Raw genomic sequence first — 140,284 nt, 5'->3', positions numbered from 1 at the left:
GAGGGCCGAAGCTCCTGAAGAGACGCACATGTCGGGGATTCTTGCCCTGGGTGACAGTAACTGGAATCGGCTGCTCCTCGGGTCCTCTCTCTCTCTCTCTCTCTCTCTCTCTCTCGCTTCAGACGCTGATGCCAACCTGATATTTAAAAGAGAGAGATTTCCATGCAAGCAGATAACAGATGTGATGCCTTTTGTCTGAATCGATCTTATCTGTTATGTCCGGGGCATCAGCGGCACTATAAATACCCGCTGAGCGCTGGGTAGGAGGAGACAGCGGTGTATTTTTGGTGTCACTTTAGCAGGAATTCCTTTTCCTCCCCATTGTATTGGCTCTCACAGCCGAACGCCTTCTTTATAATGTAAATATTGTTGGAGATGTTTCCCCCGAGGTGAATCACAAAGGTAATGACACGTTAGGTGGAAAACAACGTCGTATGTTCCATCTCTTTTCATGCCGTGTTCCTTAATTTCCATCTCTGAGAGGAGACCCCCCAGCTTGCCGAGATGTGCAGCGGCTGCCTACCTGAACGCGGAGGTAAACGTATCAGCGGTGACCTCACATCCATTGTACAGCGCTGCGGAATATGATGACGTCATATAAATCAACGATAAGACAAGTGAAGTTAAACAGCGCCCTGATCTTTGCACAGACGTTGGGTCCAGTGGGCTTCAGCACCATATTTTGGCCAAAGCGAATGAATTCCGCCGGGTTTCCAGCCCACGGCATGTTTATTACGCGGCTGCGGGATGGGGACAGAGAGCTGGGAATTCCTTCTTTGGTAAACGTGGCTAATACTTCGCACACCTTTTCTGTCCATGTTTTGTAAAAAGTGGTTTTGCAATTTGTGCCGCAGGTCGTATCGTTTTCGGGTGTAATCTGGACATTCCGTCTCCCAATCAGAAATCCTCATAATTCACGTTTCCAGTCATTCCGAGTGATCTTAGAAACATGGCGCTCGCTCCTGCAGTTATCATTCGCTTTCTCCTAGCCGGGTAATAGTTACGGGGGCTTTGAGTTTTAATTTGAGTTTACATTTTGACTGTGAGGTTACAGAAAGAGGGGAGCCGCCGCGTTTGGAAAGCTGTCCGTGATGCGGAGGTCCGTCTCCGGTCCCGCATCGTATTACCAGCCCTGTGGATTATTGGGGCGCCGTCAGTCTGTTCGTTTCCAGATGATGCTATTAAGGTATTTGGAGCTCTGACATCTCTCCGTGCTCTCAGGCGTCTGCGTGAATTCACAATATCTACCTGGCAGAGAATGAGGTTGCGTTCCAAGCCCCGATTCTCCCGTCTGATGCTTGGTCCGATCGAGCGACGCTGTGAGAGCGGCCCGGGGGTTCATGGCAGCTGCTGATGTTATATAATCAAAGGGAGAACCAGGTTGTGAAATTCCATGAGATGACAAGTGGCATTCGTAACGTGATCTAAATGTCATCAGTGACAAGGGAGGGTGCCGCGGCCACTGGCCTACATTCAGCGTCATGCATTGTTATCGACACGCAAAGCACGAAACAGGAATCTGTGACGTCTCCGCTTGGGAACCAAATGCCGGAAACCCGATCTGGGGCCGCGGGGGGAGTACGGGAACTCGCAAATGTCAGATGGAGCCCCGGGACAGCTGGGGGGACCCCTGGTTACTGGCTGGGGTAAATGTACATTTCAGGAGGTGGTAACACTAGGACTTTGTGTAAAGCTGCCCCAGTGAGCACAGTCTGCCGACGTGACAAGTAAAACCCTACGCTCAACACACGTGTGCATGTAACAAACAGAACAGTTACAAAGTATCCACGGAGAAGCTGCAGCCTCAAGAACGTCAATCACTGAGTCCATAAATTTGTAAAAAATCAGTTGTTCTGTAAAATCATCAAACCGCATCTCATTGCTAACACGAAACCGCCATTAAGACTCTGCCGTCTGGACTTGCCCCACGTGCTGTGGGATCGTCACTAGCCCCGGGCTCTGCCAATGCCCTCTGCTGGATAGAGGATCTGCCCAGATCAGACAATGTGACATCAGCGCACGTGTCACCTCTGCCGGAGCCCTGTGCACGGAGTCACCCTTCAGCGTAGATAAAGGGGGCTGCAGAGCCGGCTTCGGCTGAGATGCTTTTTCCTGAAATGCTGTGTTTTTGGCTACTTTTCTGCGTTTAGTTTCTCGGGGTGTATCGCTCTGTAAGGATGACACCAAGACTTTATCTTGCTGCGTCGTGATGCTCACACTGGGACTGCAGACATATCAGAAAGCTGCATGTGGTGCCCGCCGGGGCAGAGGGCACAATCTTCCTGCATTTCTGGGTCTTTTGATCAATGCCTATCATGAAACTTTTATGCAAATCGGGGCGTGCAGAGAGTCGATCTGTTTATCTGCGCGACTAATGACTTCTATGATACTGATATAAAAATAGCAACCTCTTTAATGAGAGCGCCGCGATGCTTCTCTGCATTGCTTTGCTGTGAGAAAGTATCTGGTTTCCTTTTCGCAAAGTGACTGTGTCCCGCAGATATTCCAGACATGCCAGGTATGAAGAGATGTGCGAAACCGATTGCAGATTATAGATCCAGACAAACAGGGCCGAGCGAGTGCGGGGCGCGACACCAGGAAGTCGTTCGTTGGGGAAATGCCCTGCGCGACTGGCACGGAGTCCACGCCTGCGCATGTGTGCCGGTTAATTGCGCCACACCGGTCCTGCAACGTCGCTATCTTCTTCAGTCGGTTATCACGTAACAATGTAATAAAGTTTATTTTCCCTGTTACATCCTGGTTTGGTGCCAGGGGATAGTTACACCCGGCGAGGGTCAGTTAAAGGGACAGATACCGGGACGAGCAGCTCAGGGCGTTATTATTATTTATTATTTATAATGTATAATAATTTATTATACTTGTGCTGATGATAGAGATTTTACCCCTTTACCCATTAATGTGACCGGAGGCCATTCCCACCACGGCTCTGCTGTCTTTTATTATTCCTTTGTTCAGACAAACATTTGAGTGGAAACATTGATGAGATCCTAAGGAGAACGTTCGTCAAGGAGGATCCCCCCAATCCTAAGGAGAACGTTCATCCTGGAGGATCCCCCCCAATGCTAAGGAGAACGTTCATCCTGGAGGATCCCCCCCAATGCTAAGGAGAACGTTCATCCTGGAGGATCCCCCCCAATGCTAAGGAGAACGTTCATCCTGGAGGATCCCCCCCCAATGCTAAGGAGAACGTTCGTCAAGGAGGATCCCCCCAATCCTAAGGAGAACGTTTGTCCAGGAGGATCCCCCCAATCCTAAGGAGAACGTTCATCCTGGAGGATCCCCCCTAATCCTAATGAGAATGTTCGTCCCGTTCGTCCCGGACTCTCCCCCAGTACCACGCACATATCTGGGACCCCGAGTGGCCGTTACGCTGGGAGCACGTGGCTGGGTATGGTCACCAGGCCTTTGGAGCCCGCGGCGGGGCTTCCTGCTCGTGGTTCTCATGCAGTGTTGGGTTCTCCTTCCCTAAATACCAGCAGATTTCCGGCCACATCACTATCTTCCAGACGGTGCAGGGTTCCTGTGCCCTCCCACATCTTTAATCCAAGCAAGGGTTAACCCTTCGCTTTGAGCTGCAATGTGATAGATTTGGAGGGAAAACAGGACTCCCACAGTTGGATCTGGCCCGCCAGCGGCACCCAATGTACCTCTTCGCTCTTCCAGTAACCCCATGACTTCTGTTCTCTGCTTTTATCCGTTTATTGATTGATTTTGTTTTTTTAACTTATTAATATTAAGTTTTTCGGACATTACGACCATTTAACATAGCGTGTGATTTTGTGTTACCCCATCTGCCCCTTGGGTCAGTGATTATGGGCAAATGCCCCCTCCTGCGTGGGGTGTACATGCCGTGCCGTGTATAATGCCTCTCATCCCATTACTCATAGTAAATACTGCTTTTGTTTCCTATAGTCTGGAACAATAGCGGCATTAAATGTATTACATTCCAGATATCCCGCGGTGTTTACTATAGACTTTCCACCATTTTTGGAAATGTTTTTATCACTATGGCAACAGCTCTGTATATTGGGCTAACGTTACATAATAACGTATCTCATTATGGAAAGCCGCAGGTATTAAGTGCTTTCACCCACCTGGATTGCGCTGGCCGCGGCGTCTGTTTGCGGAAAGGATTTCCAGCTCGTTTCTAATATAACATCGGAAAGGGCAGAACTGGGCCGACAGCGTGAGATTCCTCTGGGCGACTGCCGGCCGGCATCTCGTGACAATATGGTTCCAATCAGGGCTTGGCGGATCTCATAGAGAAGCCCCGGACTCTCACAAAAACAACAACGATTTAAAAAAAAATGTTCCGTCCTGTTTATAACCTTCCATCGTCACAATTCTACTTAATCTTATACCATTTTGATATTGTTACTCGCATACGCTGTATGCATACTATATATATAAGGGGCACTTGGGAGTCGGCACCGGAATCCGTTTCAATACGGGGTTCTGAAGTGTAAAGAGAAACAAAGTATCTATTAATTCCCTGATTCTAAACAAAAAAAGATTAAAAACATAAAAACCTGCCCGCAATTTAATTGTAAAATGTCATATCCAGAGCCCCGCTCTGTATTGTGATGGATTGTGGGTAACGCTTTCCAGCACCCAGGATCCTTAGTTAAGGAGTTTTCCAGGGATCGCGTGGTATGTGGGAGCAGATAAGACGTAAGGATCTTTCCGTGGTTGTAACAATTATCTTTATTGGCAGACAACATAAAACGCAGAGGAATTTGGGATAAAACTGTATTGTTTGGACTTACAGAGATAAATAACAGATATTTGCATATTCATGAAAATGCCCTCCAACCCCCCTGTTTCATGTTAAACGTCCTAAAATGAGGCATCGTGAGCCGGGTTGCACTCTGAGCTCTGAGTTCTTCCGAGTAGCTGCTGAGGGAAGTCAGTTACTTTTACAGTCGAGGACGGGGGATCCCAGCTGTATTACCCCTCGCCGTGGCACTTGGGTCTTTTGTATAAACTGATTTGCGTGGAATCCGGGGCTTCTGGGGGATTTTCACTGCTTCATGTCTTTGTGTGGAAACAAGAACCATGTCAAGGATCCTCGAGGCTCATCCATAATTTAGTGTTTATTCCCGGCTCATAGTAACACTAATCAGGGTGAATATGGCCGCCAGGGGAGGTAATAATAAAATGTACGGATGTGGCAGCTGCATGAAACACATTCACAAACCTTTCTTATTCTTTGTATTGCCCAAGTACGGGCAGGACTGTAACAAATGTGACCTCTGTTAACACGCGAGCGGACAGCGATCGCTTCTTCCAACCCCCAGACTGGGATCGAGTCCCTTTTGCCCTGTCAGACACCTGAGCAGCTGAGCATTCGGGGCACTCTGCGGTGACCACTTCACTTCCTACACGATCCCGCCAGGATAAGCCGCCGTGGCAGTCTGCGTTGGTCCCACAGGAGGAAAGCTGGCACTGTGAGCCCATCCGTCACCAGTTCTCTCCAGTTTGTCACAATGTATCTTTTCCTAAGTAATGAAAATTGTTTTAAATTAACCAGTCCGTTTCCTCGCACCTTTGATGTTGTGTTAGCGGTAAGCGTGCTGCCTCTGCTCGTGGACAGTCCTGCTAACACACCGGTTACTACACGTTCACACAGATCCACTTACCCCACGGTCACATCGTTCTGGGCTCAGTGTTCGTGTGTGGGGGGTGCAGAAGATTTACCCTTCCTACAACCTGTTTGCACCCCGTCACCGAATACTCTGTCCCCTCCTTAGTGTAGTAACTGATTTCTCCCGCCAGACTCTCTACTTTGCTCGTGTCTGGGTAGAAACCTTCTTGTAGAAGTTCATCCAGGAAGCAATGGACGACATGTTTCTTTTCTAGCAGCACGAAAGGAACGATTTCAGCGACTTTCCAGAGCGGATGGTGCTCGCCAAGGACGGAGCTCACAATGTTTGTAAGGTCGCGTTCTGTGTCGTGGACGATGTTGGTAGCGTTCTGCAAAACGTACCTGGTGATTTCATTACCACCCAAGCTGCTGATTAGGATGTACACGGCATTGAGATACTCGTTGGTTTGGTTCAGTTGAAAGTAACCTTGTAAAACATCCAGAAGGACCGGAGGCATGGCCTCCATTTCATCAAATATAAAAACTGGGATCTTCTCCTCAATCTCTGCCTGACTGATCATGTGCGATATTACGCCAGACAGCTCTGCTTTGCATGCGGGAACGTCGCTGTGCTTTGGGCACTTGTGCCGCACGTAGTACTGTAGGATGAAGTCATCGTCCATCACCGACCGGAAGTGCTTGGCCAGTAATCTGCCCATGTGGCTCTTACCGACACCACTGGGCCCGTTGAAGGATATCACCAGCGGTTTGTTATGGTAATGAGTGGCCAAGTAGTCCTTCAGAATGGTGATAGTTTTCTCGATGGCAACTGGTTGGCCAAATACCTCTCTCTTCATGTTTTTTTCCAGCCCATCCAAGTCATACTTTAATACATTATCGTCCAAATTCTCAATAGCGTTTAGGATCTGAAAGCCAACAATGAAGATGAAGAGAAGGAGGCACCGCTTGGCTTTACTCTTTTGCTCCACTGGGAGGTATCTCCGTGCGTTGCCTGGATATAAGACGTGTCTGGAACGCTTACGCTTTGGCCTCCGTGGCTCGTGGTTTAATGCGACTTCTGCCAATGTGGGAGTATCAAATTTAAATATGTTAGGCTTTTCGTAGTTTGAAGACTTAAAAGACGGTTTCTCCACAGAGTTTTGCCTTCGGAAGGATGTCTTAGGGCTGTCTGCCGACCTCCTTCCAGACAGATCCAACTGAACACAGCCGTTCTTTTTTGTCCGGATCTTCTTGGTCATCCGGATGACTGCTCGTAATGGCAGGGGCTCCAGTGAGATCTTCTTCTTGGGGACAGGAGCCCCAACGCTTGGCTCATTTGTGTCCATCTTTATCGGTTACTGATACCATTCAAGTGAAGAAGATTGCACTGCAACATGAAAGAGAAGATACATGTTACTGTTATTTACCCTCAACGGCTACATTTCTGTCCTGTGAAGGTAATAATGGCATTGTATCTGTGTGGTACCATAGAACCACGTACTGTATAAGTGCTCATGGAATGGACACATTGCAGGATAGAAACATAGAATATTAAGGCAGATCAGAGCCATTCGGCCCACCTAGTCGCCAGTTCTACAAATTCAGCCAAGACCCCTCCTTTACTGGTCAAGAAAGCCAATAAGCACTGAGGTCACGCAGGGGTTTGGGCTCATGTTTATAGGAGAATTGTGTCTCCAATAGCCCCATTATGTCTCTAATAGCCCCAGTGTCTCAGAGTGCTGTCTAGTGGCCAGAGTGCATATCACATCTGGGCAGACTGGTTTGGACAGCCACGCGGCGCTCACTTCCAGTTAGACTGGTTGGTAATTTATTGGTCAGCACACGCCGGTTCTCACTCCAGACCACAGAGGCCATGTGACCAGCGGATGTCCCAATCGTGAAGATTACACCATTCAGAAGCTGCACGACCGCGATTGGGGTTAATCAGCTGGCAGCGTATTCAGGAGGGAAGCTTTTTACTCCTTATCTACAGTCCGGAATGGCTTCGCTGGCCAGAGCACTCAGAGACATCTCTCTGCTTCTACCGTCCATCGAGGACACCGTCCTGTTCCGATTCCAGCTATAACATAACGCAATGCCCCTGAAACGATGCCTTTACCTTACGGCGTGCAGACAGCCATCCAACACATTTCCATCCTATTTAACTATAAAACACTCTGCAAAGGCAAACAGGCGACAGCCCAGAGACACAAAACCTTCACCCGTCTGTAATACAAAGACCTAATCCCACAGTGTAACCCGTAGGAGGACCTCGTATCTCACCCAGCTCCTGATGCTGCCGGTGGAGGATGCTGCTGCATGTCGGCCGGGATACCCCTCAGGTTAACTGGGCGAGGCAGGCGCTGCCTCCTGAGCCGGTCATCTGGCACCGACTGTTTAACTTATAGGGAAATAGTGTGACGAAAGCCAGGGGAGGGGGACAGGCAAATGCTTCCTTTATCTGCAGCTTGTCTTAAAGGGACAGCTCCAAAGGGCCGTGTGAACAAACACAGAGTCATCGAGAGGGCTTTGGATTTACAGAATGGGGCTTAAAGAGCAATAAAGGTGGATAAGGAGACACTAGCCCTTGGCTAACACAAGAAATAGGGGCAATTCTACCGCTTAGAGCAGGTGCCTTCACCTTCTGGCCCCCGAAACCTGCGCAGGGACAGCCAGGACTCTGGAATCCAAAGTTTAAATGTATTAAACGAGAGAGTTATACACCTAATAACCCCGTGAAGATAACAGAAACTGTATCAGCCGAGCACTTGGGATATAAGTGACCCAGAAGACTGGAACGCGTGAACACACCAAGCTCATACTGACAGAATTATTCGGGTCATTTTATCGGTTATTTTATATAATTTATTAGCTGCTCATTTCAGATTTTTTTATGCGTCATATTGTTTCGGTTTTAATACGGAAAACCTATTGTTTGTGTAATAATGTTGCCTACAGGAAGTGAAATCCCATTAATGGGCTGACCGGTGGGAATCGTTCAGTCAGATACGTGTACGTTGAGCAGGTTAAACTATTTACCCCTGCAGTATTTCGGGTTATTTTTACCCGGCCGTTCCCACGTGGAACGGATTCTCTGATGCATTGCGGCTCGTTTGGTTGGTGAGTGGAGTTCTATACAGTTTAACAGAAAAAGGGAAGACAGAAATGCATCAACTTCCTTAGAATGTATTCGGTTTCTGTATTACCCTTCCTGGGAAGATTAAACGGCCCAGGTGGCCGCACACAGGGGCCGGCTAATACCCTGTCATTACAGCTGCGTCAGTATCAGGGCATTAATACCCTCCTTGTCCCTGTTGGCCCCAAAATAATTGGCGGCTTTTCATATGGATTCTAGTAACTTCCATTCATAGTGAATGGTGTCCATGGGACTTACCCCCAACACCAAGGGTCCAGTGCCTGAACCTGGACCATCAGAAAGAGGAGGCAGGGGGTGAGTGTGCATACATGGGGTAAGTGAGCCATTTTAGGGATCCCATGGCTACTGAGGGAATAAATGGGCACCATGGGCACCCGACAAGCCATGGCTCATTAGGCTAAGGAGGCGGAGCTTAGTGATGCATATCGTTTCTCCTCGGTAAGTTACAGAGTCCTGGAAATAATGGAAGTAAAATGAATCTAAACCCTTGTAGTCCCCGCGCGTCCAGCTGTCAGCCAACATTCAAGGTAAGTTCCTCTCTCCTAAATCTCTACTCACTGGCCTTTATCGCGATTATCCAGAAATCCTGACGGCGGCTGGAGCAGTTCTGTGTGAAGTTCCTCGCTCCGAGATCTGCACTCACGCCTTCACTTCACTGCCCAGCATGCGCGGTTCACCTGCGCGGGTCCTATTGGCTAGACGTCCACAGCCTGCCTTAGGGCAACTTTTTGACGCGAACGGCGGGACATCGGGCTCTCCTGCTGGACTCACCCGGCTGGTGCGTGTCCTGCAGGACAGGCCTGTGAAGCCCAAGACAAGTTAACTGCCCCTGGTCTGTCTACTCTTATAGAATGCCTGGGGCATTGGTTTCTTTGGCAAAAACCCTTGCGGGATGTAAGGGTGTCACCAGAGGGGCCGGTTGCTACCTGTCCACAGTGCAGCCAAAAGCCTAAAGCGGAGAGCTCCTTGCGTGGCGGCAGATACACTGTATGTGGACCGGGGACTGGGATCAGCGCTGGGGACTGGGATCAGCGCCGGGGACTGGGGTCAGCGCTGGGGACTGGGATCAGCGCCGGGGACTGGGGTCAGCGCCGGGGACTGGGATCAGCGCCGGGGACTGGGATCAGCGCTGGGGACTGGGATCAGCGCCGGGGACTGGGGTCAGCGCTGGGACTGAGATCAGCATTGTGTGAGTGGGGTCAGTGCTGTGCCATGGAGACAGCTTTTCTATGGTGGGAGTGGAGTCAGTGCCATGGCTTTTTAGTGAGGTCAGTGCTTTACCGTGGTAGTGAGGTCAGTGCTTTACCGTGGTAGTGAGGTCAGTGCTTTACCGTGGTAGTGAGGTCAGTGCTTTACCGTGGTAGTGAGGTCAGTGCTTTACCGTGGTAGTGAGGTCAGTGCTTTACCGTGGTAGTGAGGTCAGTGCTTTACCGTGGTAGTGAGGTCAGTGCTTTACCGTGGTAGTGAGGTCAGTGCTTTACCGTGGTAGTGAGGTCAGTGCTTTACCGTGGTAGTGAGGTCTGTGCTTTAACGTGGTAGTGAGGTCAGTGCTGTACAGTGGTAGTGAGGTCAGGATCGTTCCGTGGGTTTGGGGTCAGTGTCAGGCAGACCTGTGTCTATCGGACTCCGACTGTCCTTCTCAGGTGTCTCGGTCCGAGTCCCCGAGGAGTGAGCGTTTGAGGAAGGGGACACAGAGCCTTCATTGTCTACGCTTTGGATTAGCATCTGGCAGCTGATTTGCATCATATCATTTTGTATAAATGTGTAGATGCTACGTGTAGCGATACATCCTCACTGTAAGAGCTAACCCCCCACGCGCATGCAATACACCCGGGGCAGGATGCCGCGCATGTTCAGTGGATGGAGCGCCTTGCAGCAACTTGCAGGAAATGCAAAGCGCAATTCTAACGGTTTGGGGGAAGTTGCTTTAAGTTCTCCTTTACGTAAAACGTCTTATGAAGCAAATATTAAAGAGAAAGCAGTGAAGGCTCTCTGCGTTTGGGGCATCGCAGGAAGATACCGCTTGGTTAGATGCTACGGGTTTGCCGTGCAGCACAAACAGCGTCTGCAGGGCTGCTCCCGACGCCGCTTCCATCCGTTACTCTCGCTCGCTGAACTTTCTATTCATGCAGTAAAATGACCGGCTTGTAGTTAAAGGATCACAAAAAACGAAAAGGCACCTGATGCCGGCCCCTCGCCTCCGAGCTTTCATTCACATAAAGGGGGTATTCGGAGATCCTCGTCACTCCGGTTATGAGCAGTCATAAGAACCCCCCTTCCTCTTCCAGAACATCCCTTCCTACCTGACAACCCTACCTGATACTACAGTGCCCTCTGCCTCAGCGCTTCCTAGGACTCAGGTAGTCTCCCTTTCCATTACCCCCAAGGTACTTAGAAAATCTGCCCCAGTCCCTCTGCCTCCCTGCTTCACTCCTCTGTACTCATCTGCCCCACCAGGCATTCCTCGCCCCCCATTAACTCTGCCATGTGCCCCCCCAATTATTTTGCCCATGTAGGTACCGAGCCCCCCGGTTACTCTGCCTGATCCCCACCCCAGTTGGACCCTGCCACGTCTGGGCGTTCCGAGCGCCGGGGAGAAGTGCAGCCTGTTACCTGCTCCTATCCACATAACACCCATTAACTACAGACAGACAGCCGTCCAGCTGTGGGGTCACAGCGCTGACCCCCCCAGACCGTGCTGTCCAGCTCACCCCACTCATTAATATCTGCAGTATTAGCATCGCTGCTCGGGATACATTTGTTGGGAGTGAAGTCCCTGCCTACCCAGAGCATCCACTCCCCTTACTTCATAAAGAGCCGCAAGTAATGCTTCGGAATTGGGTCCCGTTTGGGGTACTCACCCGATGCGCTGCCTGCCTGGCCGGGTCACAAACTCCATCGGTTCAGCCAGAGGTGTGTTTAGGGGAAGCAGGCAGTAAAGCCCAATAAACGGCTCCCCTCCCCCAGCAGTCCTGACACAGCTCCAGCCCCTGTTGGAATGTGAGCTTGTTCAGCGAGCCGGGGTTCCCAGCCCCTGGGGGAGTCTCATACGCAGAGGATTGGCTGCCAGAGTGCCGTCTGCTCCTGGGCCTGGGCCCCGCACCCGTGCATTGTGCAAACGGCTGGCACCGAACCCGATGCTGCAGACTGCCAGGCCGGTTAAACCCCCGGGCTGTCAGGACTTGTTTGCGCGATAAGAGTGCAGCTGGATCCGGCGCTCGCTGCCTTACCGTGAAATCTCCACGTGTTCTCTACTACTGGAAGAGCTGCTCTCAGCAGATATTATCATAGTGTATGCAGACTGACCCAAAGGGGGCCGCTGCCCCCATCAAAGCACCGGCCACACTCCTCGTACCCTGTGACTGCATGCCACAAACTGCACCCAGAGAGTGCCACAAGCAATGGGATCATTTAAATGGAATAGTGACCCCTTTGGTGTGACACTGGGGTCGGGGGGGGGGGGCTATCTGTGTTTCCTTCCCCCCCTGCCCCCAATTTTGTCCAAAAGTAAAATATTTAATGCCGTTATTCCATATTATGCACTGAAAGGCAGCAAGCCGTCCGCGCACTCCAAGCCTCAGCTGAGTTGTAGGAGTTGTTTGCAGCTACGTGTACGATGAATAAACAGAAGTGCGAGCGCTGGAGACCCTCCCCGGCCGACTTCCTCATTCCCGGCACAGTCTGGACACTATTACCCCCCCCGGCAAAAAGCAAACACTTGTCACTAAGTGCATGAAATTCATGGAGTTCCTCGTCAGATCCCCCATCTTCCTGCAAATATCACACCCGGTATCAACTCAGATACAAACAGCCATCCTACAGACCCTCGCGTACCGGCAGACTGCAAGGGGCAGAATGCTGGGGTGGACGGGGCAGAATGATCAGAGCTCACAATGACTTTGGGCTCATTGGCTGATTGTGTGAATAAGCATTGAGATGATTAGTATTATTATTGCATTTGGCTTTGGGATGGATGAAAGTGCAGAAATAATCATTCCGTCCTCCCCTTTGGACGTTTTAGTGACCCGGGACCCTCTCCGAGCCCTCCGCGGGGGCCTGTTTACCGCTGTAGTAACCGCTGCTTAAGGTATTAGGGACAAATATTTTCTTTATAAACATCCTGCTGAGCAGCTCCTGACTCATCGTTTGGATTAAAGAGAAGCCGGAGATACTCGAGGACCTCTCCGCAGCCGTTCAAACACTCGTGGCATCTCAAATCCGACCTCTCTGTCCGCACCCTTAGTGTCTCCTTCACTGGAACCTGTTCCTCTCCCTCCACCCCAATCTATAACTCCTCTCCCGACCTTTCACCCAACCCGTCTTTCTGGAATTACACCATGGATGGCTTCCCGTTATCTGAAGCTCAAAATCTCCAAGCCCGAGCTTATGGTGATCCCGCCATCCACAATCACTGACAGACCAAGTTCACTGCCTCGGTGTCACACCTGAGTCTCCTTCACATCCAGATTTGCCCCGTGCTGCACCCCTTCTCACTCCCACATTTAGGATTTGCCCCGTGCTGCACCCCTTCTCACTCCCACATTTAGGATTTGCCCCTCGCTGCACCCCTACTGTGCTGGGATTCCCTTCCTCATTCGTCAGACTTTCTCCCTCGTACAAAAATTTCGAAAGGTCTCTGAAAACCCACATTTCTTTGAGTCGCGTTACAGCCTTCCCTCATCACTCTCAGCCAGCATCCTAATCCAGCCATCCGAACGGCAGCAACCTCTACAGATCATCCGGACCGATCAGCTCATCCAATCCGTTCTCTCCTACTGCTTCACCTCCCCCTCACCACCGACTAGATTGTAAGCTCCTGGGAGCCGGGCCCTCTTCTTCATTTGTACCAGCTTGTTATTGTGTGTGAACCCCTTTATTGGCCCCCTCGCTGGGCGCTCTCAGCACCCCTTTATTCCGCCCCTCGCTGGGCGCTCTCGGCACCCCTTTATCGTGCCCAGGGCCGGACCGGAAATGGTTTTAGACAAACCTCAGCAGGCTTTCCGCGCTCGTCTCTCCCCATCTAATACCCTGAACGGCTCCGTCGCCGCAATGAAACTGCATGATGTGACTTTGTATCGAGCAGAACATCCGTCTGCAGAAGCCCCCCCCCCCGCTCTGCCTCTATTTTGTGTTTTAAACTAAGAAAGAGACATATTTATCAAACACCCTATTGAGAGAGCGCCTTCACGTGGCGGGGGGAGCTTGATTATGCTTTGGCCAATTCATAATACCAAAACCTCTCATTTATATTATGTTTCTAGATTTGTTGCCAACTTTATTAGGGTGAGAAGCGCAGACAGCTCTGCGGGGTCTCTGGGAGGTCTCTGCGGGGTCTCTGGGAGGTCTCTGCGGGGTCTCTGGGAGGTCTTTGCGAGGTCTCTGCGGGCTCTCTGGGAGGTCTCTGCGGGGTCTCTGGGAGGTCTCTGCGGGGTCTCTGGGAGGTCTCTGCGGGGTCTCTGGGAGGTCTCTGCGGGGTCATATCACATCTGGGCAGACTGGTTTGGACAGCCACGCGGCGCTCACTTCCAGTTAGACTGGTTGGTAATTTATTGGTCAGCACACGCCGGTTCTCACTCCAGACCACAGAGGCCATGTGACCTCTGCGGTCTCTGCGGGGTCTCTGGGAGGTCTCTGCGGGGTCTCTGGGAGGTCTCTGCAGGGTCTCTGCGGGGTCTCTGGGAGGTCTCTGCAGGGTCTCTGGGAGGTCTCAGTGGGCTCTCTGGGAGGTCTCTGCAGGGTCTCTGGGAGGTCTCTGCGGGGTCTCTGGGAGGTCTCTGCGGGGTCTCTGGGAGGTCTCTGCGGGGTCTCTGGGAGGTCTCTGCGGGCTCTCTGGGAGGTCTCTGCGGGGTCTCTGGGAGGTCTCTGCGGGGTCTCTGGGAGGTCTCTGCGGGCTCTCTGGGAGGTCTCTGCGGGGTCTCTGGGAGGTCTCTGCGGGGTCTCTGGGAGGTCTCTGCAGGGTCTCTGGGAGGTCTTTGCGAGATCTCTGGGAGGCTCGGCATTTCCATGACGCGTTTATATGGCTAGTGAGCCCGCATTTGGGGCCGGTTCGGTCACATAGTGGCATTTAGGTGACCTGTGACTGACTCTGAGCAGACTCTCTGAGGCTCCTGCACAGGCACGAGGGCGCCCTCTGCTGGGGTGAACTTGTTGCACGCGACAGCGATGCTAGGAAGTATGACCTCATAAGTTCATTGACACTCGTTGGGCAGGGTGAGTGGATGGAGCCCGTCGTTTGGGTATCAGGGCCATGAGGGGCTTTAGGTGTTTCCCGTCCAGGAGCCTTCCTTTCACTCTCGTGTGTTTATTGCTTCTTTAACTCTTTACATACCTCTACGAATGAAACGAAGTGCGGGCCCCGAAAGGATCTTATTTTCCTGCTTTACAAAACAAACATCTATAGAATATTCGTCTCTTTTTACAGATATTTGGTATCAAGCAGACTTACATAAACAGCGTGGGTTCCATTGTCGGGGCCGCTGCGGACGGCGTCAGTGATTGTTACTAAAAATAGAACATAAAGAATATATATCGTGAGCCGTTAGATTAAGCCGAGTAATCCGCGCTGACAGAGGAGGGATAAATATTCCCTGATTCACCTCCATCCGTCACGAGCAGCAAAGCAGCAGAAATACCCAACGATTAACTGCCCCGCGGCGATCCCGTTCACGTGACCCAGGGAAGGGCCTGTCCCGGGAGCTGCTTCTACGGCCCGGATTATGGGGGGCTTTTGCCGACGAGCCGTTATGGGGTCATCGGATTTTAGTAACCCCATCGCTGATTGCGTTACACTCTCCGAGGGTTTGTAGATTGTTTGCTTTTAAACGTGAAAGAAAGGCCGAGAGCTAACAGGCTCGGATGCTTTGTTGCCATAGCAGCACAAAAACAGCAACCCTGTTTAATAGAGAGGAGGAGGAGATAATTACCGGCTTGTTTGTTTGTATCGCGCGGACGGTTTGTGTAGGTGGAGGAGATTCGTTGAATGCCGGCCATACAATGTGTTTTGACGTCATGAATCACAGAGATTTGCATTTCTTTCCATTGCGTTCATCTGAATGGTAAACTCACCAATACCCCGATATTTACCCCAATCCGAGGCCTCGGCCCCCCACAGGGACCGTGAACCCTGAATTGTTTTACTTCTTTGCCATTTCTCCTGCTGTAACGACTCAAACCTTAATCAGTCGTTGGTCTCGTCTTAGATTCAGGAGCTGTATGTCTATCCCATGCATGTTTAATACCCTCACTGTATTACCCTCTACCACCTCTGCTGGGAGGCTGCTCCACTTATCTACCCCCCTTTCAGTAAAGTAAAACTTCCTTCCGTTCCATCTCAGCCTCTGACCCTCTAGTGTTAGATTGCAGTCTCTCCTGTCCTTTGTTTAACCCCCGGTGTATTTAGGTGTGTCTCTAGACAGGCAGCCGGGCGTCTCTCGCGGGGCTCATACGTGTCGGGTAGATGTGTGTCACAGAAGTGGACACGTCTTCTCCACTCGGCCCCGGGCAGGTGTTTTGGGGACGTGTCTCCTGCGCGGTGTGACAGCCGGGATGATGTCTCTGGCGGGATTAACACCCTGCCGGCGGACTCGGCTTCTGTGCGTGAGAAGGGGCTGGATGTGACGCTCCGTATTGCATTAGCCGTGTAAATAAACATAAGCCGGTGGCCGCAGCGGCTCTGCGTGCTTTTACTTTCTGACCTCTGAGCTGTTTATTGCTCACGTCGGAAGCCCACGGGGCGGGCGGGCAGCGAAGGGTGGGCAGCGAAGCGCAGAGCCGCACGGCTTCTCCTCCACCTCATGTAACTTGAGTCAGAATCCAGATCACTTTCCTGCAGGAAGCAGAGATTCTGAGTCTGGAAATGTGGGAAAGGCCACGGTGGAGAAATCCTTGCCGACCCCGGCCCTTTTACTCATGCGGAGCACGTAGCCCGAGCTGCCGGCGACCGGCGGGTGACGCAGGGGAGCGCTTTCCGTCCCACGTCACGGAGGAGGCCAGTGGGAGGATGTGGCAGCGAGCCAGGCCGCCGGCGAGCCGCGCATGTCTGCGTTATGTTACTATTTCCATCAGTGGAAGTTAACACACCGTACCCCCCATATGCAGGGGCTGGGGGTCCCGCCCCAAATAACTCACCATTACACCCACAAGGACTGTGCGAAAGAAGACCCCCGTGCCTGTCATGTTCACAGGGTATATGTAACGTGTGAAGATCCCCCTGCGTGTCACGTTCACAGGGTATATGTAACGTGTGAAGATCCCCCTGCGTGTCCCGTTCACAGGGTATATGTAACGTGTGAAGATCCCCCTGCGTGTCACGTTCACAGGGTATATGTAACGTGTGAAGATCCCCCTGCGTGTCACGGTCACAGGGTATATGTAACGTGTGAAGATCCCCCTGCGTGTCACGCCTCATAGTGACAGCACCTGCCTCGTAGTGAGTGCTGTCCACAAGGGCCACCCATGGCCATTCCACATTCAGATGCTAGGCATCAGAGACTGAAATATCATATTATATGTTAAGCCATAATTTGAGACATAAAACAGACACAATTCCGTGTCCTAGCGAGGTGCGGAGGCCAAAGTAAGATCGAGGGGTTCACGTTAAGGCGGAATCTGCGCGTGGCCGGCGCCCCGTTATCGTCACTTTAATGATTCTAGTGCCCGAGGCTAACGGGATTCCTCGGAATGGGAATTCATGGAGTTGGAGGAGCCCCGTCTCCGCAGTCAGTGGCCCTCACGGGGTGCAGGTAGCCAGCCATCTGGAGCCTCTTCCTGTAATCAGCTTTTTGTTGTAAGAATGACTTCAGATGATGTCACAAGCCCTGGATCTGAGGTCGCAGCCATTCCATTTCCTGCAGGAACGGATAACATTTCCCATCAGGCACCACCTTTCGTCCCCCGACACCTCTGTGCAGTCGGCCGCCACGTGACGCTCGGAGCTGGAAAAGTCCGGATAAAGCTGGGCTTTCAGAGAGACTCGTTAGCGATATCCTGTTACATCATAAGAAACGCATGTGGCGGGAGTCTCGATCTCCCATCATCACCGATTGGCTGCAAAATTCCTCTGCAGCGGAAACTTTGTTTTGCAGAGGACGCTGTTGTGGTTGTGTTTTAGTGGGAAGCTTTTCCTCCCCGTGGAAGATTCCTCGCAGGTCACTGACTAAAGGGTAAGCCTGACAGAACCGTGTCACGCTCCTGATTGCGACATATTGTAGGGTGAGCACCTTTCACACCCAGTGAAATCCCACACAAAACACCCGGCGGGCTCTCTGCCACCCGTCATCCCACAGAGGCTGAAATGACGCTAATTATCGGGTGTCACGAGAGAGCGTGAATCTCATTAGCTGCAGCAACAGAGTAACACTCAGCGCATGACAGACCTCGCAACCAAATGCTTCCTGCCACCAGGGAAGAGCCTGGGGTTAGTGGCCCCTGGGTTCAGTATTTCTTCTGTGCCCCATCCCAGTAACTAAAACACGCAAGCACCAACATGCAAACTCACTCTAACCCACTATGCTGACACTCACACTAATACCACACACTAACACATGCACATTCTAATCGCATACATTAACACATAGACACTCTAATCGCATACACTAACACATACACACTCTAATCGCATACACTAACGCACACACACTCTAATCACATACACTAACACACACACTCTAATCGCATACACTAACACATACACACTCTAATCGCATACACTAACGCACACACACTCTAATCACATACACTAACACACACAGACTTGTTAGCTTAACATACTGTAGAGTTCAGGTGATGTTTTATCTAAGTGGAACCGCAGCTTTATCAGAATAACGAGCATAACGTGTTAATTAATGATCCTTTGGGTCCCAGAAAGTCCTTAAAACTTTCCTATTAAATCCCGTTCTGTTTGGGTCATAATTCAATCTCTATGTGTCACTGATGCACGCTTGCCCCCAATACCCTGTAAAGTGCCACAGGAATGGTCACAGCACCGGAGAGACGTGTCATTAAACCGTGACCTCAGAGCAGTCTTCTCCCCACGGTGTCTGCGGGTGTGCGGTGCGGTGACCCCAGCGGAGCTCTCCTCCCGTGATTATTATTATATTTTATTTATATAGCGCAGCGCTTAATACAATACATAAATTCAAGGGGTCTGACAAGACGAGAATCGACAGACTGAGACAAACCGATACATTCGCTGGAGAGACTCGGCTCGCAAGCTTACAATCTTTAGATTACAGGGAACGCGGCATTCTCTGGATTATTGGCTTTAAGGTCTCCGTGACGCAGCCGTTACTCACAGAAATGGCAGGAGACGGCCGGTCTGCGGCCTCCGAAATAAAATATCCCGCAGCGAGCGGAGAGACACGTATAAGAAAACATACAGCCGCTTCACGGATCTGGGGATTACTGACTGGGCCGCGAGCGACGGGTCCCCAGATAACCGAGGCACACGGTAGAGACGCGATATCCGGACGTCTGGTAGCATGAAGCAGTGACACGGATACCCCGGTCTGGGTCATTTCTCTGGAACCAGGATTTACTCTGTTAATCTCAGCCGCATCCGCAAGGACACGGTAAACCTCTTCCGTGGCGCATGACTCTAGCAACCTCTATCCTCCTAATTCCACCGGTCCTTACGTGGCTGCCAGATTTGGACCCCAAACTCAAATCTGGTACCGAGGAGAGACGTCGCAGGGTCTCCCATTATCCTGCAGCAGGGGATCCGCTCATCAGGGTATCAAGACTTCGCTACATAAAGTTAAAGAACTGAAGAGCCCCCCCCCCGCTGTGATCCGTGGCCTCTCCGGCTCGTTACCCCACAGTGTGGTAAATATCACTGAGGTCGCATTATGTAAGGTGTGAGGCTCCGGGCAAAACAAGAGCAGGGAAAGGTCTCGTGAAACGCGCCAGGAATTTTCCATTCTTATTGAGTCCTAAAAATACGACGTAATACGCGGGGCTTCAAAGCGGCATCGCCTTAACCCACGTCCAAAACATCACAAAAGGCTCGACTGCCGCCACCCGTCAGACCCCGGCGGCCCCCACACTGGAAATGTATCACTGGGCCATCTATTCTGATAAACCTCATTAAATGTGGGCCGTTTCCTCTCTCCATACGTTTGAACTTTGCGTGAGATCTCAGGTAATCCCTGCGCGCCCCGGCTGTCTGTCTGCGAGCGCTCAGACATTTAACCCTCTAATCACTGCCACGGGTCACACAGAGAAGTGCGTCAGTCTGAAAGGTCGCTCTGAATACCTGCGACGCAGCCTGAGACACGTGGAAGTCACGCTAGGTGAAGTCTGGCCGTGTCCGGCAACCCGTGACCGGGCTGATCACATCGGGGTAAAATACCGGGGCAGTTTGACGTTCAGCTCAAAGAAACGAAGGCATTTTCCTCTGGGATGGATCTAATAAACCCCGGAGTGGTATCCGAATGATCCATTTGTGAGTCGGTGGGATCTGGCCGGCCAGCGTGTGATAACGTGGGGTAAATCATGCAGGGTCGCTGCCTCCGCCGAGACATTCAGTGCATCGTCTGCCTGTCGCAGGGGTCACACCGAGAATTAGAAGGGACACGCTGACCTCTAACGGCTACGGGGAGGAATTACCAGTAACGTGACTTTTACATTACATTTATTAATATATCGCCTGCGGGCTCCGTAGCGCTGTTACAATCAGTGGAATCGTTTAAAATCACGCACAATAGCAAACTGCTACAAAAGGGGAAACGGGCTTGGGAGCTTACAATCTAGTATTTTGGTCTTTTCTCCTGTGAGACGGATTCCAGGGATGTTTTTACCCTGCGAATCATACACATGTATAACGAATAACGTGTGATACTGCAACAAAGAGACAACACAACACGCATGGGAACCGCTGGCACTAAGGGGCAAGGAGCAGGCGGACCCGGACTGGTGGCCTATAGAACCGGCGTGATCTGAACCCTGGTCCTGCACTGCCCTCTGGTGGCCATCTGTATTCACTGCATTCTACCCCGACGTGACCTAAGGGACCTCATGAACCTGAACCGAGTTCCCGTCTACAGCTGGACGGAAAGTCAGGGGAAGAATGAAAATGCCAGATTTTGGAAACTTTCAGATTTCGTCTCTTACCGTGTCTTAAAATCTTGGAAAAACTTCTGCTTTTAGGCTTCAAGCAATGGTTTTGTGGCCACGCAATAAATAATAATAATAGTAAATTGATATTTTTGGGACTGTAAATCCATTCAGTATCTGGGATTATTTTATTCATGCAGCAATTCAGTAAATTTCATGTGATTATCAGGAGAAAAAACACGCGCTTTTGCAGGCACGACCGCCACCAAATATTACAGATCCAGTGCCGCGCGGTGATGCGGTGCCGGCTTATCTAATAGCATCACACGGCCAGTGTCGCGCATTTTAAACACAGTCGCTGCAACAACAACAGAAGCAGTTTTTGCAGCAGATTCTCCGCGGGAAGCGCGGCTCGGAGATGGGCTCCTGGCATGCGCCTAGGGGCTGGCTACTGATTGGCATGTTCTTGGCAAACAGTTTGAGCTCAGAGTCAGTGTCCATCGTCTTACCGGCTGACCGCGGCGCGTCCTTCTCGGATTTCACTGCCAAAAACGCGGTGAGGTCCAGGTCCAGCATGGCCACCCCTCCTCGCGGTGTGGGGGTATTCTGCCGGCACTGGGGGCACGGAATCCATCTTTGTTCGTTGGTGACCGAGTCGAGTCTCCTGATGCATGTCTGGCAGAAGCTGTGCCCGCAGTATAACCTGCGCGGCAGGCGGTTTGTGAGGTTGTAGCTGGAAAAGCAGATGATGCAGTCGATTTTGCGGCTGCTACGGTCAGAATTGCCTCCGCTGGCCGATACACCCTGTCCGATGGGGCCGGACTCTTTCTTGTCAGCACCGTCACTATGAAACATGCTGGATGCTTGTAGAGAGCACAGAAAATGATTGGTGATTAGAAGCAGAACATGATATTTCTTACTATAAATTATCAGCGAGAATGGGAATGGCCGGTATGTTAGGGTACCGGCTGGTTTGGGGGACCTTTTGTTTCATGAATGAGGTTGTAACGATATAAGTGGGGGTAACGGCAAATTGGTTTTTGGATTACCATCTTCTAATTCCAGTTACATCAATATCATCCTTCACAAATCCCTCCTTATGCCTCAAATCCCTGATGCCCCCTTTCCTTTTCTAATGCCCCTCTATCATCCACTTGATGCCCCTCTGTCCTCCACCTGATGCCCCTCGTTCCTCCTCTGATGCCCCTCTATCATCCACTTGATGCCCCTCTCTCCTCCCCCGATGTCCCTCTCCTGCCCTGATGCCCCTCTCTCCCCCCTGATGCCCCTCTTTTCTAGGAGGTCAGGATGTTTGCTGGGTATGAGGGGATCGCAGGGTTCTACAGCCCTAAAAGCCCCGATAATGTGTATAGAAACAGCAGGAAAGGGATTTATAAATTAAACGGGGTAAATAAACCCCATTATTCTTCTAAATACCCCACTCAGTTACTGCACAAAGTTGCGTAAACGGTTTGGGGAATTCCTTTGCGTTTCGGGATAAGGTTATAAAAGAAGTCAGATCTCAGGGGAGGTATTTGTATCCTCTGATTGCTCTTGACCTCCGTGTTTTAATAGACGAGGGGGAGCGTTTCCGGTGATACCGGTTGATGGGAAGACACCGGTGGGCATAGTTTACATTAACCATTTCATGCCATTCCTTGTACAGATTCTGATTCTATGTATCCGCGCTCCCCGTATAGCCTGGCAGTTGGCAGCTAATGCGTTGCCTGCATCTGTCCTGGAGGAGTATAGAGATTGCGGGGCGAGAGTACCATCGTCAGGTTGTGATATCTCTTATTCATGACCCCACTTGATGTTCTATGAACTTGCGGGCTTACAGAAGATATTACAAACTACTAAGGGTCCGTTCGTATCAGTAAATGTCTAGCGTTACAAGCTAGCACCAATAAACTGAAGTGACTCCTAAATGCAGGGTTTGCACCAAAGAGAACAAAATCTGTATTTTGCCCCAGAAAATATTCCACGCAGTTCAGCTGGACCAGAACCCAGCCTAGTAGCCCAACTGCACCCAGCGGCCCCTCCGGGACAGAACACGGCTCCTGCTGCGCGCTGATCTTACCTTGTAGCTCATAAACCTCCTGAGTGAAGTCATGACATCGGAGAGCAATAAACCAGCCCGTCCGCCATAAAGAACCGCATGCACGGATCACGTGATGGATAACACATCCATGGAAAAGGAGATCCCATCGCCCGAAACAGCACTTGGTATAACCTCCCTAGAGAATGATCCACTCTTACCCCCCAGGAGTGATCTACTGTAACCTCCCTCGACAGTGATCTCCTCTAATTTTCCCTGATCTACTCTAACCTCCCCTAGTAGTCTGCTCATTAACCCCGTTTGGAGTGATCTACTCTAACCCCCCTTGGTAGTCTCTTCTTTAACCCCGTTTGGAGTGATCTACTCTAACCTCCCCTAGTAGTCTGCTCATTAACGCCGTTGGGAGTGATCTACTCTAACCCCCCTGCTAGTGATCTGCTCTAACCCTCCAGGAGTGATCTTGGTGGGTCTGCCGGCCAGGCTGTTTAGGATGTTCAGTCGCTGGCGCCGTGTCTCACTCCGGTAATTATGGTTGTGTCATGTTACCAGCCTCGCTCAGCTAATGTATCAGACAACGCGGACGCTCCATTCAGACGCTGCCTTTCTGTAGGCTCGGCCGACAAAGCTCCCTGAAACCCAATATTTATCTCCACCTCCCGGCCGATCATTCAAGGCAGAGAAATGATCCGCAAATTACTTTTAAGCAGACATTTATTGCGGATTATTTGCAGAAACATCCAGTCGTGTCTCATATCTCATGTTGCTGGTTATGTCAGGACAGCCGTAGCAGCCGTTTGCCCCAGATTAGCCCCTTGCACTGGAATTTCCCCGGCGTTGCCCCCATAAATGCAGCCATATCCAGCGGTGGACCCCGGAACCAGAACCAGAGCGTCTAACCGAGTAAAGCAATAAAACGCCGATAAACCACTAGGAGCTGGCAGTGTACCCGAGCAGAACGTGACGGCCGTGTGTGGGGAGAAGTCACATGACTCGTGTTTCTTTACCCCTTTAAAAAGCAGCTGGTCCCCATACGCCTCCTCTCTCCGTGTAACTGGGGGTCCGTGAGCCTCAGATTAAGAGCCTCCGGGGCTTCGGGTCACCTCTCTCCTTTCACTGATGATGCGCCTACCGATGCCGTGTCATAGGGGCCCTGATCACAAGACGTAGCATGTGCTGCGGGGTCCGCTCGGGGAGGCTCCAGTCCCTCTGCTTTGGCATGCGCGTTGTAGTCAGACCAGCCGTGTCTAATCCTGGATACTGTTACTGTTGGGCTCAGAAAACAATAGATTAAGGAGAAGCTCAGAGGCTCGTTACGGGAATCAGATCTCCTTCTGCCAAATGTACAGGAAGAGGGTTTTAGTGTTTTGCGAGGAGAATACATTTTGTAGATGTAAGTGGATACATGGCGCTGCTCCCGTGGTGGACGTCGCCACGCTGTGATGAATGGGGGCCTCGGGCGTCACTGAGGTTGGTGTCTCCCCTCCTCACCGAGTCCTCTCTATCAGCCCAAGTCTGTAACACCCAGAAATCTCCACTCGCTCCTCTCTCCTAAACCTTAAATCCCTCTCCCCACAATAACCACCCCGCGGGCATCTTCTCAATAGCCCCCCCCCCCGTTCCGGGGGTTTGGACCTGTGTTGATGGGCATGCGCCGGAGGTCACGCATCATATAGTTATTGTGCTCGTTACACAATATTCTGGGTTTAGAAGGATCAGTAAAGTAATTTAACAAAATAAATACCATTATAGCCGGTAATAAGCAGTTACGGGGATTTCTAGAAGCCATAAAGATCAGAGGAGCGTAACATCCACGGCGTGGCCAAAGCCCCTGGATTTGTTCCAGATCCCGCCGGTCCTTACTACATGCGCACATCGGGGCCGTAAAAATAACATCATGGAGGATCCTGACCAATTATCAGGGAAATAAATCCTTATTTGTAAGATGAATTTTGCCCCACGAGTCCCGGAAAAACCTGTATTCTGTATTAAAAATTCTATAAATAATAAATAATAAATGCATTTCCCATCAGTAACCGGAAGCTTCTCCAGGCGTGATATGGGGAATATATTTACTGTCCCCAGCGGGGTATCTCACAGAAAAAGTCTGGTACCAAAATATCCCTTATTCTTCATCCAGATTAACGCGTTTACCAAATATCCTTCCAGGCCTTGTGTGCTAATTACGTTTCAGAGCTTAGGGGGGAACCAAACAGACCCCTTTATGTCCACTGAATATACAGGGCACGCCTCCGCTATACCTCCCGCCATGAGGTGGCAGTACAGCTCTACTGTACAAAACCCACCCGCAGCGTTTGGGTGCAAGGAGCGGGGGGGCTTTAATAATCAGACTCAGGAGCGTTTTATGGGCATCCATACAAATCTCTTCCTACTTCCTGCTCTCAGTGCTATTCATAAAATGCGTTATAAAGGAAAACCGCCTGTCCGTACGGGCCGTTAGGTGGATTTTAATGTGAGAGAAAAATGTCATTTGATCCCGATGATCCTGGGTGATCAGGTTGATTTGTTGACGTGGTTCAGAGCCCCCCGGTTGGGAATAGAGGGTCTCTGGGAATGGAGCGGCAGATTAGTGCACCGAGGGCGTCGGACCCTCTCGAAGCCGCGGATCGGGGGCTTGGGACCACTGTGGCTCTTAGTGAGTTTTTTCAGCGTTTTTTTTTTTTGTTAACAGACCCAATTCTGTGTTTTATTATAAGAATAATATATTACATTCGCCAGCTTTCCAATCCCCGCGTCCGGCCCGGGTCGCTCCTCACTACCTGTCTGTAAACTGTACAGAGAGGTACAGAAGCCCCCGTACCCCGGCGGCACAGACCCCCTGCTGAGAACACGGTGCCTTCCCGCTCATAGCGTGTGAGACGGCAACGCCGGACAAACTCGTTCTGCCATCATCTAAGACCCAGCAATAACGCAGATCAGGAACGCCCCGCCACGCGCCAAGGCACCCCGGAATTCACCCGGAGACAGTGTTATACTCTACGTGTTACGTGTTGCGCAGACGGCCCGCACACGCAGCGCGGAGACGCGGATTACGGGGCAGGTGTTGTGTATCGGTCATTTAACCCAATTATTGATCTTTTATGGACGTTCTGTTGTGTTTTTGAGTTTCGGTGTAGGGAGCTGATTGGTGGCCGCCGGTGGCACCGACCTCGTGGGTTTCCTGGCACTCAATGTTTTGGGCAGCGGTTACACGGAGCGCGTCCGGCTAGCAGGATCCTCGGTGAATATCAGGACGGATTCGCTCCGGGAGATAACGGACGGTAGAAACGGCGAGAGACGCAGCCCTGTCAGTCACAGAGCTGGGAATGACGGGGTTAATGTGCAGTCGGGATTTGCCTGCGCGACGGCGGATGCGATTTGCATGAAGGTTTTACATGAAATCATTCACCGAACTTCACAGACGGAGAAGCCTCAGCCCCGGGTACAGACAGCAGCCCCCACCATGCGCAGCCACGTTCCGACCGCCGGACACGGTATATACCATACAGAGGATTACCACCGGCGCGGCGGGAACAATGCATGCTATTAACCCTTCGGCTGGGGACAGGTCGGACCTGTTTAGTGTCATTCTCCAGGTGCCTTGTTTGGGGTTAAACAGATAATGTAACATAGTAACAGGCCGAGCTGTTCCGGCCCCCAGGCGGCCCTCACACTCTTGGCTCCTTGTTACGTGTTCGAGAGGTTTCATCGTTATCCTGTGACTGGCTGCCCTCATTGGGGTATTTCAGGGGCTTTTCTCTTTATTTTACGTCATTTAGGTAATACGTCGCTTTTAGCAGCGTTTTAAACGCTCTGCCTTCTGCTTTACAAAGTAAGTCTCTCCGCCATGCGCTGCAGGGGCCGCTGACCGTGACCGGCCCCGGAGATGATGATAATACGGCGTGTGACCCGCTGCGTTCCTCGCTCTTTAGGGCGGCCGCGCTGTATTATATTCACACAAGAAACATTTTCAGCACAAAGCCCACATTCTGCTTCCAGCAACCACACAATCTCTCCCATCATCCTCCTCTCCGGGCGCAGGAGCTCGCATTCAGCGGCTCCCCACCTCGCACTGGAAGGTAAATACCTCCCTGGGTGCCGTATCTGCCCTCCCTCGCTGTGTTGTGGCAACGCCGCCAGCCTCAGCATTAACTCTCCCACTGCCAGCTGATGGCATCAAGATCTGCGGAGCCCAAAAGGTGAATCAGACCTTTAATGGTGACGCGTGGGAATGAGATCGATAACCACGGATTACATTAACAGGATCATCAAAGGAATGCCTTCCGACTCCATTTTCTTTCAGACCAATACAACCACCAACACGACACAAACATTATACGGTGCCTGAAACATACATGATATTTACACGCGTGGTGACTTCATTCTGTAACCAGCCCCACCCCCCTCCAAGCAGCCATTGTTGGGTTATCTGGAGACTTTTCCAGAACCCGACGCGCTTTGATGAGGGAGTCTTCAGCAACACCGGTATCGGAGCGGCTGTGATGGGGCGCCTTGGGTATTTACAGAAAAACTTATAAGCGCAGCCTCCAGGGCTCCGTACGCAGCGACACGGGAGTCTTCTTTACAAACAAGGACATTCTTTTGATGGAACAATTGCAGCCAATCTGAATTTTGATCCCAACCTTTTGCACTATACACTGAGCCTGGCCAGATTTAGGGGATACTGTGATATGGGGTGTGGCTTGGCAGTGGCCCTTCCCCCCTCTATGTTCCACCTACTTTTGGCCACCGCCAGTTCTTTTCTCCCTCCCGGTTGCCTTTAGACCCGGGAAACGCGTATTAAAGCATAAAGCACTAAACCCAGTGATCCCAGCCCGGCCAGAACCATCGAGAAACCAGAAACGGCGTCCCTTATGAAGCAGAAGATTTAATGAAAAACGTATTAACAAATAATAACAAAAATGGCACGGTTCATTGTCAAGCTGGCGAGATTAATACTAACCGCCTTCAGCCACCCTGCCGGGTCACGAGGCCTAAAATGTGCGGAGTCCCAAAGCACGGCTTAAAGTCAGCGAATCCAAGGATCACCTACAGGGCCGATGGTTGGGTAGCCACGGGGTCACAGGCTATGGAAGGCACGTGGACGCCTTACTTTCACCTATGCGTGAATCTATATCGGCGTATGGAGTTAATTTCCGGAGGGATCGAGTTAGGGGATTGTACCCAGAGGGGTAATAATTCCGAGTGTTGCGCAGGGGATTGTACCCAGAGGGGGAATAATTCCGAGTGTTGCGCAGGGGATTGTACCCAGAGGGGTAATAATTCCGAGTGTTGCGCAGGGGATTGTACCCAGAGGGGTAATAATTCCCAGTGTTGCGCAGGGGATTGTACCCAGAGGGGGAATAATTCCGAGTGTTGCGCAGGGGATTGTATAGGGTTTGATGCTTCACAAATGCAGGGAACGGGTGCATTTGGGGCGATTGCAGCGGGATGAAAGGTTACCCAGATTTCTCCAGCGTCTGCCTGTTTAGCGTCGGTCGGTAATGACCAGCAGTTACCAGCTCCTTTGGCACATGTGCCAGTTGGCTTGAGCCACGGGACACGTGAAGGCAGCCAAACGCAGACTAGTTATACAACACGTATAGGAGCAAACTGCCCACCATTGGCACGAACAGGGTTACACGGAACACTAGGACGAGGTCAATTACCCCACGAAGTCCAGAGCCCCTTACTGCTCAACAATACACGATTACGTCCTGGGAGCTGGCGTGTTGGCATCATAAATAATACATTTCAGTCATTTGAAGGAAGTCATTTTGCAAATTTTGTAGTCAAGAAACCAGGATTATTTGGCAACTAAACTCAAGCAAAGGATCGGAGGAGCAGCTTGTGATTGGACAAGAAAGGGATCTAAGCAGATCACTCAGAATGTAGGGAGGGCTCATGTGATCCGTCGTCTTGAGTTCTCCCAGTTTGTATCCAGGTCCTGCCTATGGGTCAGTGTGATAAAAGCTTTACCTTGAGTTTGTAGGCCAAGGGCCGAGGTCAAGGTCTCCTCATTTTTAGGAGATGACACAGCAGGACTTTCGGCAGCAGGGGCAGCATTTACAGCAGGGGTAACAGCAGCACGGCTTCTCCTCCACTTCTTTGTATCTCTTGTCCAAGTCGATGGAATACATTGTCTCAGGATGGCCGCCATTTTGTGCTTTCTCTGAAGCATACGGATTGTAGGGTTTCCTCCAGGACTCCCGAGTATTAACTTTGTTGCCCTCCCAGGATGAAGCATTTGGGCTGGCACTGGTGTTGGGGTCCTGTACTTGGGCTGTGTAGGTGGGGTAGGAGGGCACGACTGCGGGGTTAGCAACAACTACCCCATCGAGGTCCTCACCCAGCGTGTTCCGGATAAAGCTGCTCTTCAGCTGGGCTCTGGGGATGGTAACGCTGGCGTACGGGTTCTGGATACTGATGCCTTTATCCATCTCTAAGCCGAAGTACCAAGACTCTAGATTGGGGTTTGGACCCACCACCCAGGGAGGTTCTGCTCAAAGTACCACCTGAACATAAAGGAGAAAAGGACACCGTTAATTGCAGCCCCCAAATGCTCCCTTTCCACATACACTGTACATGCGTTTAGCGTGTGCTTAGCCTGCAGTGTGAATCCCGTGCGTGGGTCGCCTTCACTGCGAGGGAGAACCGGATCTGGCATCAGCTGGGTTTATATTACAATATAATGTAGACATTGAAATGAGGGGGGTTGTGTTTTAAAGCACCGGGGGGCTCTCCTATAGCATTTCTTCAATAAAGCAAACAGCGTCCACGTCCAGCATGCGGCGTCTGGGCAGAGACCTGGCACCCTACAAAAAGATGGCCGTCTCTGGCACAGCGCTGGTTACCCCCCAGGGGACACGCACCCTCAGTCTATGGGATTCCGGCTCTGGAGCAGCCCTTTAAACAGCCACCCATTATACGACAGGAAAGGCCACGGGCGCCACTTCACGGCCAAAGAAAATATTGATCTTTAGTCATCGCGTCACGGGAGAAATATCTCCAGTGGACTAGGAGGCATCCTGTACATGCGCGCTGCAGCCTTCTGCGTTATTCCTACACTTACCCAGGGGATGGGTATCAGCCTGCAGTATCTAAGAAGCGGAATGCGGACGCCTCTCCCAAATACCCCGGTGACTCGCGTATCCGGGGCCGGTGTTTGGGACACCGGCTGCAGGGCAAACGTCTAATCAGGAGAAACTTGTTTAACGGGATTCATCATCTCGCATGTCCCCGATACCCCATCCGGGGGCCGTAACCAATACAAACACCGAAGAGCCCTGCGTTCAGAGGGCAAACACAACTCAACAGCGTAACGGCAGCCCGGCCAACGCGCCAACGTTATCAGCTGCCACGGACGATGCAGCAGATCCTGCCGGTTTAGGATAGAGACGGATCCAGCCGGGAACCCACCCTGTGCCCGGAACACGATCCCCCCCGCGTAACATTATAACAGCAGCAAAGATGCTCCAGACTGGGGAGGAAATACACCCCCCCCCCCCAGTCTGACAAACACCAAGCCCGGCGTCTACGGCTTGTAAACAAAAGCAGCCAACTCGCTGAGCATCATGGGAAGAGCCAAAGGCCGGCCATCGCCGCTCTGTGACTATTGGGTTTTATTGCACGTTAATAGTCAGTCGCGCCCTGAACACAGCGATTTATCTGCCCCAAGACCCCCGGGCGCACCCAATGCTTTAAAGCTGCTGTTCCACTTAAGCGATACATTATCCTTCCCAATACGCCACGCTAATCCGGCACTTCTTTCCTCCGCAGCGTTAATCACATTACAAACATATAAGGAGCCTGTTTTCTAGTTTATATGGCTGGGCAATGTCACATGACAATCAAAGGGCAGTTTGCGGGAAGGGTCGGGGCATTTAGCAGGAATAAGGACGAGGCTTCTAATGCCGTATTACTAGACCGGTAAATTTAGCAGGGGAGGTGGAACAGCAGCTTTAATTAGAGGTTTCTTGTTTCAGGAAGCATTCACGGAGTTTTAGGTGAATACCCCATATAAAGTATACAGAATTGTCAGATTCGCTGCAATTTTAACAAGTATTCGTCCCCAAATTTGGTAAAACTCACCTGTGCGTTTAACTTAACCCTTGAGACGCCGAGGCCATCGCAAACAGAACTCGTAAACATACTCTACACGCCGTCTACTGGGGACAGAAATCCCATCAGCAATTGGACAAAGACCTACCCCGGAAAACACACTGCAGGGGGCAGCGGCACAGACCTGCCCCCAGAAAACACACTGCAGGGGGCAGCGGCACAGACCTGCCCCCAGAAAACACACTGCAGGGGGCAGCGGCACAGACCTGCCCCCAGAAAACACACTGCAGGGGGCAGCGGCACAGACCTGCCCCCAGAAGACACCCCGCGATGGACCGCACAGAGCGTAAAACTCAGCGCTGAAATCTCACTGCACCTTCCCAAAAAACTGCTCACGTTACATATGCTGGGTTATAAGGCACTGCGCGGACTACCTGTGCAGGGCTAGCGGCAGATCCAGCGTGCCGTTGTCCGGCTCGGCATTTGGCCATTTCCCTGGGCGTCCATCGGCCCAGAAGGTGCTACGGCTTAACCTGCAGCAGATGGGGTGCTCTGGAAGCCAACAGGTTAATTCAGGTAAGCGTTTCTTACCTGCGCAGCAAACGCTCCAAGGAGAAATAGATCCACCGGGGGCTAATCCCTGTGTCGCTGGGTGGGGGGGGTACAGGGAGCAGCAGCAGCCAAGTCTCCTCTTCCTGGCCCTCGGCAGCTTGCACTGGAGGTGGAGGCAGCGCACCTGCTGACTTTTGACTGGCCGGGGGAGGGGAAGGCAGAACGTGGACCTGGGTGTGACACGGCTTTCACAGAGAGCAAGGCAGCCGTGCCGGGACACTCGCTGCCGGGACACTCGCTGTCGGCTCGGGGGCGGCTCATTTCCCTTTGCGTGTCGCCCGACAACCTCCTTAAAAATGCTAATCAGCTGCATACCTGCCATAGCTGGGACGTGCTTCACAAATCCACGCGTGTCACCCACGCAACTCGCTCAACCTTTCTGAAACCGGTTTCCCCAGCGCAGGAATGTGAAACGACACCGTGCTACACAAAATGCCCCGCAGCGGGCATATCCAATACACGGGCCTCGTCCCCGCTGGAGCTGATGCTGTATTTATGTCTCGGGTGACTTATTGCCCTAGATGTATAAAGGCGCAGACTCCCAATTTGCTCCAGTATCTCCTCACGTGAGCGCAGGTGGGCACCAGACACGGATGAACCACCACCACAGAGTCTGTTGGCCAGCTCTCCACCTGAGTTGCAACTCCCAAGACTCTCAGTCCCTCAGTCGGGCCGCCCGCTGGCATCTAGTGACTTTTCATATAATGTTATTAGGGAAGCACATGCGCAGCGGCTCCCCTGTATTATTACTGACCCTGTACTCAGGCTGGGTTTAGGGGGGTTTCTACCCGGGTCAGAGGGACGTCTTTACGTGGCTAACACACACATGGCTAATAGTGGCCTAGGCCCGCCTGCCATGCGAACCTACACACAGTTACCCTCGGCTTTCTAGATAACCCGCTGCCCTCTGTGATACTCGATCCATACATTTCTTGTTGATGACGCGGCATTGGTGCAGGAGGTACCTGGCGTCGCCTGATGCGGTCACTCCTTGCACTTTATCACCCCGTATCAGACTAATGGCCTCCTGAGTCACAGAGCCGAGAGCTTCCACCCAGTGGAGGCGGCCGTGCTGATGTTTCTCAGGGGAGATAAGGCGGCTGGTTAAACCTGGAGAGAAGTTTCTAGAAGGAAGATTTCTTCCTAACCACCTCCTTTAAATCCCCCGTTTACTCTCCCGTCAGGCTTTACATGCGCAGCGTAACCTTCCGGTGATATTATTCCTTCCTCCGCCTGGCCGCTCTCCTTTTTATCGGTTCTGGGAATACGGGATCCGGGTCACTCCTGTCTGATATTCCTTACCCCGCGCTCTGCCCCGTCTTCCCCCTATACGGATCAGCTCCAGCAGCTCTCCCCTCCCGTCTCTCTCCCCTCCCGTCTCTCTCCTCTCTCTCCATCATGCAGGGTTGTTGAGCCAGTTGTAGCCCCTGCACATAAATATAACACCCAGTATGCGGGGTGATGAGGGGTTAAATCTACTTTCTCGGGTGTGTTTCGTGGGACACGGTCCTCGTTCAGACCCCATTGCTGTGATGTATGGGCTGTTGTATGTATATTGTATGTATATCGTATGTACATTGTACCGTGTCCGGTCTCGCTCGGATTGTGTCGCCTGGCTGTTTTTGATCCCTGCTCTGGGTACAAGCTGCGTGTTTGGAGGTTGCGTGTGATAACACAGTCCCGTGTTGGCGTGTGGGAATAGGCATAGGTGTGTGGAGCGCATGCATTCCAGGGAGCTGATAATGTCTGCACGTGAATGCCCTTCGCAGTCCGCGTCTCAGTCCTGAGTTGGGTGAATTACTAATTATTAACAGATCTGACACTCACAAAGCTGGGAGTGACCTGGATACAGGGATCCAGTATTCTATACGCTGTGCCCTGTCCATGGGGGCCTGTTTGTGGCCGGCTGTGTGCCTCTGTGGTCAGTGGCGGCCGGGTGCAGTATTTTTGAGCACATCCCCTGTAACTAAATAACATGCGCATACAAACACGCACACTTGCTCTAACACCCACTCACTCTCACACATACACTAACACACACACACACACACTATCTCTCCCTCACAGCACTCCCCTGAGGCTAATACTGAACGCTGATACCCACTCACTCTCACACATACACTAACACACATACACACACTATCTCTCCCTCACAGCACTCCCCTGAGGCTAATACTGAACGCTGACACCCACTCACTCTCACACCATACACTAACACACAGACACACTATCTCTCCCTCACAGCACTCCCCTGAGGCTAATACTGAACGCTGATACCCACTCACTCTCACACATACACTAACACACATACACACACTATCTCTCCCTCACAGCACTCCCCTGAGGCTAATACTGAACGCTGACACCCACTCACTCTCACACCATACACTAACACACAGACACACTATCTCTCCCTCACAGCACTCCCCTGAGGCTAATACTGAACGCTGACACCCACTCACTCTCACACCATACACTAACACACAGACACACTATCTCTCCCTCACAGCACTCCCCTGAGGCTAATACTGAACGCTGATACCCACTCACTCTCACACATACACTAACACACATACACACACTATCTCTCCCTCACAGCACTCCCCTGAGGCTAATACTGAACACTGACACCCACTCACTCTCACACCATACACTAACACACAGACACACTATCTCTCCCTCACAGCACTCCCCTGAGGCTAATACTGAACACTGACACCCACTCACGCTCACACCATACGCTTTCTTCCTTTCCCATTACCCATGCGGCGCACACAGCTCTCCCTGCATGGGACACGTAATGTGGTTTACTGGACACCTGGGTGTCATGCCCCCGTCTAAGCATACCCCTGCTGGCTTCCCTGATCTGGGTGGCCTTTTGTGTGGCCCCTGTAGCATTTGGCTGGTGTGGATTAGCTGCCCCAGTGTGTATTCTGCTGGATCAAACTGCCCCTCCCCGGCTGTATTGTCTGTTTCTGCCCTCGGATTAACGTGGACACGGTCACTTACAACATGTAGCGTGTAGAATGTCACCGGCGCGGTGTTTGTCTCCTGACAGGTGTGTCCCTCGCGGCGTTTTGCTTGCTATTTTCTATAAAAAGAGTCCGCTATGTTTAGAATGTCTTTAAAATAAAGGATCACTTGCCCGCTCACCTATACACCTGGGCCACGGCGGTCACGGCCCCAGCATACCCCACGCGCTCCATGAACAATGCACCGAAGGGGTTTGAGTGAGAAGATGACCCTGAAACCAACCGAGACGCTCTTCCTTTAATAACCCCTAGATGTCGCCACACGTCAACCAACCCTTCCACTCGCTGCACGTTAAGTGTCCGGGTGCCACGGAGCGCCACGGAAGGGGGTGCCACGGAGCGCCACGGAAGGGGGTGCAGAGCCTTTCACAGAAATCATTTGTTCTGGTCTGAAATCACAGCGGCCGTTGTGAAATCGCATGACGTCATTGCTGCTCGTCCAACCGGAATCTAAGGAGTTTTCCGCCGTGGTCGTTTTGTGTCGTGATCCAAATTGTTTCGAAACGGTTCTGGTTTTATGTTCCTGCTTTAAACCAGTCCAAGCGTGTGGCCCCCCCGGCCCGCGGGATCAGCTGCTCCTTATATACAGATTTCCTGCCGACGTCAATAAGATAATAAATCAGCGCGGGTGAGCGATGGGGCTCGTAGTGTGACGTCTCCGCCGGCAGCTAATCGCTGCTGTCACCAGCTGGTAATAAACAGAGAGCCAAGGCTCGCCGGGGACATTTCACACCTGCGCAGGTTTGGGGGCCAGAGGCAGGTGGCGTGTTGGGTGGTGTTGGTTTATATGGCGAGCTCTCTGACCGAGGAGATCTGTGGCGTGTGCCCTGTCGGCTGTCTCGTAGACCTGCTATGGCCTGGAGGTCGTCATGTAGAGTCACTGCCCTCGCTTTACACCCCAAATCCTTGTCGGGTGACTACGGCTAATGTCAGTCTCTGCCCTTTATTTGCTCGCAATACAAAACAAATATTCTGATGTCTCGCTGGGCGCTCTCGGCTCTAAGGAAGTTTTCTCGCATTACATGCGCAGTCTTCCATGATGCAACGCAGGAAGGAAAGCTTCATTATGTAAGAGTTTGCGCAGGACAATAGCTCGATAGTATCTGCACTCCGAAAATATTTCATCTGGCAGGACCTGTTGGCAATATGTAACATAATATATACCTGCCAACTGTCCCTGTTTAGTTTAGCCTGTCCCTCTTTGAGCCCCAAATCTCCAATTCCCCTTTCTCCTCCCCTGATGCCCCTCTTGGGTATGAGGGTATCACCAGGCTTTACAGCCCAAAAAGCCCCAATAATGTGTATAGAAACAGCAGGAAGCGGCTTTATAAACTAAGCAGGGTAAATAAACCCCATTATTCTTCTAAATGCCCCACCAAGTTACACAGATACCCCGCCCAGTCACGCCTCTAACCACACCCCCTAACTGTGCTGTCGAGGTTATGATCTTATTGTAAATGTTTAGCATGATTTCTGTAGTAACGCCCCGTTTTTAATATCAGTTTAAAGTGATCCACAACAGTACAGCGGGATGGCGGAGGGGTCACGGTCCGCATGTGCCCCTGCCACCCCCCAGGCGTCATCCCTGCTGCCTCATCGTTCCTCGGGGCTGCCGCAGCCCCATCATGGTGTTACTAGGGAGCTCATCGCTTATTAAAATGCGCAGGATGTTTCTACCATTTCCATGGCAACCTGCTCCAGGCACATTAAACTCTACACATCCAATCTTATTACAGATTCAGTTTCTGTGTCAGCCAATCACGTGCCCAAGATTCTGCCGGCTCAGCCAGTTTGCCGTTCCCTGTTCACCGACCAACCATTCACACTTTACATTCACAGCGCCGCTCCCCCAAACCTTCCAGGACGGGCTGTGTTCCCGCTATATACACCACTTAAATAAATAAAAACAACTAAAAGCCGTCTCCAATCCAGCCGTTCATTATTACATTATTATATTATTATCAGATTATATTATTACATTATTATATTATTATCAGATTATATTATTACATTATTATATTATTATCAGATTATATTATTACATTATTATATTATTAGATTATATTATTACATTATTATATTATTATCAGATTATATTATTACATTATTATATTATTATCAGATTATATTATTACATTATTATATTATTATCAGATTATATTATTACATTATTATATTATTAGATTATATTATTACATTATTATATTATTATCAGATTATATTATTACATTATTATATTATTATCAGATTATATTATTACATTATTATATTATTATCAGATTATATTATTACATTATTATATTATTAGATTATATTATTACATTATTATATTATTATCAGATTATATTATTACATTATTATATTATCAGATTATTATTAAATTATATTATTATATTATTATCAGATTATATTATTACATAATTATTATATTATTATCAGATTATTATTAAATTATATTATTATATTATTATCAGATTATATTATTACATTATTATATTATAATCAGATTATATTATTACATCATTATATTATTATCAGATTATATTATTACATTATTCGATTATATTATCAGATTATTATTACATTTTATTAATTTATTATTAGATTGTTAGATTATTATATTATGATTATATTATTAGGTTGTTATTAGATTATTATATTATCAGATTATATTATTAGATTATTATTAAATTATATTATTAGATTGTTCCATTATTATATTGGATAAACTTCCTTTTTTTGGCTTGAGTTGGGTAATTAATTAGTATGTTTTAAACCAAAAGAGTTTGCGGATGTATCTCTGTCCCTGAAATTGTCCCTGTTAGCTTTCGCTCAGCCGCCTGGCGGAGGAGATCCCCCTCCTGTATGTTGGGGGGTCTCGCTGTGACAGCTGCTGCCTAGTGAAGCCCTGGTGGGGCCGGACGTACGGACGCGCGTATCGACGGCTCTGGGAACAAGGTGGCTTTATTGGCCCTGGGCGAGGGGAGACAAGGACGGGTCGGGGTCTGTCTGTGTAGCAGCTGCAGCTCTGAGTGCTGTCTGGGCATCTGAACACTGCAGCTCTGTTACTGCAGCTGGCTTCAATCACACACGATCCAAAAAACCAGCTGCGTCGGCCCATCTCCCGGTACTTAAGGGATAAGTGTATCCAAACAATAGAATGAATCTCATGTTCAGGGGCCGGATAACCTGGCCACGCGTGGATGTCGCGCCGCTTGTAAATGTTTGGTAAGAACATGGAGCGCGATACGATTTCGAGGAAAACACATTAAGCGTTTTACGATTTCTCTTCAGAAAAGAGCGTCCGGGATGGGCCGAGACGGGGTGCCCAGCGAGGAATTACCGTCACCTGACTGGCTGGAGCCGGGGCCCCTGCGGCTCGTGTTTGGTCATCTCGTTCCTTATTTAGAAGCCGCAGCTTGGGCTTTTCCTACATTCCAGTTCCAAGCTTTTCCTGCCCGTTTCCTGACTGGCTCCAAATCAGACAATCCTGAGAACCGGGCCGGCCAACTCTGCCACGGAGCGGCCCTGTCACGGGGCCGCTTACAAGAAGAGGCTGATTGTGGTGACCAAAATATCCGAGAATCCCAACGCTTAGCGATTCAACCTGCAAGGGATCCGTTCCATTGTTCTAAAGAGGAAAATAACTCCAAATTCCAGCATACGAGCTGCATGTCTGTCCCTTCTGGCTCACAGACATGCATCCTTTATTCTAGAGCGAGGGAGCTGACGCTCTGTTGGGGGTGCTTTATTCTAGAGCGAGGGAGCTGACGCTCTGTTGGGGGTGCTTTATTCTAGAGCGAGGGAGCTGACGCTCTGTTGGGGGTGCTTTATTCGAGAGTGAGGGAGCTGACGCTCTGTTGGGGGTGCTTTATTCTAGAGCGAGGGAGCTGACGCTCTGTTGGGGGTGTTTTGTTCTAGAGCGAGGGAGCTGACGCTCTGATGGGGGTGCCGTCCTAGCTCGGCCTGGCTTTTGTTGTTGAGCGTTTCGGACAATGCAGGTCTCCCTGATGGAGGGCCATCTCCCCAGCGCTGTGCTCTGCTGACACCGCCACATTTCCACACAGCAGCCTGAATAGTAAAGGCTGACTCCTCATCTTCCACAGCAAACAAAGCCTGCGCCTGACACAACCTCTATAACCTCCACATCCAGCTCCTTTCCACTCCATGTACAACTGGAGACTTCTGTGGTCACAACTGCCCCGGCGCATCACCTGCCAGCGCACCACGTCGCCGCACTCCATTTCTGGTGTTTTCCATCACCTGCCAGCGCACCACGTCCCCGCACTTCATTTCTGGTGTTTTCCATCACCTGCCAGCGCACCACGTCCCCGCACTTCATTTCTGGTGTTTTCCATCACCTGCCAGCGCACCACGTCCCCGCACTCCATTTCTGGTGTTTTCCATCACCTGCCAGCGCACCACGTCCCCGCACTCCATTTCTGGTGTTTTCCATCACCTGCCAGCGCACCACGTCCCCGCACTTCATTTCTGGTGTTTTCCATCACCTGCCAGCGCACCACGTCCCCGCACTCCATTTCTGGTGTTTTCCATCACCTGCCAGCGCACCACGTCCCCGCACTCCATTTCTGGTGTTTTCCATCACCTGCCAGCGCACCACGTCCCCGCACTCCATTTCTGGTGTTTTCCATCACCTGCCAGCGCACCACGTCCCCGCACTCCATTTCTGGTGTTTTCCATCACCTGCCAGCGCACCACGTCGCCGCACTCCATTTCTGGTGTTTTCCATCACCTGCCAGCGCACCACGTCCCCGCACTTCATTTCTGGTGTTTTCGTTCCGGTCCACGGATGGCTGGGGGGCTTTCTGCGTGCTCAGCCCTGGCCGCCTGCACCCCTTTTAGCGCTCCTGTTTAGGTGTCTGCCTGCGGCTGGCGGTCCGCGTGACATCATTCCTTCATTACCTGCCTAGGAGGAAGACCCCCAGCATCCAGCCAGATGTCAGAAACCTCTCGCGTCTGGTGTGTCCTAGAGGTGTGTGTGGCCTCTATGACGCTTCGCCGGGTCGCGGGATCTCCCATAGGCCTGTGATATTTACACTTAGAGGTTCACGATCTTGTGAGATTTTCTCACACGTGTTGATACAGTTTGTCTGACTCAGTCGCGGAAAACACGTGGGATCCTCCTCCGTTCCAGGAGCGCAGAGGAAAATTGCTATATTTACCCCAAATATCTGAATGTGAAATGTCACCAGAATCGCTGTGTGCCAGCTCTGCGGACCCCCGCCAGACTCCCCCACGCAGCCAGACCTTTCGGGGTAAAACAATAAGAAAAAGTGGAAAACCTAAATTTCTGGGCTTTATTGAAGTAATTTGTGGAGACATTTCTAAAATTTGAAAATTTCCATGAAATGAAGGAAAGCTGAAGGCTGACCCAGAACACGCTATGAGACACGCATCATACGTGTGTTTACTGTACACAGAGAATGTGAACACGTGGAAGATGTATTGTGGCAGCAAAGGTCTCAACAAACAGAGAGACGTCAGCCAAGAAATCAGAAGCGTCCAATCCTGGGCCAGATCCCTGCGCCCGATCCATGCGTCTGATCCCTGCGCCCGATCCATGCGTCTGATCCCTGCGCCCGATCCATGCGTCTGATCCCTGCGCCCGATCCATGCGTCTGATCCCTGAGCCCGATCCCTGCGCGCCCGATCCCTGCGCGCCCGATCCCTGCGCGCCCGATCCCTGCATCTGATCCCTGCGTCAGATCAGCACGAAGAGCTTGTGTGACAGAGTGTGTGCGCATCTCTACATTATAACGGCACTTCACCGGCATTTGATCCCTGTTAGCACTTAGCATGTACACTAACGTGTTGGGTCATACAGGGATCCGTGTTCCCTGCTCCAGACTTCATGATGACTCCGTGAAACGAAGCCGATGTTCCCGGGCGGTGACTTCATGCAGCTCTCGGCGGCCAGAAATCCTTTCCTGCTTCCCGCCCTTAAAGAAAACAGCCCGGCCCGCACGGGCCGCGTCCAGAACACATCCAGAACCCGCTGCTATTTTTAGGAAGGACCTCATTTCTAACAATAAACAAAAGTCTCCTGTGTGCTTCTCGAAGCCCCCGATTCACCCGACTGACGCGGGGCCCAGAATGCTGCCTCCCCCCGGGAAGAATGAGCGGCTTGTTTAACGTTAACCGGAATCCCGGAAACGTCACCAAGTGACGGGAAATGACGTGGAGACGGAGGGGCCCCGGGCTCTCGCTTCTGCAGTCATCACCTATTTCTAATGCATTTCATTCAACCGGCGTCCGTAAAGCTGGGAATTCGCACAAAGACAGCCTTTAAAACACAAGTCAACCCAGGCGGAGTTAATTACCGTCCTCGGCCCCAAATAAATAACTGCTCCCACCTCTGTGGGAAGACCGTTCCACTTATCTACCAAACTGCTGCTTTTCCTAAAGAATTCTGTCATAATACCCACAATTTTTGAAAATCCTCTTTCGCCATCACCCTGTTCCTTCCCGTTCTTTTATTTTCTCCTATTTCAAATGATTTAATAAATGTATGTTTTTTGCTCGCGCTGATTGCTGCTGTGGGAACACGTATGTGCAGGAGCGGGAAGGGTTGCGTGTGTCTGAATCATACATACTGTTCCTTACAGATTAAACAGATTCCAAAACTTCTCCTCAATAAGAATAGCGGGACATGATGTCATTTCCTGTGAGAGTTAATGCGGCTGTGAGGTCACTGAGATGTAGGGGGGGGCTCCCTGTGCCCACCGCAGGAGCTGCAGATCTAGGAGAATCGACCCGAATGTTTAATGCCCAGAATGAGGATTCAGCGAATAGAATGTATCACTAGTGATAGTGAATAGTGACAGGCGCGGGGGGGCCGCCACGCCAGTGATTGATGGGCCCGGATTCCTCATTAGAAAAGAGGAATGTTTTTGAAGTGGGAGGACGGAAGGTTTAATACCCGGCAGGAACGCGCAGCCCAAACGGGCCAAACGCGGACTCAGTAACTGAAAACACGCAGTCAGCGGAAATATTCTATCTGACCGGACCACAAACAATCGCCTCGAATCATATCGTGGAACGTCGTGGAACTTTTGGGGGGTTTCAAAGGATACGTAACTCGCACACCAGTATAGCACCAGTATAGTACCGGTATAGTACGATATAGCACCGGTATAGTACCGGTATAGTACGATATAGCACCGGTATTGCACCCGTATAGTACCGGTATAGCACCGGTATAGCACCGGTATAGTACTATTATAGCATCAGTATAGATCTGACTAATCTGAGCGTCGTTACGCCTGTTACTGCCCACCCGGAACATGGTTCTAGACAGTTCTAGATAATCATTGCTGTATATCAGGGAGAAGTCCTCGCACCCAACGCACCAACACAGCTGGTTATTCCAATAGATGAACCGCGACACGGCGGGGATAATGTGTGATGTCACCCACGGGGATAATGTGTGATGTCACCCACGGCACAAACACATCCATCAAATATTTATACGGAGGAACAAAGCGGGAATTCCCTCCGGCGAGAGAAGAAAAGCGGCTGCGGAACGAGAAGATCGCCGGATACCCAAGGAGTTACGGGGCCGCCCGCTCGGCCCCCGGACCACACGGGTTACTCAGAAGGTTTCTGACGTCTGGAGAAATGATGCCTTCTAGAGCGTCGCGGTGAACGTTTCCACGCTCGTGATATTCGCAGTTACTTTGTTTCCGTTTAGTGCTTACAAGCCGTGTCAGAACAATGTGGTAACTGGTAACCGGTAACATGGTCACTGGTAACTAGTAACCGGTAACTGGTAATGTGGTAACTGGTAACCGGTAACATGGTCACTGGTAACTAGTAACCGGTAACTGGTAACGTGGTAACCGGTAACTTGTAACCGTCATGCGGTAACCGGTAACTGGTAACGTGGTATCCGGTAACTTGTAACTGTCATGCGGTAACCGGTAACGTGGTACGTGGGGTTTACACGGTGAAACAAACACTGTTAGTTTGATGCGGTGATCTCGGCAGCAGCGGGCCGGAGACAGACGTCTGTTTGCGAGACAGCAGAATAGAGACAGGAGGAAGCGGCTTGTGAAAGAGGAACAGAAAACATGCAGGCGCTCTAAGAGAGACCGTCTCGCCGCAGGAGACATTCACCTGTAAGAAGCAGCCGGTGCACACGCCAAGGACGGCAAGGACCCCGGGGGTCTCACACCAAGGACGGCACAGACCCCGGGGGTCTCACACCAAGGACGGCACAGACCCCGGGGGTCTCACACCAAGGACGGCGCAGACCACGGGGGTCTCACACCAAGGACGGCACAGACCCCGGGGGTCTCACACCAAGGACAGCGCGGACCCCGGGGGTCTCTGCCCCGCGGAGCTGGCAATTCATTGAATTAAAGTAAAATCAGTAATGTGAAGAATTCTAATACAAGTCCAATGCGGGGTCCTCATGCAAGTGTCGGTGAGTCAGGGGTTAACCTGTGCCCTGCGGGGTTATTCAGCCTATCGGGGGTTCATCTTTCCGCCGTATTTCTGTCCCCAATCTCTTGTTCCTGCATAGATCTTGTACAGCGCTACGGAATATGATGGCGATATATAAAATAAATAATAATACTTTATATGTACGTTTGGGCAGTATACACGTACCGCTCCCTGCATGTCAGTAACATGTATACACGTACCGCTCCCTGCGTGTCAGTAACACGTATCGCTCCCTGCGTGTCAGTAACATGTATACACGTACCGCTCCCTGCGTGTCAGTAACATGTATACACGTACCGCTCCCTGCGTGTCAGTAACATGTATACACGTACCACTCCCTGCGTGTCAGTAACACGTATCGCTCCCTGCGTGTCAGTAACATGTATACACGTACCGCTCCCTGCGTGTCAGTAACATGTATACACGTACCGCTCCCTGCGTGTCAGTAACACGTATACACGTATCGTGCGCCTCTTTCGCTGTGTGTGTTGAGAATGGCTGCGTGTTACACGTGGACGTGTCTGGTGCGGGAGCCCACCGCTCGCTCGGCACCGTGGCTGGCTTTGTGCTGGGATGAATGGACGGGTGGGAGGGAAGCGGAGGAGGAGGCTGTGACGGCCGTGCTGGAGGGTGGGCTCTGTCACTGCAGCACCTACTGGGCTTGTGTTACTGATTGAGAGAGGCAGGCTCTGCATCACTGCAGCAGCCACTGCAGACAGACAGGAGAGGCCGCGGCGCAGCACCACACCTGGTACGCTCTCTCACCTGGGGTCCGCGCTATGGGGGGCTTGTGTTCTGTGCGCTTCAGCCGGGGTCTCTCCATCCTTATGGCTCTTGCAGCATGATTTATTCATCTGTCCACCGCTGGCCCCCACTGTGCGTGGACACCGGGGACACGGCTCTGTGCGGATTATGACAGCGGCTTCACAGCAAATCCCACAAAGACCTTTTCTGATCTCTCATCCTGGCCGCATCTGCCTGGCGCACAGGGGGTGGTGGCATCTGAATGTGGGGACCCCCCTAGGGTGAGGAGGGGTGTGTGATCTGGGGGGGCATGGGAATGTGGGGACCCCCAGGGAGGGGTGTGTGATCTGGGGGACATCTGAATGGGGACCTGCAGGGTGGTAAGGAGGGGTGGGATCTTGGGGGGGCATCTTAATGTGGGGACCCACAGGGTGGGGAGGGCTGTGTGATCTGGGGGGCTTCTGAATGGGGACCTGCAGGGAGGCTGCATCTAATCTGTCTTTCAGATAACATGCCAGTCCAGAACTGCCCCCTGTGGCTGTGGTGGGGGGGAATGCTGTAATGGCTGCTATGTCATAGCTTGGAGAGGAAAGGGTGCACGGGGTCCTTAACATGTAACATGCATGAGCTGTTTATGTGTTCTTGCCTGTGTCTGGGTGTGTGAATGGATGGCATGCTGTGTATAGACACACGGATTGTACCCCGGCAGGAGCCGCAGCCCTCGGAGTGGGGGGTCGAGTGGGGGGTTTTATTCTTGGGAAATGTTTTAGGGGGGTTATTGGCTCCTGTGGCCTCCCAGTGACGCGGGGTATATCGCAAGGGGTCCGGGGAAGGGGTATGGAGGTGTGGATGGTCACCCTGTATGTACGGATCTGAATGTGGGGTACAAGGTCATTCTGACGGAGCTCAGGAGACCGGCAGATTAACAGGGGCCCCTGAGAAAAGGGCCAGCGCCAGGCATCTTCACGGGCATTAAGCAGGCGGATGGCAGATACTGATAGCGGGTATCAAGCTGGCAGCAAGGGCAGATATTCCCTGGGGGCGGATTTGGGGGCCACAGAAGGCAGATAGCAGTAGTGGGTATTTTCTGCCTGGGGCAGCTGCCTCTGCTGGTAGGAGGTTCCATGCATGTTACGGTTTAATGTGCTGGTTGTTCTTTGTTACCCCTGCCCCGTTACCTCCGTACGACTGGTTTGCGTTGAATGGGATCTGGACGGTGGCAGATAAATACCCCATTGTCACCGAGACGGCAGGTTTAGTGACAGCTGTGAGAGCGGAGGAGGCATTCACCCGGGGCAGATTCACCCCAGACTGCCCACCTGACACTGCCTGGCCCCGGGGTCAGAGGTCAGAGTGTATAATGAAATGTGGGGCTATTAGATGGCAGGTGAGGGGCAGAAAGACCTTCTTCTTTTGCTTTCCTGTTTGTGTATCTTGGGTGTAACGGCCATTTCCTCACGCCGTTTACACAACATCCCCTCGGCCATCTCAGGCTCCCCGTGTGAGGGTCCGGTACACCCGTCAGAGAGAGCAGAGCGGTACGCCGGGGGCAGAGAGAGCCGAGCGGTACGACGGGGGCAGAGAGAGACGAGCGGTACGCCGGGGGCAGAGAGAGACAAGCGGTACGCCGGGGGCAGAGAGAGCCGAGCGGTACGCCGGGGGCAGAGAGAGACGAGCGGTATGCCGGGGGCAGAGAGAGCCGAGCGGTACGCCGGGGGCAGAGATCGAGCGGTACGCCGGGGGCAGAGAGAGACGAGCGGTACGCCGGGGGCAGAGAGAGCCGAGCGGTACGCCGGGGGCAGAGAGAGACGAGCGGTATGCCGGGGGCAGAGAGAGCCGAGCGGTACGCCGGGGGCAGAGATCGAGCGGTACGCCGGGGGCAGAGAGAGCCGAGCGGTACGCCGGGGGCAGAGAGAGACGAGCGGTATGCCGGGGGCAGAGAGAGCCGAGCGGTACGCCGGGGGCAGAGATCGAGCGGTACGCCGGGGGCAGAGAGAGACGAGCGGTATGCCGGGGGCAGAGAGAGCCGAGCGGTACGCCGGGGGCAGAGATCGAGCGGTACGCCGGGGGCAGAGAGAGCCGAGCGGTACGCCGGGGGCAGAGAGAGACGAGCGGTACGCCGGGGGCAGAGATCGAGCGGGACCGGGTCTGCACGCTGCCTGTCCTCTCCCTCCAGTAACCGCAGCCCCCCCAGTAACCGCACCGTTATTATTGTTATTGTGTATTGTGCGTCAGACACAATAACCGGCAAACACCGTGACAAACATCACAGCGACGGGAAGCTTCGGCTCGAGAGACACATCGTCCAAACCTCTGCTTTATCGCACAGGATAAGGAAACCGCGAGACGAGCCGCGTCTGTAAACGGCGGGCAATCAGTCGTATTATTCGCTCACTTTTTTTTTTCTTTATCTTTTTTTGTTCCAGGCGACAAACTCTTGAATAAGATGCAGGAGGCCGCGCAAGCGCAGCCAACGGTTACGGCCACAGCTTCTTAGCCCCGCCGTCCATACCGGGACGCGGCCCGGACGGCTTCGTGCGAAGCTTCTGGAATGTAGCTGATCCACTCGTGGGAGACGCTCGCGGAAAGGAATTCGTTATCGCGTTCTCCAACCTCACAAATAAACAGGAATAAAACCAGGGGGAGGAGAGGCACCTGTTCTCAAGGTACACCGTGCCCTTCATCTGCTGTTTTTGTTTCGCCGGACTATCTGCAAGGATTACTTTGGATTATTAAGGTTTCCTCGTTACAGATCGGAACGACCTCCATACCGTCAGGTCTGTCGGGTCCAGCAAACCAATTCTTCCAGCCCGGAGACCGGACAGTCGGGTTCTTTGGAGAGCGCAGCTCTGGATCTGCTCGTAAACTACATTACCTTTAACCCGGCACCTGAGTCTACCTGCCATGGACGCCGTTGAAGGACGTATTCCTTTGATTGATTCCCTCGTTGTTATGTTTCCAGCAGATTTCTGAATTTTGTGCGGCCGACACGTTCTCCAGCCACATGCAGGGGGCGCTCGGGGAAAACAAGGTCGCGGACAGTAATGTGAAAAAAATCCTTATGTCTTGTCTGAAGGGGCAACAGGTCATCATCAAAATGGAGACCATGAAGATCATACAGCCGGAGAAGTTCTCAGAGTGCCAGAGCTCCCAAACCAGGTACGGCCCCCCGTCACGGAGGGAGCCTCCTTTAGTTGCCAAACGGGCTTGGCCTTCAGACTCGGAAATCATTGTGAACCAGGCCTGTGGAGACATGCAGACTCTGGAGAACACCCCAAACACGCTGGGGCTTCCGAGGACACCCCCTCCACCGCGAAGGGAGAAGATCTACCCCGGCCAGCGTAAGGCCAGCACAGAGATTTGTTACCATCGCAAGACCCCTTCCGACGAAGTTATTGTCAACCAGTACGTGCTTCACCCGTCCGCCCCGTGCGAACCTTTGGAGTGTCCGACGTGCGGCCACATGTACAATTTCACAAACAAAAGACCTCGTATCTTGTCCTGTCTCCATTCTGTGTGTGAGGAATGCCTACAGATCCTCTATGAGTCTTGCCCCAAGTACAAATTTATTTCCTGCCCCACCTGCAAGAGAGAGACTGTGCTGTTCACAGACTACGGCCTGGCCGCCCTGGCCGTTAACACCAGCATCCTCAACCGGCTGCCCACAGAGGCTCTCTCCGCCAACCCGGTGCAGTGGAGCAGCGAGACAGACCGCAGCTGCTACCAGACCTTTCGGCAGTATTGCGGGGCGGCGTGCACCTGCCAGATCCGGAATCCGCTGTCTTCCTGCGCCATCATGTAACCGGGGGGACTGTTCATTATATCGCAGTATTATATTGTATGGGAGCCAAAGGGGAACCGGGACCCTCCGTTTGCTTCAGGCGGCCCCCGTATCAGTGACACATACTTTGTGATTGGCATCAACCTCTCCCCCAATTCCTCCGTTTACGCCCTCCACCCATTTGTCTCAGTGACCCTCTAGCGCCTCCGGCTGTCCCGTGTCTCAGTGGCAGCCCCCCCCCCGGATGGACAGGCAGCAGTGATGGCCGCATCCGTGGGCCGAGCCTGCACCAAGCACAACTCCATCCAGCAGCGACACAGACTGCTGCCGCATGTCATCCGATTGGTCAGTGGACACCGTACCTGCCCCTCCAGCCCACGCCGAAGGGGGCACTTCCCACCTTTCCTATGTCAGTAGTTTTGCCAAAGTTTCTCATCAGTAACTGACTGAAACTCAACCAGAAGATTAATATATTTTAAATTATTGTATGAAGCGCCGCACACCTCGCTCACCACTTTGCGGGTTGTTCTTCCACCAGACGTGTTAACCCTTCCTTTGCCCCGGAGGGCCCCACGGTGCATTGCGGAGCGGTGCGTGGAGGTCCCAGCGGGCGGGGGAAGGGTAGTCGGGTGTCCGGTGACGTCTCGGGGTGGGAGAATCATAGTGGGAGGGTGCGCTCGCTTCTCCCCCGTTCCTGGGGTATGTGATGATGTCTGCTGTCTAATAGCGTTTCCTGCCACATGTTGTTGTAGTTTTGGCTTCTCTGTCCGGTCACCCAAAAAGAGCTACAACAGAGTCCCTGGCCTCTTGTGTTCTTTATTATAAAACACGCACATGCGCAGCATGCTGATAACACGTCTTGTACAAAAATGGTTTAGAGGGTAACCAAGCACTGTTGTACTCGGCACGGACGCGCACGGCGGGTCACAGGCTCTTACAATCGCTTGGTGATCAGGCCTTTCATTTTAAGAAAGGTAATGGGGGGGGAATAACATGGTGTTTAAAGAGCTCCGTACCGTTTTAATCTCTGGCCCTAATTGGTAGATGTGGGATCAGGCGTGTGCCATTTCCCTCTCACCGTTTAAAACACAAACTATTACCATATGCATGTGTTTTGTGCTCACGGCAGGCTCTGTGGGCTTCTGCTGATCAGAGCGTTGGGTGGGGAGCGTTCAGTGGGGTGGGGAGCGTTCGATGAGGAGCGTTCAGTGGGGTGAGGAGTATTGGGTGGGGAGCGTTCAGCAGGGTGAGGAGCGTTCAGTGGGGTGGGGAGCGTTCAGTAGGGTGAGGAGCTTTCGGTGAGGAGCGTTCAGTGGGGTGAGGAGTATTGGGTGGGGAGCGTTCAGTAGAGTGAGGAGCGTTCAGTAGAGTGAGGAGCGTTGGGTGGGGAGCGTTCAGCAGGGTGAGGAGTGTTGGGTGGGGAGCGTTCAGTAGGGTGAGGAGCTTTCGGTGAGGAGCGTTCAGTAGAGTGAGGAGCGTTGGGTGGGGAGCGTTCAGCAGGGTGAGGAGTGTTGGGTGGGGAGCATTTGGTGAGGAGCGTTCAGTAGGGTGAGGAGCGTTGGGTGGGGAGCGTTCAGTAGGGTGAGGAGCTTTCGGTGAGGAGCGTTCAGTGGGGTGAGGAGTATTGGGTGGGGAGCGTTCTGTGAGGACCACCAGTAATCAGATGCGGAGCGCTCAGTGGTTGGGGGAGCGTTGAGTGTGGAACGTTCGGCAGGGGGTCTCTGTTATGAGCTGAGATGGTCTTGCGGGGGGCAGTACTGGTATAAGGAACACCGCATGACAATGTAGCGTAGATCTTTGTAGGGTGAGTACTGTTGGGCTCCGGTGTTTGCTCTCTCTCAGCTCTTTGGTGGGCTGGCGACCTGAGCATGATAGGAGTGGAAAGATGCTGCGAGCCCCCCATGCCGCGAGCCCCCCACGCCGTGAACTTCTTGCAGGTACTTGGGTTTTTCCATTAAAGGTTAACCAAAGCGCAGTAATCACACATCGCATGTTGTCACATCCTGCGCCGCTGCCTGAGGGCCACAGTATGAGGCAGACGGTAACCCACAAGTATCAGGAAGCGGGGGAGGGGGTTAGGGGTTTAGTTCCTGGTAGTAGTGCCACCTTTTTTTCATTAACCCTTTGAGTGCCAGAGGAGCAGAGACCAGCCATGTTACATTGTTACTTCGCGTCATGTATCACGATCGTTATTAAAGGGCCCGGGTAATGTAATTATTCATTGATATAGCGCCATCATATTCCGCAGCGCTGTACCATTGGTGATCAGGACGTAACAAGTGATGAGTCTCATAACAGTTCGGAAAGCGAGGAGGGCCCGGCTCCAAAGGGCTAACGGTCTACAAATTCCTCGCTTATCTGCCCTGAAAGCGGCATCTTTCACCCCGACGGCCTGTCCAAAAATACCCGCCAGTAATCAGCTGCTGGAATGTGGATTTGGCTGCTGCGACCAACGCTTCACCCCACCTGCACCAGGCCCTTATCTGATTCATGCCCGGGTGCGGGGGATGGGGCTACAGATTCATGTACTGGATTTAGTTGATATACTGCTCACCCGGCCTATAGAGGCTCCTCGGCCCCCCAGGACACCCGGGCGCCCCCAACACTGCTACAGATTGGGAGCTTTTATCCTGACCGGGGGGGAAATCCATCGGTTTCCATTCATTACATGCAATATATTGGGAAACGTGTTCTTGTTTGTGTGCATAGGGGCCATTAGGGGCCATTTCCAGCCAGCTACCGCTCTGTTCTGATCGACGCCCCCATTGTGTATGTGAGAGCCACCTCGGGAGCACCGCAGGGGGCAGCTGTGTGTAGTGCGGTCAGCACAGTGCTCGGGGGCCGCTCCGGACGTGTGGTTTCTTTGGAAGTTATTTCCTTGTCACGCCTGATCCCGTAGGAAACGCACAGAAACCACCCACGGGGTAACTGACACGAGCTGAGGAGCCTGTCATGGAGGCGTCACGTTTCTCCTCTTATCTGCGGGATGAGTTTATCAACGTATGTGCCGGACACGGGGGCCGCAGCGCATTCCAGCACCGTGCAGCCTCTGCCATGTCTGCTAAGCAGCGTGAGGCCAGGCCGCAGTGCCCAACGTCTCCTATACATTCTTCTAAAGCATTGTCTCCGATACGTCTCCGCGCATGCAGCCCACCGGATCCTCTTTGTGATGACTGCCGGCCCTGGGGATATTCCTACACCGAGCTTCGTTTTAACATGGTGCTCCGGCTGTCGGTTGCTAGGAAACCTTTCATTCATGCGCCTGACGAAGAACCCGAGATCTGTCCTTCCCAGCTGAAATATTTATGGGCCGCTGAAGTATCCGGCTCGGTGTCTGAGAGATCCTTCAGATACAGGCCATCGGCCAAGCAGCCTGCCTAATGAGACAGCGCTCCACGGGACCCCCGCTCCTCCGTTCGCAGCCCACTGGCAGATATTAAGCTATTTGTTTATTTTACAGGTTTAATGTCCATGCAAAGAACCCCAGACCTTGAATGCTTTAACGCGTAATTCATTTAGTAATAAGGCGGATAATCTGATCTTGCGGATCTCCGCTGCGCCTGCGCCGCCGGCTCCCTTTTACAGGCAATAAACGGTGACATACTGAGCGCAAATTAAGTTAAGGGTGAAGGAAGCGTTTAGTTCAAGTGCGTTATGTGGAAATATGCTAATTGTGAGGCTGTTGCCATAGTAACCCGGGTGACATGGATAAATATGACGGCGCGTGTACCTGGGCATGTTCCCGGATACACGGATATGCTGCCCCCTAATGTCAGTTTCTCTCACAGCCAGCGATTCCGTACGATGACGGTGAGCAAAGAGTGATCAAAAGTGGAATAAAGCGAAATAAAATGGACGGGTCCTAGGCGCACAGACCCGGCATACGACCTGCGGGGGAAGCTGCATCTTCAGTGAGGCGTCAGTATCGGAGAAATAAATATATTTCCAAAAGATGCCGCTTAGAAATTAAAGTGAAATGCTGGAGTAGGGGAAAAAACGTGCAGATTCAGGGCCCGGGTCATTTATGGTCTTATCAGCAGAATCCATGTGAAGGTGACCCTGTTCCCCACACCATATCCCAATAGTGGACCTCCCTAGGGGCTCGGAAACACTTCGGAAGCTGCCCCCGCTCACAGAACCCTCCAGAAGCCAAAAAGGGATTTACAAACAGGAAAGTGGCAAATGAATGGGCTCAGAATACAAAGTATTAACCCATGAGCAACCAGGTAAGCGTGGATGCCGGTGGCAGTGTTTGGGTTTCCATGTTATTTAGTTCAGGGGGCCGTAGGAGGACACCTCATCTAAATGTAGGGCGCATTAAGTGGAATTGTTGGTGACTCAGTGGATCCACAGACGTCACAATCTTTTTCTTCCACGCGTTGGCCCATTGTGTAGAGTGATAATCCTTCATGCTGCCCACGCAAAGGCTAATTATAGACTATTTGGGCTCTGAGGATGGGATCTGTATCCTCCGATATCGAGCTGTCATCCTCTGTGCCCTCCAGATCCCTGTCTCCTGCCCTGATGCCCCACTCTCCTGCCCTGATGCCCCTCTTTACCCCCCTGATGCCCCTCTTTTCTAGGAGGTCAGAATGTTTGCTGGGTATGAGGGGATCGCAGGGTTCTACAGCCCTAAAAGCCCCGATAATGTGCATACAAACAGCAGGAAAGGGCTTTATAAATTAAACGGGGGGAAATAAAACTCATTATTCTCATTAGGAACTCTTATAAATGACCACCAAACAGAAAGTCTTGTGAAGCCCCGCCCTGGCCGCACCTTTACAAATAAAGTGCCCTCTTGTTGGGGGTATGGAATAATATACATAAGCCCGAAACAATTGGTTCATTTTGGGCCCATTCGGAACCAAATGGCCACATTCACTCTCCCTCATTCTCTCACCCTCTCACACTCATTCTCATTCACTCTAAATGTTTTGCTACCCTCACTGTCGACAACTTCCACTTCCGGTGATGTCCTCTCCCCTCACTGGAGGATCCAGGGAGAAGGTGTCACCAGAAGCATTTTGGCGGATGTTCGTGGCAGGTTATGTCCGGGGAGATGTGAACAAAGATGGAAGATAAAAGATAAAGGAGAGAAGATGAAAGACAGAAGGTAGAATAAAGAGGATGAAGAACGGAAGCAGAAGTGGTCAGCAGGGAAAGTAGCAAAACATTTAGAGAGAGAGTCAAAGAGAATGCGTGTGAGAGTGTGATTGAAAGAGTCCGCAAATTTCAGACAAACATTCTGAGATTCTTGCTTCGTTTTCGTCTGCTCACTGGGGGGTCTGGCTTCGTTTTCGTGGCTTCCCGTGAAATGCCATATTTGCCAAAATTCAGTAAAATTTGCAATTTCTGCGAATCCAAATGCACGAGCCTACTTCCTAATGCCAAGGCAGTGATTTCTTTTTCTTAAATTGTATGTCGAGAGGTTTTTGATCTATTTTATATCATACAGGAAACAACAATCTGTTTACTTCTGTTTTTTTGTTACAAGAAACAATCTATTTTACGTGAATGGGGACATTCCTCCAATTTCTTACTTATTCAGACCTTTTAGTTTCTCTGTCTCGTAGTGATTTTATTTTCTGTTTTCTAACGGATGCCACCACTTCCCTCTCAGTCTTCCTTCGGGTTGGTGGTGTCTGTGCAGCGAGCCTCTCGCCCGGGTGCCGCTTGGGTTTCTATATACTTGGTTTTTGAATCATTGTCTTGAATTCGTCGTCAGAAGGTTAGTGCCTTTTAAGTCCACATGTAAAGAGAACTGGACCCGGAGGCTCATTGTGCTCCAGTTCTTTGTGTCCTATTATTATTCTACCCCTCCTGAGTTGCCCTGTTCAGGTCTGTCTGTTGTTGATGCCCCTCTCCCTTTTCCATAAGCAGTTGGCCCTTCTTGGCCCTTGTAATCCCTTTCCAGATTTATATCCAGTTGTTGGCAGAAAATAATGTACTAAAAAACGGGAGCGACTATATTAAATAACTACAGAAATGTCTTTACATCCAGGTGTTATCGTTGGAACATCAGCATGTTAAACGCGTCGGCGAATGCCTCGAGCTGTCAGCCTCAGAAGATTAACATTTTCATCCCAATCTCCTTGAGTCTCGTTTTCTTCATCGGTTTCCTTCTGAACTGCATCAGTTTGTGGATCTTCTGGTTCCGGATCAGTCAATGGAATTCATCGATGATCCTTCAATTCAACTTGGCCATCTCTGACGCCATCATCACACCAGCCGCTCCTCTGATCGTTATTTATTCCCTGACCGACGACTGGACCTTCGGCACCTTCCTCTGCCAGCTTAAAGTCTTCCTGCTGAGTACTCACATGTACGGCAGCATCTACTTCCTCACCTTGATCGGCCTTCACAGATACTTCACCATCGTTCACGGCTCTAGAGGGACGGTTTTGACCAAGAAGCCGTTCATCACCAAACTTTGCCTTATCGTCTGGGGATGTCTCTGTTTCCAAGGAATTCCATTCTTCTTCATTATGAGAACTTCTGATATTCACGGAGCCACAAAGTGTCTTAGTATTCACCAAACTGACCTGGCGGTCTTGTTCTTTATCTGGAACTGGGTGATAATCTTTTCTGGACTTCTCGTTCCTTTCGCGATTACCATCGTTTGTTACAGCCTCCTGAGTAGATACATCCTCAAAGTAAATCCCATGAATTGTGTCAGCCAAGTTATGCTGACCAAATCTTTACGGACCATCGGCGTCTCGCTGGCGATATTTATTATTTGTTACGTGCCGGTGCATGTCACCAGAACATTGGGGGTCACCATCAAGCTGTTCTTCCCGGCATTGTGCTCGTTGCTGGAAAGCGTTGAGGTCGCCTATTACATCACCTGGATGTTATCGGGAACAAACTGTTGCATGGACCCCATACTGTACTGCTTCGCTTCTGAGAAGTTTAGGAAAACCTTTACGTCGTGGTTCGGCTTTCTGCAGAGACTTAGAAAAGGCCAAGGTGGGAGCCCGCCGGCGGGGGGTCAAAGTACACAGGGAGGGTCGGCATCAGAAGACCCTCACAGCGGACCTCTCCCTACAACGAGCACCAGAAATGTGGACTTGTCTCAGGAGAGTGTGAGTAACACCAACGTGTGACATACGACAAGCCTGATATTTATCCTTGGGATGGACCAAGTAACCCCTGCTCCTCCGTCTAACATCCCCTCCAACCTAGAGGGGCCAACAAGTATCTCCCAAAGGCTTTCCACTCCTGATTCTCCTCCATGCAGAACCGGCCAATTGGCTTTGGTCAGCCGCTCTTCTGCGTATATTTCAATAATAGGTTAATAACGTCTTCGTTTGGTCTTATCTTGGCAAAAAGCCCCATAGCGGAAAGAATGGTGGGTTTCTAAGCTGTGCTGGTTTTATTCCCATGATTGGGACTTGTCCGCATTTATTTTGTGAACTTGGCGATCTGTTATCTGCTTCCCTGCAGATGTGGCATTTTCTATATAGTAATTTCATAATTTATGACCCGGCTGGTGCTGATCTCACTTCCCTTTCACTTGTGGTCATTTGGATATTCTGTGAATTTAAACTCCTTCTACTCCTGGAAGGACCCGTTAGATGCTTCACGGAAGTCTATGAGCAGACTCTCCGAGCCGCCTCAGAAACCAATCACTGCTCGTTCGGATAGTCTGGGCTCTCTGGACATCAGACGTTGTGTCGATCCTGACGAGGTCAGTACTTTTACTGCCGCTTCTGTACTTCGGGTTTTGACATTTTTTTTAAATATTCTTTTGAAAAACCTCCATCTGCTCGTAAAACTTTGACTTTTATCTTTCTATCGACGTGATGATATCTGCACGTGAGTGTAGTGGATATTTACACATTTGATCAGCAGGTCGGCTCTCTCTATTCCGACCGCGCAGGTTAGGAAAATTAAATGTTTGGGATCCCTTTAAGACGTTCCATTGACTCATTAATCACAATAAAACATGTCGGAGAATCGGGTTAAATGTTCTGTCTGCTGCATTTTAGAATTTTTTTTGAACGTGGAGTTGTTCAGTCGATGGATTCTGGCATCACCTAGGAATTGGGAACTGTCCTTCGGAAGTCCGACACACACAGCCATGACTTGCTGGAAACCCTGTCCGTTCTGTCTCCTTGTTTTTGTGAGCACAGATAAAGCTTTGTGTTTTTTTGAATTCCAAATGAAAAGAAAGTGCGGTCCTGTACCTTTTACCTAAATCACAGATATTTCTATGTCCAGGGTCCTACGATGGAAGCGTATGAAATATACAGAGCCGGGGTTCAAATGTTGGAGGACAGAGAATTGTGATGTGTTGCTGACATTGAGAGAGGCAAATAAGGGTCTTAACGGGTACCAGATAACAGATTTGCCCCGATTCCATATAACCTGTAGGGCTTTTGAAACTATTAAAACCCAAACGGTAATAAAGTTGCCCAAGACACTTCTGCTTTTCCATCACAGCAGCGGACGTGCTGCTTCCTCATGAGGAGAACCTCCGGACTTTCCGTGTCATGAAAACCTTCGCAGTTACATTAGTGGTGAAAAACCCAATATATGTCATTTAGGTTGTGTTTAATTATCCCCGGCCTCCCGTCTTCTCCCCACTGGATCATGGACTTATTGTCTTTTGTTTAAAATATATATTTTAATAGACCCATCACTTTATTTTCTTAGGTAATCGGTAAATTTCTATACGCCGGCCAGCATGTTAAACGCGTCGGCGAATGCCTCGAGCTGTCAGCCTCAGAAGATTAACATTTTCATCCCAATCTTCTTGAGTCTCGTTTTCTTCATCGGTTTCCTTCTGAACTGCATCAGTTTGTGGATCTTCTGGTTCCGGATCAGTCAATGGAATTCATCGATGATCCTTCAATTCAACTTGGCCATCTCTGACGCCATCATCACACCAGCCGCTCCTCTGATCGTTATTTATTCCCTGACCGACGACTGGACCTTCGGCACCTTCCTCTGCCAGCTTAAAGTCTTCCTGCTGAGTACTCACATGTACGGCAGCATCTACTTCCTCACCTTGATCGGCCTTCACAGATACTTCACCATCGTTCACGGCTCTAGAGGGACGGTTTTGACCAAGAAGCCGTTCATCACCAAACTTTGCCTTATCGTCTGGGGATGTCTCTGTTTCCAAGGAATTCCATTCTTCTTCATTATGAGAACTTCTGATATTCACGGAGCCACAAAGTGTCTCAGTTTCCACCAAACTGACCTGGCGGTCTTGTTCTTTATCTGGAACTGGGTGATAATCTTTTCTGGACTTCTCGTTCCTTTCGCGATTACCATCGTTTGTTACAGCCTCCTGAGTAGATACATCCTCAAAGTAAATCCCATGAATTGTGTCAGCCAAGTTATGCTGACCAAATCTTTACGGACCATCGGCGTCTCGCTGGCGATATTTATTATTTGTTACGTGCCGGTGCATGTCACCAGAACATTGGGGGTCACCATCAAGCTGTTCTTCCCGGCATTGTGCTCGTTGCTGGAAAGCGTTGAGGTCGCCTATTACATCACCTGGATGTTATCGGGAACAAACTGTTGCATGGACCCCATACTGTACTGCTTCGCTTCTGAGAAGTTTAGGAAAACCTTTACGTCGTGGTTCGGCTTTCTGCAGAGACTTAGAAAAGGCCAAGGTGGGAGCCCGCCGGCGGGGGGTCAAAGTACACAGGGAGGGTCGGCATCAGAAGACCCTCACAGCGGACCTCTCCCTACAACGAGCACCAGAAATGTGGACTTGTCTCAGGAGAGTGTGAGTAACACCAACGTGTGTTGAGAACACATAAGAAACACGACAATAAATCCATCGTCTCTGCAAGCTGCGCTCCTTCTAGAAGCATCCGGGGAAACGCGGGGCCTTTTAACCCCCAACGTTTCTGCATTTCTCCGGTCATAAGACGATCTCTCTCACACTTCTCAGCATTAAATTCATCTATTTTTTTTTAATGAAAAGTTTGTAAAATTGTGTCTTTTATATTGTATCCATTTTTGAATAAAGCTATTTTGCCAGAAGCGCGTTTAGTAAGCGTACAGATTATTGTCGTACGGGATATGCGTGTATTTAATGCGTGAACTGGTGCATGCGCAGCCCTCAGCTAGAAAAACACCTGTGTGGAGCCAAAACTTTTCCCATGTTTACACCGTAGAGTGTTCAGTTCTGTTGCTTTGGGTATAAATGTATCGAAGGAATTAAGTCAAAAGTATCTATTTACGGCTTTAACATTGTATCACGGGGGGGGCATTAGTGCTTAAGTTGGGCAGCTGGTGGGAAGTCAGGTCTTGTCGTATTCCCTTTTGCCCCATTTGCTCTGCGCTGGGAAGTCCCTGGACTCGGCGTGGGTTTCCGGCACCGGTTTCCGTCAGTGCTACGGTTGCTTTATGAATAACCCACTTACTGTGAAAGTGTAACTCCGTGGTGCGTGAGTTACCCCTACGTCACACAAAGGGTTAAAAATTGCCCTCTTAATCTCTGGTGCTTCACTGCTGCCACCTTGTGGGGAATCCACTTAGAACAGCAGAGGTAATCACTCCCAACGCACGTTACAGCTTGGGGTATATCAGAGGGTATATTTAAACCCAGCCCCCAGCGGTGCGAATGCCGGGTGTACCGTTATACATGTTCCAGGGCAAACTGAAATGCCCCGGACTGCCAGATATTATAAGAAATAGTGATAAAGCCTTAGTACACACGATATACCCTGCCAGCCCCAGGGTTACAGGTCAAAGCGAAGCAAGAAATATCTCAATCTGGTGACCCGTCTAAAACTATTATTGGTTTTAACAGTAAAAAAAGGATTGAAAATAACCTTTTTTAATAAAAATGAAGCCCCGGCAGTTAGCATTATTATTGTCATCAGTAATTCATAGAAATATACTTTAAACATGGAATTTCTACTCATGTATTATGCAAGAAAGGGTAAAGGCTGTCTTTGTATGAGATTAACGGGATCTGGTCACATTTTTCGGTTAGCTTAATTGAAGCTAATTGGTTGAGCTTTCCCCGCGAGACAAACCATGATTTTAAATAGAAAACAGTGTCTATAACCTCCTTCCCACAAAGGGTTAGCTTGCATTGAAAATAATATGTCGTCACATAATCCCCTCTTACATAGTTAATGAGCCGTCACCGGCTGGTATAAGTTACCGACACAGCCGAGAGCCGCGGCCACTGGACGGAGCGATGCCTCCAACAAGCGGATCAAAGTCTTTTTAGGTTCTGTGATCCTCCCCGATCCACGTGTGTTACCGGCCCCGGCATGGACTGACGGCTTTGTTCTCTCGGGGGCCCCTGGAACTCAGAAATCTTAAAAAATGTAAATGCCGGGGCCCAGGATCCGTATGAAAATTCATGGTTTGTGTGACACGTAAAGAAACCTTTTGTCTCTGGTCTCATCGGGTCGCGTGATTCTGAGGACATGGAGGCGGCTGGGGAAATCTCTCCAGATGTTCTGCGCTGTACCGTGTGTCTGGATGACTACAAGCCGCACGGCTCTCTCAAGCCGCGCATGTTACCCATATGTTTGCACACCTTCTGTGAGGGATGTCTGGAGAAGCTCGGAGGAGACAGCGCCTACAGCATCTCCTGCCCCATTTGTCGAGTATTCAATGATGTATTTGGGAAAGACGGGGTCCAGGCTTTGCCCATCAACACCAAGGTGCCCTACTTTGAAACCGTAGAGGAGGAGACGCAGGAATCTGATATCTTTGACTTCGTTGAGCCCAATGCGCCCTCCTGCCCGGTCTGTGGCAGCGTCACCCTGTTTGCCCCCTTTGGGGAGGAAGCGGATATCACCCAGTGCCACACCTGCCAGTGGCTGAGCGTAGAAGTCATGGAGCTGACCGGAAGGGTGGCGGCACCTGCCCAAACCACAGCATCCGAGAACCACCAAAGAGCAGAGGGGACCCTGTCGCCAAATACTGCCCCGGCGCCGGGCCGCAGGAAGACACCGCTACGCAGAATGATCGGGTACTTCAGGTGAGTCCTGTCCCCGGGCGTTGGGGGGGAAATGTATATCGGGGCCTCGCTAAGGTGTATGTAGGGGATGCACAGAACCCAGGCACCCCTGGTAACGTTACATTACGTGACCCCAAAGTAGCTGCACCGCACACGGAGTGCTGGCTGCGGTGGAGACAGGGCTGCAATGGCGATGGGCGAGAATAAGAGTGTGCGTGTGTATATGTACGACTATGGTGTTACAGTGAGTGAGCGTGTGGGTATTAGTGTATGGTGTTGGAGAATGTGTATGTAAGGGATAGTGTTAGAGTGAGCGTGTGTTTGTGTATGGGGTAGAATGTGTGTGTGTGAGTGTATGGGTCTGTGTTACTGCATGGAATTAGGGTGTACATGAGTTAGTGGATGCTGTAAGCGTGTGTGATTGTATATGTTGTTAGCGTGAGTGTGTGTGTTACTATAGGGTTTTAGTGTGTGTGTCTGGTGTTGGAGTTAGTGTGTGTGTCATTGTTCAGTGTTAGTGTGTGTCTGGTGATCGTGTATGGTGTTGGAATTAGTGTGTGTGTCATTGTTCGGTGTTAGTGTGTGTCTGGTGATCGTGTATGGTGTTGGAATTAGTGTGTGTGTCATTGTTCGGTGTTAGCGTGTGTCTGGTGATCGTGTATGTGTTACCTTGCCGGCGGATCCGCTGTGTCCTCGAGCAGGGGAGCCGAGACGCAGCTCGCGTGGGCAGCCCCCTGCTCGTCCCGCTTGCGGGAAACGCGGCGAGGTCCATCCTGCCGCTAGACGCGCTCCCCGGTGTGGATCGAGAGATCTAGACGGGACGCGCTCCTCGATGCATGCAACGCATGCGCGAACAGCTATCTCATGAATATTCATGCTGGGTCTTAAAGGGACCTTTATCTTTTTTCCTCCTCCCCCTTAATTAGGTGGGTAGGAGGATCTAGGAGTGGAGGGATATTCAGGCCTGCCCTGACCTTTGCTCGTGACCCCGACTATCCGTTTGCCTGACCCTTGTATTTGTTACCGTGTTCCTGCATTATTTGGGACCCCTGGTTGCCGTTTCTTCTATCTGAAGTCTGCCTTGCGTTGCCTCTCATCACTGCGTGGCGGCGCCTTTCCTAGTACTGCAGCGTGGATTCACCTCCTGGCCAGCCATTAGTGACTCTGCTGGGTTTCCGTTCTCCTGGTCGGTACAAGAGACGCTGCTCGCACACTGGGCGACCAAAGCACCGGTAAGCAGCCCAGCCCATTAACTTTATACCTTTCCCAGTTCATCTCGAGTTTCCAAGCCGGCCCAGAGGGGGTATAAGCGGGGGGGGGTACCTATAGGAACCATAAGTGACTCCCCCTGTGTTGTTGAAACATATGAGTCAAAATAACTCATTTTCATTTTATCGTCCCTCTAATAATTCATGCACTTATGAATTTCTTGTAGATTATGAAGTCATAGACATACCTGGGAACTTCTCGGCTCTGGCTACCCGGAGCCTTCCCTTGCGGGACGCGGCCAGGACTGCACACTCACGTTGGGGGGCATTCCCGCTGACATCGGGGGTGTTCCCGCTGATGTTGGGGGCGTTCCCGCTGACATCGGGGGCGGTCCAGCTGACGGCAGTGGGAAACACCCCCATTTAAAGAAAAAAATGGGCGGGGGCGGCGGGGAGCGGGGCGTGTGAAGACCCCGCTCCCGCACGACCCGGAGGATTCGGGTCTTGACCTGGAGAACCGGAAGAGTAGCGCTCACCCGGCAATCTCCAGGTCATGGTCATAGATATGTCACACTTGCTACTTATGATTGAATATCACGGACTTCACAATTCCTTCCAAACTGGTTACGTGGCGCCGCCATGTTTTTATTCTTTTTGTAGGGTGCGCTTTCCCCGTTCTAGATGCACGGAGGGAGGTATGATAATGAATCTATGAGTTATTATTGATACGTGTTGGATATGACCTGGATATGAAATGGTTTTCCTGACTGCTAGTGGTCACTTAGCATATCAAAGAATCCAGGATCTATGAGGGGATCCAGGCATATGGTGGATCACTCAGCAAGTAGACATGGAGGCACCGCCTCCCCGTGAAATTTCACACCTTGCAGAGGGCCTTGGTTGGAGTCCCAGCTTCAAAAGACAAATTCATTTTATAAGACCTTTTGGCACCACATGCCTATGCAATTGAATGAACCCCTCTCATGCTGGAATTGGCCATACCATCTCTACTGGGTAGCAAGTCCATGTACATACTACATAAGTTGGCGTGACAGTTGAGACAACCTGCTGTGATCAGGATTCACAATACTTCCTTGTGGCAGATAACTGAGCTGATGCTCGCCTGCTTTAAAGGGAAGGGTGAGGGGAGGTGGCACCCCTATATATCTTGCTAGACTGGAATCGTCCCCTCCTCACTATCACACCACTAGTCCCCTTCCCCAAATTCTCTATACTTCCTCCACACCCACACATGGACCTTGTCCGCCTAGCTGTACGACACTCCCAAGGGTCCTGGTTTGTGTGACACGTAAAGAAACCTTTTGTCTCTGGTCTCATCGGGTCGCGTGATTCTGAGGACATGGAGGCGGCTGGGGAAATCTCTCCAGATGTTCTGCGCTGTACCGTGTGTCTGGATGACTACAGGCCGCACGGCTCTCTCAAGCCGCGCATGTTACCCGTATGTTTGCACACCTTCTGTGAGGGATGTCTGGAGAAGCTCGGAGGAGACAGCGCCTACAGCATCTCCTGCCCCATTTGTCGAGTATTCAATGATGTATTTGGGAAAGACGGGGTCCAGGCTTTGCCCATCAACACCAAGGTGCCCTACTTTGAAACCGTAGAGGAGGAGACGCAGGAATCTGATATCCTTGACTTCGTTGAGCCCAATGCGCCCTCCTGCCCGGTCTGTGGCAGCGTCACCCTGTTTGCCCCCTTTGGGGAGGAAGCGGATATCACCCAGTGCCACACCTGCCAGTGGCTGAGCGTAGAAGTCATGGAGCTGACCGGAAGGGTGGCGGCACCTGCCCAACCTGAAGAATGATCGGGTACTTCAGGTGAGTCCTGTCCCCGGGCGCGGGGGGGGGGATGTATATCGGGGGCTCGCTAAGGTGTATGTAGGGGATGCACAGAACCCAGGCACCCCTGGTAACGTTACATTACGTGACCCCAAAGTAGCTGCACCGCACACGGAGTGCTGGCTGCGGTGGAGACAGGGCTGCAATGGCGATGGGGGAGAATAAGAGTGTGCGTGTGTATATGTACGAGTATGGTGTTACAGTGAGTGAGCGTGTGGGTATTATTATTATTATCTTTTATTTATATAACAGTTTACGCAGCGCCGAATGCTGAAGGTTCCTTGGGAGGAGATTCAGGGACAACGAGTGAAAACTTGTAGATGGGAAAAGGAAGCGGTGAGGAGGAGTGAGGAATGCTTATGAGGGCAGAAATGTATGGGGGGAGTATTTTTGGGGGGCATTGTTATGGAGGAGCAGTGTTATTGAGGCAGTATTATGGGGGGAGTATTTTTGGGGGGCATTGTTATGGAGGAGCAGTGTTATGGGAGGGGCAGTGTTATGGGGGGAATATTATTGGGGGCAGTGTTATGGGGGTGTATTTTGGGGGGCATTGTTATGGAGGAGCAGTGTTATGGGAGGGGCAGTGTTATGGGGGGAATATTATTGGGGGCAGTGTTATGGGGGTGTATTTTGGGGGCATTGTTATGGAGGGGCAGTGTTATGGGAGGGGCAGTGTTATGGGGGAATATTATTGGGGGGCAGTGTTATGGGGGTGTATTTTGGGGGGCATTGTTATTTAGGAGCAGTGTTATGGGAGGGGCAGTGTTATGGGGGGAATATTATTGGGGGGCAGTGTTATGGGGGTGTATTTTGGGGGGCAGTGTTATGGAAGAGCAGTGTTATGGGGGGCAGTGTTATGGGGGAGTATAATTGGGGGGCAGTGTTATTTGGGGCCTTATATGTTAGTACCAGGATTTAAATTTAATTCTTAAGGTAATTGGGAGCCAGTGGAGGATCACAGAGGGGGGAAGCAGAAGAGGAGCGACGTGCAAGGAAGATGAGCCTAGCAGCGGCATTTAGGATGGACTGTAGAGGAGAGTGGAGACAGTGGAGCGCCAACCAGAAGAGTGTTGCAGTAGTCAAGACATGTACGACTATGGTGTTACAGTGAGTGAGCGTGTGGGTATTAGTGTATGTCGGAGAATGTGTATGTAAGGGATAATGTTAGAGTGAGCGTGTGTTTGTGCATGGGGTAGAATGTGTGTGTGTTAGTGTATGATGTGTTACTGCATGGCATTAGTGTGTACATGTGTTAGTGGATGCTGTAAGCGTGTGATTGTATGTTGTTAGCGTGAGTGTGCATGTTACTATAGGGTGTTAGTGTGTATCTGGTGATGGTGTTAGAATAAGTGTGTGTGTTATTGTACAGTGTTAGTTTGTGGTGATTGTGTCTGGTGTTGGAATTAGTGTGTGTTATTGTACGGTGTTAGTGTGTGTGTGTCTGGTGATGGTGTTGGAATTAGTGTGTATTATTGTACAGTGTTAGTGTGTGTGTGTGTGTCTGGTGATGGGGTTGGCATTAGTGTGTGTTATTGTACGGTGTTAGTGTGTGGTGATTGTGTATGGTGTTGGAATTAGTGTGTGTACGGTGTTAGTTTGTGTGTTATTGTACGGTGTTAGTGTGTGTGTGGTGATTGTGTATGGTGTTGGAATTAGTGTGTGTTATTGTACGGTGTTAGTGTGTGTGTGTGTGTCTGGTGATGGGGTTGGCATTAGTGTGTGTTATTGTACGGTGTTAGTGTGTGGTGATTGTGTATGGTGTTGGAATTAGTGTGTGTACGGTGTTAGTTTGTGTGTTATTGTACGGTGTTAGTGTGTGTGTGGTGATTGTGTATGGTGTTGGAATTAGTGTGTGTACGGTGTTAGTTTGTGTGTTATTGTACGGTGTTAGTGTGTGTGTGGTGATCGTGTATGGTGTTGGAATTAGTGTGTGTTATTGTACAGTGTTAGTGTGTGGTGATTGTGTATGGTGTTGGAATTAGTGTGTGTTATTGTACAGTGTTAGTGTGTGGTGATTGTGTATGGTGTTGGAATTAGTGTGTGTTATTGTACAGTGTTAGTGTGTGGTGATTGTGTATGGTGTTGGAATTAGTGTGTGTTATTGTACAGTGTTAGTGTGTGGTGATTGTGTATGGTGTTGGAATTAGTGTGTGTTATTGTACAGTGTTAGTGTGTGGTGATTGTGTATGGTGTTGGAATTAGTGTGTGTTATTGTACAGTGTTAGTGTGTGGTGATTGTGTATGGTGTTGGAATTAGTGTGTGTATGGTGTTAGTTTGTGTGTTATTGTACGGTGTTAGTGAGTCAGGAGGAGCCAAGAATTAGTGGTGTGAGGGAGCGAGACCCTCGCATTAACCCTTTAACTTGCTGCCAGCTGCACTGGTGGAGTAATTATTAAATCCCTGCAGAATAATGAAATCCTCAAACCCAGGTGGGAACTCAGACCTCTAGGAACGTTTTACGGCCCCCGATAACCGGCTCCTGCGGCCGCCCTGTTTGCGTTTAATGCCATGAATGCGATAAAGCGGCGCGTGTTTTGTTTTGTAGGAAGCGCTTTTCGTCCCGCTGATGATGCCGAGAACTCAAGGGCTCCTCGGCGGATAAATCTGCGTCACAGAATGCTAGCCGCGCCTGGCAGTTATTGTACAGCGCTGCGGAGTACGGCAGCGATATATCGCTCGATGAATCGCATTAGAACGGATCTTCAGAAGCTTCACGGGAGCTGAATACCCGCACTCCTGTCCTGAGCACTCATACTCCGGCTCAGGGGCTCCGTACTCCGTATAGCTTTATGAGCCACAGACGCTTTCTGGACCTTTCTGAAGTCTCAAATGTTACGCAATAAAGGTGTCCGCTTCCAATAGATGGCGCTCTCGATTAGCTGCTGTCTCTGTGTTCATTCAGCGTGTTAAATGCCCCGGAAGCTGCGTGTTACATGACTATATATTTATATACGGTATATAGATATATTTATATATTATCAGAGTGATTAGACACCAGAATGAGGCATCACCCCTCCCTCTGGCAAGCAAATGGTTAACAGAGACTCATGGAACCTGTAATTCTGCTTTTTAGCAGCATTTATTATGTTTGCTGTGTTTTGTGTGCTTTTTTTTTGGGGGGGGGTTAAAGGAATCATCGTAAAACCAGATTAAACCCGCAGGGAAAGAGACATGTGAACAGGTGCCGTAGGCCGTTACATGGAGAGACATGCGCAGCATCGGCCCGGCTCTCTGTGTCTATTCTATAAAAAAAGAGACCCCAAGAAACGAGATTTACGATGCTTTTCACCTCTTGATAACTTGGGGAAGGAAGGTGTTTGTGCCCTCCCTGGCAGTTTAAAGGTTAATACACAGATAGGACCCTGGGCCAGATGAGCCCCCTGAATACATACATACCAATACATACTAACATGCTTACTCACACATCCTAACCCACGATATACATACACACACCAAAACACCATACACTAACACACACACCCCCCCAACACCATGCACTAACACACACACACACACCCTAACACCATACACTAACACACACACCCCCTAACACCATACACTAACACACACACCCCCTAACACATACACTAACACACACACACACACACCCCCTAACACCACACACTAACACACACACCCCCCCTAACACTATACACTAACACACACCCTAACACCATACACTAACACACACACACACACCCTAACACCATACACTAACACACACACACCCCCTAACACCATACACTAACACACACACCCCCAACACCATACACTAACACACACACCCTAACACCATACACTAACACACACACACCCCCTAACACCATACACTAACACACACCCCCTAACACCATACACTAACACATACACCCCCCCAACACCGTACACTAACACACACACCCCCAACACCATACACACACACCCTAACACCATACACTAACACACACACACACCAAAACACCATACACTAACACACACACCCCCTAACACCATACACTAACACACACACACACCATACACTAACACACACCCTAACACCATACACTAACACACACACACACACTAACACATACACTCATGCTTATACCACACACCCTAACCCACAATACACATACACACCCCCTAACACATACACTAACACACACACACCCCTAACACCATACACTAACACATACACACCCTCTAACACCATACACTAACACATACACACCCCCTAACACCACACACTAACACACACACCCCTAACACCATACACTAACACACACACCCCCAACACCATACACTAACACACACACCCCCCCTAACACCATACACTAACACACACCCCCTAACACATACACTAACACACACACACCCCTAACACCATACACTAACACATACACACCCTCTAACACCATACACTAACACATACACACCCCCTAACACCACACACTAACACACACACCCCTAACACCATACACTAACACACACACCCCCAACACCATACACTAACACACACACCCCCCCTAACACCATACACTAACACACCCCCCCTAACACCATACACTAACACACACACACACCCCCTACCACCATACACTAACACATACACCCCCTAACACCATACACTAACACACACACCCCCCCTAACACCATACACTAACACACACCCTAACACCATACACTAACACACACACACCCTAACACCATACACTAACACATACACACCCTAACACCATACACTAACACATACACACCCCCTAACACCATACACTAACACACACACACACCCTAACACATACACTAACACACACCCTAACACCATACACTAACACACACACACACCCTAACACATACACTAACACATACACACCCCCTAACACCATACACTAACACACACACACACCCTAACACATACACTAACACATACACCCCCCCTAACACCATACACTAACACACACACCCCCCCTAACACCATACACTAACACACACCCTAACACCATACACTAACACACACACACCCTAACACCATACACTAACACATACACACCCCCTAACACCATACACTAACACACACACACACCCTAACACATACACTAACACACACCCTAACACCATACACTAACACACACACCCCCTAACACCATACACTAACACACACACACACCCTAACACATACACACTCTCTCTCACATTATCCATGCAGCTCTTACATTTCTCACTCCCTTTCTGCCCCGTCACAGCTCTCACTGTGTGTACGAGCTGCCACGCTGCTGCCCTCCTACACCGGGGTTATGCAACGCCTGTGCCCCTGGGAGCCGGGCTCCAGATAATGTGTCACCAAGGTAATCACCAAAAACCACAGGGAATAAAGTCCTTACAGAGTTTTTATCACACAATACTCAACACGTGTGGGGTTTGGGGTGAGATTTTATTATTGTACAAAAAGGTTTCACACCCGAGGGAGACGACTGAAAGAGAAACCCTCTTCTCTAAAGACAGGAAGCGTCCATTTTACCGAACAAACACAATAAACAATACAAAGATCAAAATGGGAAGAAACACGAGGAAAAAGCTCAAGATCTCCACACAGAGAAGCAGAGCCAAGACACAGAGGTAGAGCCAGCGGCAGCGGCGCTCCAGGCCTCCCAGTCGGTTAATGAAGCCAATCGGGTATTTAAAACAAGGAGGAAACAGAAAGCGCTGATCAGTCTGAAATTTCTTCTGGAACTGGTATTCTAGAGCGCCACACAACCCGGGCCTCCGGACGACCGGTTCAGGGGTAATGAGAACCGGCTGGTTATAATGCCCAACATTGTCCATCATCTGCTCCTGCATCCTATGGATCTCCCACTCTAGCACCGGGGTCGTTTGGCGGCAGATGGGACATGTGACCCGGCACAGATTGGCTCTGTTGGCCGTGTTGACGATGGTCTTGATGCACTTGTCACAAAAGACATGATTACAGTTGAGCAGAGACTGCTTATGGGTAGTGCTGTTGTACATCTCCGTACATATTGGACATTCCTCTAGATGATCCTGATCTGGCAGAAATACGGAGGTCTCTGAGGGATCTTCTTTGTCATCTCTGCTCATATGTAAGACCTCAGCGAGTCCCAGCGGAGACCGGCGCGGCTCAGAGCTCCTGCTTGCCGAGTCTGTAGGGTCCATCTGTCCTTCGGGGTGCGAGGAGTCTGGTGTTCTCTGCGGCTCCTCAGAAGGTGTGCAGATATCTGAGGGTCCATCATACTCAGCGGCAGCTTCTTCACAGCCCTGCACCAGCTGTCTGTCATCTCTGTTACCTTCACTAGTGTTCTGGTCGGAATCTTCATCTCTTTTGTCCTTCGGTGAACCCATTGGAATTCGTATCTCCACGTCCTTCTCTGATATATTAACTTTTAAATCCTGGGGTGAGGTTTCTTCTGGTCGATTCCTTGAATACCCATTATAAAGGCAGTCCAGGCTCTGCTTAGACTGGACCTCACTAACGGTACCGGCATCTCCTGAGGTCTTTGTGTTTCTTGGCTCGGCAGACAAGAGAGCGCACGTTTCCTCAAGAGAACCATCTCTGTTCGGGTGCAGGACCTGCGTCTGATCCATGTTCCTGAAGGAGAGAGTAACACAAGAGTGTTATCTGTAACAATCAATCTTTAGCACGCTTTCACTTTACAGCTTTAGGGCAGAAATCTTTCTATCCGGCACCCCCACATGTCTGGTGGGTTAGAGGACCACCAGCAGTAGATCTGGTGATGGAGACCCGTCTTCCGCTCTTACGGATCCTACGGATCTGGGTTTCAGAGCACCGTGAGCCGGCGGGGAGCAGGGAATTAGAACCTAAACAAAGTTACCCTCTCTCTCTGCCACCAAACAACTGCGATGGAGGACCTCAGATACCCCTCCGCATGCAGGGAGTCAGCAGCCCCCATTACATGGATTCTCAGATTAATAGACATCCCTCAGAATTTACTGTAAACTCTATTCTGACAGCTCCTGTTTCTTCCAGACGACATCTGGGCAAAGCGTCCAAGAAAGACGTAATCTGGCGAAAGGGAAACGTTTCACTCGCAGGCGTGATGTACAGAGGACTCGCGCTTTTAATGATTAACCCTGAATGTGTTTATTCTGCGGATATCGCTCGATGCGGATCACGGGGCCAAGCGGGGGGAGACCAAGGAGTCTCAGAGACCGGAGGCACGCGATTTGGGGCTGCCCTGGACAATGCATGATATGTAAGCGGCCCTGGCCTAAGGGGCTCGCACTTCTGCACCATTAACAAGCAGAAGACCAACCTGACCCCAGGAACGCTCAGGGCCCCCACCTGGACCCCCGAAAGGCCCTTCACTTAGGTGGGAGACCGAGGGCAAGAAGGGGGTTTTTCACAAAACTAGAGATTGCCCCCCCAGCCATATGCGAATACGCTCCATGCAGAACATCTTTGGGATATTTTAGAGGCTTTCAGCATCATATTATTCTCAACGGGAAAAATAGATTGCAAGCTCTTTAGGCTACAATGTATTTTTACACATTCTGTTATTTTATTTGATGCAAATGCTGGTCTAAAACGCTTCTTCTCAGGTAAATCTACCCCCTCCCGGCCGCCCGTCTCCCACTTTCTGCAGAACTCGTGATCGGGAGATAACAGAACAAGTTATAGAAACACATAAATCGCACTTATTAAACCCGAATCACGCGGATTATTAACGCCGAGCGGGAATCCCAGCCGCGGCTCTAAAATCTCACCTGCGTCAGAAACGGAGAGCTTCACGCAGCGTAATCCATCCGCCGGGACGTTTAAACCCAGACTCTCTCATCTGTACCGGCAGCTCTCTCCACAGGTGACAGACCGGTCTGTCCAGTCTCACGCAGAGAGGCCGAGCCGGCCAAACAGCCAATCAGGAGGCTCCTTCAGATGCTAATTACCAAACTATGCAGGTCTGACACAGAAATACCTGCCCAGAACCAGGGCATTAATGAGAAGAGCCGGGGCAGATCTCACCGCCCAGCCGGACAGAGTCAGAGCGATCGAGAAAGACAGGAAAACCAGACTGTTTATCCCAGACGTTTATTAAACATCCACCGAGCTGAGGAAGCCCTGGTTTAACGGCAGCCTTTGGGGTCATTTCTTAAAGCCCCCCCTAAATGTTTGCAGTGAGGGGCGGCTTTTGTCCCGCAGATAAACGCGTTGGGTGCGATTGAGGCCGTTACGCGCAGGAAGGTTCTAGGGCGATTCTAGTCCGTTTAAAGGACGACGCGGGCGTTGACTTCAGTTGAGTTGGATTTTGCCGGCTGGGTTGATTTTCCGCCGACTCTCAACTGAGTCCCGATCAGGAAGCCCTTTACCCGCCGGGTTTACGGGGAACGGGCGAGTTCCTGGGCTTTTTACTCTGCACAGAGCCGAGTTCATGACACTGATCAGATGATGTGTTTGGGAATCCCTGTAAATTCCAAAGCTTTACTTTTTATGGTCTAAAGGAGGAAACGCCAAGCGCGTAACATTCAAAACATAAAATCTTTTTAATGACAGATTTATACCACCTGCCGCCTCGGCGTTTGGGGGAATCAGATTCAGAGAAGGTTCACGTGTGAGTTGGTCCGGCAGCAGTGGCCGTCCGGGACACACGGGAGAGCATGCGCAGCGTGGCACCCCATGGCTCAGGCCCGTGACCTCCGGGGAGTCGGAAACATCTACGACCAGGTCTCGGACTGGAAGCGGCGAGACTTCTCTAGCTGGCTGAGATACGCCTCGGCTTCTGGGAGCGACATCCCTCCTTCTGTCTGGAAGACGGATTTCATGGCGTCGGTCACCTGCGCGGGCATCGACTTGGCGTTTCTGGCCGGGAGAAATAAGCGCGGATAATAACGCCTTGTGTGTCTAATAGCCTCACCCATCTATACGGGGGTCCCCAGACACCAAAGCACTTTGTGAATATGCCCCACGGGGGCCCCAGGATCCTTCAGGAGTCGAGCCCCCAAAACTATCAGGCTACCCCTTACTGTGTCGCAGTACAGCGAGGATTTAGGGGCCGTATTGGTGCTACATGGTGGTCGTTACATATAAGCGGGTTTGTGGGGCGCCCGGCTCTCGCTCACCCGGCGATGTAGAAGGAACCCCGCTTCCCGCTGATTAAATCCCACAGAAGGCGTCCGTTCTCCCGGATTCTCTGCTGCACGTAAATCTTCTCCTCCTACAGCCCAGAAAATAATAGAAATCTAGAATATTCTTTCTAAATAACATGAAATATCATTACATTTCTCCGTGGGATTAATATCACGCCGCGCGTTAATAATATTAACGAGGCTTCAGCAGATGTGCAGCAAATGACAGAGCGATCCGCGCCGCGGCGCACCGCGCCGCACCAACTACCCACCTGATCCCGGGAAAAAGCCGTAAACAGAGCGAGGAATCCCCCCTTCACCAGGCCAGCCCATTCCTCCTGGAAGTAGAAGTCTTTAGATTGTCCTCTGCACCCGAAAAACAAACAGTTACCTGAAACAGAAGAGAATTCCCGGGATCAAAACACGGCCCCCATCCGGCCCCCGTCTCGTCACCCATCTCTCCTGCTATAAAGACTCAAACCTTAATCAGTGGTTGGTCTCGTCTTAGATTCAGGAGCCGGATGTCTATCCCATGCATGTTTAATCCCCCTCACTGTATTACCCTCTACCACCACTGCCGGGAGGCTGTTCCACTTATCTACCACCCTCCCAGTAAAGAGATTATTATAGATATGGGGAGCAGATCCTGGGGCATCAATGACTGCACAGTGACTTAACCCTAGACGTACCACATGCCGGCTGCAATTTGCCAGCTATCTCAGCTTCTAGTTAAACTGACGGCTTGAAAGCATTAGCTTCCCACCTGCGGCTCCATGCGCGACTCTCTCCTGTATGGCGGCTCTGAACGGGGAGACTCCGGTACCGGGACCGACCATCACCAGCGGGACGTCTGCTTCACACGGGAACTTCATACTCCCTTTCTTCACCCAGAGAGGAACCCGATGCTCCCCTGCAGGACACATCAGCGTCAGAGCGGCGGCACAGCAGAGCGGCGGCATTTACACGCCGTACGGACAGACAGACTCACCGGGACAGAGGGAGGCCAGCCACGTGGAACACAGGCCACGCCGGACCTCACGTAGTCTGGTTTTATACTGTACCACGGCCATTAATATCTGGAGCCTGTTGGGCTGGGCCTGTGAAGACAGCAACATAATACATCTTTAGAACAAGTCCCACTGATTGCAAGCTCCTTTGGCCAGGGTAGGTGCCTGGGGAAATATCTTTCATTAAAATGCTTAATAAGATGATTGAGCCGGGTTATTATGCAATTAGATCACAAGCTCTTTGGACCACCATTTCCAGTTAAACCATTGCGTTGCGGTTAGGAGGGAATGGTGACCCTCGAGGCTGCTGGAGGTCTCTAGGACTCATTCGCATCTCCCGGGAGTTCTCGCTCCGCTCACCTTCATGGATGACGCGATAGAAAAGGCTCGCGGGCGGACGCGGGGAACGAGCTCCAGGAGGTAATCGTGGGGGATGCTGCCTGTTGTTTGCGGGAAGTCGAAGAGAACCTAGTAAAGGGGACAGAACGGTAAACGTGAGAGATGGCGGCGCCTCTCTATAACCCAAAAGTATTTCACGTGATTCCCAACCGGCCATGTCAGAAAGCCGGGAGCGCCGGGAAGAATGGCCTGCCTTATGTCACCTCCAGCGTGGTCCTGCGCGGTCGGTTGCAGTAAGCATAGAGCTCCTCCTGGCCGGACGCAGAACTAAACTCCTTCAGCTTCTCCCGTTCCTGCTCATCCGGTGAGAAATGGGACAAAAGCTCGAAGAAGGAGCGGCGCGGGACACAGCAGATATCGAGGTAGTCGGCGACCAGCTGCCGCACGGTACACGGCTGAGGTAGGTGAGCAGGAGGCGGCGCGTCTGTAGGGGAGAACGTCAATACTCAGCGCCTGCGAGCAACTAACTGGGTCAAACCAGGACCCCCGGCAGAGCGTATCGCTGACACGCGGTCCGAGTGCAGATGCTGGGACCGGCACTCACCTGGCTCCCTGGGCTCCAGCACAAACCGCCTGTCGGGGTCCAATCGCAAGAGGCTGCAGAACTGCTCCACGTGTTTGGGGGAATTCTGCGGCTGGATCATCACCACGTCCCCGGGAGAGAACCTGAAGAGCACAAAACATTAGAGATCAAAGAGTGCGGAACGCCTTCACTCACCGAGTAACCCAAATCCACCTCACTCCGTCCACCGGGGCCCCTGATGGTTTACTAGCGAGGCCGTCCTTACTGGCCACCATTCACCAGCGTCAGCCAACCCAACGGCCTTCAGCCTGCGACGTGGATTCCGAGAGGCGCCGCGTAGCGGGGACTACAGAGACTCCACTCCGTCTCATAAGAGGTAAGAAGAGAGGAACTCACTCGATCCCCGAGCCCGTGGTGTCAAACTCAATGAGGCGCACGTCTTGGAAATGGTCGTCTGCCGTCAGCCGTTGGTTAGAAAGGAGCGGTGCAAGGAATGGGTTGAGTTCGGTCGGCGCTGCCGCTTCTGATTCCCGCTCCCTTGGCGAAATCTCGTGAGTGCTCGCTGCCGCCTCACCCTCCACAAAGCGGAGAGAGAACGCCGGCGGTAACCTGCGGGTACAGAGTACGGCCACGCCGTGTGATCACCCACACAACCTCATATGCTAATCAGTTACTTCTCATACTAGGAGGTTATTTGCATATGAGGCAGAAGTCTGGAGTCCATCCTCACTCAGAGGCGAGCGAAGGGTAAGGAGAGTGAAGGGTGAGGGAAGCCTCCGCGGAACCCACTCCCCCGATCGGCTCGGTCCCCACCGATCACTTACTGCTTCCAGAACAGAGTTCTGTGTGAACCCAGAACTTAACGAATGGAACTTGTGGTTGCCGTGGTAACGATCCGCATACTTACATGACATCATCGCTGATTATGTTGAGGCCAAAAGGCAGAGGATACAACGAGAGGACCTTATCCCAGAGATCCTTCAGCCACGGATCGATCGCAGCGTCTGCTCTAAAGACAGCGAGATTTAAAGCTGCTGTTCCACTCAAACAAAAAACGTTAGGCAGAGGTTTCATCGCATTCAGAACAACATGGGGACTTTAAACGGTTTATTTTCTTCAGTTTCTATGGCAACAACCTATCAGGGCCTCCTTTTGTGTCACATTATAAACGCTCCCCGCAAAAATTACCAAAAAAGCAAAATCTTAAGATATGAATTAATTATTAGCAGGGCCAGGAACGGGGTTTCTAACGTTGGATTTAGTTCCAAAAGCGTTATATTCAGCTAATTGGGGGGGACGATTAATTGCCACCTCCCCCTGGGGACAAAATATCTCAAGGGCAGCTAATTACCCCAAATCATGCTGGTCGTCCCCCAGGGCCGCAGACAGAACGGGGCTGGCTCCCAGCTGGAGAAGACGCTTGTGCAGCTTCTTGGCAATGAAGTTAAACCTGTTACAAAGTAACGAACGCGGGAGATGAAACAGTTCATTCTAACACAATCAGTTATATATCGCCATCATATTCCACAGCGCCGTACACCTTAATCTGCTACCCACGGGATCTGTATGTGATCTATAACGTGGGATCGCACAGAAACCACCTACTGAATACTTTAATGGATCCATCGATGGTGGGACTGCCCCTTTAACACAAGCCCCCAGCAGGGATCTCTAAAGAGGGATCACCAGCTCTCTGCGTCCCGCCGGGATCCGCTCTACAGAACCGAACGCAGTACTTTAGGGGAGATCCTACGAGGGATCCACAAAGTATCATCTTTTTCTGTCCCTGCAACCATCGGGCAACAAGCGTTCCCGGGAGCGACGTCTTACTTTGGGTAGGAAGAATCGCCGAGCCCTAGAACGGCGTAATCCATTCGGCAAAGAGCATTCTGGGGCAGATTCCTCCGAAATATGAATCTCCAAAAAGTCTGAAATGTAATCAAATAGTTAAACAAAACTGTAAAGCGCTGATAACCGGCGGGGCCCGGCGCTGTACACCCGCTGCTACCTTCATGTTGTCCGGGGGGTCTCCCTGTCCGGTTGTTGCGCAGACAAACACGACCAGAGGCTCGTTAATGAGATTCACCTGCAGATGACAAGCAGCTCGTCATACCGTCTGTCCGCTCGGGACTAACAGACAGAACAGACTTCTCAACAGAAAACATTATGCCACATGGAAGATGACATCACCCGGTGACATCATGCGGTGACATCACCGACCCCTATGTGCAGCTTTATCTCTGACCAGCAGGTGTCGCCATTGAACACGTTTTACAGGCAGCAGCGAAAGCGACACCAAGCAATGGTTTATTTAACAAGCGGCCATCCTGATCGTTTTACCCCCCGGGACACTGTATACAGAGACAGACCCCCCCAGGACACTGTATACAGAGACAGACCCCCCCCCAGGACACTGTATACAGAGACAGACCCCCCCCCCCGGACACTGTATACAGAGACAGACCCCCCCCCTGGACACTGTATACAGAGACAGACCCCCCCCCAGGACACTGTATACAGAGACAGACCCCCCCCCTGGACACTGTATACAGAGACAGACCCCCCCCCAGGACACTGTATACAGAGACAGACCCCCCCACGGGACACTGTATACAGAGGCTTACAATCTAGCCGTGGCCCTCGGCAGTTCCCCACTCACTCCCCACGCTGTATACAGAGGCAGACCCCCCCCACTCACCACGCTGTATACAGAGGCAGACCCCCCCCCACTCACCACGCTGTATACAGAGGCAGACCCCCCCACACTCACCACGCTGTATACAGAGGCAGACCCCCCCACTCACCACGCTGTATACAGAGGCAGACCCCCCCACTCACCACGCTGTATACAGAGGCAGACCCCCCCACTCACCACGCTGTATACAGAGGCAGACCCCCCCCACTCACCACGCTGTATACAGAGGCAGACCCCCCCCACTCACCACGCTGTATACAGAGGCAGACCCCCCCACTCACCACGCTGTATACAGAGGCAGACCCCCCACACACTCACCACGCTGTATACAGAGGCAGACCCCCCACACACTCACCACGCTGTATACAGAGGCAGACCCCCCACACACTCACCACGCTGTATACAGAGGCAGACCCCCCCCCACTCACCACGCTGTATACAGAGGCAGACCCCCCCCCACTCACCACGCTGTAGCTGTCCAGAGGCTGCACTCTGCATGTAAAATGCCGCCGTTTGGCTTCTCTGCCAATTCTGTGGGCCGTGTCCTCGGCGGTCCCCGTCTGACTCCCATACAGGATCAGGATATTCCTCCCCGCCATCTGCAGAGACAAGGATCACACATGTGCTGTTACAGGTGCTACACACTAATGTCACACCAGCCTGCAACACGCACACATACACAACACACTACATGTATGCCGTACAGCATCATGCATTAAAGCTGCCGTTCCACATCATCTCCTGATTGCCCAGACCCCACAAATACTGTAATCATGGAAAAATTTGCCTCATTGGTCATTTTTTCTACAGGGAACACTTAAATGTCATGTGACATAAAGGTGGGCGCTGATAGGATGTTTCCATATAAACTGAAAAATCCTCCTGTTTCTGTGCAGGAGAATCTGCAGGGAGAAGGTAAAGTGTCAGCTCTGGGGGTTAGTGGCTGATACGCTGGAGGGGGCAGTTATTGAAATGAAGGTTTGGCTGCCCCCCTGTGCCCTTACCTTGCTCCTCCTGCCAGTCTCTCTGCCGGCGCTGCGCTATATGATGACGTAGAACAATGCGGCTGATGACGCGTGCGCTGCGACAGTGAGGGCGGAAGCGGCTCCGAGGCTCTGCGAGTGACGGAAACGGAATACTTCCCGGGCAGGGGGCCCAGCACGGGGGCCGCATCGTGATAACAGCCCCACCGGGGTGCAACTGCGGGGTAAATGCCAGAAATACGGGATCTGGGCGGCCTGTGACGGCTTCAGCACCACGACCTGTGTGTAATATGTATGTAATGTTTGTGTAACATATGTAATGTGTCTGTGTGTAACATATATAGATATGTGTATGTAATGTGTCTGTCTGTAATGTGTATGTGTGTAACACATGTGTCTGTATGTATGTGTATATATATATATACACATATATATAATCTCTCAATAATGTCTGTTACACTGCTGCATACTGCCCCGGGTATATATACATATACACACACACCCAGGCTAGTATACAGGTGTGTATCATATATATATATATATACCCGGGGCAGTATACAGGTGTGTATCATATATATATATACCCGGGGCAGTATACAGGTGTGTATCATATATATATATATATACCCGGGGCAGTATACAGGTGTGTATCATATATATATATATATATACCCGGGGCAGTATACAGGTGTGTATCATATATATATGTGTGTGTGTGTATGATACACACCTGTATACTGCCCCGGGTATATATATATATATATATGATACACACCTGTATACTGCCCCGGGTATATATATATATATATATATATATATATATATATATATATATATATATATATATATATATTTATATATATATGATACACACCTGTATACTGCCCCGGGTATATATATATATATATATATATATATATATATATATATGATACACACCTGTATACTGCCCCGGGTATATATATATATATATATATATATATATATATATGATACACACCTGTATACTGCCCCGGGTATATATATATATATATATATATATATATATATATTTATATATATATGATACACACCTGTATACTGCCCTGGGTATATATATATATATATATATATATATATATATATATATGATACACACCTGTATACTGCCCCGGGTATATATATATATATATATATATATAATATGATACACACCTGTATACTGCCCCGGGTATATATATATATATATATATATATATATATATATATATATATATATATATATATATATATATATATATATATATATATTTATATATATATGATACACACCTGTATACTGCCCCGGGTATATATATATATATATATATATATATATATATATATATATATATATATATATATATATATATATATATATGATACACACCTGTATACTGCCCTGGGTGTATATATATATATATATATATATATATATATATATATATATATATATATATATGATACACACCTGTATACTGCCCCGGGTATATATATATATATATATATAATATGATACACACCTGTATACTGCCCCGGGTATATATATATATATATATATATATTTATATATATATATGATACTAGAGCTGAAACAACGAATCGATAAAATCGATAATAATCGATAACGGAAATCATCGATAACGATTTCCGTTATCGATTAATCGAGTGATCAATTCGTTGTTGGAGCACTCGGCTCCTTTTACTTACCTCCGCGAGCGTTCCCCGCTTCTGCTACACGCTCTGCAGTCTCCGCCTTCTTTTAGCTACGTGACGGATGTGACGCGTTCCGGAGGTAAGTATTCTTCATGTCTATGTGCACGGATCGCACAGAGCCACTCGCACAGAGCGAATCGCTCTGTGCGAATGGAGCCACTCGCACAGAGCGGTTCGCTCTGTGCGAGTGGCTCCACTCGCACAGAGCGGTTCGCTCTGTGCGAGTGGCTCCATTCGCACAGAGCGGTTCGTGAGTGTGGGTGCAGGGCAGAGTGGGGGTGGGGGTGCAGGGCAGAGTGGGGGTGGGGGTGCAGGGCAGAGTGGGGGTGGGGGGTGCAGGGCAGGAGACTGGGTGCAGGGCAGAGTGGGGGTGGGGATGCAGGGTGTGAGTGTGGGTGCAGAGCAGAGTGGGAGACTGGGTGCAGGGCAGAGTGGGGGTGGGGATGCAGGGCAGGGTGTGAGTGTGGGTGCAGGGCAGAGTGGGTGCAGGGCAGAGTGTGAGTGTGGGGGCAGGGCAGAATGTGGGGGCAGGGCTGGGTGCAGGGCAGAGTTAGAGACTGGGTGCAGGGGCACAGTGCAAAGTGCTGGGTGCAAAGTGCCAGTGCTGGGTGCAAAGTGCCAGGGCTGGGTGCAAAGTGCTGGTGCAAAGTGCTGAATGCTGGGTGCAAAGTGCTGAATGCAAAGTGCCAGGGCTGGGGCAAAGTGCTGGGTGCAAAGTGCTGGGTGCAAAGTGCCAGGGCTGGGTGCAAAGTGCTGGGTGCAAAGTGCTGGGTGCAAAGTGCAAAGTGCAAAGTGCAAAGTGCTGGGGCAAAGTTTCTTGAACAGTAATAGTCCACCTCTTTTCAGAATGTTTGGGGTTATTTTGTTTCATAAATATTGTGTTTGGGTTCTTGTACTTTGAAAATATTGTTTTTTATTACATCATAACAAAATAAGAATGTTAATGTAAATTTTAAGTTGTTTTTTAACATCCAGTTCATTAAATTCTTTTAAATAAACGTAAAATTTGCATATTGTTTTTTTTTATCCGATTAATCGAAAAAATAATCGGCCGATTAATCGATTATTAAAATAATCGTTAGTTGCAGCCCTATATGATACACACCTGTATACTGCCCCGGGTGTATATATATATATATATATATATATATATTTATATATATATGATACACACCTGTATACTGCCCCGGGTATATATATATATATATATATATATATTTATATATATATGATACACACCTGTATACTGCCCCGGGTATATATATATATATATATATATATATATATGATACACACCTGTATACTGCCCCGGGTATATATATATATATATATATATATATATATATATATATATATATATATATATATATATATATATATATATGATACACACCTGTATACTGCCCCGGGTATATATATATATATATATATATATATATATTTATATATATATGATACACACCTGTATACTGCCCCGGGTATATATATATATATATATATATATATTTATATATATATGATACACACCTGTATACTGCCCCGGGTATATATATATATATATATATATATATATATATTTATATATATATGATACACACCTGTATACTGCCCCGGGTATATATATATATATATATATATATATTTATATATATATGATACACACCTGTATACTGCCCCGGGTATATATATATATATATATATATATATATGATACACACCTGTATACTGCCCCGGGTATATATATATATATATATATATATATATATATATATATATATATATATATATATTTATATATATATGATACACACCTGTATACTGCCCCGGGTATATATATATATATATATATATATATATTTATATATATATGATACACACCTGTATACTGCCCCGGGTATATATATATATATATATATATATATATATTTATATATATATGATACACACCTGTATACTGCCCTGGGTATATATATATATGATACACACCTGTATACTGCCCGGGTATATATATATATATATATATATATATGATACACACCTGTCTGTTGCCCCAGTAGCTCATTCCGTAAATATCTGCGCTCTATATGGGGTATTTTTTTTTACCTCTGGGGTCTCGGCTTTGGGACCCCCAGACTCTGCGGCTAGAAATATCTGCCCCCCCATCACCTCCGCTCCCCCCTCGCCATGATAATAATTGGGGTTTTTGTTCTTTGTCTCCGGGTTAGGGAAAGCGAGGGTCGGGGGGCCGCGTTCCGCGCCGTATTACGTATTATTACCCTAATTGTTCTCTTTTTATTGCAGTTTGAACCGCATGCTCTGGAGCTGGATCCGGACCCCCGTGTGCCCCCCGTGTGCCCCCCGGCAGGATGCTCTTCTCCCTGCGTGAGCTCGTGCAGTGGCTGGGATTCGCCCAGTTCGAGGTTTTTATTCACGTCTTGGCTCTGTTCGTTTTCTCGGTTCTTCTGGCCCTCCGGGTGGACGGCTTCGTCGGCCTGAGCTGGTGGCTCGTTTTCACGCCGTTGTTTGCCGCCGACGGCCTGAGCACGTACTTCACCACCATCGTGACGGTGCGCCTGTTCCAGGACGGGGAGAAGCGCCAGGCGGTCCTGCGGCTGCTCTGGATCCTCACCCTCCTCAGCCTGAAGTTCGTCTTCGAGATTCTTCTGTGCCAGAAGCTGTCGGGGAACACCAAGGAGCTGTGGTTCGGACTCATCCTGTCGCCGGCGTTCATCCTGCTGCAGCTCGCCATGATCCGAGCCTGCAGGGTGAACTAGAGCCGCGGCGCAGCGCCGAGCGCATGGCTACTCATTAACCCTTTATTATCATGTCTGTTCATAGCTGCTAAAAATAAACGCTTGTTTCCGCCTTTTCTCTGGTGCCGGTTCCTAACCCGGGGCGGGCAGAAGCCCCTCGCGGTGTGCACCCCGGTTATGGGGTATTTGAAGGGGTAACTATTGGAGCGCTGGGGCTCAATCGCTGTGTTGCATTCCCAGGATGTTTGTTGCGCTGCCTGTCGGGAGAACCCGGCTGCCACTCCGTCCCCCGCATGTTTAGGGACCCCCATCCCGCCGTTACGCCCCTCAGCATGTTGCATGCGGTGACGTTCAGTAACCCCTGCAGGTTTGGCGTGTTGCGTGCGTTATGTTTACACAGGATCTCGGCTTCTTCCCGTTTCCCAGCCGCTGTAGGTCAGCGTTATTAACCCCGCCGTGTCCTTCACCTGCTTCCGCGTGCCAGAGACCTCTATGCAGGTATTTAACAGAAACAAGGAAACGATCCGCGGGGAGCTGCGGGAAAACCCGGCCCGGACTTCCCGGCTCTCGCTTTATCAGAAATGGTTGCGGTTTATATTTAACTCTTCGGGGTCTGGGCGAAAAAGTGACTAATGAAGCAAAAGTAATTTCAGGGGTTAAACAATCCTGTAGAATTTGGCTAAAAACCTCAGATTCCGGTTTAACCGGCCGGAGCGGCGGCTGCGAAGACGTCAGCGGCTCGGCGATGGCGGGAGGTCACGCTGCGCGCAAAGGGAAGCGATTAACCCTTTCAGGGCTCTATGTAGAAAATGTGCTAAGATTCCGGGTCGTGGCAACCCCTGAGCCAGGAATTACCAGAAGGGCCACGACAAGCAGCCGTAATACCCCCGGGGGCAGCTACACGATCCGCTGGAGTGACTAACGTTTATAGCCCCCCCCCGTCCACGGCCGCCAGGGGAAGAAACTGACGCAAAAAGCAGTGAAAATATTGATTACATTTTTGTTTTTATTGCCACTGAATCCAGTTTAAACGAGACAAATATCCAGATCTTCAGCTACAACCGTTTACAAAACAGACGAGGAAAGGAAAAAGTGCATTTAACACGGGGGGGGGGGGGGTAACAACGATTGGGGGGTAGATTTTGGCCACATAACCACAGCTGGCTACCACGGGAAGGTAAAGGTCGATTAACGAGTACAGATTCATTCATTGCTTTTAGAAACGTTACAATCAAGTGCAAAATAAATTTACAGAAAGTTCAGGGTGAAGACAAGAAAACAGTGAAATTAACCATTTGGGTGCCTGAGGTGTGGGGAGCGAGGTCCGGATCACCCCCCGGAACCAAAACAGCCGCGGGTCGGACCCACGAACCGCATGAAGTGCCACCAAAATGACATCTCCGGAACACGGGGGCCGGATTCACCCTTAAAAGCCTGAGAAACTCTGAAAAGCAGAGAAAATCCGTGGTTTAACCCCTCGGGCTCTCCGAACAGGTAACCTGCGCACAACGGCTAATCCGCACGCGGGATTCCTCGCACTCCGTGGAGTGAGTGCGGGTCGGCGAGTGGCGAATTAACACGAGGACAGTCACCAGGAATAACCACTAGTGGTGCGATAGAAGTGCATTAACCCTTTAACCCCCAGTACCCAAAGTACAGGGAGGAGGAATGGAGTGTATTAATAGCCCCCCGGGAGCCGTCAGCGCTGCAGCTGCCAACAGACGCCTTCCTGTTTTTGTCGTAAAAACAGCCGGTTTGTCGTCTCCGTGGCGGAGCGCGTGGCCCACACAATCGCGTTTTACACACGCATCACAACCAAACAAACCCGTGTCCTCACGACACAACCACGCAGCGGATTCAATCAGAGCTCCCCGGAGATGGAGGCAGAGGTCCAGCCTCAGCCGTTACCATGACGACATGGAAACAAACCCACGGGACCGGCGTGATCCTGCGCGAGACACGTAACACACATCTGCCCCAATCACACGCAGCCATCCACGCCTAACGAGCAGCCCACTAATTAATATAATTAGCAGAGCTCTAGTGATTGCATAAAAAAACAACAGCATTTTTTACATCAGGAATAGAAATATCGCTATTTTGGGGAAAAAAATCGATAAATTGGGCTCGGAGCGCCGGGGCGGACGCTTTATAAATTACTCGACGTATAAAAAACTATTTTCCATGATTTTCTGCAGCGAGAGGACAGTCCGGCCACGCGACGGGCGGCCCAGGCAGTGAGGGCGACGGGGAAGGTGCTGGCGTGGAACGCGTGGGACGCGCCTCTAGAAGTACAGAGCCGGCTCGCTGCGGAAGTCGGGGTGAGAGTCGCCGTCCGCCGGGGTGAGCTGCGCATGAAAAGATGAGACACATCAAGAGACAGCCCCCCCACAGACCGACTTCAAAACCCAGCCGTGGTCAATGTAGTAAGCGGACAGAATGCCCACCCGCACCCCCACGATTGGGCTGTATATTTACCATCTCTCTTTGGGCATCCGCTCCGTCCGTGGCCAGGGGTGGATTCTCCTCCTGCCATTTGCTGAACTGCACAGAGTGCTTCGGAGTGTAGCTGGAGAGACCTGGAGAGAGCGAGAGGGAGAGCGAGAGGGAGAGCGAGAGGGAGAGCGAGAGGGAGAGCGAGAGGGAGAGCGAGAGGGAGGGAGAGAGAGACCTAGGCGTGAGACATGGGCTATCGCGGGGACATTTTCCCTGTAAATATACACAAAAGACGCCCGTTCCACCGATACCCCTGCGCGTGACACAACCCCGTATGTCACAGATGGTGGGTCCTGCCACGGATTCTGGGGGGGCCACAGAAAACCTCCTACAGATCTGGGGACTTCCAGGATACTTTGCCCTCTGTCTAATCACGGAGACTCGCGTGACGTGCGGGCCCCCTGCCACTATTTTCCGTGCCACGCACTTCCTGGTGTCTGCTATTTAATCACAAAGTTTTGTTGCCAGGCAACAGCCAGAGATCCTTTATCAGCAACAACCCCTCAGATAAGAGGAAACCCAGCGGGCGGCGGGATCCGAAGATCAAACGTGTCAAATTCCATCACTAAACGTGGCCCCCCCCCCGCATGACACGTTCCTCACACCCCCCCGCAGCACGACGCGTTCCTCTCAGTGCCCCCCCCGCACGACACGTTCCTCTCAGTGCCCCCCCCCGCACGACGCGTTCCTCTCAGTGCCCCCCCCCACACGCGCAGGGAATTACGGCAAGAAGTCGGGCTTTGAAGATGGAGGTTGGAGCGGAGGGTTAACCCTTTCAGTACAGAGTTTGCGGGATCCACGTGATTTCTAGTAACCGTGTCTGTGATAAACGTGTCCGCGTTTAACGGGTGAGTCACGGGACTGACAGACGTCTCTGGTTATTTAACACGCGCTGAGAACACGGAAAAGGCCGTGACCGGAAGCCAAACACGTCTCATATGTGACACCTTGTCCTGAACATACAGACACGTCACGCTGTCCACGGGCTTCTTTGTGGTATACGGCGGAGGCAGCAGGACCCAGGGAAATAATACCTTCAGTAAACAGTGTTGTGGATGCATTGAAAGGTTGCTCAGCAGAGATGGCCGGGGTTAATACAGTTGCCGTGGGCAGGAAGTAAAATGAAGGTTTCTGCTTTACAGAGGGGCAGGTAGGGGGAGGGCAGTGGTTGGCCGTGGCAGCCGTTATTACACCGTTATATTCAGGATTGTCCGCCCCGCTCCACGCGTGTTATTTAGTGGGTTTATTACCCGGCCACGTGGGGCCAATCAGCTTGCGTGTTTTTCCGCCCCATGTTTACCTGAGTTCGCAGAGTTGGCTCGGAGGCCATTACTGGAGACCCCGCTGCTGACAAACGTGGGACGTGGAAGGAAGTGGCCGGAGGGTCTCTCATCTTCCTCGGATTCGGAGCCGGACGCCTCGTTGGGCTCCTCTTCGCCCGTCTCTTCGGCCAGCGAGGCTTCCGAGGGATATTCAAACATCGTGTGGATGTTCTGCTCGTTAAACGAGATCTTCATCTGTCACAAAAAAAAAACGTGGCATGAAGACACGAAATAAATATTACCCGGAATCCCCCCCCCATGATACAGCCCCCAAAACCTAAACCAAGGGCCACAGGAACATAATGCCCCCTGTGGGGCAGATCCTCCCCCAACTCTTAAACCCCAGCATTCAGGTGCGCTACTCAAAGGGTTAATACGATACCTGGCCCCACAGGCCACGGAGCCTGAAATGACCCCACAGTCGGGGGCCGGGGCCAGTGGCCTGATATTCCCGTCATCATTCGTGGCCCTCTGCCGGTGGGGCAATTTACGTAAAATCCCCCAATAAATCCCCAAAAGAGCAGGAAGGTAAAGGGTTAAACGGCGTACAAAAGATAAACAACAGGTTTCCACCGCAACCAGCAGAGGCCACGCCCGGCCCACGCTCACACGTTATATAAGGCAGGGAGCGGCCCCCGGGCGGCCCTCCACTCCCAAGCCCACGCTTTCTATGTTTAGTTTGCCACCTGGCTGCCCTTTAGCGGATGACGCGCAGGAATTCACAGGTGCCCATCCCCCGCAGGCGAGGCCGGGGGGGCAGATTCCGGGGGGGTAATATATTCGGGGGTCGTTTAATTCCCTTCTGGGTTTCCGTGGGTTAATTATCTCTCGCCGGAGGGTCCGTCGGTTGAATCCAGTGGATCGAGTCCACGGATCTAGCGCCCGACGAAGCCACATCCACCGATCACAAACGCCGGGGGTAAGAGGGACACGAAGATTCGCCACGGGGCCACGCCAATACCGGACCGACGAGGTTTCCAACCGGCGCTCGACGCACCCATAGGGAGGATTCCTGCCGATCGCCATGAATCATCAGCACAAGAGCTTGCAATCGGAGCGGGCGGCGCAGGCACTTTCACCAGTGACACGAACACAATTCACAGAGATTCCTGGAGCGTGGCATCAGGCCACATTGTGCCCAGCTCAGGGTATTTAACGGGTGGCAGAACGGTCGCCACGTGGCTGTTTTTCATTTGCTTTCATTGCGATAATATATCACGGTGGCCCACGTTACGGGGCGCAGGTTCCCGTCACGCCCCGCAGGCTGCTGGATATCCGTGGGCAGGGTGGACTTTCGCCCCGGTTACAGTCTGTTGAAGCCCCGTGGCGGCTCTGGGGCAGGTTTTATGATGTTGGGAGAATATTAACCTGAAGGTTTATATCTCCAAGAATGTCTCCACGTGACGCACGCGGCGTGGCTGGTCGGGGGAGAAGGAGAGCAGGAGCCCGAGGGGGTTATTGCCAGTCGTAAATAAGACTCGATACACAGAGACCACGGATGGAACCACAATAGTCTCTGTGCCGTGTACACGTGTGGGAGGGGTTACCGCTCTAGATGCGTGTGACCTGGGGCCGGTTTGGGCCCCTCTATGGGAGAAGCGAGATGCCACGTGCTTTCCAAGAGCCAATTGGCCCACGTGGTACAGATGTCCACGAGGCCCAAAACACTAGAGAGGAGCAGGAGTTGGCTGGTGGCCCTCCTCCACTCTTCAGGGGCCCCGGCACAGACGTGGCACTCGTGGAAACGCTTCACTGAGCGAATCAGCCCCAACGAGGAATCTATTTCTAGAACAAAATCACAGAACAATTAGCGGCCAGCTGGGTGTCGTCAGCACCTGGGCCCACGACGTGGCAATCCGTGACACCCGGTTCAACCTGTTCCATCTATAAATGGATCCACGACCGGTGCATTGAAGCGACACCAACCCGTGGCCCCTGACTCACAATCCACTGGCAATAAGGCACCTGCACATAAGCCTGACACCTACGAGCGCCAGGGGGCCCTTTATTTTACGTGGACGTCTCAACCACGGTAACTGGAGCCAGCGCCGCCGGCAGCACAATCTGCGATCAGCGAAAGCCGATCCCCCCGGGGGCCGAGACGGCAGCGTGGCCTATTTCAGGAATTCAGAGCCTCCTGTTTTGGCCACGTTTAGCAATAAATGCAGGTATTTCACCCAAAACAAAGGCCTGAAGCACTAACAGGTGCCACGTTCCACCTGCACCTCTATGGCCACTTCTAGTACCCACGAGTCCACCTTAACTGCCGCTCACAGAGACGCTCAGTGTCCCCGGGGAGAGCCCACAGGGCCACAGAACAGATCCCACCACTGACCCTGCGCTAGCCCCCCAGCCCACTGACTTCAGTGGCGATCAGACGGTCCGCTCACGGGGCCACTGGAGTATTTCGCAGGGCGGGACCTCATTAAGCAGACCGGGCCCAACACGGAGCGTCACGTGGCCCGTTACCATTTCATTGTTTGCGGAAAAGCCGGATCTGCAGCCCTGGCACCGGGCTGAGGGCACCACACGTGGCCCGGGGCAAACCAGGGCAACAACAACCCTCTATGTACGACTCGTGTCCTGGCAGCTGGGGTAACACTCCGTACCCAGCAGAGGGGGGGCTATTGTGACAGCAATCCCCCCCATGACCCCCCAAAGCAGACACGTCCCCGTCCCACCATATATTACAGCAGATTCCGTGGCGCAGCTACATCCAGGGGCTCCACTGCAGGTAGCGTCACGTGTTCGCCCGCCACGCCTGCGCAGCTGCCCCCCTGGAAAACCTCGCTTGTTTCTGTCCAGCAGATAACAGGTTAACTCCACTGAGGTTGCCCCACGTTTACGTGGTGCGCTGAGCAGTTTGTCATCTTAACAGAATCTGCTTACTGGGGCATTTACAGAGTTAATATTTAGACGGAGCCATCAATCACAGCGGTCCCCCCCAGCGAGAGGTCACAGCGGTCCCCCCCAGCGAGAGGTCACAGCGGTCCCCCCCAGCGAGAGGTCACAGCTGTCCCCCACAGCGAGAGGTCACAGCGGTCCCCCCCAGCGAGAGGTCACAGCGGTCCCCCAGGCAGGTTATGGGACCATCTCCCACGCGGAGATCCACAGTGCTCGCCACGGGCGCGACACCAACCGCCATGTTCTTGTTTCCCGGCTCTGTGAACATTACCCGCTGGGCACGGGGGCCACACTGAGACAGAGCGGCCCCGTCCGGCCCCCAGAGAGAGCCCTACCTGCCGGGGCTCTATAACCTCCAGTAGCCGCCTCGCCAGGGGCCACACTGACCGGGGAGGACTTCTCCCGAGAGGCAGAATGTGGCCGATTCCCGATTCCGTGCCACCACCTGACCCGCAGAGGGCATCTCACCGGCCCCCACCGGCCCATCACGTGGATTAAAGGAATTGCATCAGATGCTAATCACGTTTAATGTGCTTTCCTTCGTGGCCGGCTAATCCCAGCGTGGCAGCCGGGGAGTGGGGGACGGGGTGTTGGATAACCGGACCCAGGAATACCTAGACGGCAAACACGGGGTTAAAAACACTCCGCTGCCTCCTCTGCTGCCATAGGCTCTCATTAAGCAGCCGAAGGGTTAAACGGCCAGTTTGGTAAACACCTTGACTTCAGGTGACTTTCCTCGGGGGCAATTATTTGTCTTTTTTAACCATCCCTTTAAACCCTCCGCCGGTTAAATACCCCTCCCCCGGGCCACCTCCGCTGGAAGTCACATTCCCCTGTTAACTCTTTCGGTGATAGCAGCGTGTAGCGACGAACCGGCCAGATCAACATCAAGTCTACAAAATAACCTCCGCGGTGAGATCCGTGACGCAGCGACAGCCTCGCCAAACCGGAGCGCCGCGGCTTACAAGGGAGGGTGGTGGATAAGTGAAACAGCCACCCAGCAGAAGTGGTAGAGAGGATTAAACACGCGTGGGACAGGCATCCGCATAAGACAAACTAAGACACCCCCCGCCCCCGGTTAGCCAGCGAGCGTTTACCTTTTTCCTGGTGGAGCCGTCCTTGGACAGGCAGGACTTGGACAGGGAGAGGTAGCCGCCAATCACCTGGATCTCCTCTGCGGTTGGATAGCGCTTTTTGAGCGCCGCCCCGAGCTCGGAGTAGGGAGCCTCGCTCGGAGTTCCTTTCGGTCGGGTTTCGTCGTCCTCGTCCTCGATAACCGCCGTCCTGAAGGCCTCCTGCTCGCTCAGCGGCCTCCTCTTGGGTATCACAGTGAACGTGTTGCCCCCTTTATTGCGCGTGGAGGACAGCGCAGCGTGGGGGCGGTACGAGGGCACCGCGGGGGCCGTCTCTCCCGCATCAATTTTGGCCTCTATGTTCAAATCGTTCTCCTCGCAGCCGATGATGTCATCGATATTAGTGATGGGAACGTCGTGGATTTTAGTGACTGGGACGGGCAGAACGACCTCGTCGTCTCGGGGGACGCTGCTGAAATACTCCAGTTCTGCCCCAACGTCTGTGAAGGAATGATGCCCCGCGGAGGCGGAACTGGGTAAAAGACCGCTTTTCCAGTCAAAGTCAGAGAGCGCAGGAACGCTTGATGCTTTTTTTGCATTAAACCCCCCCCCACGGGACGCGCTCTCCACTCCGCTTGGTCGGAGGCCGTTTTCTGCCGGGGCGTCGGTGACGTCCACCTTGGGGCCGTTGGTCACAGAAGCGCTGTACGTGGTTTTTGGCTGATCGGTGGTCTGCCCCGGAACGTGGCGCGGTGGCCCGCCGGGGACCTGCCTGTTCTTGGGGATGAAGACGAAGGAGTTCTTGGACTGCGCGCGGATGTTGGCGAGGGCCTTCGCCTGGACGTCGCTCTCCGGGATGTTCCTCAGATCCGGTTTGGGGGCCGGCCGGATCTCGAAGGAGTCGTTGCTGCTGGTGGAAGCTGAGACCCTCTTCTGCTGGCTAGGAGTGGCACTGCTCATACCCTGCTCACAGTGGTTGGACAAAGGGGTATCTGACTGCGTGGCACCGGATTCAGGGGGGGCATTAGGTTTAAAGTGGTTGACCTCAGACTTTGGCCTCCAGGTGTTGGCCCCTGAGAGATTCTCATTAGCTGAAGCACCTGAAGATGGCACTTGCCCTGTTCCCTCACCTATCTTCTGACCCTGGGGGCTCCTCGTCGTCCTGCTCTTATTCAGGAGGTCTTCTATTCTGATGGACCCATCGGTGTTCAGGCTCTCACTGGAACGGTCAATGTGACCGTTGATAAGCGGTGGGGTCTCTTTAGACAGATTCCCATCGGCGCGTTTCACGTAATTATGAGAGGCAGCTTTTGGGTTGACCATGATGGTGTTTTTGCTCGTCTTCTGGGAAAAGCCCATCAGCTTGGGCAGGGGCAGATTGTTGCGTGTGGAGCCCACCTCGAACTTCTCAATGACAGAAGCCACAACGGGGGACACAAACTTTTCATCTGTGGAGCTCTCGTAGGGAGGGGGCAGAGGCCCAGCCACCGGAGAGCTCGGAGACAGCGGGGCAACGCTAGCCGGTGGGGTCACGGGGCTGGAGGGTCTCTTGTGAAAGAGACCGGGGTCTGGGAGAGAGGGGGCAGAGGGCAGTTTGTCGGGTAACCAGGAGGGGTTGTTTAAGGGGAAGCGCTTACTGTCCTCGTCCAGGAGGGAGGCAGACGACGGGGAGACGTCTCCGGACCTCCTCGCCTTGTTGCTCTGGACTCGGCCGCGCCGCTCCATAGATGGTGGCTTTGGCAACGTGGTGGGCTTGCTGTGCCGGGAGTCCAGCAGGTTCTCCCAGCTCCTGGCCCTCACCGGCTTGCTGTGGCCTCGGTCAAACTTCTCGAGGAGCCGACTGACCCTGCCGGCCTCCTCCAGCACGGCGCTGGCCTCCTGCCCCAGGGGCTCCTTGGCCTTCTCAGGCTCATAGATGACGACCTTAGAGGCCCTGATCTCGGCCACTTTACTGCCCCTCTTGGCCATTAGCTCCTCCATGGGGTCGTGGTGAGGTTTGGCCCCCGGGCTTTGCTCTGAGGGGCTCCTGGCTGTCCCGAAGTAGGCAGGGTCGGACTCGATGATGATGATGTTATCTGCCCGGATGGTCCTGATGCCGGGGACGTTACTGTACAGATCCAGCAGCTGCCGGATGGGGGAGCCCCGGCCCGGGGAGTGAGGGGCCCCGCGCCGGCGCCGCCGCTCCTTCTCCTGCTTGATAAACGGGTTCTCGTGCAGGGGCCCCAGGCTCTCCTGCAGCACCAGCCTTTCTTCGGGGCCCGCCTTCCTCTCAGGGGAATCCTGCTGCTCCGGAGTCCGGGATGCTGGCGGCAGGCTCCCCATCTTTGCCCGCTTCCTCTCCAGCACTTCGAGTTTCCATGCCGGCATGTTCCCGGACTCCGGCCCCGGGCGCGCCCAACCTTTGGCGCTGACAGCCATGCTCGGTGCTCGGGCTGCTCCGTCCCTCACGACCCGTTTACACCAGCTGGACCCGCCGCGCCACCGGCAGCTGACTGACTGAGGGCTGACAGGGAAACGGAGCGCTGTCACCGGGGAAACACCGCCCACAACTCCGCCCCCCGCAGGCTCACTGACTGGAAGAGAACCGTCAGTAGGGAGGGAGCACCTATAACCCCGCCTACCGCGAGCTCGCTGAATAAGAGATGTCAGTGGGGGGTAGGGACCGCCCGCAACATGTCTTTACCCCGCCCACTGGCTGTTCTCCGACAGATTTAGGGGAGGAGCCGCCGCAAATCCAAACGGGCAGGTAAAGGCTCACGTGACTCGGGCGGGGTTTAGTAAAGATAAACATCATATCTAACCAATAACTGTCTGCAGAAGGGTGAAAGCCACGCCCATCCCTGATTCTAACCCTTTCCCTGCCAGACAGTCTGATGTGCTAGGGGACAGCGGACTGATTACCCCAAAATGGAGCAGAAACCCCCTTAGTTACACCCCAAATGCCCCAGTGACAGGATACCCAACTGCCCCGCTATCACAACATGTACCGGCAGACCGCAAGCTCTTGGGGCAGGGCCCTCCTCTTATAATATTTACCCCCTTTATTATTCTGTGGACTGTGATGAGAATAAAATACCCCCACCGAGGGCGACCCCAGCGCCTGATCCCCAGAACACATCCACCCCCATGTAAAGTGCTGCCCCCTGCTGTGCAAAGCCTCCCCGGGGGATCGCTCGCGCATGGGGCACACTCACAATAACACCAAACACTAACACACACACTCACAAAAACACCAAACACTAACACTCACAAAAACACCAAACACTAACACACACACACTCACAATAACACCAAACACTAACACTCACAAAAACACCAAACACTAACACACACACACTCACAATAACACCAAACACTAACACTCACAATAACACCACACACTAACACACACACTCACAATAACACCACACACTAACACACACACTCACAATAACACCACACACTAACACACACACTCACAATAACACCACACACTAACACACACACTCACAATAACACCAAACACTAACACACACACTCACAAAAACACCAAACACTAACACTCACAATAACACCAAACACTAACACTCACAATAACACCACACACTAACACTCACAATAACACCACACACTAACACACACACTCACAATAACACCACACACTAACACACACACTCACAATAACACCACACACTAACACACACACTCACAATAACACCACACACTAACACACACACTCACAATAACACCAAACACTAACACTCACAAAAACACCAAACACTAACACACACACACTCACAATAACACCACACACTAACACACACACTCACAATAACACCACACACTAACACACACACTCACAATAACACCACACACTAACACACACACTCACAATAACACCAAACACTAACACTCACAATAACACCACACACTAACACACACACTCACAATAACACCAAACACTAACACTCACAAAAACACCAAACACTAACACACACACACTCACAATAACACCAAACACTAACACTCACAATAACACCACACACTAACACACACACTCACAATAACACCACACACTAGCACACACTCACAAAAACACCAAACACTAACACACACATTCACAATAACACCATACACTAACACACACTCACAATAACACCATCCACTAACACTCACAATAACACCACACACTAACACACACACTCACAATAACACCAAACACTAACACACACACTCACAAAAACACCAAACACTAACACACACACTCACAATAACACCACACACTAACACTCACTCTAACACACACACTCGCAGTAATGTAGAGGGCAGCGACAGGCGGCTGACCCCGGGGCCACATCTCATGGTAACAGCAGTGAGATTACGTGGCCTCTGTTCCTGTCATGTTTTACCCCATCCACGCTCCTTCTTACTGATAATTACCCCCCTGTGTGCGGCTGCCGGCCGACATTTTAATCCTACGGGATTTCCACGAATCTCCCTCTAATCCTCCCGCCATTGTGTTACGCCGTGTCCTGTGTCACCGTGACAACGGGGCAGGTGGCCCGGAGCGACCGTGTCTCCAGAACTCCAGCACATGATTTACAGCGGCGTCCGAACCATTAAACCCTTGAAGGCCACGCTGGACGGCGGGAACAGAACGTCGCGGCAACCAGATGGCGGGAAAAGAACAGCGCGGCAACCGGATGGCGGGAAAAGAACAGCGCGGCAACCGGATGGCGGGAAAAGAACAGCTCGGTAACCGGATGGCGGGAATAGAACGACGCGGCAACCGGATGGCGGGAATAGAACGGCGCGGCAACCGGATGGCGGGAATAAAACGGCGCGGCAACCGAATGGCGGGAATAGAACGGCGCGGCAACCGGATGGCGGGAATAGAACGGCGCGGCAACCGAATGGCGGGAATAGAACGGCGCGGCAACCGGATGGCGGGAATAGAACGGCGCGGCAACCGGATGGCGGGAATAGAACGGCGCGGCAACCGGATGGCGGGAATAGAACCGTGCGGCAACAGGAGGGCGGGAATAGAATGGTGCGGCAAATAACGAGTCGTATAGCCGCGTCACCCACCAGCACCACAAGCAAATTAACCCTTAGAATGGGTCATGATCTGTATGCACCATCAGCCTTTAAGCCTTTATATAAAGTCACGAGTTTACAGGACCTCAGTGCTGGGTTTAAAGGCAAACGGCGCCCTCTAGTGGGCTGAATACCCGGCTGCAGGCAGGGGCAGCACTCGCTGCGAACCCCCCGATCACCCCCCCGGGTCCGGACTGCAATCCCTATCTATCCATCAATCACCAACATATTAAAATAATAATAATAATAATATATATATTTCACACAGTAATAATAATAATAATAATATATATATTTCACACAGTAATAATAATATATATATTTCACACAGTAATAATAATAATATTTATTTGATACAGTAATAATAATAATAATATATATATTTGATACAGTAATAATAATAATATATATATTTCACACAGTAATAATAATAATAATATATATATTTCACACAGTAATAATAATAATAATAATATATATTTCACACAGTAATAATAATATATTGATTTCACACAGTAATAATAATAATATATTGATTTCACACAGTAATAATAATAATATTTATTTGATACAGTAATAATAATAATAATATATATATTTGATACAGTAATAATAATAATATATATATTTCACACAGTAATAATAATAATAATAATATATATATATTTCACACAGTAATAATAATAATAATAATAATATATATATTTCACACAGTAATAATAATAATAATAATAATAATAATAATAATATATATATTTCACACAGTAATAATAATAATAATAATATATATTTCACACAGTAATAATAATAATAATAATAATATATATATTTCACACAGTAATAATAATAATAATAATAATAATATATATATTTCACACAGTAATAATATATATATTTCACACAGTAATAATAATAATATATATATTTGATACAGTAATAATAATATATATATTTCACACAGTAATAATATTAATAATAATATATATATTTCACACAGTAATAATAATAATAATAATAATAATATATATTTCACGCAGTAATAATAATATATATATATTTGATACAGTAATAATAATAATATATATATTTCACACAGTAATAATAATAATAATAATAATATATATATTTCACACAGTAATAATAATAATAATAATAATAATATATATATTTCACACAGTAATAATAATAATAATAATAATAATAATATATATATTTCACACAGTAATAATAATAATAATAATAATATATATATTTCACACAGTAATAATAATAATAATAATAATAATATATATATTTCACACAGTAATAATAATAATAATAATAATAATAATAATATATATTTCACGCAGTAATAATAATAATATATATATTTGATACAGTAATAATAATAATATATATATTTCACACAGTAATAATAATAATAATAATAATATATATATTTCACACAGTAATAATAATAATAATAATAATAATAATATATATATTTCACACAGTAATAATAATAATAATAATAATAATAATATATATATATTTCACACAGTAATAATAATAATAATAATAATATATATATTTCACACAGTAATAATAATAATAATAATAATAATAATAATATATATATTTCACACAGTAATAATAATAATAATAATAATATATATATTTCACACAGTAATAATAATAATAATAATAATATATATATTTTGCACAGTAATAATATTAATAATAATATATATATTTCACACAGTAATAATAATAATAATAATAATAATATATATATTTCACGCAGTAATAATAATAATATATATATTTGATACAGTAATAATAATAATATATATATTTCACACAGTAATAATAATAATAATAATAATAATATATATATTTCACACAGTAATAATAATAATAATATATATATATATATTTCACACAGTAATAATAATAATACTAATAATAATAATAATATATATATTTCACACAGTAATAATAATAATAATAATAATATATATATTTCACACAGTAATAATAATAATACTAATAATAATAATAATATATATATTTCACACAGTAATAATAATAATAATAATAATATATATATTTCACACAGTCATATGTTATAATGTTTTCTTTAGTTGCAGCTTCCCAAGCATTTTCTCTTTCTCTTTCTATCTCTTCCCTTTTTTCTTTCCATCACCCTTTTCCATATCTCCACCTTTTCTCTTCATCTCTCCCTTTTATCCCCACATCTCCCCTTTCTCTTCGTCTCTCTTTTCTCTCCTCTTTCTCTCTCTTCTTTTTCTCTCCTCTTTCTCTCTCTTCTTTTTCTCTCCTCTTTCTCTCTCTTCTTTTTCTCTCCTCTTTCTCTCTCTTCTTTTTTCTTTCCATCACCCTTTTCCATATCTCCACCATTTCTCTTTATCTAATATCCCCCTTTTCTGTATCTCCTTTCTCTTTAGCTCCCCCCTTCTCTCTTTTCTCACCTTTTCCCTATCTTTCCTCTTCCCATATCCCCCTTCCCTTTTCTCTCATTTCTCTTTTATCTCTCCCTCTTTTCTTTGACCCCCCCTTCTCTCTCAGGGACAGAAGTCAGTAACGACACCATTAAGAAGACATGTCCCCGATCCTTGTCCGTCGTTATGTCTTCTACTGCACAGGGATGACTCCGAATAAATAGATCGAGGACCGTGAAGAACACCACGGATGGTCATCTGCTCCTGAAGGAACCCGCTGCACAGGGCGCTGCAGAGACAGGGGCCCCTGGGTGCCCTTGATGAACGGGGCCCCGCTCTGAGACAGAGAGGGAAGCCATAAGCAGCAGCCGGGTATTTACTAATAAACGGATAAATACAGAGAGGACCGCAGCACAGACTTGGCCGTCGCAGCGATTGAGATCTGGCACTGGGCCCCGGCAGCCGTATGTTGGCAGCGGAATGCGATGGCGCAATAAAAATCAATATAAAACGATAAATCTCACGGGAGATCTGCGCCTGCAGCGGTTTCTGCTTAGTCGGCATTTCCCGATTCCCTTAAATGCAGAGGTTCTGCCCCACAGGGGTAGTTGGCGTATCTGCCCCTGGAGGGATGGGGTCGCCCGGCAGCAGTGTGTGACTGCGATCTATATTAGGAGTGATATTGGAGACAGAGGGAGGGCGCCAGATCCTAAAACTACCCCCCGGAGGGAGACTCTCCACCCACCGCAGAGTGACGGCACTTCTACCGGACTGCAGAGCCGGGGAACTTCACACCGCACAGCACCGAGCGAGCGTGAGCGCACAGAGTGTGTGTCAGTGAGCGCACAGAGTGTGTGTGTGTCAGTGAGCGCACAGAGTGTGTGTCAGTGAGCGCACAGAGAGTGTGTGTGTCAGTGAGCGCACAGAGTGTGTGTCAGTGAGCGCACAGAGTGTGTGTGTGTCAGTGAGCGCACAGAGAGTGTGTGTGTCAGTGAGCGCACAGAGTGTGTGTCAGTGAGTGCACAGAGTGTGTGTGTGTCAGTGAGCGCACAGAGTGTGTGTCAGTGAGCGCACAGAGTGTGTGTGTGTCAGTGAGCGCACAGAGTGTGTGTGTCAGTGAGCGCACAGAGTGTGTGTCAGTGAGCGCACAGAGTGTGTGTGTGTCAGTGAGCGCACAGAGTGTGTGTGTCAGTGAGCGCACAGAGTGTGTGTCAGTGAGCGCACAGAGTGTGTGTGTGTCAGTGAGCGCACAGAGTGTGTGTGTCAGTGAGCGCACAGAGTGTGTGTGTGTCAGTGAGTGCACAGAGTGTGTGTGTGTCAGTGAGCGCACAGAGTGTGTGTGTGTCAGTGAGTGCACAGAGTGTGTGTGTGTCAGTGAGCGCACAGAGTGTGTGTCAGTGAGCGCACAGAGTGTGTGTGTGTCAGTGAGCGCACAGAGTGTGTGTGTGTCAGTGAGCGCACAGAGTGTGTGTGTCAGTGAGCGCACAGAGAGTGTGTGTGTCAGTGAGCGCACAGAGTGTGTGTGTGTCAGTGAGCGCACAGAGTGTGTGTGTGTCAGTGAGCGCACAGAGAGTGTGTGTGTCAGTGAGCGCACAGAGAGTGTGTGTGTCAGTGAGTGCACAGAGTGTGTGTGTGTCAGTGAGCGCACAGAGTGTGTGTCAGTGAGCGCACAGAGTGTGTGTTAGTGAGCGCACAGAGTGTGTGTGTCAGTGAGCGCACAGAGTGTGTGTGTGTCAGTGAGTGCACAGAGTGTGTGTGTGTCAGTGAGCGCACAGAGTGTGTGTGTCAGTGAGCGCACAGAGTGTGTGTGTGTCAGTGAGCGCACAGAGTGTGTGTGTCAGTGAGCGCACAGAGTGTGTGTGTCAGTGAGCGCACAGAGTGTGTGTGTATCAGTGAGCGCACAGAGAGTGTGTGTGTCAGTGAGCGCACAGAGAGTGTGTGTGTCAGTGAGCGCACAGAGTGTGTGTGTGTCAGTGAGCGCACAGAGTGTGTGTCAGTGAGCGCACAGAGTGTGTGTGTCAGTGAGCGCACAGAGTGTGTGTGTCAGTGAGCGCACAGAGTGTGTGTGTCAGTAATTGTGTAAGGACTTGTGTCTGTGTTAGTGATTGTGTTACCATGTGTGTGTGTGTCAGTGATTGTGTAACTGTGTGTGTGTCAGTGATTGTGTAAGGACACGGTGTATGTTGTTATAAGGCAGCATGTTGCAGATATATCAGGTGTTAAACAATCGTGTTAACCGTCTCCACTCTGTCTGTCTGTCTGCCACTCAATGTCAGTCTTATTGAGAGTGTGTCTCTCTGTCTCTCTTGTTGAGCGCGTGTCTCTCTGACGGTCTCTCTTGTTGAGCGCGTGTCTCTGACGGTCTCTCTTGTTGAGCGCGTGTCTCTCTGACGGTCTCTCTTGTTGAGCGCGTGTCTCTGACGGTCTCTCTTGTTGAGCGTGTGTCTCTGACGGTCAGCGCACAGAGTGTGTGTGTCAGTGAGCGCACAGAGTGTGTGTCAGTGAGCGCACAGAGTGTGTGTGTGTCAGTGAGCGCACAGAGTGTGTGTCAGTGAGTGCACAGAGTGTGTGTGTGTCAGTGAGCGCACAGAGTGTGTGTCAGTGAGCGCACAGAGTGTGTGTGTGTCAGTGAGCGCACAGAGTGTGTGTGTCAGTGAGCGCACAGAGTGTGTGTGTGTCAGTGAGTGCACAGAGTGTGTGTGTGTCAGTGAGCGCACAGAGTGTGTGTGTGTCAGTGAGCGCACAGAGTGTGTGTGTGTCAGTGAGCGCACAGAGTGTGTGTGTGTCAGTGAGCGCACAGAGAGTGTGTGTGTCAGTGAGCGCACAGAGTGTGTGTGTGTCAGTGAGCGCACAGAGTGTGTGTGTGTCAGTGAGCGCACAGAGAGTGTGTGTGTCAGTGAGCGCACAGAGAGTGTGTGTGTCAGTGAGTGCACAGAGTGTGTGTGTGTCAGTGAGCGCACAGAGTGTGTGTCAGTGAGCGCACAGAGTGTGTGTTAGTGAGCGCACAGAGTGTGTGTGTCAGTGAGCGCACAGAGTGTGTGTGTGTCAGTGAGTGCACAGAGTGTGTGTGTGTCAGTGAGCGCACAGAGTGTGTGTGTCAGTGAGCGCACAGAGTGTGTGTGTGTCAGTGAGCGCACAGAGTGTGTGTGTCAGTGAGCGCACAGAGTGTGTGTGTCAGTGAGCGCACAGAGTGTGTGTGTATCAGTGAGCGCACAGAGAGTGTGTGTGTCAGTGAGCGCACAGAGAGTGTGTGTGTCAGTGAGCGCACAGAGTGTGTGTGTGTCAGTGAGCGCACAGAGTGTGTGTCAGTGAGCGCACAGAGTGTGTGTGTCAGTGAGCGCACAGAGTGTGTGTGTCAGTGAGCGCACAGAGTGTGTGTGTCAGTAATTGTGTAAGGACTTGTGTCTGTGTTAGTGATTGTGTTACCATGTGTGTGTGTGTCAGTGATTGTGTAACTGTGTGTGTGTCAGTGATTGTGTAAGGACACGGTGTATGTTGTTATAAGGCAGCATGTTGCAGATATATCAGGTGTTAAACAATCGTGTTAACCGTCTCCACTCTGTCTGTCTGTCTGCCACTCAATGTCAGTCTTATTGAGAGTGTGTCTCTCTGTCTCTCTTGTTGAGCGCGTGTCTCTCTGACGGTCTCTCTTGTTGAGCGCGTGTCTCTGACGGTCTCTCTTGTTGAGCGTGTCTCTCTGACGGTCTCTCTTGTTGAGCGCGTGTCTCTGACGGTCTCTCTTGTTGAGCGTGTGTCTCTGACGGTCTCTCTTGTTGAGCGTGTGTCTCTGACGGTCTCTCTTGTTGAGCGTGTGTCTCTGACGGTCTCTCTTGTTGAGCGCGTGTCTCTCTGACGGTCTCTCTTGTTGAGTGCGTCTCTCTGACGGTCTCTCTTGTTGAGCGTGTCTCCCTGACGGTCTCTCTTGTTGAGCGCGTGTCTCTCTGACGGTCTCTCTTGTTGAGCGCGTGTCTCTGACGGTCTCTCTTGTTGAGCGTGTCTCTGACGGTCTCTCTTGTTGAGCGTGTCTCTCTGACGGTCTCTCTTGTTGAGCGTGTCTCTCTGACGGTCTCTCTTGTTGAGCGTGTGTCTCTGACGGTATCTCTTGTTGAGCGTGTGTCTCTGACGGTCTCTCTTGTTGAGCGTGTGTCTCTGACGGTCTCTCTTGTTGAGCGCGTGTCTCTGATGGTCTCTCTTGTTGAGCATGTCTCCCTGACGGTCTCTCTTGTTGAGAGCGTGTCTCCCTGACGGTCTCTCTTGTTGAGCGCGTGTCTCTCTGACGGTCTCTCTTGTTGAGCGTGTGTCTCTGACGGTCTCTCTTGTTGAGCGTGTCTCTCTGACGGTCTCTCTTGTTGAGCGTGTCTCTCTGACGGTCTCTCTTGTTGAGAGCGTGTCTCCCTGACGGTCTCTCTTGTTGAGCGCGTGTCTCTCTGACGGTCTCTCTTGTTGAGCGTGTGTCTCTGACGGTCTCTCTTGTTGAGCGCGTGTCTCCCTGACGGTCTCTCTTGTTGAGCGCGTGTCTCTCTGACGGTCTCTCTTGTTGAGCGTCTCTCTGACGGTCTCTCTTGTTGAGTGCGTCTCTCTGACGGTCTCTCTTGTTGAGTGCGTCTCTCTGACGGTCTCTCTTGTTGAGCGTGTCTCTCTGACGGTCTCTCTTGTTGAGCGTGTCTCTCTGACGGTCTCTCTTGTTGAGCGTGTGTCTCTGACGGTCTCTCTTGTTGAGCGCGTGTCTCTCTGACGGTCTCTCTTGTTGAGCGTGTGTCTCTGACGGTCTCTCTTGTTGAGCGTGTCTCTCTGACGGTCTCTCTTGTTGAGCGTGTCTCTCTGACGGTCTCTCTTGTTGAGCGTGTCTCTGACGGTCTCTCTTGTTGAGCGTGTCTCTGACGGTCTCTCTTGTTGAGCGTGTCTCTCTGACGGTCTCTCTTGTTGAGCGTGTCTCTCTGACGGTCTCTCTTGTTGAGCGTGTGTCTCTGACGGTCTCTCTTGTTGAGCGCGTGTCTCTCTGACGGTCTCTCTTGTTGAGCGTGTGTCTCTGACGGTCTCTCTTGTTGAGCGTGTCTCTCTGACGGTCTCTCTTGTTGAGCGTGTCTCTCTGACGGTCTCTCTTGTTGAGCGTGTCTCTGACGGTCTCTCTTGTTGAGCGTGTCTCTGACGGTCTCTCTTGTTGAGCGTGTGTCTCTGACGGTCTCTCTTGTTGAGAGTGTCTCTCTGACGGTCTCTCTTGTTGAGCGCGTGTCTCTCTGACGGTCTCTCTTGTTGAGTGCGTCTCTCTGACGGTCTCTCTTGTTGAGCGCGTGTCTCTCTGACGGTCTCTCTTGTTGAGCGCGTGTCTCTCTGACGGTCTCTCTTGTTGAGCGCGTGTCTCTCTGACGGTCTCTCTTGTTGAGCGTGTGTCTCTGACGGTCTCTCTTGTTGAGCGCGTGTCTCTCTGACGGTCTCTCTTGTTGAGCGTCTCTCTGACGGTCTCTCTTGTTGAGAGTCTCTCTCGTGTTTCTCTCGCAGGTTTCTGTCTCGCTGTCTCTCCTGCGGGTTGCGTTGTATAAAGGGACCCCGATATTCTCGTGAGGACGGCCGGGTCATGTTTTGTGGCCTTGCGTCTGTTGTGTGTTGAAAGGGGGCCGGATGGTGATGAAGCAGCGCCTTTGGCCCCGACACCCGCAGAGCGTCTCGCCAGCTTCCTGAGGGGGCTCAAGGAATGGAGGGCGAGGAGCAGAGGGCAGACGGCAGTCAGAGCGCCGGGCCGTGTCTCCGGCCGCCACCGTTCTCACACGCTGCCGGATCTGGACGCTGCCCGGCGCTGCCCGGCGGTATCTGGCAGGAAGCGCGGCATTTGCTGGCGCTGGCGGGACCCGCGGTAAGTGAACCCGACCCTGAACTCAACGGAGTGTCTGTGCCCCGTAGCCCCAGTGCCAATCCCGCAGCCCTGTCTATAGCACTGGGGGGTTATATTACTGTATACAGCGCTGGGGGTTATATTACTGTATACAGCGCTGGGGGTTATATTACTGTATACAGCGCTGGGGGGTTATATTACTGTATACAGCGCTGGGGGGTTATATTACTGTATACAGCGCTGGGGGTTATATTACTGTATACAGCGCTGGGGGGTTATATTACTGTATACAGCGCTGGGGGTTATATTACTGTATACAGTGCTGGGGGTTATATTACTGTATACAGCGCTGGGGGTTATATTACTGTATACAGTGCTGGGGGGTTATATTACTGTATACAGCGCTGGGGGTTATATTACTGTATACAGTGCTGGGGGTTATATTACTGTATACAGCGCTGGGGGTTATATTACTGTATACAGCGCTGGGGGTTATATTACTGTATACAGCGCTGGGGGTTATATTACTGTATACAGCGCTGGGGGGTTATATTACTGTATACAGCGCTGGGGGGTTATATTACTGTATACAGTGCTGGGGGTTATATTACTGTATACAGCGCTGGGGGGTTATATTACTGTATACAGCGCTGGGGGTTATATTACTGTATACAGCGCTGGGGGGGTTATATTACTGTATACAGCGCTGGGGGTTATATTACTGTATACAGCGCTGGGGGTTATATTACTGTATACAGCGCTGGGGGTTATATTACTGTATACAGCGCTGGGGGTTATATTACTGTATACAGCGCTGGGGGTTATATTACTGTATACAGCGCTGGGGGTTATATTACTGTATACAGCGCTGGGGGTTATATTACTGTATACAGCGCTGGGGGGTTATATTACTGTATACAGCGCTGGGGGTTATATTACTGTATACAGCGCTGGGGGGTATATTACTGTATGCAGCGCTGGGGGTTATATTACTGTATACAGCGCTGGGGGTTATATTACTGTATACAGTGCTGGGGGTTATATTACTGTATACAGCGCTGGGGGTTATATTACTGTATACAGCGCTGGGGGGTATATTACTGTATACAGTGCTGGGGGGGTTATATTACTGTATACAGCGCTGGGCGTTATATTACTGTATACAGCGCTGGGGGTTATATTACTGTATACAGCGCTGGGGGGTTATATTACTGTATACAGCGCTGGGGGGTTATATTACTGTATACAGCGCTGGGGGTTATATTACTGTATACAGCGCTGGGGGGTTATATTACTGTATACAGCGCTGGGGGTTATATTACTGTATACAGTGCTGGGGGTTATATTACTGTATACAGCGCTGGGGGTTATATTACTGTATACAGCGCTGGGGGGTATATTACTGTATACAGCGCTGGGGGTTATATTACTGTATACAGTGCTGGGGGTTATATTACTGTATACAGCGCTGGGGGTTGTATTACTGTATACAGCGCTGGGGGTTATATTACTGTATACAGCGCTGGGGGGTTATATTACTGTATACAGCGCTGGGGGTTATATTACTGTATACAGCGCTGGGGGGGTTATATTACTGTATACAGCGCTGGGGGGGTTGTATTACTGTATACAGCGCTGGGGGTTATATTACTGTATACAGCGCTGGGGGTTATATTACTGTATACAGCGCTGGGGGTTATATTACTGTATACAGCGCTGGGGGTTATATTACTGTATACAGTGCTGGGGGTTATATTACTGTATACAGCGCTGGGGGTTATATTACTGTATACAGCGCTGGGGGTTATATTACTGTATACAGCGCTGGGGGTTATATTACTGTATACAGCGCTGGGGGTTATATTACTGTATACAGCGCTGGGGGTTATATTACTGTATACAGCGCTGGGGGTTATATTACTGTATACAGCGCTGGGGGTTATATTACTGTATACAGCGCTGGGGGTTATATTACTGTATACAGCGCTGGGGGGTATATTACTGTATACAGCGCTGGGGGTTATATTACTGTATACAGCGCTGGGGGTTATATTACTGTATACAGCGCTGGGGGTTATATTACTGTATACAGCGCTGGGGGGTATATTACTGTATACAGCGCTGGGGGGTTATATTATTGTATACAGCGCTGGGGGTTATATTACTGTATACAGCGCTGGGGGTTATATTACTGTATACAGTGCTGGGGGGTATATTACTGTATACAGTGCTGGGGTTATATTACTGTATACAGCGCTGGGGGGGTTATATTACTGTATACAGCGCTGGGGGTTATATTACTGTATACAGCGCTGGGGGTTATACTACTGTATACAGCGCTGGGGGTTATATTACTGTATACAGCGCTGGGGGTTATATTACTGTATACAGCGCTGGGGGTTATATTACTGTATACAGCGCTGGGGGGTTATATTACTGTATACAGCGCTGGGGGTTATATTACTGTATACAGCGCTGGGGGTTATATTACTGTATACAGCGCTGGGGGTTATATTACTGTATACAGTGCTGGGGGTTATATTACTGTATACAGTGCTGGGGGGTTATATTACTGTATACAGCGCTGGGGGTTATATTACTGTATACAGCGCTGGGGGGGTTATATTACTCTATACAGCGCTGGGGGGTTATATTACTGTATACAGCGCTGGGGGTTATATTACTGTATACAGCGCTAGGGGTTATATTACTGTATACAGCGCTGGGGGGTTATATTACTGTATACAGCGCTGGGGGGTTATATTACTGTATACAGTGCTGGGGGGTTATATTACTGTATACAGGGCTGGGGGTTATATTACTGTATACAGCGCTGGGGGTTATATTACTGTATACAGCGCTGGGGGGTTATATTACTGTATACAGCGCTGGGGGGTTATATTACTGTATACAGCGCTGGGGGTTATATTACTGTATACAGCGCTGGGGGTTATATTACTGTATACAGCGCTGGGGGTTATATTACTGTATACAGTGCTGGGGGGTTATATTACTGTATACAGCGCAGGGGGTTATATTACTGTATACAGCGCTGGGGGGTTATATTACTGTATACAGCGCTGGGGGGTTATATTACTGTATACAGCGCTGGGGGGTTATATTACTGTATACAGTGCTGGGGGGTTATATTACTGTATACAGGGCTGGGGGTTATATTACTGTATACAGCGCTGGGGGTTATATTACTGTATACAGCGCTGGGGGTTATATTACTGTATACAGCGCTGGGGGGTTATATTACTGTATACAGCGCTGGGGGGTTATATTACTGTATACAGCGCTGGGGGGTTATTACTGTATACAGCGCTGGGGGGTTATATTACTGTATACAGCGCTGGGGGGTTATATTACTGTATACAGCGCTGGGGGTTATATTACTGTATACAGCGCTGGGGGGTTATATTACTGTATACAGCGCTGGGGGTTATATTACTGTATACAGCGCTGGGGGTTATATTACTGTATACAGTGCTGGGGGTTATATTACTGTATACAGCGCTGGGGGTTATATTACTGTATACAGCGCTGGGGGTTATATTACTGTATACAGCGCTGGGGGTTATATTACTGTATACAGCGCTGGGGGGTATATTACTGTATACAGCGCTGGGGGGTTATATTATTGTATACAGCGCTGGGGGTTATATTACTGTATACAGCGCTGGGGGTTATATTACTGTATACAGTGCTGGGGGGTATATTACTGTATACAGTGCTGGGGTTATATTACTGTATACAGCGCTGGGGGGGTTATATTACTGTATACAGCGCTGGGGGGGTTATATTACTGTATACAGCGCTGGGGGGGTTATATTACTGTATACAGCGCTGGGGGTTATATTACTGTATACAGCGCTGGGGGTTATATTACTGTATACAGCGCTGGGGGTTATATTACTGTATACAGCGCTGGGGGTTATATTACTGTATACAGCGCTGGGGGTTATATTACTGTATACAGCGCTGGGGGGTTATATTACTGTATACAGCGCTGGGGGTTATATTACTGTATACAGCGCTGGGGGTTATATTACTGTATACAGCGCTGGGGGTTATATTACTGTATACAGTGCTGGGGGTTATATTACTGTATACAGTGCTGGGGGGTTATATTACTGTATACAGCGCTGGGGGTTATATTACTGTATACAGCGCTGGGGGGGTTATATTACTGTATACAGCGCTGGGGGGTTATATTACTGTATACAGCGCTGGGGGTTATATTACTGTATACAGTGCTAGGGGTTATATTACTGTATACAGCGCTGGGGGGTTATATTACTGTATACAGTGCTGGGGGGTTATATTACTGTATACAGCGCTGGGGGTTATATTACTGTATACAGCGCTGGGGGGTTATATTACTGTATACAGCGCTGGGGGTTATATTACTGTATACAGCGCGGGGGGTTATATTACTGTATACAGCGCTGGGGGGTTATATTACTGTATACAGCGCTGGGGGTTATATTACTGTATACAGCGCTGGGGGGGTTATATTACTGTATACAGTGCTGGGGGGTTATATTACTGTATACAGTGCTGGGGGTTATATTACTGTATACAGCGCTGGGGGGTTATATTACTGTATAAAGCACTGGGGGTTATATTACTGTATACAGCGCTGGGGGTTATATTACTGTATACAGGGCTGGGGGTTATATTACTGTATACAGCGCTGGGGGTTATATTACTGTATACAGCGCTGGGGGGTTATATTACTGTATACAGCACTGGGGGGTTATATTACTGTATACAGCGCTGGGGGTTATATTACTGTATACAGCGCTGGGGGTTATATTACTGTATACAGCGCTGGGGGTTATATTACTGTATACAGTGCTGGGGGGTTATATTACTGTATACAGCGCAGGGGGTTATATTACTGTATACAGCGCTGGGGGGTTATATTACTGTATACAGCGCTGGGGGGTTATATTACTGTATACAGCGCTGGGGGGGTTATATTACTGTATACAGCGCTGGGGGGTTATATTACTGTATACAGCGCTGGGGGGTTATATTACTGTATACAGCGCAGGGGGTTATATTACTGTATACAGCGCTGGGGGTATATTACTGTATACAGCGCTGGGGGTTATATTGCTGTATACAGCGCTGGGGGGTTATATTACTGTATACAGCGCTGGGGGTTATATTACTGTATACAGCGCGGGGGGTTATATTACTGTATACAGCGCTGGGGGGGTTATATTACTGTATACAGCGCTGGGGGTTATATTACTGTATACAGTGCTGGGGGGTTATATTACTGTATACAGGGCTGGGGGTTATATTACTGTATACAGCGCTGGGGGTTATATTACTGTATACAGCGCTGGGGGTTATATTACTGTATACAGCGCTGGGGGGTTATATTACTGTATACAGCGCTGGGGGGTTATATTACTGTATACAGTGCTGGGGGGTTATATTACTGTATACAGCGCTGGGGGTTATATTACTGTATACAGCGCTGGGGGTTATATTACTGTATACAGCGCTGGGGGGTTATATTACTGTATACAGCGCTGGGGGTTATATTACTGTATACAGCGCTGGGGGTTATATTACTGTATACAGCGCTGGGGGTTATATTACTGTATACAGTGCTGGGGGTTATATTACTGTATACAGCGCTGGGGTTATATTACTGTATACAGCGCTGGGGGTTATATTACTGTATACAGCGCTGGGGGTTATATTACTGTATACAGCGCTGGAGGGTTATATTACTGTATACAGCGCTGGGGGGTTATATTACTGTATACAGTGCTGGGGGTTATATTACTGTATACAGCGCTGGGGGTTATATTACTGTATACAGTGCTGGGGGGGTTATATTACTGTATACAGTGCTGGGGGTTATATTACTGAATACAGCGCTGGGGGTTATATTACTGTATACAGCGCTGGGGGGTTATATTACTGTATACAGCGCTGGGGGTTATATTACTGTATACAGTGCTGGGGGTTATATTACTGTATACAGCGCTGGGGTTATATTACTGTATACAGCGCTGGGGGTTATATTACTGTATACAGCGCTGGGGGTTATATTACTGTATACAGCGCTGGGGGTTATATTACTGTATACAGCGCTGGGGGGTTATATTACTGTATACAGTGCTGGGGGTTATATTACTGTATACAGCGCTGGGGGTTATATTACTGTATACAGCGCTGGGGGGGTTATATTACTGTATACAGCGCTGGGGGTTATATTACTGTATACAGTGCTGGGGGTTATATTACTGTATACAGCGCTGGGGGTTATATTACTGTATACAGCGCTGGGGGTTATATTACTGTATACAGCGCTGGGGGTTATATTACTGTATACAGTGCTGGGGTTATATTACTGTATACAGTGCTGGGGGTTATATTACTGTATACAGCGCTGGGGGTTATATTACTGTATACAGTGCTGGGGGTTATATTACTGTATACAGCGCTGGGGGTTATATTACTGTATACAGCGCTGGGGGTTATATTACTGTATACAGTGCTGGGGTTATATTACTATACAGCACTGGGGGTTATATTACTGTATACAGTGTTGGGGGTTATATTACTGTATACAGCGCTGGGGGTTATATTACTGTATACAGCGCTGGGGGTTATATTACTGTATACAGCGCTGGGGGTTATATTACTGTATACAGCGCTGGGGGGTATTACTGTATACAGTGTAGGGGTTATTACTCCGTGGGGTGTAATGGTTTCCGTGGTAACACAGTATTTCTGGACGTCTCTTTAGTTTCTGTCTCAGCTGATGAATTTCCTGATCAGTATCGTTAGCACCATTTTCTGTGGTCACCTCGGGAAGGTGGAACTCGATGCCGTCTCGCTGGCCGTGGCAGTAAGTCCTGACTCCTGACTCCCAGTCCTGACTCCAGACTCCCAGTCCTGACTCCTGACTCCCGGTCCTGACTCCTGACTCCCGGTCCTGACTCCCAGTCCTGACTCCTGACTCCCGGTCCTGACTCCTGACTCCTGGTCCTGACTCCTGACTCCCAGTCCTGACTCCTGACTCCCGGTCCTGACTCCCGGTCCTGACTCCTGACTCCCAGTCCTGACTCCTGATTCCCGGTCCTGACTCCTGACTCCCGGTCCTGACTCCTGACTCCCGGTCCTGATGACCCCGGTCTTGGTTTGCTGTAAGGATTGAGAGCCCCCCACGCGTCTCCCGTCTCCGTGACCCCCGTTTTGATCCGTTATGCCGGATGCTCTCGGTTCTCTGGATTATCTCAGCGGGATAACTGTATGTACGAAGCGACCCCCGTAATATCGCGCATGTCGTAACGCAATCTGTCGCCTTCTGGTTGCAGATGATAAACATCACGGGAATAGCGGTGGGAGCCGGACTGGCGGGGGCCTGTGACACGTTAATATCGCAGGTAATTGTCAGCTCACGCGTCGAAAACCCAATGAATGCGCTGTGAAGACAAAGGCGTGACGGGGGCCGATCTGGCGGCAAATGGAGATCTCTTTGGAAGCTGCCGTCTCTTTAGGGGTCCTCGGTACCGGGGGTCCCTGCCGCACTTCACCTGCCCCCTGTGTGTTTCAGATCTACGGGGGAGGCAGTTTGAGGCTGGTGGGCACCGTCCTGCAGAGGGGGATCCTCATTCTGTTGCTCTTCTGCTTTCCCTGCTGGGCTTTGTTCATTAACACACAGCCCGTCCTGCGGCTCTTCAGACAGGACCCCGAGGTGTCTCGGTAAGACCCCGCTGTCTCGTGGTTTGGACTCGGGACCCCCGTTGTGTGTGCAGGACATTAATAGGTTAATGAATATGGGGGTCTCGGGTTCTGCTGAGATTTGTTCAATGCTCTGTTTTCTCCTCCTTTCAGATTAACCGAGGTTTACGTCTTGATCTTCCTCCCAGCGCTGCCGGTAATCAGCGTTAATTGATGTGCTTATAAAAACGGGCGACTTCTGCCCTGCCAGCCCCCCTGCCACGGAAAGGGTTAATGGATTCTTTGGAACGGATACAGTAGTAATAAGATCTCTGGGGTATAACGGCTCTGTGTATTATTTACCCCGACGCGGGGTGTTTTTACTGCCGATTACCGCCATATGTGTGTTCTGCGCACCCGCCCGGCTCGCGGATTGTAAGCTCCTCGGCCAAGTTCAGGGCATTCCCGCCGCAGCCCCCCCAAATACCTTGTAAATATTTCTTTTCTTTCCAGGCGGCTTTTCTGTACCAGCTTCAGGCCAAATATCTGCAAAACCAGGTAAATCCGCGAGCGGAAAAGTCACTAAAAGCAGGAGATTCTAGAAAGTTCCGCGCGAGAAGCCCCAGAATACAGACGGCGGATTAACTGTTTGTTTCCTTCCGACATTATCTATGGAATTACTGAGCCCAGCGTGAGAGTCAGGGACCACCTTAATTACATAGATGCCGAGGGGTCCCGTCTATATATCCAGCACAGAGACTTAGGGGCCCCCATTTATGACATAAAAGCCTAGGGGTCCCATCTATGTATCTAACATAGAGACTCAGGGGCCCCTCTTGATGACAGCGGGACTCAGGGGCCCTCGTTGATGACATAGAAGCCTAGGGGTCCTGTCTTCTTATCTGAATGATGACAGAGCCCAGTATGAGAATCAGGGGCCCCTGTTTATTATATAAAAGCCTAGGGGCCCTCTCAATGCATCTGACACAGAGGCTCAGGAGCCCTCATTGATGTATAGCAGCCTAGGGGTCCTGAATGATAAGAAGGCGCTGCGTGAGGTCAGGGGCCGCCGTGTTTCTCTGGACGGCTCACATTAATATTTACTGGAACTTAGAATAACATTTTTCTTTAATAAAGCCCAGATTTTCACGAGATTAACAGAAAACAGAACTTTTAGTGCAATCAGCAGAATAACCGCTAAGAAAATAAAGCAGGCGCCCCCCCCTCCCCCGACGCGCTTCTGCCGGACGGGGGTTTATCTGCTAAACAAGTTTCTGAAGCCAATAATTTCCTGCATAAAATGTAATAACATTAAATGCCGGAAAGGTAGTGGATACGGGGAATCGAAGCAGCAGAGTGGGCTAATATAAAGTGAACCAGTTATTATTATACTGGGCAGACTGGGGCCCCACGAACGATCAGCCTTTGGATTCAGTCTCCTGCACTCCTCGGGGTCGAAATGTTTTGGCCTCGAGGGGCGATCTCGTCCCCAGGGGCCACGCTGAAGGGGTTAATACATTCCCTCTGTATTTATTCCCCCCCAGGGCATCATTCTCCCCCAGGTGTTAACCGGATTCATCGCAAACCTCATCAACGCCTTAACCAACTACCTCTTCCTGTACGTCCTGCGGCTGGGAGTGATGTGAGTACCGCAGGGGCACATCGACATCTGAGAGGGTAATAGTAGAATAGGTTGCCCTCCAAGTATTATTTCAGAACCCCCCCCCGTATCAGCCTAGATCATGGGGGTCACGTCAGAGACCCCAATCTGGGCCACACCGGACGGTCTGATGAGGTAATGGCGTTATCAGGGGGGTCTGCAATCCTTCCCTCCCCGGTTCTGCCCCAATACCCCTCGGGGGGCAGATTGTTCGTTAAACAGCCGCAGTAACGCTTGGGTCTGTGAATTCGGAGAAGGGCGGATGCCCGTTTTTTCTGGCATTTTGCCCCCACAGGTTTCACAAGCCAGATCCTGGCAGGGATCCTGGGCTGTTACTATAGCAACCACCTCAGGAGTTTGCCAAGGTCACAATACACTCGCAGGGGTAGGATGGGCGTCCGTGAGAGCCGGTTCTGTATTGCGTAAGATGTATTCAGGGGCCCTGCCGGCGTTTCACCGGATTATTGCATTATTGGAAGGGTGAGAGTGGCACGGAGCCCCGGCTGGGGGCAGCTTTCTTACCCCGGGGGGGGATGGGGGTTTGTGCAAGCGGCGGCATGTGGCGTAAGGACATTAACAACCCCACCCCACCCCCCCATCAGGCTTCTTACGCCAGGGGCATTTATTGTACTTTTATCCCGCATATTCTCTCGAGTCCGGCACCAGTTACAAAGATTTAATAGGAAGCAGAATAAGCAGCCAATTAGGAAGAGGCGCCCGCCTGACACGAGGCTCGGATAATAGCGTAGGAGGGGTCTGTTGATTGACAGCTGTTGCCGCGTAGCAGAAAGTGGCAGCGCTGTGGCTGAGTGTCTCCTCCTCCCTCGGCAGGGGCTCCGCCTGCGCAAACACCTTGTCTCAGTACGTCCAGATGCTGTCGCTGTTCCTTTATATCGTCTGGAAGAAGCTTCACGTGGACACGTGGGGAGGTGCGTCACGGATCACGGCTCTAAACACGACACATCTGGTGTATAAGGGCAGTGGGTGGGTCTGGTGTGGGTGGGGAAGTGGGTGGGTCTGGTGTGGGTGGGGCAGTGGGTGGAGCTTTTCTTTGAGGGGCTGGTGCGACTAGGTAGTAGGTGGATCCAACGTGTATGTGAAGTGACTGGAGTTGGGTGTGGATGGGCTGTGGGTGGAGCTGGTGGGGATTGGCACTGGGTGGAGCTAGCATGGGTGGAGCTAGTGTAGGTGGGGATACACACACCCTCCCCTGTTGCCCTGGAGTAACACAGCCTGGGGGCAAACCCTCCCAGACATTTAATTTTGTATGAAGTCCCCTATTCTTCCCTGTTATATTTAAATATTGCGCTGTATGACATCATAATCGATGGCGTCACACTGTATGACATCACAATGGATGGCGTCACGCTGTATGACATCATGATGGACGGCGTCACGCTGTATGACATCATGATGGACGGCATCACACTGTTTGACATCACACTTTGCTTCTCCATATATTTTGCCTTCCTAAAAGTTAACGGCTTAAAAACTTTGTATTTCGACTGATTGCTGACCTCGCTTTTCGCCGGCAGGGTGGTCTTCGGCGTGCTTTGAGGACTGGGGGTCTTTCATTCATCTGGCGATCCCCAGCATGTTAATGCTTTGCATCGAGTGGTGGACTTTCGAGATCGGGATCTTCCTGGCCGGTCAGTTAAAGGGACACGGTTGGGGCGTTTCACGCACGGTGGAAGCTTTCAGGGATCAGGATCGGGTGTAACGGTCAGCGTCCCGATTCTCCTGCGGCCTCGGGGCTGTTGGTGCGCACGGTGCTGACGGGTGTTATTAGGTCAGTAATCAGACTTCCACGTTTTCTCCAGGGGTGATCGGCGTGGTGGACCTCGGCGCGCAGGCGGTGGTGTATCAGGTGGCCAACATCGTCTTCTTGGTGAGTGGCGCTCGTTAACGGCGGCCGGTCCGCTTTCATTGATAAATCCCCGAATTCTCCGATAAGGGGTCTGCTGGCCACGCCCCCGACCCCCGTACCCCGCAGCCGGCACCATCGCACCGTCCTAACATCTCCACTTCACAGATGCCGGTGGGGATAAGCATAGCGGCGGCGGTCAGGGTCGGCCACGCGCTTGGCGCTGGGGATCTGGAGCAAGCGAAGAAATCAACAGTGGTCTCCTTATTGATGACGGGTAACCGGAAGCGTTCCCCGCGCTCTGCGAGGCTCCATAAAACTGTCCAACATTGTAGAGGAAAGGAGTCCTGCGAAGGTCCCTCCGTGGTCTTCCGTCCAAGGGTCTGTTTTTGCGGGGTTTGTTTCCTGGTCGCGGGGTACTTTTTGGATCGGGCTCTGTTATCGGGCTAGTTGCCCGGCTGCCCCGGGGTAAGAAGCTTCAGACCCTCGCAGTGCCGTTTGCTTCCGTTAATGAGTTATTCCTGTTGCAGAAACGCTTGCTCTCTGCTGCTGCATCCTCCTCCTCAGCCTGAAGGACGTGATCGGCTACATCTTCACGTCTGATCAGTAAGTGCGCGTCGGAAGGATCGGGGACTAAATAGCATGTAATTTTAGCATGATGCGGACCCCCGTGGCCCTCGAGAGCCCGGCCGTGCGCCCCCTCCGCACTCGTGTTGCGCAATGTTTGTTGTAACGTCGTTTTCCCGCTTCGGTGATATCGGTTACGGCTTCTCCCCGGCTTACCGATTTCATTCTGCGATGTCTGCAGGGGGATCGTGGCTCTGGTGGGCTACGTGCTTCCGGTGTACGTGGTGACCCACCTGTTCGACGGCTGCGTGGTAAGGATACCCGGCAGGGAGGTCTGACGGCGGCTGCCGTGAGATAAATCGCCACACATTAGGGTCTCCTGGGAAGGGGGGGCAGTTAGCGCGCGTCTCCGTAAATATCTGCTCTGTTCCAGGCCACGTGTGGGGGCGTCCTGAGGGGTACCGGGAGGCAGAAGATCGGGGCCATCTTCCACGCTGTCGGCTATTACGTCATCGGCCTCCCGGTCGGCATATCGCTGATGTTTGCGGCACGGATGGGTATCATTGGTAGGAGATGATGTCACGGGTCAGGTGTTCCCACGCTCTGGGAAGCGGCACGTGGACTGACGTGTTCTCTGTCCCTAGGGTTCTGGATCGGGGTCCTGCTCTGCGGGGTCTTACAGAGTATCGCGTTCCTCACTTTCGTGTATAAAATCAACTGGAAAAAGGTGTCGGAGGAGGTAAGAGCGGCCCTCGCCGACAGCGACTTCCCAGCAACAGCGCGCAAAATCACTGTGGGTTCTGGGGGTTACAGAACGGCTCTAGAGGGGGCAGACGGATAAAGGGGGATTCCAGAAAATACCCAACGTGTTACCCCCTTTAATCCGTACTTTCCATATAAAACGCTTCATTTAATTCACCAGCGCCTTTCGTGATATTGTTTGAGCTGGCGGCGCCCTCTGCTGAGCGGCGGATCTCACTGCGCTCTCCATACGTTCGGTTCGTTCTCCAGCCCCGGAACTAAAACGCGCGTCTCCGTTCCAGGCTCAGTTCCGGGCTTTGCTGAGGATAAAGACCACCGAGGATCCGAAGAGAAAGCCAGCTGTGTATCGGAGCACACCGCCGTCAGGTAGGGTCACCGCACGGGGGTCGCGCGGCACATAAATGCTAGAGATCGGTAGGAGGCGGAAGCCGCGCTGAGACGGGTGGACGGAGCTCCTGTGTCCGCAGCGGGCCAGATTCGGGTTCTCCGATGTTATTCTGTGAATGATCCCCCTTTCTTCGTTCTGTTTAGACGCTGCAGAAGGACCGGCCGAACCCGGCACCCCAGCTGACGAGACGATCGGAGCCCCGCCGTACACCGTCACCCCACAGACCAGAACGCTGTCCAGAACGCAGCTGATCCGGAGGCGCTCGCTGGCCCTCGTAGGGGCCGTAGCCATACTAATGATCGGGATTTTAATAAGACTTACAGTGTGAACGGATCGGGGGGATTCCAGGAGCCGGGCTGAACAAACGAAGCCGTACGTTGCTGCCGGCCCGACAGGGAGAACATTAAACGTATGGAATCCAGAGCCGACCAATGGGAGCACTCAGTGGATCCCAAATGATCTAGAAATATAAATATATATGGCGACAAAATTTACATTTCTGGGTTATTTAGAGGTTTGGTTTCTCTGGATACGCCGGCGAGCAGGCATTCCGGATCCCCCCCCCGGGGAAAGTCTAGATTATGGAAAGTGGGGTCATCACCAGTCTAGAAACGGCCCCTAAAGGTTAGATTTTACACAAGATTTGGGTGTAACGATTTCCACAGACGCCTCTCAGGCAAGCTTCAGCCCCCCGATTTCCTAATTCTCACACCCCTTGAAAAGGTCCAGAAAACTTCTAGTTATTATAAACCGTCTTGGAAAACAATTAGGTTCTCGAACACGGAGCCAGCGGAGAACGCGGGGGCTTCACACGGCTATTATTACAAAACCAGAGATTTGGGAAAAATTCCCTATTTCCATTTATAAAAATAAATAAAACTCCGTGAAATTCCAGAAATAGAATCTTTATTAAACCGGATTTCTGTAACGAGTAATAAAATATATATAGAAAATAATTAAAATGTTCAGGCGCCCTGGTGTTACGCGCCGCGTGGCCCCCGCTCGGCACTCAGCAGTCTCTCGGCTGCGTGGTATTTACGCTTCCTCGAACGTCCGTCGATTTCCCCAAACTCCCCGCTTCCCGCTTCAGAACGTTTAGTAAAGTCTGGGAACTTTCCAGTATCTGGGAAGACGGAAACGATAAAGACGGCTGGGTTAGGCGACGTTGGGCGGGTGATGGGGAGAGCGCTCTAATAACGGAGAGACACCTAGGGGCTTCACAAACACAGACCCGCCGCTGCAGCTTCCCTTCGCAGGGGGCAGAACCAAAAGGTAACCCAGACATCGTCAGGGCAGGAGGCAGGCTGCACAACGGTCCCTCAGTCAGATAGTCAGGGCAGGAGGCATGCGACGTAGAGGGCTGCAACAGAATTACGCAGGATTCTGGAACATTCCATCTACGCGCTTCCAACTCATCCCCTCCGGTTCTTTACTGATTCCTCCCCGATCTGGATTCCGCTGCTCTTGTAATCCTAACGAGTGACCTCATCTTTCACATAAAAGGATAAACCTGACCATGAATTCTCCGAGACCTCCCCACTCTGCCCTGGAAGAGCGTGGCAATAATTTGCCCCCAAAGTATCTGTCTAATAATTTACCCATCAGAAAAAAAAAAGTGGAACCAGAACCGTACAGCTGCAAGTCATTATATTATATATATAATTATAATTTCAACAAATACCCTTAAATTCATTCTGCCCCTTAAGTTGGATATTTTTGCCCCACGAGCGCCGCAGCAAAACACGAAACGTTTACACGCCTGATGCAACGGTGACCGAAGTCACAACACACAACACACTACACGGAAACCAACCCCTGAAGTGCCCGTCAAGCCCAACACACGGAGATTATTTAGCGAGGCAAAATCTGCCTGGCAGGCGGGGGAACTTTTTGGAGCCCACCTTACCGACTGCCCTGTCCCGGGGCAGATCCAGCCCCTGCGCGGGGTACCTACTTTCATGTAAGCGGCTTGCGTCTCCGCGATGGTTTTGTCAAACTCGTTCCGCGAGGCCATCTTCCGGGCCAGGTTCTCGTTGACCCGGGCCAGCTTCTCGGTCAGGATCCGGACGTCGTTCTGCAGCTTGTTCTTCTCTTCCTCCTCCTGCAGGATCTGGCGGTTCAGCTCCTCTCTCTTGCTGCACAGATCCTCAATGCCTGCCCCAAAAAACACAGCAAGGACTCAGAGGAGACGGCTGCACCCCCAACACTCACTCACTCACACTCAGGGGTAGAAGGGACCTTCTGAGGGGCCTTGGGGCAGAGGGGACTTTCTGAGGGCCCCTGGTCTTGGGGACTTTCTAAAGGCCATTGGCCTTGGGGGAGAGGGGACTTTCTGAGGGCTCCTGGTCTTGGGGACTTTCTGAGGGCTCCTGGTCTTGGGGACTTTCTGAGGGCTCCTGGTCTTGGGGCAGAGAGGGCTTTCTGAGGGCCCTGGCCTATGAACCCCTTATTTCTCGGTCACCCCGCTTTTGGCCCGGGGCCTCACATTTCACCAGCTCGTTGTTGTAGCTCTGCAGGGCCGCTCCTTGCTGGCTCATGGTCTCCTCTGTGAATTTGAAGCTCCGACCCCGTCTGGCACTTTGCTGTCACGTGACCCTATACCCCGCCCTATCAGCCCCATTAGCCAATGAGATGGCAGTGTCGGCGCTCACGTGACCCGGTGTGTGCCGCTGCTAACGTCCCCCTCCTTACGCAGGCGTTACTGGGTTCCATGGAAACGAGCGGCTGGATTCGCGAGCACCAGACACCAGAGACTAAACTCACTATTTCTTCCGGTCGCCGGAGGTGGGTGCTAATGTATTGTTTGGAGCTCTATGCGCTGGTGTCATCAGAAGCAGACGGGCTGATGTCATAGCCCAGTGTCAGAAAGATGGCGCAAGCCGGGTTAGGGGAGCTGTCTGCTGCCTGGAATACTCTGAGCCTGGGCCTGGTGCCCGCAGCTGCCCTGGGGCTGGTCAGTACCGCAGGGGCAGGGCTGGGGAGGGACTGGGCCCTCATGTCATGCAAATTCTGTGCCCCTCACCTTCTTATTCATTGTGCTGCCCCGCGCCCCCCTTATCCTTCGCGCCCCCCTTATCCTTCGCGCCCCCCTTATCCTTCGCGCCCCCCTTATCCTTCGCGCCCCCCTTATCCTTCGCGCACCCCTTATCCTTCGCGCCCCCTTATCCTTCGCGCCCCCTTATCCTTCGCGCCCCCTTATCCTTCGCGCCCCCTTATCCTTCGCCCTACCCTCCCACCTCCTGATTCCTCACTCCTTATTTTTTACCCCCCGTGTCTCCTTTTTCCGCTCCCCGTCGTTACAGGTAATAAAGGTTCTGTATATTCTGTATTTTTCTGGCTTTTCCTGCGCAGATGGCCCCCCGGTCTGGCTGCACGGAGTCCGTTAGAGAAGCGGATCTTAAAGGGGCCGTGGAGGTGTTGCGCGCGTACGGACTGCACTCCGTGCTGGAGGACTGGTTCACCGAGGTCCTGCAGACCGATCTCCAGAGGAACATCGCCCCGGAGTTCTGGAACGGCATCCACCAGCACGAGAACGCGGTGGAGGAGCAGCAGTGCGTGTCGCTGCTACTGGACACCTTCCGCCTCCTGGCCTCACGCCTCGAGCCGTACCTGAGGAGCCTTGAGCTGCTGGGCAGATGGACGGACGCCGGGCTGCTCGTGGGGTCCGACTCCCAGAGCCTGAGGGACAAAGTGTTCACAATGTTCAAGGCCATTCTCTTCTTTTCTACGTCCAAGAACTTCCAGGCGATGATCCAGCAGTTCTACAGCCGCACGTTTAAGATCTACATGAGACAGAAGAAACGGGCGAGCGACAGCGTAAGCGACTGCGACAGCAGCATGAACGAGAACGAGAGGGACAGCGACTCGGAGGAGCCGGCGGCGGACGACGCGCTCTGCGCCGGATGCGACGGCTGTAAGGACGCGTGCTGGTGTCAGAGCGCCGTGGAGCAGTTTCAGCAGCTCAGTGAAATTTTGTGAGTATCGGGAGGGCGTTTTGGGTAAAACCAGAGAGTCGCCTAAAGCTGGACTTCATATTATTTAAAAGATGGCGACTGTTATCGGCTTTGCTGCCCAGTAAAGGGGGCTAAAGGGAATCGCATGAGGTGTTTGAGCAGCGAGTCCTGTCCTGTTTGAGACTTTCGGCAGGTATTACAGGTAGTAGCGAGACCGCACCGTAACCGAGTGTTATCCGCAGCCACCGGCTGAATCTGCTCGAGAGGGTCTGCTCCGAGGCCGTCACCACCATCCTTCACAAGATGATCGAGGAGCGGATGGAGAAGAGATGCCGGGGGGAGTACGAGAGATCCTTCCTCAATGAGTTTCAGGAGGTACTGCGATGAGATTAAAGCCCCCGCAGGCAGAACGTTTGAAGACGATTAAAGTCATTTTGTTATTAAATGTTATTATCGTCGCGGTTATACTTTCATATAAAACGCGGAGCAGCGCCCCCCAGCGGCCGGTGTGTTATCACAGATCCCGGGGGTCTCACTGACCTTTTCTTTGCGTTCGCAGTGGATAGAGAAGGTGATTGGCTGGCTGAGTAAGGTGTTCCTGCAGGATGGCCGAGCCCCGCCGTCGGCACCGGAGTCCGGCAGCACGTTGAGGCGATGGCGGTGCCACGTGCAGCGATTCTTCTACCGGCTCTATGCCAGCATGCGCATCGAAGAGCTCTTCAGCATCATCCGAGGTGACTGAGCTCGCGGAAAGTGCCGGTTTATGTAGCTCTCCTCATCAGAGCAGTTCAGGCGATACTAAGAACCGGAGAGCCATGTTATATGCAGAGGTTTATACAGCAAGTGTATTAATCGTGCATGGGAAAGGCATACTGAATATAGAGTGGGTGGTAGATAAGTGGAACAGCCTCCCGGCAGAAGTGGTAGAGGGTAATACAGTGAGGGTATTAAACATGTATGGGATAGGTATATGGCTCCTGAACAACTGATTAAGGTTTAAAAGCAGGAGAAATGGGCGAGTAGACGGGGGCCGGATGGGGGCCGATCTGCCGGCGGGTTCTGACGTTTGGAAATAAAATTTAGGGAAACATAAAGTCAGCTGATTGTATGAGAAGAGGCAGCTTTATCGGCGGTCGTTTACGTCCCCAGATCCTCCTCGGTATCGTCTTTTATTATCTGGAAAGAATGCAATTCTAATAAAATGTATGAAATAAAGCGGTTAGATTAATTCCGTGAAACGAATGCGATTACAGATTTTCCTGACTCAAAGTCGGCGATTGAAGATTTAAAATTCTGCTTGGAAAGGACCAATCAGAGGCAGCAGCTCTTAACGTCCCTGAAGGGCTCGCTGGAGACCAGACTACTTCACCCCGGTATGTGCGGCTCCGTCTGGCTCGTGGGAATCGCGGCCCCCCTTTAACTCGCGTCTTTCATTGGGTTTCTTCCCTTATTATTATTATTATTTTATTATCATTATTATTTTATTATCATTATTATTATTATTATGATTATCAGCACGCAGGGGAAACGGACCGAGTGTCTGCAGCTGGGCCTGGTGATTACGGTCCGCTGTGTCTGACACTCGAGAGCCCCCCCAGCTTACATGTCACTGATGTTCCTGACTCTTTGAGGGGTTTCGCTCCTCTCCTCGTGTTTTTAACCCTTTGTCTCCGCTTCGTGTGCAGGAGTGAACACGTCTGACATCATCACTCTGTACATATCCGCGATTAAGGCTCTCAGAGAGCTGGACCCATCCATGGTGATACTGGAGGTGGCCTGCGAGCCCATCAGGAAGTACCTGAGGTAACAGAGCGGAATATTTAGAGGGGGCTTCATCATCTGCTTCGAGAGGATTATGTCATCGCCTAATTTGTGTTTGCCAGGACGAGGGAGGACACCGTCCGGCAGATTGTTGCCGGTTTAACTGGCGATGCCGAAGGTTCTGGCGACTTGGCCAACGAGCTATCTAAAGCCGACCCCGTGGTTCTGGAGAACGGTCACGAGAGCGATGATGATGTTTCGGAGCCGGAGGACTGGGTGCCAGACCCGGTGGAGGCCGATCCAGGTGCCGGCGGCTCTCGCCCGTCTCTTCTTGGTTATCGTTGAACGATGCTGCCGGTTGTAGCCGTTGTCCTTGGATGGGGATGATAACGCTGGTTGTTGTCTGTTCTCAGGTAACAGCTGCTCTAAGCGCCGATCCTCGGACATCATCAGCCTCCTGGTCAGTATATACGGCAGCAAAGAGCTGTTTATCAACGAGTACCGCACGCTGCTGGCCGACCGCCTCCTGCACCAGTTCAGCTACAGCTCCGAGAGGTAGGCCCTGGGTCTAACTACGGTCGGTACGGGGCGGACGCCGGTGGGCCGATGCAGAGCATCGCTTTCCACGTCTGTGGAGGAACCATGTTCCCACCGGGCTCCAGCCATTCTCCCCTCCTTCCACGCGCCTCCTTTATATACGTGCGCAGCTCCGGCCGGTGGGGACTTATATCGAAATATTTTTGTATTTTTAGGGAAATCCGTAATGTGGAGCTGTTGAAGCTGCGTTTCGGAGAGGCCCAGATGCATTACTGTGAGGTCATGCTGAAGGTAACGGCGTTTGCCGCTTGGCTTCACGATATGTGAGGATAGCGCTAATTGAATACGCCGTCATGTGACCGGTCATAGTGCCTGCGCAGACTCGTCACTGTAACGGCACCGTGGCTTCTGATGCGTTCTCCCCGTAATTATCACTCTGGGTTATCGTATGGATTCCAGGTTATTTGGGATATTAAAAATCTTCCCCATTTTGGTGTTTAAAGGACATGGCTGATTCTCGGAGGATCAATGCCAACATCCGCGATGAGGAGGAGAAGCTGCCGGAGGAGGAGAAGCCTCCCTTTAACCTGGTGGCCGTCATCCTGTCCAGCGAGTTTTGGCCGGCGCTGAAGGAGGAGAAACTGGAGCTGCCCGGCGAGATTAAAGACGCCATGGATGCGTACACCAAGAAATACGAGAAGCTCAAGGTGAGCGGGGGTCCGGCTATAAACTATTTACACATTGCGCCGGTGTCTATACCGAGGGGTAACCTGATCTCTTCCCCTCGGTGACGCCGGCACGCGGACAGATATGCAAACGGTTTGTTCCCCGTTGATGCCCTTCATTTGCATACCAGGCCGCGTGGTGATGTTATAAGGGGGGATAGATCCATATCCCGTCGTTAATAGGCTCGTGGAATGCCGTTTAGCTGACTGCCCCTTTATTGTTTTCAGAAGCTTAAGGAACTTCTGTCTGATGTTTAACCATTTGAGGTCATATTCTGCAGGGATAGGGTACGGCTGTCCTCCACGCGCGGGGTGGGGGATGGGTTATATGCTGCGTATCTCGTCATTACTCCTCTCACACGCGTGTTTCTTGCCAGGCCATGCGAACCCTTAACTGGAAGCACCACCTGGGACTGGTGAACCTGGACGTGGAGTTAGCCGACCGGACGCTGTCGTTCTCCGTGTCTCCCGTGCACGCAGCCATAATCCTGAACTTCCAGAATAAAAGTACGTTCCGGCAGGTTAGCCCCGTATGTTTTAACTATACTCGTGATACACCCCGCTCCGGCGAATGCCGCCCCCCGCCTGCCGCCAAACTCAAAGCCGATGATTTTCAGGGCGCCCGTGAGCTGCAGACGTTGTGTCTGTTACAGTCTGTGTGATGCTGAAAACACCCCGGGCAGTTAGAGTCCATCGTTATAATCCAATCATTTCTAATACGTGTGTAATGGCCGAGCGAGTTCTTCCTGAAGCATGGAGTGTGAGTGGCTCATGTCTGCTGCAGGCACCTGGACTCTGGAGGAGCTGAGTGAAGTTCTGAAGGTTCCGGTAACTTCTCTGCGGAAGAAGATGACCCTGTGGCTTCAGCAAGGCGTCCTGCGAGAGGATCCTCCGGGGACGTTCACGGTGATCGAGGAGGAGCAGAAAGACCGCAGCGACAGAGTGGTTCTAGTAGACAGCGATGAGGAGGGGGACTCTGCCATGGCTTCCCAGGCGGACCAGAAGGAAGAGGAGCTGCAGGTACTGAACATGCGTGTCCCGGTAATGTGATGTAGAGCATGTGTGTCCCGGTAATGTCCTGCAGAACATGCATGTCCCGGTAATGTGCTGTAGAGCATGCATGTCCCGGTAATGTGATGTAGAGCATGCGTGTCCCGGTAATGTGATGTAGAGCATGTGTGTCCCGGTAATGTCCTGCAGAACATGCATGTCCCGGTAATGTGCTGTAGAGCATGCATGTCCCGGTAATGTGATGTAGAGCATGCGTGTCCCGGTAATGTGATGTAGAGCATGCGTGTCCCGGTAATGTACGGGCACCCGTGGGTCACAGACACTGGAGGTTCCCCCTGATCAGTAACGATCCATGTTTCTCCTGATGGCTGGGCTTGTGGCATGCGTTGGCAGATACGTGTAGGTGACGGCGGTCAGACTGCGCCACGGGTCCGGCGTCTTCTTAGCGGTGAGGGTATATTTCGCGAGGCTGGCCTATAGGAAACACGCTGTAGCCGTATACATGGGGGGTCCGATCCCTCCGTCCAGATCTTCCTGGCTGCACCGAAGGCTCTGATGGCCGCTCTCTCTTTTTGTTCTTTAGTTGTTCTGGACTTATATTCAGGCCATGCTGACCAACTTGGAGAGTCTGCCTCTGGAACGCATCCACAGCATGCTGAAGATGTTTGTGATGACCGGCCCGGTGGTGACGGAGATCGATATTCAGGAGCTGCAGGGCTTCCTCCAGAAGAAAGTCAGCGATCAGCAGCTGGTGTATTCCGGAGGAGTCTACAGACTGCCCAAGAACGCCAGCTAATGCCTCCGAGACTCTGCCCCGAGACTCTGCCCCGGACACGTGCGCCCCCCGCAGGCCAGCGGGTAACCGCCTGCGCACAGGGGCTCCCGTCTTCACCTGATTCGGGGGTGGCTATTACTGCGATGGCCAGACGGACGGTGGGCTTGTGGGACTTTGAATTCCGCATCTTTATTGCTGTGTTTCGCAGACAGTCGCTCGCCGGGCCGTGGATGTAAATACTGAATCTTTTTATAAAATAAATGTCTGTTGTGTGAAGCTTTTTCCGGATTCTGCCGTTATTAAGGTTTTTCTATATATTTATAGGATTTATGCTGCTAGGGGCGTCCTGACGCTGACCGTGCGGAGGCCGCAGGGGGATTGCGATCTCGGGTGTCATTAGGGCGATACTTTTACACGCAGATTCATGCATGTGAATATATTCTGCTCTGTATCCACACCTCTTACTAAGCAGGAAGAACAAAATGTATGTTTTACATAAAGTTGTTTAAGAAAAAAACACACCCCATGCTCTCCCGGGGGGGGTCGGGGTTTCGGTTGATGTTGACCGTTAGAAACCTGATTTTAAAAAAATTGAATCCGTTGAAGAGAGATTCCTGAGTCGCTGGAGGGTATCGTCTACGGACCCCCAGGAGTAACGGGGGAAGGGACTGTAATCCTTGGGAGAAGACAACGCGTTTCGCACCCCGTGATGCCTTTCACGTATGTACAGACTGCCGTGTGCCTGCGCGGGGATCGGGGGAGCATGACATGCGCGACGTTGTCTGTTCCTTCTGTGTAAATGAAGGCAATATTTGTAACTTTTGTGTTTACCGTTTATATGATGTTTTTTACGTTCTCGCCCTTAGTGCCGCGGAGCTGCTGTAGAGACCCCCGAGATCCCGGCCCCGGCGGCCATAAAGCGATTCCGTGTTCAGTCGGCCTCGGGATGCTCTAACTGCCCGGACGAGCCGTGGGATCATGCGCTGTCTTTCCGTGTGCTTCCTGATCCTCTGCGTGAGAGTCGGGTCACCGCGAGAAGGTAGGAGCGCGCGCTGCGTGTGAGACGTACGGTTTTAAGGTTTATTTAGATGTGGATATTAAGGGGGTAGGAATTTTAATACCCCAGGGGGCAACCAGAAAGCAATCGCCCCCAGCCCTTTTTCATTTACAATCCCAGAAAGGCAAAATGACGAAGAAAACGATTGTAATAATGCATGCGCCGGGGTCCTCACAGCCCGCTGTCCCCGGAGACGTTCAAGCGCCGGTGTTGGCTTTGGGTTATCGGGGGCGGTGACTGCTCCGAGTCCTGCTCCTGTCCTCTCCTTTCTGCCCCCGTTGTGGGCGCTTTTACTCGCTAGCCCTGCAGTAAGCGGAGGAGGAGACGTCTCGTCGGTTTGATGTAAACCCCAGGGATTGTTCTTCCGTTTCCCAGGAAGCCCCGGGGAGAATGGCGCGGTTGAGCCGTCCGACTTCGTAGAAGATAAGACCATTTCTGCCCCCTCCGTGGGTCCAGATGAGGGCGAGGTGGTGGCAGAAGAGGTAAGTCCTCGATCCCCCAGGAGAAGGACCCGGACCACCCTGCAGGGTTCCAGGTCGGGGCCTGGGACGGGCCGATAGCCGAGGTCTCCGCGCAGCGGCCGGACTCGCGGGGGGCTGAAGGAGTTTCTTTTCTTTCCTTAGGAGGTTCTGGAGGGCAAGGAAAACCTGACATCGCTCGAGCCTCCCTCCAGCGCAGGTAAAGCTCCCCTTCCCCGGACACAAGGGTCTCGGCCCCCAGGGTCCTTTGATAGTTTGGGGGCTTCACACTTACTTTACATCCGCACAGACACCTGTTTGCAAGCAGGGTTTTCCCTGCATTGTAACGGGTTCTGCTCCATACCTGTAATCAGCTGGGAGTTAACCCTGCAGCTCCCACTAGTGGTATCCACGCTATTTAAAGGGCTGCGCCCCCCGGCTGAGACGTGATGGGGGTCTGTAATGGCCTCCTGTTCCCCTGCAGTGTTCGGGAAGTGCGACTGCCGCTACGTGATGTCTGATCAGAACCAATGGCTCGTTTTCGCGTCCATGGCGGTGCTCGCGCTGTCTCCTGTCGTCACTCTGCTCTCCGTCATCGTTTGGGTGAATAACCGAGATAAAAGCAAGCGGTGAGTAGCCGGCTGCGGCATGCGGGGGGTTACAGCCGATGACTTTATTGGGGGCTTTTATCCCGTTATAACCTCTCGTTATTTTGCGATGCAGGGAGAGCCCCCCTCCGCCCACAGTAAGTCTGGGGGGCTTCGGCTGTCGCGTTTTGGAGGGTTGGGGTAAAAACGCCCCACATGACCTGATTGACATCATTAGATAAATGACCATCGCTGTAGGGGCTTCGCAGATTTGGGGTAAATGTGAAATGGGCTGCAGACACGCCACTGACACGCCACTGACATGCCACGTTTACTCCACATCGTGTCCGAAGAATATTCCATTTATTCCTGTTTTTTTTCTCGTTTTTCTAGGATATTTTCTGAAATGAATGATGAGCTCCACCCGGAGAAGCCGCTGTGAGTGAATGAATGAAATCCTAATCTATAGAATTATCTGTGTGGTGCGGCTCGTTGCTGTTAAAGGGACGGGAGGCGCTTCTTACCCCGGGGAGAAGGTTACGGGGTCCCCGCGAGCCCCTGAGGGGGGTGTCAGCCGTTTGGGACGGGGCAGCACCTGCCATAATTATGAGATTCTTTTGGACGTCCCTTTTAAGAGTGATTTAGCGGTTAATGCCCCTCTGGCGCTCTGTATAAGTTTAACGGACGCGTGGAAATTGTCTCTTGCAGGCTGCAGGACGAGGTGAACGAATCGAACTAAAGCCGGCCCGATATTTCCTAAAGATCCTACAGAATGGAGCCGCGTTCGCGTATTTCATGAAGCTCCGTTTTAACCCCTTCCCCTCCGCCCTCGTTTCTCCCGGGTTATTTGATTTATTGCTGGGCGCTCGGCGTTCCGATATTAAAACGGTTCGACCCCCGTCCTGCTGGCCGTCGTTTCTTTGTGTCCGGTTTCGCGTTTCTGCGCCGTGATTTACTTTTAAACCCAAAAATTATGGAAAAGCAAGGTTTGGACTTGCTGCGATTACTGCGGCCGCAGAGCGTCTCCACGAAGGTCTACGACCCCTCTGAGGTGCATCGGCCCATAGGAGCCAAACCAGCGGGTCAGCTACTGATCCGAAGAGCTAACACTCGCCTCACAGGTCGTCGCTAATACTTTGTACAAAACGTTTAAGTAAACGGAGGAATCTCATCGTGGACACAAAAAAAAGATAATAAAGAGAAGTACGGAATATTCTGCTAATATAACTGCCCCTCGCCGGGGTATAAAATGCGCGAAGCCGTCGGCTGGCAGAGAAATGACTTTTATTACGAGTTCCGTGCACCGCGTAACCAGGAGACCGGACCCCGTAAACCTATGGGTCCCAGACATCGCGGGACCCCCTCCAGCAATAGACGCCCCATCGAGAAACGACCCCCGCCTTTCCGAGCGGAGACCCCAATATTGGGGGGAAGCCCCCAGCGGAGGCCCGGCCAGGAGCGCTAATCGTCTTCAAAGACGGGAGCGAGTATCTGGCGGCTCCCCTCGCAGAGCCGGTCGATCACGATGCATTTATAATTCCACAGAAGCAGAAGAACCGTTAACGAGACGAAGACGATGACCCCGGCGGCCAGCAGGACCTTCCGACGCACACCGGACCCAGAACCGGGCTGCTCCTGTGACAGGTCACCCTCCACGCGGGGCAGAGAGGGGGTCCCACCGGCCCAAAGCCCACCCAACACATCCTTAAACTTCAAAGTCACCCTCCTGCAAAGATGCTGTCTGCCCCTCGAGGACGCCGGATGGGGTCGCAGCTGGACCTCCTCACCATCCATGGCCGTTCTCTCTGTGTGACGAGGATGAGGTCTATCACGGAGTTTCTCCAGCCCTGGCCGGCCGAGGGGTCCTGCGGAGAGAATCGCGGTGAGTGACGGAGACCACGGACTCGCTTTACGCTCCCCATTGAGGGGTTTATTCACTAAAAGAGTATTTGACCAACCGGACCCAAGCCTTGGCCTGTGGAGGTAGCCGTTTGCCCTAAAGATCTGATCTCAGGGTGAGAATTTACCCCGAAAATCTGCCTATTTAATAAAACACATCTGCCCCTTACTCCTGAGAATCCCATCTGGAGACCCCAACAAACTGCCCCCGGTGCCCTGAGATAATTGCCCCATCCCCTGCATGTCGGGGGCATCTCTGTGAGAACCTGCACAGGTGGGGCTGTTGGCTGGAAGCAGGATTTGCCCCGTGGGGTAAATACGATGCAGTTCAGGAATGCAGTGAAGTGACATTTCTGGATTTATGGAAATCGTCGCATTTAATAAACCGACAGCCGCAGCCGACCTTCCGATAATAATCCGATTCCTGGAGCTCCCAGAAAACGGGGCGAGGGGGCGAGTGCGAGGTGAGGGGGAGCGCGGGGCGAGGTGAGGGGGCGAGTGCGAGGTGAGGGGGAGCGCGGGGCGAGGTGAGTGGGAGCAGGGGGTGAGTGCGAGGTGAGGGGGAGCGCGGGGCGAGATGAGGGGGGGAGCGCGGGGCGAGATGAGGGGGCGAGTGCGAGGTGAGGGGGAGCGCGGGGCGAGATGAGGGGGCGAGTGCGAGGTGAGGGGGAGCGCGGGGCGAAGAGAAGCACAGGGCGAGTGTGGGGTATGGCAGGGGGAGCGTGGGGCCAGACCCCTTTGTGATAAAACACGCATCACGCCAGCCGCCCCCCCGTGACATATAACACGCCCTGCGCGGGGTGTCGGGGTATTTCTCACCTGCTCCCGGTACCTGCGCTCGTGTCGTGTTGCTCTGTGATCTCCCAGCTATTTATTTACCCTCACATACCGCGCCCCCCCCCCCGCACACCCCGTTCACACCCCGTTCACGCCCCGCGCACCCGCCCTACCCCCGCAGCACATTCTCACCAATGGAGGCCAGGCTCCGGCTCGGGGAAATCCCTTATCTGGGAGACAGGGAGGGGGTGTCTGCCATCATTAACCCCGCGTGGGCCCAGCCATCCGGCACTCGCTGTGTTAATGCCACGGTCCCTGCAGACATTACCCCCGGGTGAAGGGGCTCTAAGGACCGGACAAACCGGGACCTGCCCCATCTGCCACCGACGGCCCCGGGGACTGCCGGCTCTCACCCCCTGACCGGTGTGTAACAAGCGTGTCCAGGAAGCTCCGAGAGGGCCTGACGCGCGGCGGGGTTTGGGGACATCAAGAAGCAGTTTAAGGCTGGTGGTTACCCCCTGTACACTGGGACGGCCTCTGCCATACTGGGACGGCCACCGCCATACTGGGACGGCCTCTGCCATACTGGGACGGCCACCGCCATACTGGGACGGCCACCGCCATACTGGGACGGCCACCCCCATACTGGGACGGCCACCGCCATACTGGGACGGCCACCGCCATACTGGGAGGGGCAGGACAATGTCTTGATTCTGGAATCCTAACCTTGTGATTTACTCCCAGGGGCAGATGGGGCGACTCTGGTGCCGGAGGATTGGGGGCATCTCGCTGCAGCTGATTTTAGCCGTTTACCTGGGTAAGGAGAGTCTGGGGGGCTTGCGGAGATGTATGGGAGGTCCTCCAGTGAGGGGGGGTGGGGCACCAACAAAAATTCAGGCGCTGGTGGGCTGGTCTAAAGAGCTTTCAATCTGTTACACGTAGAGCATCCCCGGTGAGGTAGGTGGGGGTATCTGCTAAGCATATTTCTGCCCTAATGCCCCATATTTCTCATTGGCCAGTTTCGTCCAGCATCGAGATGACGTTTCGCTCCATGTGTTACCATTTTCACTTTTCTGCCGCGTCTGACACCAAAACGTGGCCGGAGGCCGCCGGGGTCTGCCGCAGCGCCGGGGGGGTCCTGACCAGCGTGGCCGACGAGGAGGAGAACTCATTTCTTGCAGGTGGTCATTACTCGCTTACTTATAGAAACGCCAACATATTCTGTAGCGCAGATCCAGCGGCAGGCAAGCCCGTTAAACGCGTTGGGTGCGGGCAGGGGCGGGGTTATAAAGGAGGCGGAGCCACAGAGCCCTTTAATTCATGAAAAGTACATCCAGATGATTTTTTTATCCAATCCGAGTGTTGAAGCCGATTGGCTCCTAAAAGCCCCGGTTTGTATTTGGTGCTGGACTCGTTAGAAGCCCCGTCACTGCCCCTCACCCCGGCACTGAGGGGGTTAATGAATCCCAGCGCATTTCCCACATTTCTAGGAATGTGAGTTTTCCGTGAATCGGATGTTTAGTCTCCGGGGGCCGCGGCGGCTCCAAGGTCTGCGCTGTTTGTGTTAATAACAAGCCGACGGCGCAGAGCTTCCCACCGGATCCCCCCGTCTAGCCCCCCGTACTGAACTCCCCTTACAACTGCCCCTCCAGCGCTCTCCCTGCCCCTCCAGCACTCTCCCTGCCCCTCCAGCACGCTTCCTACCCCTCCAGCGCTCTCCCTGACCCTCCAGTGTTCTCCCTGCCCCTCCAGTGCTCTCCCTGCCCCTCCAGCATGCTTCCTGCCCCTCCAGCGCTCTCCCTGCCCTTCCAGCGCTCTCCCTGCCCCTCCAGCGCTCTCCCTGCCCCTCCAGCGCTCTCCCTGCCCCTCCAGTGCTCTCTCTGCCCCTCCAGTGCTCTCTCTGCCCCTCCAGCGCTCTCCCTGCCCCTAGAGCACGCTTCCTACCCCTCCAGTGTTCTCCCTGCTCCTCCAGTGCTCTTCCTGCCCCTCCAGCACTCTCCCTGCCCCTCCAGCGCTCTCCCTGCCCCTCCAGTGCTCTTCCTGCCCCTCCGGCGCTCTTCCTGCCCCCGCCCTGTCCATCTGCCCCCTACGCCACCAGAGCTGCGTTTATAGCCCCCCGCCGCACAGACCGTTGCCAGGTGCAGCCTGTGACGTTAACTCTTTCCCCTCTGGATCTGTACACTGGTCGCCGTACCTTTGAATATCAGTTTGGGGCAATTAATTATTGTGAGGTTCCTGGGCCGCGGCGGCGGGGCATTTATATATATTATTGGAGCTCAGTGGTCCGTAGCCACCGAGCAGCCCCTGCGTTACTTCTGCTTCAGATATGAAATGTTTGGGGTATCAGTGCCGTTGTCATGGAGATGCCCCAGTCTGCATTCATACAGATGTTATTTAATTGCCCCTCTAGATGCACTTGCTGTTGGCACGTGGGACATGTGGCTGGGTCTCCAGTTTGACTCCAGTTGGATCTGGGCTGACGGTTCCTCCGCAAGCTTCTTCCTCTGGGGTAACAGTACGTATGTTCTGCCCCGGGGGCCACGCTTACAGCACGCGGTACGACAAGGGGTGACACGTATGTGGGAAAGGAGCCTCCAGAGAAGCATCGCGCGTTCTATGACGTGTAATACCGGAGCATACGTCTCTGCTGCGGCCCACGTGCATTTGCACACTCGCTCTGCACTCGCCGCACACTCTCTGCACTTTGCACTGAAGTGCGACTCTGCGCTGCGCAGGTACAGCCGTGTCTCCCCGGGACGGATTCTGCGCCATGATGTCCCTCAACCCGAGTGACGGCTCTCTTCACGGGACCTGGACGTCCACCAAATGCACGAGCGTCGCCGCCACGGGGCCCACCGGCTTCATCTGTAAATCCGAAACATGTGAGCTGCTGGGGGTCTCATTCTTAACCCTTTCCCATCATCCGGTGACGTGAGTGTGGCGTGTGTCTGTGAAACGGCCAAAGCCCAGAGTTACCCCGGTTACCCCACCTCGGGGTTCCGTTAACACTTTCCTGCTCGGGATTTCCAGGTGCCTGCTCTCCGGAGCCCCCGACCCTCCTGCCGGTGAGCGGGGGTCTTGCGATGTATTCCGCCGTGGACCTGCTCCTGTCCCTGCCGGTGAATTCTTCCTGTAGTATCGCCTTCAAGGAGACGCCGCTCTCTTCCCCGCTCCTCCTGATAACCCTAAACCGAAGCTCCGCTGGGGTATCTGGAAACGCCGTGTCCCGGTTAGGGGCCGCGCCGGACGGCCCCCCGACCCCCGCTGACGCCCTTTCCGATTTTATATGGAGCGCCAACGTATTCCCGTCGCACCTGAAGAGTTCCGTCAATTACCAGGAGAACCTGAACATCCCCGGGAGCCACGAGTCCCTCCTCACGTCCGTCACTCACATCGAGGTCTCCGGGGCCCGAGTCTCCTGGGCGTCTTTGGGTGAGAAACCTGGCCCCCGGGGGCCCTGAATCACATTGCCTTCTCCAGAGGGGCCGGCGGATGGTGAAGTTGGAGATCTTTATGCGATAAATGGAATTATATTAATGGGGGTTTGTCCCCCGGTATGAGCGCATTAACCCTTTCATTGGTTCCCCGCTTGCGCAGGGTTCAGCGGCTCTTTCGACATGCGCTTCCCGTGCTGCGTCGGTGGGCGGGATAATTATGCGCGTCTGGAACACGCCAGTGAAACATACCTGACGCGGTTCACCCTGGGGGTCTGGATTAAAGGCGCCGCCAGTTCGTCCGCCATGTGTATCTGCAGCTACGCGGTGGAGGGCCGGCCGGCCGAACTCGCTCTCTTCACGCTGTTCCCTGTGGGTCTGGAGCTCCGTCTGAAGGGGTGAGAACCCGGAGCGGGGAGCGAGGAACGGTGAGCGGGGAGCGAGGAACGGGGAGCGAGGAACGGGGAGTGGGGAGCGGGGAGCGGGGAGTGGGGAGCGAGGAGCGGGATTCACAGCGACGATAACACTTTGTTACTGAGATGTTTTCTAACCGTGTTCTAGATCACTGATACCTCTTCTTCCTGCCGTGTTCCGGATCTGCTTTGTGTTCTAGATCCGTTGCGTTGAGTGGAAGCCGCGGAAAGCTCCTGGACGAGAGGTGGCATCACATCGCCCTGTTGGTCTCCAATGACCCCTCTGCCCCCCAGTACTTGGTCTTCATCGATGGATTCCCCTGGGTTCCTGATTATGTCGACGCGGCTCGGTTCCAGAAGAAGGGAGTTTCTGCCGGGGGGTCTCTTGTTTTGGGACAATTTGAGGAAACTGAAAAAGGTGAGAAAACACATTTCTTCTTGGTTCTGCGTGATGTCGCGTGATGTCGCGTGATGTCGCGTGATGTCGCGTGATGTCGCGTGATGTCGCGTGATGTCGCGTGATGTCGCGTGATGTCGCGTGATGCCACGTGACGCCGCGCTCGCCCGGTGGTCCTTTCACCGTCTGCACTTCATCTAAGGTGGGTTCCGGCTCGCAAACGCCTTCTCTGGAGACATCAGCGAGATGAACCTCTGGGACTCCGTCCTCCCGCTCCGCGTCCTCAGACTTTTGGCATCAACCAAAACCAAATGGAAATTCCCGGGAAACGTGGTGGGTTGGAGGTCATTCGTGGACAAAGAACGTGGAGCGGTCCGAGTGATGTCCCCGGGGCAGAGTAACGGTGAGGACACGTCTATGACACGGCGGACGCTCTCCTGCGCTCCGTGTTCTGTGTCTGTCTCATGTGGGCAGCGTTTGCAGGCTTGACATGTTCTAGAGCAGAGGAGTCTGGACGTTTCCACATCCCGCAGACTCAGCGTTTTCAGGGTTCTCCGTGTTTTTGGTTCTAGATGCCCCTTTCATGTGGTTCGGGTTGCTGTATTCGGTGGGTGCGTCGGCCCACATGTGTGTGAATTCCACCACCTTATCCGTGTACATGGAGGCCGTGCAGGCGAAATGCGTCAACAACTCCTTCTGGGCTCTGCAGCAGAACGAGAGACTCAGGAACATCATGATTCCGGCGTCCTGCATCACGGTAACACGCTTAGCATCATCGCATCACGGTAACACGCTTAGCATCATCGCATCACGGTAACACGCTTAGCATCATCGCATCATGGTAACACGCTTAGCATCATTGCATCACGGTAACACGCTTAGCATCATCGCATCACTGTCAACATGCTTAGCATCATCGCATCACGGTAACACGCTTAGCATCATTGCATCACGGTAACACGCTTAGCATCATCGCATCACGGTAACACGCTTAGCATCATTGCATCACGGTAACACGCTTAGCATCATCGCATCACGGTAACACGCTTAGCATCATTGCATCACGGTAACACACTTAGCATCATTGCATCATGGTAACACGCTTGACATCACTGTAACACGCTTGACATCACTGTAACATGTAACACGTGACACGAGGTAACCCTATCGCTGTTAACCCCTTATTCACGCGTTTCTCACCTCATTTATTGAATTCATGTTTTTCGTTTCAGGTTTTTACTTCCAGCCAAATCCGGATGACTCCGGACTGTGAAGGAAAGACGTCCGACGCGTTCCGCCTGCTGCTTGACGGGAGGATACAGAATCTTCACAGCGGGTTCTGCCTGTCGTACCGGCGCTCCGACAAACTGGTGACGCTGGAGAAATGCTCCGCAGCCTCGCTGTATTTTGAGCTGAAGGACGGTATGCTTCACACGGCTGCGCAGACCAACGCGCTTCGCACACGTCAGGGTGGCCCCGTGCATCGGAGGTGTGTTTGTTTGTCCTCAGACGCCCTCTGCCCGCTGGCGGAGAACTGGAGGCAGTGGCGGGGCAGTTGCGTGTACATTGAGCCCGTGAGCGCCCTCAGCTGGTGGGACGCGCGCGGCTTCTGTCAGCGGTTCGCAGGCGCTGACCTCATCACCCTGAATGACACGGACAAGGTGGTGAGTGACCGGGGCCGATGAGTGGGAGTGGCTAAATATTACCCCTCCCACTCCCCAGTCATGCCCCACCCGTAATTCCCTTCTCAGCACCACATATTTTAAGGGGGGTGGTACTTGTTTTTAAACCCCACCTGGGACGCTCATCCATCCAGGGGTCCCCCCCATTACCTGCAGCAGGGGCAGAAGGGTGGGCAACATCCGGCTTGGACCCCGTGGGGAGGGATAACGGATCGGATTTGGATTCTATTCCCAGAAGTGGCTGAAAACGTTCCTGAAGCGGAGCAGCTGGATCGGACTCAACGACCTGGTCACGGAAGGAGAGCGCGTGTGGACGGACGGATCCCCGTTACACCCGTCGCTGCACCGGTATAAAGCGGGGGAGGGGGCCGCGGACCCCGACCACTAACCTCGCCGTTAACTCTTCTGTTCCAGGCAGTTTCTGTTTGCGTCCGGCGCGGACAGGAACCGCTACGACTGCGCGGCCATGACGCCCGCCGGGTACTGGGCGGACAGCGACTGCGCCAAACAGATGGGGCCGGTGTGCGAAGTGCCCCCCCGGAGCGGTGCGTTCCCCGCGAGACCCCCACTTCTGGGCATGAGGTTCAAATCTCTGATCTCCAACCGGCGCAGAAACATTCCCTGTCTTCACAGATCTCTTCGTAGCTCTGAGGGGGAAGTATTTGTACGGCGCGCTCGCCGCTGACACGGTTTATTCCGACCTGAAGACTGCCGAGGAGTTCTGCGCGGTGCTCGGCGCCGGGTGCTCTGCGGTGGTCACCATGCGCGGCCGCCATTACCTCTACTATGGAGCCCACATCGCAAATCTGGAGGACCCCGGCGACGACAGCGGTGCAGCAACCTACATGAAATCACGCGAGTATCTCAGGGGCCCCACACTAGTTACCCCCTCTGTGGGTAATAATTACCAGCCCCTGATACTAGTTACCCCCTCTGTGGGTAATAATTACCAGCCCCTGATACTAGTAACCCCCCTCTGTGGGTAATAATTACCAGCCCCTGATACTAGTTACCCCCCCCCTCTGTGGGTAATAATTACCAGCCCCTGATACTAGTTACCCCTCTCTGTGGGTAATAATTACCAGCCCCTGATACTAGTAACCCCCCCTCTGTGGGTAATAATTACCAGTACCTGATACTAGTTACCCCCCCCTCTGTGGGTAATAATTACAAGTACCTGATACTAGTTACCCCTCTCTGTGGGTAATAATTACCAGCCCCTGATACTAGTTACCCCTCTCTGTGGGTAATAATTACCAGCCCCTGATACTAGTTACCCCCCCTCTGTGGGTAATTATTACCAGTACCTGATACTAGTTACCCCCCTCTGTGGGTAATAATTACCAGTACCTGATACTAGTTACCCCCCCCCCTCTGTGGGTAATAATTACCAGTACCTGATACTAGTTACCCCCTCTGTGGGTAATAATTACCAGTACCTGATACTAGTTACCCCCCCCTCTGTGGGTAATAATTACCAGTAACTGATACTAGTTACCCCTCTCTGTGTTCAGGCTGCCAGGCCGGGATGTCGGGGGCAGATTGCCAGTCCCGGTGCCCCGTGTGCCAGGCCGGTTTGGAGTGTAACCCCGGTATCGGTGGGTGCGATGGGATGATCTTCTACCGGAAAGACCCCAGCAGCGACACCGGCGGTGAGCACCAAAGGGAAGAGGTTATTGCCCCCCCCAGGGGCTTCTACATTTGGGGTCCTCAGGTTATTAGGGTTACATTTCTCACCCCACTCCTCAGTGTTTTATCACGTCAAATGCCCTCCATTCCGTGGATGGAGTTTCCACGCCGGTTTTTGTGTCCACGCGGCGGGGAGAATACCCAAAGCCGGGGCAGATTCCGTGTGCGCGAGGTTCCTGGGGGCCGAGGCCAAGGCGCAGCTCCTGCAGGATACGGTGAGGGCCACGACCGGGGGTCTCGGAGTAGCCGGTTACACTGATCTGTGTCACGCTGCATGTTATGGGTGGGATTCTCTCTCACGTTATACCCCGTGGCTCCTTGTCTTACAGGACTGCGTGATGGGGGTCAGTGATCAGTGGGGGGATGGGGCCCTCCGATGCCCTCCAGTCACTGAGTGGATCTGTGAGCGGCCGGCCGGTGAGTGTCCAGCGCAGGGACGTCAGACCCGGGATGGTCTGTTGGATGCGGGTCACGCCGGTGATTTCCGTGTCCATTTCCGGCACTTTGCAGACGCCGCGTTCGCCGTGTATGAAGACAAACTGGTGATTTCAGAGAGTGATTCCTCCCCGTGGACGTCCCTGGCAGAGGCGCAGGAGGCCTGTTACATGATGGCCGCCAACTGCTCCGCCATCGTCCGGTTAAAGGACGCGTATTTCTGTGTGACCGGCACAGTGATCACAGACGGCCCCGGATCCGGCGCCACGCTCTACGCCAAGACCGGTACGTGTTCCGTGACACGGATCAGCATGGCGGCCCGGTGAGGTTCTGGGGTTCCTAGAGTCCGCGTCTCACACAAAGTCCTTACCTCCAGCTTGTGCCGCGGGGTATTTTGGAGATAACTGTGAAGATCGGTGCCCCCCGTGCCACAGGTCCCAGATCTGTAACCCCGGGACTGGGTCCTGCGACGGCTTCCTGCGCTGCGTCCGGAGGTTCTCCCTCTCCTGCGCCTACGGTAGGGAATCCACCGACCGCGTTCTTCTGCACCCCCCAGGACCCCAATAAATCCATGCAGTGTCCCCGTTTCCAGGGTTGGTCAGTGTTAGATGCCCCCCGGAGACCGGCTGGTGGTGGTGGTCCGGTCACTGTTACTACGTAGAGACGGAAGACCGGAAATCGTGGTCGACGGCCGAGGTGGCTTGTAACCGCTACAGAGGAACGGGGCTCCTGGTCATTGACAGCCTAGAGGAGAAGGTACGGAATGCGTGGGGTATCAATGAACTCGCAGATACCCCGGGCCCCAGGGGCTTTATCGCACTTTGATTCACCGGTCTGAATACCCTGTCTAGGCGTGGATCTCGGCCGTGGTCTCAGAGAGTAGCTGGACGGGGCTGAACGATGAGGAAAAGGACCGGCAGTGGAGCTGGGGAGACGGGCCACCGGCAGATGTATCGGCAGCGTGGTAAAGATTCAGCTCCTCGGGCCGCCTCATTTAACCTCCAATGGGAGTTTCCTTGTTCCTGTCAAGTGGCGTGATACACGTACACGCCAATTACATGTGATGTGCCTGTAAATCACTTGATGGTTCAGTGTTTAGCGGCATTTGTGGCGACGCACCTTGTGGGCTTCTCCTCGCAGGCTCCGCGAGGTCGTGGACGGTCCCAGTGGTTGCGTGGAGGTCAGTCCTTCCGGGAAACTCGTCTCACAGGGAGACTGCGGAGTCCTCAGGCCCTGGGTCTGTGAACGGGACGAAGGTACGGGACGGACATGCGGTCTCACCCCGGGCCCCTGTCACGCGATATCCCGATATGAACCTTAAAATGATGTATGATGTAATAACAGAGCCAAACGTGGTGGGATTGATGATGTCACAACTAACTCCATGATGTTTTGCCAGCGGTGGGCTTGTTTCGGGAGTATCCAGGCCACGCCTTGCTCATGCCGTTGAATCTCACCTCCGGTACGTTTGACACGTTGGTCACCGCGCAGGAAGCCTGCCTTCTGGAGTCCGGGGACTGCACCGGCGTGACCGAGCGGGAGGGAGAGTTTGTGTTGGTCCGTGGCACAAAAATGGTGGCCTCCAGATCTGAGCCTGTCAGGGCGTATGTGAAGACCGGTAAGTCCATTATCAGGAGCTCCACGGGTATGAAGAGGGGCCCCGGCTGTGAGGGCCGTGGATGTTCAGTGTCCGTGTTGTCCTTTGCAGCCTGCGCTGTAGGATTTTACGGGATAAAGTGCTCCAATGAGTGCCACGAGTGCCCCGACGGCGTGGCCTGCAACCCAGTAACCGGCGCCTGCGACAATCTCGTTACCTGCGTCTCTGGGCTGCGCATGTCTGGCTGTCACAGTAAGAGCCCCCACTCGTTACCCCCCCTGCCGGGATAAGTATGAGATGGTAAAATATATTCCGGTGTATAATGGATGGGGGGGGGGGGGCGATCACTTCATTTCTAGATATTATGCCTGATGTGGGGGGTATTATTCCTGTGTTACTGAGATAAGTCCCTCCCCCGCGGAGCTGCCCGGCTGGTGATGATGTCCGTCTGTCTGTGCAGAGGCAGTGAGTCTGGAGTGTCCGCAGGAGCAGGGCTGGTGGTTTTGGGATGAGCGATGTTATTACGTGTCGGAGGAGAGCGAGACCCGGACCTGGAGCGCTGCGAAGACTTCATGTTCCTCGTACCGGGAAAGCCGGCTCCTCACCATTAATAGCGCGGAGGAGAAGGTCCGAGCGCCGTAGGCAGCGGCTGGAGGCTCTGAGGGCCCCTCGCGTGTTATTTCTCGTACTTCTTTTGTTTTTACGACTTGTGCGGCCCCCGATAAATCTATTTGTTTAGGGCCCCTAAAAACCTCAAATCAGCGCTGGGATGTAGTCATGGGGTGAAGTATTTCATGTGTAATGGATACACGGATGTTTCTGCGCAGGAATGGGTCTCCTCCATGATAAATACCCGGATGTGGATTGGGCTGAGCACGACCACCAGGGGGTTAATATGGATTTGGGCAGATGGACGCCAAGCCAACGTTTCGGCTTCTTGGTAGAGTAAAACGTTACTTCCGCCCGTCACGTTACTTCCGCCCGTCACGTTGCTTCCGCCCGTCACGTTGCTTCCGCCCGTCACGTTACATCCGCCCGTCACGTTACATCCGCCCGTCACGTTACATCCGCCCGTCACGTTACATCCGCCCGTCACGTTACTTCCGCCCGTCACGTTACATCTGCCCGTCGCGTTACACCCGCCCGTCACGTTACACCCGCCCGTCACGTTACATCCGCCCGTCACGTTACATCCGCCCGTCACGTTACATCCGCCCGTCACGTTACATCCGCCCGTCACGTTACATCCGCCCGTCACGTTACTTCCGCC

The 140,284-nt window shown here is 51.5% G+C and overlaps 14 protein-coding genes and 1 long non-coding RNA gene across 17 annotated transcripts; 8 read left to right on the top strand and 7 right to left on the bottom strand.

Moving 5' to 3' along the window:
* Positions 1–4,701: 4,701 nt before the first annotated feature.
* Positions 4,702–12,089, bottom strand: TOR4A (torsin family 4 member A). Of its 2 annotated transcripts, none has more exons than XM_053472343.1 (2): positions 11,624–12,089; positions 4,702–6,992 (listed from the first exon to the last, which is right to left on the bottom strand). In XM_053472343.1, the coding sequence occupies exon 2, from the start codon at positions 6,949–6,951 to the stop codon at positions 5,668–5,670; it is 1,284 nt and encodes a 427-aa protein (XP_053328318.1). In that variant the 5' UTR covers positions 6,952–6,992; positions 11,624–12,089; the 3' UTR covers positions 4,702–5,667. The 2 variants fall into 2 exon arrangements, with proteins under 2 accessions (XP_053328318.1, XP_053328319.1); XM_053472344.1 differs by lacking the exon at positions 11,624–12,089 and adding an exon at positions 7,889–8,009.
* Positions 12,090–21,158: 9,069 nt separating this feature from the next.
* On the bottom strand, positions 21,159–21,668 carry RNF224 (ring finger protein 224). The gene has a single exon (XM_053473154.1). It carries the CDS (start codon positions 21,666–21,668, stop codon positions 21,159–21,161), a length of 510 nt encoding a protein of 169 aa, XP_053329129.1.
* Positions 21,669–28,653: 6,985 nt separating this feature from the next.
* CYSRT1 (cysteine rich tail 1) lies at positions 28,654–29,309 on the bottom strand. Its single transcript, XM_053472351.1, has one exon. The coding sequence runs from the start codon at positions 29,307–29,309 to the stop codon at positions 28,893–28,895; it is 417 nt and encodes a 138-aa protein (XP_053328326.1). The 3' UTR covers positions 28,654–28,892.
* A 14,402-nt stretch (positions 29,310–43,711) lies between these two features.
* On the top strand, positions 43,712–47,801 carry RNF208 (ring finger protein 208). The gene is made up of 2 exons (XM_053472347.1): positions 43,712–43,791; positions 46,211–47,801. Exon 2 carries the CDS (start codon positions 46,789–46,791, stop codon positions 47,584–47,586), a length of 798 nt encoding a protein of 265 aa, XP_053328322.1. The 5' UTR covers positions 43,712–43,791; positions 46,211–46,788; the 3' UTR covers positions 47,587–47,801.
* A 5,787-nt stretch (positions 47,802–53,588) lies between these two features.
* Positions 53,589–55,854, top strand: LOC128503128 (P2Y purinoceptor 4-like). The gene is made up of 3 exons (XM_053473150.1): positions 53,589–54,647; positions 55,130–55,252; positions 55,786–55,854. Exons 1-3 carry the CDS (start codon positions 53,589–53,591, stop codon positions 55,852–55,854), a joined length of 1,251 nt encoding a protein of 416 aa, XP_053329125.1.
* Positions 55,855–56,251: 397 nt separating this feature from the next.
* LOC128502537 (P2Y purinoceptor 4-like) lies at positions 56,252–57,554 on the top strand. Its single transcript, XM_053472345.1, has one exon. The coding sequence runs from the start codon at positions 56,252–56,254 to the stop codon at positions 57,332–57,334; it is 1,083 nt and encodes a 360-aa protein (XP_053328320.1). The 3' UTR covers positions 57,335–57,554.
* A 4,456-nt stretch (positions 57,555–62,010) lies between these two features.
* LOC128502540 (tripartite motif-containing protein 2-like) lies at positions 62,011–65,447 on the top strand. Its single transcript, XM_053472349.1, has 2 exons — positions 62,011–62,555; positions 65,123–65,447. The coding sequence occupies exon 1, from the start codon at positions 62,081–62,083 to the stop codon at positions 62,540–62,542; it is 462 nt and encodes a 153-aa protein (XP_053328324.1). The 5' UTR covers positions 62,011–62,080; the 3' UTR covers positions 62,543–62,555; positions 65,123–65,447.
* A 2,529-nt stretch (positions 65,448–67,976) lies between these two features.
* LOC128502539 (uncharacterized) lies at positions 67,977–68,676 on the bottom strand. Its single transcript, XM_053472348.1, has one exon. It carries the CDS (start codon positions 68,650–68,652, stop codon positions 68,071–68,073), a length of 582 nt encoding a protein of 193 aa, XP_053328323.1. The 5' UTR covers positions 68,653–68,676; the 3' UTR covers positions 67,977–68,070.
* A 2,370-nt stretch (positions 68,677–71,046) lies between these two features.
* On the bottom strand, positions 71,047–77,477 carry NDOR1 (NADPH dependent diflavin oxidoreductase 1). Of its 2 annotated transcripts, none has more exons than XM_053472342.1 (15): positions 77,281–77,477; positions 76,741–76,875; positions 75,590–75,667; positions 75,412–75,509; positions 74,933–75,031; positions 74,489–74,590; positions 73,978–74,190; positions 73,603–73,724; positions 73,262–73,482; positions 73,020–73,127; positions 72,641–72,749; positions 72,416–72,562; positions 71,925–72,043; positions 71,647–71,741; positions 71,047–71,386 (listed from the first exon to the last, which is right to left on the bottom strand). In XM_053472342.1, exons 2-15 carry the CDS (start codon positions 76,873–76,875, stop codon positions 71,242–71,244), a joined length of 1,791 nt encoding a protein of 596 aa, XP_053328317.1. In that variant the 5' UTR covers positions 77,281–77,477; the 3' UTR covers positions 71,047–71,241. The 2 variants fall into 2 exon arrangements, with proteins under 2 accessions (XP_053328317.1, XP_053328316.1); XM_053472341.1 differs by lacking the exon at positions 77,281–77,477 and adding an exon at positions 76,968–77,035.
* Positions 77,478–81,321: 3,844 nt separating this feature from the next.
* On the top strand, positions 81,322–81,863 carry TMEM203 (transmembrane protein 203). Its single transcript, XM_053472352.1, has one exon. It carries the CDS (start codon positions 81,360–81,362, stop codon positions 81,765–81,767), a length of 408 nt encoding a protein of 135 aa, XP_053328327.1. The 5' UTR covers positions 81,322–81,359; the 3' UTR covers positions 81,768–81,863.
* An 858-nt stretch (positions 81,864–82,721) lies between these two features.
* On the bottom strand, positions 82,722–92,020 carry TPRN (taperin). The gene is made up of 4 exons (XM_053473855.1): positions 89,566–92,020; positions 85,543–85,759; positions 84,225–84,325; positions 82,722–84,094 (listed from the first exon to the last, which is right to left on the bottom strand). Exons 1-4 carry the CDS (start codon positions 91,957–91,959, stop codon positions 84,032–84,034), a joined length of 2,775 nt encoding a protein of 924 aa, XP_053329830.1. The 5' UTR covers positions 91,960–92,020; the 3' UTR covers positions 82,722–84,031.
* A 10,727-nt stretch (positions 92,021–102,747) lies between these two features.
* LOC128502809 (multidrug and toxin extrusion protein 1-like) lies at positions 102,748–116,716 on the top strand. The gene is made up of 18 exons (XM_053472745.1): positions 102,748–102,909; positions 109,670–109,771; positions 110,241–110,309; positions 110,480–110,628; positions 110,761–110,803; positions 111,100–111,144; positions 112,131–112,228; positions 113,078–113,175; positions 113,782–113,895; positions 114,067–114,134; positions 114,279–114,387; positions 114,641–114,716; positions 114,919–114,988; positions 115,111–115,243; positions 115,322–115,416; positions 115,721–115,805; positions 115,971–116,420; positions 116,557–116,716. Exons 1-17 carry the CDS (start codon positions 102,751–102,753, stop codon positions 116,153–116,155), a joined length of 1,698 nt encoding a protein of 565 aa, XP_053328720.1. The 5' UTR covers positions 102,748–102,750; the 3' UTR covers positions 116,156–116,420; positions 116,557–116,716.
* Positions 116,717–118,443, bottom strand: SSNA1 (SS nuclear autoantigen 1). The gene is made up of 3 exons (XM_053472746.1): positions 118,313–118,443; positions 117,782–117,981; positions 116,717–116,950 (listed from the first exon to the last, which is right to left on the bottom strand). Exons 1-3 carry the CDS (start codon positions 118,362–118,364, stop codon positions 116,837–116,839), a joined length of 366 nt encoding a protein of 121 aa, XP_053328721.1. The 5' UTR covers positions 118,365–118,443; the 3' UTR covers positions 116,717–116,836.
* A 191-nt stretch (positions 118,444–118,634) lies between these two features.
* ANAPC2 (anaphase promoting complex subunit 2) lies at positions 118,635–124,865 on the top strand. Its single transcript, XM_053473041.1, has 13 exons — positions 118,635–118,780; positions 119,179–119,801; positions 120,023–120,155; positions 120,340–120,514; positions 121,034–121,153; positions 121,466–121,583; positions 121,664–121,845; positions 121,955–122,096; positions 122,294–122,369; positions 122,582–122,785; positions 123,181–123,310; positions 123,588–123,823; positions 124,398–124,865. Exons 1-13 carry the CDS (start codon positions 118,697–118,699, stop codon positions 124,608–124,610), a joined length of 2,436 nt encoding a protein of 811 aa, XP_053329016.1. The 5' UTR covers positions 118,635–118,696; the 3' UTR covers positions 124,611–124,865.
* Positions 124,866–127,084: 2,219 nt separating this feature from the next.
* Positions 127,085–127,590, top strand: LOC128503680 (uncharacterized). The gene is made up of 2 exons (XR_008355277.1): positions 127,085–127,129; positions 127,400–127,590. It is a non-coding gene; the product is annotated as an uncharacterized LOC128503680 (long non-coding RNA).
* Positions 127,591–140,284: the final 12,694 nt, after the last annotated feature.

This window comes from Spea bombifrons, chromosome 8 (genome assembly GCF_027358695.1).
Source record: "Spea bombifrons isolate aSpeBom1 chromosome 8, aSpeBom1.2.pri, whole genome shotgun sequence".
NCBI classification, from domain to species: Eukaryota; Metazoa; Chordata; class Amphibia; order Anura; family Pelobatidae; genus Spea; species Spea bombifrons.
The sequence above is the reverse complement of the archived record's forward strand: the minus strand, read 5'-3'. Positions and strand labels throughout refer to the sequence as shown.

Excerpts from the sequence above, each read along its gene's own strand:
- TOR4A (XM_053472343.1), bottom strand. The coding sequence starts at position 6,951 with ATGGACACAAATGAGCCAAGCGTTGGGGCTCCTGTCCCCAAGAAGAAG.
- RNF224 (XM_053473154.1), bottom strand. The coding sequence starts at position 21,668 with ATGTTTCATAGTGACGGTGCTGACAAGAAAGAGTCCGGCCCCATCGGA.
- CYSRT1 (XM_053472351.1), bottom strand. The coding sequence starts at position 29,309 with ATGGATAAAGGCATCAGTATCCAGAACCCGTACGCCAGCGTTACCATC.
- RNF208 (XM_053472347.1), top strand. The coding sequence starts at position 46,789 with ATGCAGGGGGCGCTCGGGGAAAACAAGGTCGCGGACAGTAATGTGAAA.
- LOC128503128 (XM_053473150.1), top strand. The coding sequence starts at position 53,589 with ATGTTAAACGCGTCGGCGAATGCCTCGAGCTGTCAGCCTCAGAAGATT. Across the intron at positions 54,648-55,129 it reads TGGACTTGTCTCAGGAGAGT|GACCCGTTAGATGCTTCACG; the intron begins GTGAGTAACACC and ends TACTCCTGGAAG. Across the intron at positions 55,253-55,785 it reads GTTGTGTCGATCCTGACGAG|GGTCCTACGATGGAAGCGTA; the intron begins GTCAGTACTTTT and ends TTCTATGTCCAG.
- LOC128502537 (XM_053472345.1), top strand. The coding sequence starts at position 56,252 with ATGTTAAACGCGTCGGCGAATGCCTCGAGCTGTCAGCCTCAGAAGATT.
- LOC128502540 (XM_053472349.1), top strand. The coding sequence starts at position 62,081 with ATGGAGGCGGCTGGGGAAATCTCTCCAGATGTTCTGCGCTGTACCGTG.
- LOC128502539 (XM_053472348.1), bottom strand. The coding sequence starts at position 68,652 with ATGAGCAGAGATGACAAAGAAGATCCCTCAGAGACCTCCGTATTTCTG.
- NDOR1 (XM_053472341.1), bottom strand. The coding sequence starts at position 76,988 with ATGATGCTGTACGGCATACAT. Across the intron at positions 74,191-74,488 it reads ATAATCAGCGATGATGTCAT|GTTACCGCCGGCGTTCTCTC; the intron begins GTAAGTATGCGG and ends CTGTACCCGCAG. Across the intron at positions 72,563-72,640 it reads GCTGGCCTCCCTCTGTCCCG|GGGAGCATCGGGTTCCTCTC; the intron begins GTGAGTCTGTCT and ends TGTGTCCTGCAG.
- TMEM203 (XM_053472352.1), top strand. The coding sequence starts at position 81,360 with ATGCTCTTCTCCCTGCGTGAGCTCGTGCAGTGGCTGGGATTCGCCCAG.
- TPRN (XM_053473855.1), bottom strand. The coding sequence starts at position 91,959 with ATGGCTGTCAGCGCCAAAGGTTGGGCGCGCCCGGGGCCGGAGTCCGGG. Across the intron at positions 85,760-89,565 it reads ACGGCTCCACCAGGAAAAAG|ATGAAGATCTCGTTTAACGA; the intron begins GTAAACGCTCGC and ends TTTTTGTGACAG. Across the intron at positions 84,095-84,224 it reads CGGATGCCCAAAGAGAGATG|CTCACCCCGGCGGACGGCGA; the intron begins GTAAATATACAG and ends TTTCATGCGCAG.
- LOC128502809 (XM_053472745.1), top strand. The coding sequence starts at position 102,751 with ATGGAGGGCGAGGAGCAGAGGGCAGACGGCAGTCAGAGCGCCGGGCCG. Across the intron at positions 111,145-112,130 it reads CCAAATATCTGCAAAACCAG|GGCATCATTCTCCCCCAGGT; the intron begins GTAAATCCGCGA and ends ATTCCCCCCCAG. Across the intron at positions 115,417-115,720 it reads GGAAAAAGGTGTCGGAGGAG|GCTCAGTTCCGGGCTTTGCT; the intron begins GTAAGAGCGGCC and ends TCTCCGTTCCAG.
- SSNA1 (XM_053472746.1), bottom strand. The coding sequence starts at position 118,364 with ATGAGCCAGCAAGGAGCGGCCCTGCAGAGCTACAACAACGAGCTGGTG. Across the intron at positions 117,982-118,312 it reads CAACAACGAGCTGGTGAAAT|GCATTGAGGATCTGTGCAGC; the intron begins GTGAGGCCCCGG and ends TTTTTGGGGCAG. Across the intron at positions 116,951-117,781 it reads CGCAAGCCGCTTACATGAAA|ATACTGGAAAGTTCCCAGAC; the intron begins GTAGGTACCCCG and ends CCGTCTTCCCAG.
- ANAPC2 (XM_053473041.1), top strand. The coding sequence starts at position 118,697 with ATGGCGCAAGCCGGGTTAGGGGAGCTGTCTGCTGCCTGGAATACTCTG. Across the intron at positions 120,156-120,339 it reads TCCTCAATGAGTTTCAGGAG|TGGATAGAGAAGGTGATTGG; the intron begins GTACTGCGATGA and ends TTGCGTTCGCAG. Across the intron at positions 123,824-124,397 it reads AGAAGGAAGAGGAGCTGCAG|TTGTTCTGGACTTATATTCA; the intron begins GTACTGAACATG and ends TTTGTTCTTTAG.